A 144,179-nucleotide genomic window follows, 5' to 3' on the forward strand; every position below is an offset into this window, starting at 1 on the left:
TTATTGAATCATCCAGATGTATGGGTTCTCTTCCAAAAATGTTTACACTTGGCAAGACTGGAACTTGCTAGCTACTGAGGCTCAGTAGCTAGGTTGTAGGTTGTAAGTAGTTCGAGGATGTTTCCCTCTAACAGATTTATTGGATACTTCACTTATGGATCAGTAACGAGAGGAAAAATAAACATCCTCTATTTCCAGTTAGGTAACCAGATTTTTTTCAGAGTTGCATAGGAAATATCTATCATCTGACAGATGTTTTAGCAGTTTGTAAGTTATGTTTTGGGAGCAGGGGATTTGGAAAAGGACAAGAGTAAAAGTTCATTGACTTTTTGCTATGTGAGAAATATTGTGATGATTGCTTTCTGTTTTTTCTGTTCAAGTTGACAAGAGGTAACTATGGAGCTATTAAAAGGTGCATCTTAAAGTCTTTATCACACATTTATAAGTGTCAAAAATAATCTGTTTCACTGTGGATTTTAAATGCAAGAATAATCTGGGTTTGAATTATTTGATTCTCAATAGCATTCTAAGGGAGTTAAATAAAGATGAAATCAATAGGATTATATATACATAATAAATCTAGTTCTATGGAAACGCTATAATTTGTACACAGTTAAATAACAATTTTTATCATCTTAGTTACGAGCTGCCTTGAAGAACTGAGAAGAGAATTATGGTCTGGATTGAGTAAAACTCCAGGCATGTGTCAAGCTTATGGTTCCTATTGGCAGTAAAGTCTAGCACACTAATTAATGTTTTTCTGGCTGAAGTCTCTAATCTCTCTGAATCTCACTTTTCACTGTGAAAATAATAGTTCTCAAACCAGAATACTGTGTAAGATATATCACTTATGGTATACCACAATTATGAAAAAAATGTACAGATACAACAGTTTTGGAAGGGAAGATATACATGCAAGTAGTTCTCTCTGCCACTAGTGATCACTGTTCCTTTACATTTCTCCCTGTACTTAAATATTTCTGCTTTTCCTTCTATATTTTACCATCTGTCTGCTGTAGTTCATAGCTGCTATTTCCTGAATAACCATGAGATACAAGTATGAAACTTGGATCCCACTATATGTAGCTTTCACTATTTTCAAAGGGCAGTGATCAGTACTGCTCACAGCTGAGGGAAAGAAAGTCTCTCCTCATTCTCTAGAGTAATAATCACATATATCTTGTCACAATAATTGGCAAAACGGAGTCTGCTATTACTTTTCTTTTAACATAAAACAGTGACAAGTTAGGACCTGATTTTCTTTCCCAAACATCCTTCAGTCCTCATGCTGATTTAATAGTTTTTCTAAACAGTAGGAAATACACAGTCTAAACCAATTAGATGATTTAAGGGAACCAATGTCCCATCCAAAAGTGCTTGAGGGCATATGTGCCTACAATTTTGAAATAATTGGTAATGTGAGATTGGAGATTTTGAAAACTCCACTGTGAGCTGAGGATCATCTAACTTCCTTTAAGGTGTGCAAAGGTACAAGCCTGGTTTCAGATTTTCATCTGGATGACATCAGTGTTAATGAGGAGAATTTCATAAACACCATCAGAGAGTGACATAATCCTCTTACTCCAGTCTCCTCTTCTACGATGGATGAACTGTTTGTTGGAGGCATTTGTTGCTCTTCCTATGTTCCTCTGACTGCAGAGGAAACACAGTCAGCTAGTTAAGGCTAGATTAAACTACAAAATTAAACTGTCCTTTCAAGAACTAAAATTAGGAGGTGAATGACATTTCTACACTCTAAAACACAAACCCAGCTCTGAATGTCTTGGTGTTCTGAAAACAGAATTTCAATACTTTTGAAATTGTTATTCTCTTTATGCTTTTGCAGTGTGAATGATGGAAAATTATTAGAAATTGGTTATATCTTAATAAAAGTACTTAACAGGCAAGAAGTATTTATATAGTATCCTATTAATCTAAATTAAACTCAGTTAAGTCCTTCTGGGATTCTTACATGGTATACTCCATCCTAATGCGTTCACATTTCTTCCTTTACTGTTAGACTGAAATATGTGTATGTATCAAGGGAAAATTACTTCCATGGGGTTTCATTTTAAAACTGGACATGCAAATTCTATTATTAGGTCAAATTTTGAAGTCGTTAATAAGTATTTTTTAATTCATCACCCATCAAGATTTCTGCAGACCCCTTTTTACTTTTAATGGTTTGATCTGTGGTTACTGCAAGCTTCACATCTAATTTTTCTGGTATGCAAATGTATCTCTTAATATAAAGTTTTATTTGCAATGCTATTTGGGCTGCTTAGGAGTATTTTATTTTTATTTTGTTTTGCTTGCTCTCTATGGTTCTGTAGATATAAATATACTTCTTTACTGTGCAATTTTCTCCTCTGGCTTTGTGATAACTATAATCCAGTGACTTCTTTTTTTTTTTTCCCTCTGGAAAATATCCTTCATCTGTAAAGATGTAAAGATGGGCTCAAGTAATTTGTGAATTGTAGGTAATTTTTTGTCTTGGGAATTAAACAAGGAGATCTTAAATTACAAATATCTTTACATCCACTGATATGTTCCTTGTACCCATATCAGGTTGGTCACATTGCCCAACCTGAGAAGGTATGGGTGAGTTTAATGCAGTTACTGTTCTTTACCATGATCCCCTTCTGGTTATCTTCTACTTTAGCATGGTCCACAATACTGAACAGAAGAGAGAACTCTATTCCCTAATTTCTTATTCCCAGCTACAGTCTCCAGCTCACTGGAGCTTTGTCCTGGTTACTGTTTGTTGGAGGGAACAGTAAGGGATGCAGAGTTTGAAAGGTGCCTTCTCAGACCTTTTTCAGGTTTTATATGTGCTTTCCCTACTTGTCTTACAGCATTGGCTTTTGTTCTTTCATATCATAATGAAGTTGACATAGTAAATCTGCAATTAATGTGAGCCTTTCTCTCTCTCCTCCACCATTTCTCTAGTGACCCTAATCGCTGAGAAGTGGAAAGAGGTTTTGTGTGAAAAATGAGGAGTTCAGATCAATCTCTGCTATGTTTACATTTCTGGCAGTATATTCAAGAACAGTTTATCAGAGTGTGCTCTCCTGACTGTTTTTTCTAAAGGTGCCAGACAAGTCTATTCTTTCTTTCACTTCCAAATGCTGTGTTTTGTCATGTGCCACCTTCCTGCTCGCTGTCTGGGCTCCTGACATGGCTGCAATGCAAATGTGAAATGAGGAAATTCAAGCTAATGACTTGAACAGGCCAAGTCCCTAACAACCTAACCTTATCCCAGATCTCCATTTGTACTTTCCATACATCTTTTCTTCCCTATCATTCACTTAATATTTTCACCTTAATGCTTCCTTCGTCTCCTTTACGTCTCTGATTGCTTCTGTCATGTTTTATTCATTTGCTCTTTTGGTGTTTCTTTCTGCCTTCTTTTAAAATACACTTCCCCTTCCTGTCTTTTCCCACATAGTTACTAATTCCCATAACAGTGGTCTAGTATCCCTGACACAGCAGGATTTGATGTGGTGAAAACCCAACATAGGAGCTGCTAGCCTTCTCTATCCTTCACTTAGTGAGCCCATGACATCTCCTTCAATGTCAAAGTATGAGGGAGAATGACTTACTACTTTGCTTTAGATTAGCCCATTGGCAGTCCTCACTCATGCTATGGACAATTGCAGATAAGGAAAGACTAAAGTTGACACAGATTATAACAGCCTGGCATTTAGGTGCTCAGCAGCCATCCTCTACAGTCTCATTGGAGAACACACAAGACCCAAACAGAAGAAAGAATTCAGAAAACTCTTGATACAAGACATAAAATCTAGTCTGTGCATTTGCCACCATGTGGAAGAGGCATTTGGGACAAGATATGTTTTATTCAATGTTTTAAAACATTGCATATCTTTGTGCTTCCATCTGTGAATCATCTTTCATACTGGATATTCTTTCATTTTATTAGAGCTATTATTTTGGGCGAAATTCCAGAGTCCTGAGTTGAAGTCAATGAGAGGTTAATTTGACTAGAGACCAAATGAAAATTGAGAAGGTGTTTATCTTTTGGCACAGAGATAGTACCTTGCATAGAATTCTGACCTTGCAATGTCCAAGATATGCAGCCCTGAAATAGCATCCAGGAGGAGATTTGGTCAGGCTGCAACTGAAAGCAGATGGCATATATAACAGAAGTCACTGAAAACTAAAAGCCCTGCTGAGAGCGATATATGACATTCTGAAGGAAATCTGTCTTTGACACCTTGTATTATCATTTAAAAAAATTAAGATCTCTTTTATGAATTGGGAAAAAGCACACTCCAGATCCTGCTGGTCCCTGCTCTGCCTTTGGACTGCAGAGCAAAGCAGGAGCTGCCAGCTCTGTATATAACACACCTCCTTGTGTGTCCACCTTATTCCATTATTGCTACATGAAGGGGAAGAGCTGTTCCCAAGTCCAGTTCCCAAGCTGAAAGATGTCTGCTTGGAAGGAAGGGTACCCCAAGAAAAGAGACATGGTGTCCAAGAGATGGGTTAGTAAATCTTCCTTTTCTTGTAAGGGTTAAGCCAAGTGCTGAGCCAGATATCCACTCTAGCCTACAGGACACTGTCTGCCTTTTTTCCTTCCACAGGTAGAAGATTTTACTTTTCCCAGTGGTGTAAGCAGTAAATATCACTCATTTTTGACAAGTCCTAGAAACTACATACAGGAATGAGAAATCCAGCCTTGTGTTCAACAATCCTAAGCAGTGTGATTTGGTTAATTTTTTTGTCTGTTCATATAATAAGGAAAAATGGTGCTTTAATCTTGATTTGATAACTATACCTGCAACCAATTTAAATGAACATATTTAAGTGATGTACAGTATGTGATGATGTGTCTTTTTCAAGACAAATAATATTTATGAATGTAGTTCTGTAAGCAGAAAAGATTCAGAGAGACCTTGTAAAATTTTAGCTACTCAAATGTAAATATTAAGCTATGATAACTGCATGAAGCTAATCAACCCAAGCATTCTGTCAACGCTCACATGATGGGCTCGCTCATCCTTGACAGCCTAATTGACACTATTATTCTCAGGGGAAGAGTAACTTTCACAATAATGTACAGTACATACAAATGCAAAGAATTTATGTACACCAGTTACCTTCCACTGAGATGTTTTAGTAATAATATTTGGCTGGTGTAACAATGTTTTTCATCATTTTATATTTTATGGGCAGCCAGAAGGGATGCATACTGTGCTTCCATCCAGTAAAGCAGTAGTATTGTGGAAAAGTAGAGATTGGAAACTAATTAAAACTTGTATCATGATACATTTGTCCAAGGGGGTGGAGTTGAAGTTGCAGCCTTAACTGTGACATTTCCTAACATTGGAACACCTGAATTTGCAAACTTAGTAATATTCTTTTCCCATTGCTTTAGTGAACGTTCATATTTGGAGGGATTAATTAATCAGTTGTAAAGCAAATATGTAAAAAATGCACTCTATTTTGAAGTTCACTTTAAAATACTAAAATATTAAAGTGCCATTTTAAAGTCTGTTTATGAGCTAACCCTGCCATGCCCATGTTGAGCTGTATTTGTCCTTCCAGGATGGAGACAGAGCATCAGACCCATAAAAGAGCAGAGCAGACTCAAGTACAGCTATGCCTTTTCCTGAAGATGTCTGCTCAATGGTAAGAAGCCTTCTGTTTTTATATAACTGATCATGTCATTGTAAGAACAGATGATTCTAGGGCATTGCGCATTAGTTTGTAGGGAAATTAAATTCTTTCAATTTCAAACAAAATCTTCCAAATGTGATCACGACTAATGAGAATTTTGGAAAATTTTGCAGAAGAAAGAAGAGTTTGTTTATGTTGATAGATTTCACAACATATTTTTCTGTTCATGTGGAGTCCTCTAGGACTATTAGAAAAAGAATGCATATTATAATCTCTATTATTACTATGGGCAATGTATAAAATATCTAAATCTTAGATAATACTGAAGTATAGCATCTCCTTGAAAAATATCATGAATAGAAGCTGTTATGGTTTTTGTACAAGAAAGCACAAATATGGCCACATAAAATACAGAATTTTACTCTAATACAAGCAAAAACAATAGTGTCAACAGTGCAATTTAACCCCAGTTTCCTTATATGCATACAACGTGTTCTCTCCATCTAACCAGGACATCTGAAATAAAAGAAACGAAAGCAAAAAACCACCCAAAATGTACAGAAAGCTGGGATCTATCTAGAGTGTTTTGTGTTATGTGTGGTATTTTTTTGTGTTATGTTGCTTGACAGAGAGATAGATCAAAATGTTTTTCTCAAGAAACTACTCAGGAAAGCTAAAATATTGGCTTGGGTAAAGAGGATCCCAGCAATCACTGAGAGCCCCAGCTGGTGCATAGCTGTGGCAGCAATGCCTGGCGTCACAGACCTGTGAGCAGCAGCGATGGAAAGTTTGCCTCCAGCCTCACGGTCCCACCTGTCCTGCAACCAGCACTCACCTGATGCCACAGGGAGGTGGGTCAGAGAGTCACTGAAAATCAGAAACACATGCTACTGCTAAAAATCAGAAAATAAGACTGAATCAGACAATGAGTTACTGCTAGTTCAGCTCTGCGAACCATCTCGGTAAAGGATCAGGCAGGCACCAGGACTGCTGCAAAGGACCAGGAAACTGAGCTGGGAATGAGGGGCGACTGAAAAAGCATCAACCTACTTTTGCTAATGTTGGTGTGGTATTGCACTTTGACTTCCTAAGAAAAAAAACAGAGATCAGCTTTTTATTTTCAGCAGCAAAGGGTTTCCTGGGACTCCAGGGGAAGCACTGAATCCTTTTTCACCATGGCCAAGAACACAATGCCACCTTTGGGTGTGACTGGGGGCTGGGAGGAGAGGTTATCTGTAGTTCTAATACCTTTTTCTAGCTGCAGTACAAGTGCTGAAAAACAAATTATGTTCGGTTTTGAGGAGGATCACTGGGACTTTGTGTGTGCAGAAACCCTGCCCTGGTGCTGTCAGCTAGCAGGGGAAATCAGCACAGAGCTGACATGGGTCTCTCCTTGCCTGTCTCCCTGGCCAGAAAAAGAAGTGGCCACATAGCCCTGTAAATTGCAAGGGGCCTGGTGAAAGACTAAAGAAGGACTCAAAAAATTATAAACTTGGTCTTCCTAAATAGCAGATTTAACAGCACTTCTAGAAGTACAAGCAAACATGGCTGGCAACAGGACCTCAATTCTGACAGTGTCTGTTAGAGGGAGGGTACATTTTACCCACTCTTACATTAAAAACATTTCCATTTCTATTTTGATTTCTTGTCTCCTTTTCCCATTTCTCCTGCCATCTTTCAATAATATAGAATAAACATAAGCCTGATGGTGATTTAGAAGAGTCAAATAGACTGTACAAAGTTAGGCAAACATAACCTTCTGTCACAATAGTTTTAATTATTAGCCACTGAAATATTTGTTTTCAGCAAAAAACTTTAACTTACAAAAAATAAATGAAGTTTTTTTAATCACAAACAGAAATATATCAATATTGGATTGCTTTTAATGCTAGCTATCACTATTTTTTAAATTTAATATTACATTTTCATTGGTTAGCAGTATTTCCTGTAATTCTGAGATGCTTATAAGTTTAGTTATATAGAAATGATATTTATATAGAAGTCATAGACAGAAGAAAGATATATGTCTGTTGATTTCAAGTGGGTCCTTTATTCCTTTTGCATGCTTACACAAGGTGCATAGTAATGGGATGGGTTTTTTCATTACCAAACAGCTGCATTTGCGTTCATTTGGTTGCAAAGCTGTTTACTTTTCAAATTACTTTATTAATTGAAAAACTAGTAAATATTGGTAATGTCTCTTCCTACTGTAATTGCCATTTTTATCCACATTCCCCTTACATTTGTTGCATATCAAGCCTGTTCCACTACTTCAGTAGAGAGGGAACAAGATATGATAGAGAGGGAATAAGATGATAAAACAGTATTGGTTAACCTCAACTAATCCTTGGATCTCAAATTCTGACAGAAATATTAATGACCTGAGACCTTGACAATGCTGTCAGATAGGACTGCCTTGCTCCCATGGGGACAATCAGATCAAGAGAAGTTACACTACGACTCTGATTTAAACAGGCTTCATCTGACAAATCTAATCTGGATCCTATCAGTGTGACAGAACTAAAATAATACACAAGGCACTTGTTTCCTAACCATGTTCTTTAATTCATTAATCTGTAGATTGCATTTTCCACTAACCCCAAATTCAAAACATGTTCCTTTTTTTTTGAAAATAATAGATAGCCCTGATGCACAAGGAACACTTTTTATTTTTTATTTAATGGAAAAACTGCATCTGAAATGCTGAATAAAGTACAGACCCCATTCTGCAAGCCCTCAATTCTTACCAGGAGTTCTGCTTGGAGGGCTTGCAGGATCAGTTTAGAGAATATATGAGGAAGATAAGAAGGAAAAAAAGAAGAGAGAAAGAGAGAGAGATTGAAAGGGATTTTGTGGAGACAGAGATATATTAAACCAGACTGTGCTTTCTATTTTCAGTAGTCTAACAAAAGTTCATCTCTGACTTCAGAAAAAGGATTCAAAAGAAAACATGCAGCCTGGATTAGTGTTTTCTAGCTTGCCTCACTATTAAATTTGGTTAATGCGCTGTTTCGAAAATCAGCTCAGAGAAAACTTTCTGGAATAAAAGAACATGCCTTGTTTCTTCCTCTCTCCCTCTCCCTTGTCTTCTCCACGATATACACCTGCATGTTCACACAACCAAACAGATTCCACAGTGGCTCAGTGGGAACAATGCTAACCCCAAAACATTTTGGTCATTTTGCTTTTTCTTAAATACTACTAAGCTGACTAGTAACCTGTTAAAGCTCAAAACTTCTCTGTAAAAGGAAAAAGAGAAACAAAACAAACAGTCTTTATAAATAAATTAAAATTCTAACTAAAAAGCTAATTATAAGGGTATTTGTTTTGTTTGAGGTAAGGCACATCTATTATCATAAAGATAATTAACTCAGTCTGACAGATCTAATAAAAGGACAAGTTTAGCATTGGCTTAGCCAGAAGCCCAAGGCAAGCAATTTTTATAATTACTAGTTATTGTAACTGGGCTCAGAGAAAATGGTCTGTGATATTTAAACAGTAATGTTAATTTGCATTTAGACCCATTTTTTTTTCCTCTTTCCCAGGCAAGATCTATTTAGCTGAAATGAGTAAAATAAACTTGAATAACTTAAAAAAAAAAAAAAGGAAAAAAAGAAAAAAGAATGGCTTTCTCCTTACAGAAAAACTTGGTCTTTTTATGCTCAGATAATTAATATCCTCACAAGGTAAGTGTTCTGGTAATCACAAAACAATTAAATGGCTTAATATAGTTTTAACACACAGAAAATGTTGAGTTTTCAGACTGAAATGATGCCTGCTGACTGCATTTATTCACAGCAACTGTATCTTAATGTACAGATCTGCTACAAGTGCCTCCACTGCCCATACCCTCAATGTGCCCCTGCTGTCGAGCTGGTGAAGAAAGGGCAGGAGAGGGGGGAGGAAAGCCCCTGGCTGCTCTAGGGAAGTAGGTCCCATTCACAACAAGAAAGAGAACAAAATAATATTCAGGAATATATGCATAAGAGGCAAATTGCTCCTGCTGGCATGGTGTAGTAGCCCTCTAACTAATGCTTACCTTGACATTTTCCAACACATTCTCTGCAAGAAAAACAAATCAACATTTTAAAAGGAGAAAGTTATTTTTTAACCGCTTCTGTAATGAAGGTTTTAGAAATAAGTAATAACTCGAGTGAGAAAATCATTGGTGATATACTACAGAAAAAGCACTTTAAGTACTTGCCATTCAAGTATGAATTTCATTATGTACTACAGGCAGTTGATGTCAACCTCAGTGCATTTTGCCAGTGTAGGACCATATCTAGGGGGAACATTAAAGTCATATAAGCCTAAGCTCCCCAATTTTCAAAGTGCTGTGGGCCTGACATACAGATGCTGTAAACTGCCCTAAATCCTTTGAAGACAGAGTCCTACAGCACCACATGAGCTACACATGAAAAAGAGAGCAAAGGGAACATGGAGCCTTTGTTCCCAAGAGGGTGGAAAAGACAAATCTGAGGCGCTCATGGATCAAAGGGACCAGCCTGAGGCACGCTGGAGCACAGGAACCAGCAGCCCTTGTTTGCTGCCCTCCTTCAGCCCCAGTCTGACAGCAGGAGCTGCAGCCCAGCTGCACACACAGGCTGCAGAGCTGGGCTGCACTTCCCCGCACATCAGTTCACATCTTTTTCCATTCCATTTCCAGAATATTTTGGCCCGATTTTGGACCCCAAGAATTTGTCTCATTATTCATCCATTCCATGCCATACCAAGGATTTTGTTTTGCCATCAGCCCTGCTGGCTCTATTTGCCAGCGATCCCATCAGGTGGGATGGGTGTTTCCCAGCTCCTGCTGCAAGGCTGCCCATGCAATGCTGAGGGTGGGGGCACTGCTCACTTGCTCTTCTGCTGCCTGGTTTTCTGAGACTGAAGGCACTACAGTACTTTTTTTCTGCTTCACTCTTAGAGGGTTTGATGTGTTTTTAAACAGCTTGGGCAAGGTACTTTTTTTAATGGGAGGCTAAATTTAGGATCATAAATGCCTATTTGAACTCTGAAATTAGCATACACTCTATCTTATGTTTGGCTATTGGCTGTATATTAATAATTCAGTTTTTGTCTTCAGTAAAATGCACTTTTTCACTAGATACAAAAAATGAGATTCTTATCTATTCTGACTGAAGATTTTGATGATTTTTTAAAAATTGTTTTTTCAGCCTTCTTGTGCTTTGAGGATTTATGAATTTATTTATTCAGAAGGTCCCCTACCCACTAAAATCCCAGTGTGACTTTGCATATCTGAGTAGTTCTACCAATATCAGCAAGATTACTCACCATCTGAGAAGCTGCATGTGTACTTTGCTGAAGGAGAGCTCAGGGGTCTGATCTGTGACAATCCAGCAGTCTCTGGGCTACTGACTGAACATCACCTGCAAGGATTTCATCCTTTTCAGAGTCATGACCCAGGAAAGACCCGCAAATATTCATCTCCAGCTAATGTGGAAGAGGGAAGGCTCAAGGCTGAGGATTGAGTCTACTAACAGCAAACCTAAAATGTAATCTCTGAGCTTCTAAATGCCCACAGATATTGAATTTATTTCATCAGTTCCAGAAAAAACATTACCACCTCTGCTACACAGAAACAGGCAGACAAAACTTTGCTTTTTTTATTTGATTATGAACCTTGAAGCCAGAAGACAGGCAGAACTTTGTTGGGGATTTTGAAATTAAGACTGGGAAAAAAAATCCTTCTTCTGAATTGTTGTACATATAAAAAACCCAACACATAATACCTTGTGGTCCCTATCTACCCTGAGATTTGGAGATTTTTAATCGGCTTCCCCTAGAGCTCTAGGATTTCTGCCACTCTTTCTGAATGCTCTCAACAGTGATACTAAGCTTTCTTGATGAAGGAAATTGGTGGCAATTCTATAGCTTCCATTCACTCCTATAATTTTAAAAAAATGTTGAGGGCAAGTCTCATTGCATTTTAAGGATTTAAAATGGGTCAGCTTTTGGCCTATATGGATTGATGGAGCCCTTTAAATAGGCTCTAGCTATGGAATGTTATTAATCACTGTAGCAGACAAAAAATACATTGTTTCCTTGCTGAGAATAGCATGTTTTCCTTTGCTTATGAATTGATCTCTGAAAGGTTCCTCACGGGAATATGTTTGTTCTTTCTTTCTTTGCTTCTTTCTTTCCTTCTAAGGCAAAATGGCTTTAAACTACAGATGTGCTAATCTGTAGGAAACTCCAGAACTCATTGATCCATGGGCAGCATAGGTATTAATCTACCTGGGCTGGGAGACCAGAAGAATGAACGATTAATTAAATAGCCTTGAGGTTATTTTTCAAAACAGCATTGTAAGCAGTGATGGGCAAACCTCAAAAGGTTTTTATACTGGATTCAGTTCAGATCAACTTCCTAAATTTCATAGACTGATCTGCTCTTTGGAAGCATACCCAGGAGGAAAAAAATACCTGCAGGTAATATTTTAAGTTAGACCAATCAACTCAGTAATAAAAAAGAGAAAATTTTTAGAAAATGAATTTTAGCCTTGTCCCTGAGACCCAATACACATTCCAAATACATTTAAATGTATCTATAAGAGAAAAAAGGTGTGTTTGGACAGTTTTCCAAACATTCTTTAAGAAAAAAATGCAAAATTTATTATTAAACCTCATTGTTTCCAAAATTAGTACTTACTGGTTTTGCAAAATTGGCAGCAATGTCAATAAAATACTTTTTTTTATCCTCCTCACAGCTTTTACTTCTTGCTGCTTCCAGTAAATGAAAAGACGTTTGTAAACTGACACGCATGATGATACTGGCAAATCCCTCAGAATCATTTCTTTTGTGACAACAACAAAATAGAAGTGTGGAGAGATGTCTGAGTATAGATTTTGTACATCAGCTTCCATGATGCATAAATCGACCCATAAATTGTATATATTCATGTATCTCCACACCCCACCCTTTGTTCTTTGCTTATTGTATATTTTGCCAGTGCAGTAAAACTGGTGGATGACACAAACTTATTCTATCAGCCTTTAAAGCTGAGCAAGGGCACAGTAAAACCATCCCAAAATGCAGAGCTCCGTTTAATTTATGTTGCCTCCACCTGAGGCTTGTCACTGTGTTAACAGCACCTATGTCTATCTATTCCATTGCTTTTGATCATCTCAAAGGGCAGGAAGGAGCAAGAGAATGCACAAAAATTTGTCTTTTCCAGGATATCACGAAGACATAAAGCCAGATTTAAAGCTGTTAGAGGCTGCCTATTATTGTACCATCAAATAACGGAGCTCCTTCCTGTGAAGTGTTTCTGGACACGACAGCATGAGCACTAATGTGACCTTACTTGAGTAAATGGGTGGATAAAACAATTGCAATGATTTCTGTCAGGGTTTTAGGGGCAGCCTGCATGCACTTTGGGCATGCAGTTTCTGCTGCAGCTTGGCACTGTTCTAGCTCTAACATTAATAGATCCCTCTCAGATCTAACAGCCAGATGGTCAGCAGTTGTGAACTACTTACTGAACCGCTCTTGAAGTTCCGCCAGGATATTTGTACACACACACATTCTTTCTGCAAGCCAGTGCCATAAGGTCATAGGAAGAACAAGGTCAGAAGTGATGTGTCTCATGTTTTTGGGGGCATATGTTGCCCTAACTGGCCACACACAGCTGCTGAGCAGCAAACAGAAGAGGTGGAGATAATAGTCCATAACAAGTCAGCTATTAATTGAATTTTTGAGTCTTCTTATGTTTGCAAATTGTCCATGAACAGACCCTGATTTTCAAGAATGTGTTTGTTACTGAGAGCTATTTGCTGACACAGGAATCAGAAACCACAGAAATGCTGGCTGGGACTTACCCTTATTTCTTAAAGGCTAAGCAGAACAGCCATCAACTAGGTACTTACCATGAGGCCTGGGGAAAGAAAAATGGAGTATAAAGTCAAAATATAGGAAGCTGAAAGATAGAGATAAACATCATAAAAGAGTTTGCAGCCTCTTGACCTCAGCAATATTACCAGCTACATGCCATGACTTGATCTTTGGCATTAAACACTCTGCTGAGTAGGTGTTTGCTGTGTTACCATCTTCCTGGATGTTTTTTTGCAGCTGTCTTAACCCTTGGTCTGCTGTCATGCTCCTCCTACATCTCTTCCTCTTGACACATTATTCCCAGCTCTCAAGGTAAATTTTGGCTGCAAAACCTCCTGAAAGGAACTCGAAGCTCCTTGCCAGACATTTTATGAATAATTTGAAGATAAAGATACTCTTGTAAGTGTATTTGTTCCAAACATTTTGATCAACTATTTTCATCCACACTATAATTTTTGCCTGCCTCTGCTGCTTTTATCTGAGAACATGCATATGCACCGTTGTGTCCTGAAGCACTTACAGTCTGAAGGCAGAAGAGGATGGAAGACAATAGGGAAAATAACTTTTGTACTTCCTTTTTGGCATACCTGCGGTTCACCTTAGAACTTCAAGCCATTGTCTTGAACCTGTGACACCCTGGATGCCCTCAGACACCTTTTGGGGCCAGTTTGTTAAATTTCTGCAATGATGCCCCTGCTTCAGTGGAGCACAAAGGACAGTGCTACTTGCACACAGTCTCTGCCATTTAGAAACTCGCCATTGCCCTAGTTACAAATTTCAAAATCACTTTCAATTTTTATTTCTCATTCCTTTTCATGTCTGAGAACACAGACTAAATTTCCACCCACCCTTTCCTTTTTTTTTTTTTTTCAATGTTGAACTGGAAATTGTTTCGAGTAGCTCCACTTTCAGTGCATATTCCTGGCCTAGCATAAAACTAATGAATAGCTCATTTGTGAGAAGTGTAGGCAGAAGGAATGTGATTGCAGGCAAATTTCACTAGGAGCTGAAACAAATGCTCATAGAGAGCATTTTCCGGTGTTCAGTCACACTGGCTAACCATTAATTGATGGGAATAAGTGTCTCTAGTTAAATGCAGTATCTAAGTAACTGAGCTGTGCAATACACATTGCTGTGTTGCACTCAGCATATTCCTTCCACAGGTGGGCAGAGAGGCTGTGTGAAAAGCAGTTTCACTGGTGCAAGGCAGTGTGGTCTAACAGGTGCAAGGAGCCTTTGAAATCTCCTGTCCCTCTTCTCCCATCTTTGAAAAAGAAATCCTAAAACAGAAGGGATAATGGTGTGGGAGTTTCTTGCTTACTTGCCCTTTTAGAAAGGATTTAGGGGTTAAAATTGATGAAGAAAAGAATAATACAAGTCAGTGTAGTTACATTATTGGAGTATCATACCAAGCTATCATCACAGAACAAGTGAATTTTGCCCTCAGAAAATGTCACTTCAGTTGGGCTGCTCCTTAGGTTGGGTTTGCACAGCAAAAATATGATCCCACTTCCTTGCTCAGTCACAGTGAAGCTGCCTTGAAGCCAATTGCTGCCTCCTGGTCACTTGTCACTGCCTGTCAGGAATGAGCATAGAAAGCCAGGAAGATCAAATACACTTACACCTCCTCTAGAAAGCCTTCAGGGCTTTCCCAGTTCTCAGTGTGGCATCTGCGATTCCATCTCAGGTATGTTGTTATTTGATGATCAATACTAATTAGGACAAAGTTTTTTTCCTTCTCCTTGTCTGATAATGAATCCACCATGATGAGGAATCCTGAAAGCAGCCACTGGAGCAATGGAAATAAGTTTCTGTGCGTAGGGAAAGTGTGTGGTAGTAACTAGAGGCAGTATAGTGTAGCTGTCTGCTTTCTTTTATGATTTTCAGAGAGAGCTAGACTCATCCTTATGCCAGCTACTAATGTTCTCTGAAGACAGAGCCAGTGGAGTGAGACATGCTGCTCCCGTGCCTCGAGTTATCTTATCAGCTCCTCCTCTTGATCCCTGGGATGCAAGGGAATTTCTAGCATAAACCTTAAGCACTCCCACAAGCCACCAAGTCATCTTAAATGCAGAAATTATTAAGCTTCTTAATTTAGAGACTTTATTTCTTAAGCCTGAATCTCTCTCCAGAAAGTGTGTGAGAAAAGTCAAACATTTATTAGAGTAGTCACTTATCTGACAAAGTTCAGCTTCACTGTAAATAATTTTTTTCCTTTCTCATGAATGTTTGCCCACTCTTTGCTCTCTCCATTTTTGTAAAAACTTTCCTGGAACTTGAAATTTTAGGAAAAATATAATAGTGTGTGCAAATTAATAAAGTCTGGAGTTCTAGTAAAATACATACCCTTCATGGACACAGGCAGGGTGATCCCACAACTTTACCTTGCAAAACTTCTATGCCTGAACCTTGGCTCAGCAAATAGGACACTCTACATCACCTTAGCTTGCTGGGCAAAACACAATCCATGAATTACTTGGAATAGTGTCAGGAAATACAGCATTCCTGCTCTGAAACTAGTGTAGTGTAATAATACATCAAAGTATTATTACTGTGAACATGAAAAAAATAAATACAATAAATCTATCATATAAATGTCACCTCTACTATGTTATGGGACACCTTCCTTGAGTTCCATGCTCACACATGTAGTACTGCATATTAAACTTCCAGCAGCAATGTGCCTGTTTTGCTGCTTAGGCCTAGTGCAGTATTTCCTTTGCCTTCCTCTTTCACTGTAACTTTCCTTTCTTTCTTATTTATTGCACTTATTGTTCTTCATTTCATCCTTACCTGCTCAGATAGTCATCTGACCTAGTTTTATGATATGGATTAAAGTAAATCCTGTAATGTAAGTATTCTTGCTTTTCTGTATTCTGCTCTGTCATCTGTGTTTTGCTGGGATTTTGGATGCTGGGGCTGGCTTAGGTTGAGAGTGCTTCTGTGTCTCTGAGGCTTACCCCCTAAGTGACTGGGATCATGCTGTAAGCAACTTTGTTCTCTGCTTCTTGGGTACCATTATCTCACTCCTTCAAAAGCAGACTTAATTCTTCAACCTCTGAAGATAACTTTGTCTTTAATTATTCAGTCAGAAACTCCCACTGAGGTGAATGGAGGAGGGAGAGTGAAAGTCCCTGTATATTTTAAATCAGAAATGCCTGTTTGAAAGATTTCTGGTTTTGCAGTGTTAACTCTCTCTGGGTAAATAGGCACATAAATAGGAAAGAAGCAATCTCTTAACATTATTAGGTTAAAAAGCCAGTTGAGATTTGTTCTGATGCAAATCCCTCTGCCAGTTCAGCAATACTGGCAATGTCTAAGAACATTAAGAAATAAAAGGAAACATGAACATCAAGGAAGAGAATGATCCTTCCTTCTTTTCCACTCCGTGATGATGAATTAAAATTAGAGTTGAAGGAAATCAACAAAGGTTTTTGTTAATGTCCCAGCCCTAGAAAAGTTGTTGGATCACAGGGTTATGGCAATAAGGTTCAGCTTTTTATCTGTGTTTTCCTTTGTTTATGAAGCCCTCAAGTTACTATCATTTAACAGCTGGCAATCAATTATTGTGCATGATGCTGACTGCTCAGTGCTATGGCTGATTTTCCTGCCCTGTCTTGCCCCAATATGAGTTTACTGATCCATACATTTCATTGTAGGAATGCACCTGGATTTCTGTCATCGTTACATTGCAAGGGTTCCATATTGCCAGAGTTTTGTACCTCCTTGATGTTTCTGACAGGCAGCTCCTCCAGGCACTGCCTCTTCCTTGTCCTCACAGCAGCCACTGACTCCAGTTCCCCTCAGCCAACCAACCCACTCTTTTATAACACTCTACTTATTGGCTGCAGCTGTGGCCTGGTAAAGTCAGGCCTGTTCCCAATCTCTAATAATTGAATAAGCTGCAACTCTTTAGGGGGTAAGATCACTTTCTATACAACATCTATTTACTTGTGTTCTATCCCCCTACAGATTTCATCTCTCATTTTCATACTTGCATAGTTTTTTGGTTTTTTTTGCAGGGTAATGGCTGTCATAATTGCTATGTGACCTACAGTCCTAGAGGTCTATCCCAATGTGAAAGTTATATGCATCACATTTTCAGGTATGAATTTCTATAGTAGTGGGGTTTAACTACTGTTACAACAGGATATTAAAAAATAACAACTTGTGGAAGGCAATGAGTAGAGATTCTTCATTTAAAACCACAACTTCATGGAAAGAGCTAGCCCAAACTACAGGAACCTCTGGCCAGCAACTGTGACCACATAGTTAAGAGATTTTTTATTTTCAAGCCTCCAATTAATGATCAAAAAAAAAAAAAAGACAGAGGAAATGAGAGCAATAAAATAAGAAAGGAGAGTGTGTGCCTACATGAAGTGTGATACCCCTGAGCACTGAGCCATACCTTTGTGCTACTGCCCTTGCCACCCAGAGGGTGCCTCACAGCGATGCTGGTGCTTTAGTCAGTCTCCTGCTTGTGAAAGGAGTGCATACACAGATGCACTGTCCCAGGCAAGGCAGTTCTACCAGACAAAGCATGACATTGAAATACAGGATGGGTGGCAGGTACAAAAACCTATGAATACATTATTTCTTCTCTGCACACACCCACACATGGAAAAGAGAAGAAAAATTGGAAGTACTGTTCCCCCAGACACACCTAAAAAGATAAAAAACTGCTACTTCCTATCCAGGAATTTATTTTTTTTAAACTTGAATAGATGAGATTAAAACAAGGAACATCTTAAAATAAACAGCCCTAGTGTAAGCAGCTAACAAAAAGGCAGCACGTATGCATTCTCTGAAGAAAAACATACAGCTAGCATTCCAGGTCTCCTGAGTTTTTAATCTGAACCCTAGAGCTGAATTGCTGCAAGGCTCTGAGCACACCTTGTGGGATGGATTTAACCTGCTCTCTGGCTGGCAGTGCTGGGTAGTTATCATCTGAGTGAGAGCAGGTAGCTGAGGACAGAGTCAGGGAGGCATGTCCATCTTTTATCCCAAGGTGAGGGTAATCCTGCTTGCAGACCAGAGTCCCAAAGGTTTCCAGTCTTTATAGCACTAATAAAGGACTGGTGTATCAGCCTTATTGCTTGCATGCTTTTTTATTTCTATGTACATTTTTGGATAGTTTGGATTAAAATTAATCCCGCGAGTTATGTGCATATAGTACTTTAAAACAGCTACATTTCCTAGCCTGCATCCATGTTTTCCTACTGCCTATGGCTACCAAAATTATTTTATTATTGCTTTGTGGTTATTTGGCTTTGTGGTTAAAGAAGAAAGCCTAGCTTTCCATGTGAAAGCCTGGTTTCCTCACAGAGAGCTTGAGTTTTCAGTGTTTTCATGTTACAGTATCCTTGACTGAATGCTTACTCTTTCAAAAGCAAGTTTACTTGAATTAATATGCATACCAGTCCCAATATTACTGTAATCAGCTTTTTTCATTTCAGAAAAGATATTTTCATTTATATTTAGAGAAATTTATTGATACTTGAACAGTTCCACTGGTGCTAGGAGAGTCCCCAGCCTAAAATACATGTCTAAATACTCATACAATTTTTGCTTAAGCAAATATTTTTTCACAGTCAGGCAAGACTTACTAACCAACATTTACCCAGATCAATATATTTTAATTGAAACTAATGGCAGATAGCTTAAACCAACAGATTTTTCACTGAACTAAGTACATTAAATCAATACATTGCCAAAACCTGTGAGATCTTGTATGAAAGGTATTTTTATTCTTAGCTAAATTAATTTTATTGAAACTTATGCATATTTACAGTAAACAAAATACTGACATTCAGACATTGCTCATCAGAACAATCAGAAAACTTCAGAGAAGCTTACACAAAGCCCTATAAAACAAGGAGTTAATTTGCTGTAAGTGAAGAAAAAAAAGGCTCAGGGTTGATTCCTTCTCTTTGCTACACACTATTTGTCTGATCTTGGGCAAAGTCCCTAGAGGACTAATTTAGGCCTGGACTTTCCCAGCTGACACCAGCACATTAAGGCAGGCTCCTCTCTGCTCAGCTGTGCAATCACCTGGTGGAGGTGACTCAGTACATGGATTATTCTGGGAGTGTGCAACCAACACAGCCCTTTCAACCAAGTAGCTCAAGTTTGGTGAAATCTGTCATTGTTGGCTGATACTGCAAAATTTGTCAACACAAAAGAGATTTAGGCACCTCAATTCCCACGGAGATCAGCACACCTCTTACCTATCCATAGATGTACAGAACAAGGACAGCAGCCCTTCTCCAAAGTGGCTCTTCTTTTACTCTGAGCTTTTGGCCTGGGGACCATCTCTGACTTTCTGCTGAGACAACACATCCCAACAGAGTCTCAGACACAGTTATTATCAAAGCAAGCTGATTGCAAATATAGAATTGGAAGAATTGGTGACTTAAGTGAGAAACTGATAGCATTTACCCATCAGCTGGATTGCTATTTTCAGCAGGAGATATACACAAGAGCAGAGACTCGCTGTGCGTAGGAGCGAGGACACAAAGACAACTGGGTGGGATGGAGGCTGGCACATGGTCATCTGTTGTGGTATTCAGTTACAATTACAGCATAATTAGCCTACTAATTGCATGCCCAAGTTTAGTAGATGAATTTGTATTTGTAATTACAGCTTATTGAAATGCACTGTGTTTTCAATGCTTGCCTCTGTTTCCATGTGAGAGTGAAATTTTCTTCTTCCACTCCCCTTGTGTTGATTGCACATGCAGAAATGTAAAAGATGACCATAACCCACGCAGGCAAGTATGTCAGACCCTTGCAAAAATAGCAGCCAAACATCAGTTCTGCAATCACATCTGTGGGAGCTCCTGGCCTCAGGTGCAGCTTATTTGTCTTCAGAGCCAACACTGCAGTGTCAAGGGCCACCCCTGCTTACAGAATCATGCTGGGGGATGCAGAGCTCCTGCTACTCAAGCTATCACCTGTTGAAAATAGCCTTTCAAAAAGCAGCCTCCATCTTCTGCTAAGATATTTTCCAGTTCCAGATGCAAAAAATTTTGCAACTGCCCCAATAACAAACTCTTCACTGATCTTTTTCATGTGAAGTAAGTGCAAACTACTAAAGCAATGTCATTTCTTAAGCAGAAGTGCTGTCTTTCTTGCAATCTACAGGGAAAAGTTTTCTTTTTCTTCCATTTAGTTTCCCTGGATCCAGCTGAGAAGCATAAGCTAAGCACTAAGGAAAGGACTTATCTTTTAAGAAGAATCTTGGGTGATGCTTTCAGCAATGTAAATCTTTGTTTTTGTTTGATAAACCTTCATAAAACCCCCACATTCTTTGAAGTTCTGAAGTGGTTGCCAGGAATTTCTGTCCCACGAGAAGGCAAGGTGGCAGCCACATGACATATGTGCAGGATTTTATGCATTCTACAAGAGGTTAGAGAGTCTGTCTCACTTTCAGAAAGATGCCACTGTATTTATAAGATGGTCTGTACCAAGGGAGAATCAAACTGAAACTTGCAGCCTGTACATTCTGTAACAGTTTGCTTTAATTAAAATTAGACGTGTTCTTAAGCAGAACTCCGGATCAAAACATACTTGTCAAACTTTGGGGGAAACAGATAATGGAGTAGTACTTTTTTCTTTTTCTCGCTCTCTTTTTTTTTTTTTTTTTCCCTTTTGGTCTAGCTTCCTTTAAAAATAAAAGAATTGATTGCACAAAAACTTGGTGCTGACAACTGGGGAGCTACAGACTCAAAGTTCCTTGAAAACTAAGTAGATGGACCATACTATTTCATTTTTTATGTATCTATTCCCCATGATTTATGATTCCCACAGACCAAGATCTGAAAACTCAGGCCAAAGTGCTGAAATGAAGAGCAGAGGAAGTAAACAACACTGACATTTCAGAGTAAAACCCTTTCAAGCTCAGTTATCCCTATTGTTAAGGAAGCTACTGATGTAAGGGAAACTTTTGGAATGAAAGGACAAATAAAAAAGTACCTTGTAGGAGGAGCATGAAGCTGTTGATTTTTTCAAGAAATATATTTGATATCTTATCCCTGCTCTTGCTTGGTTCAGCAGAGATCTGGAAAGTTATTAACTGGAGAAAAGGAAAACACAAAAAACCCACCCCAAAGCCACACCCCAAAGCTAAACAAACAAATCTCAAACCAAAAGCGAATTTCCATAGATTTCATAGGACATCACAATTGACAGTTTTCATCTGAATGCGGTTTGTTCCGTCTCTGCATATTTTTGGTCAACAGTGTTTCAAATGGGAGAAAAAAAAATTGTCTCATTCAAGCAATATTCATTCAGAAAGTATCTGAACGAGGAGGCAGGGCTCGTTTTGTCATCTAGCCTTGCCTGTTATACTGTTTTGGTTCCTACACACTTTGGAGTCCTAATTATTTAGCCAGACCATAGACCATATCCTTTAAATAAGTAGCAATATCCATTTAACAAGTTCCTTCACAACTTAACAGTCAAGTGCCATTACCTATTTAACAAGTAAGTTAATTGAGATGTTGCATACAGCACAATCCCCTTGTAAATTCAATTAATCCCTCACAACCGGCTCAGACTTGCTGCACTTCAAATACTTGCACAGAGATTTAGAAAAGGTGGTATATTTAGTGAGGACATGAAAGGGAGAGAGAGATGACTATTCTCTTGCTTTGGCTAGTGTTTGTGAAATGGTCATTATATTTAGAAATTTCATGCATTGCATTGTGTAGAATGCACTGTCAGGCTGAGCATTTGAGTATCTCATTCAGGCACATGCAGCTTGCACCCATGTCAGTTGTAGTTAATTACAGTGGTATCATGTGGATGGATATATGTACAAAGCTTTGAGATGATAAAAAATATAAGTTCAGACTTTGTTAATTATTACTAATAGATTAGGATCAACCAAAGGGTTGATCTGATTTTGTGGGGTTTTGTGGTATCACTCATTTTACAGGCAGTCTGTAAGATATAAACTCTCTATCCCAGACATAACATATTCGTCTTGTTAGTTAGACCTAAACAAGGGTTGAAAAGAGAGAAGTCTTGCTAGTACAGAGAATCAGCACTTTTTAATCACCCTATTTTGTGGTACAAGGTGGGAGGGTGAGGTGACCTACAGCAGGAAGTCAGCACTTTTTGAGTGAGTACCAGCATATTTTTGCATTTGTTTGCTTCAGCCTTCTATTCTCTTTCAATGGATCAAGTTTCCCTTTCTTTGGATCTTTAGCTTTGTCCATTAGTACATCCCCAAAGAGTATTTTGTCAAGCAAAGCAAAACACCTTGAAGACAATCCTAAGTTTTTTCAGACTTATAGCCCATACTTTGTTTATGTTTAGTGATTATTTATTGAGTTAGCACTCCCAAAAGGCAGATCTGGATACCAGAAAAAATGCATTAGATAATTTATAGTCAGTTTGCTCTCCTGGTATTTTGTGGTATTTTATGCTGTCTTAATGGCATCACCTGAGATTCTCTGGGCACAAAAATATTTAAAATTATGGTCTGTGATAAATTTTCAGGAAGTGCTTTTCAATTTCCCATAGTAAGAAGCTCTGTTGAAACTTTTAATATGTCCAGATTGTTGTTCTGCATATCATACTAATAAATGGCTATACAAATCTTAGAGCTGTAAGAAAGATCAGGCAAAGAGATTATGACTATTTTAAACCTGACTCCTACAATGAACAAGTGCTTGCATTTAATCTTTCTTTACTGCATTTTGAAAATTAGAAAATAGTTTGCCATGTGATGCCTAGAAATATTTTCTTTCTAGGTTATGCTCTCAGTCAGAGGTTTGCTAAGACTCACTTCTCTTTTCAAATATCACTCTCTTTAGAAACCTAAGGACTCCTGGATTTAGAATATGTTGACAAGAATAAAACCACATTGAAAAGCTTAAAGGTCCAATAACACCTAACTCTCACTACGAACAGATAAATATCAACTATGAAAATGTCAATAGCTACAACTTCAAGAAATAAAATACTGTATAATTTTCATGTGTCCATGACAGAGCATGCTGTCAGCACCTGAGGGAATCAAGAAAGCCTCATGCATTTGAGATCTGATGGCCAAGGAAGGCTAGCTCATCTTCTGAGATGGTTTTAGTAAGAACAATGCTGGAATAGCACAATAGATTATTTAGAAACCAAACTGATGCTATCAATGATTTTTCATTACTCTGTGCTCTACACGCCTCTTTTGGAACCAATGCTGACCACACAGCTTAGTATAATTGAGAGGCTGAGCTCTGTTTCCATTTGATGTTTTCCTTACTGTTTCAATGATAATATTCACATACAATAGGAGGAGATAATAATACAAAATCTATATTACTCTCAAAACCATCTTTTGCTGTCTAAATCCATTGTACTCTTCAAGAGCTAGTTAGCTAATTATTAAAACAATATCTAAAAATAATCAACTTCCACAAAAATTGGCAGGCCAAATTCAGTTCCCATTCATCCCCAGACAGCACCAGTGCATTGTAGTGTATAAGGGAGGATTATAGAAAACAGTGTCAAATTATTACTTTTCAGTAGTGGATAATTGTGTGGGCTGTAGGAAACAGCCTAATGGCTTTACTTACAGACAGCCATCGCACTCTTAACCCACTCTTTATCTTGTTCTTCACTTGCCAGATTCAAGCACAGCGTGTGCTGTAGGAGGACCTGGGTATCCTTGCAAGACCTCTTTCATCTCTCATTGCAGATAGGATCTGGCAAAGAAGGAGTACCACATTATTTTAACACAAAGACAACTGTCACAATATTTCCCCAGTGGCCAATCACCCTACAGGGGACAACTTCATCTATATTGCACCTGCTTAACATACTTCATTAACTCTGTCAATTACCAGCTACCTCAGCACCTTTTCTGTTGGCATTACACAATTTATTCTTTCCATGTCCCAAACAGTACCACAGCTCCTACTGCTTCATAATCCAAGTAAGGAGATATTAATCTTAGAAATGTGTATTAGAACAATTAAAATAGATTTTCAAGATGGTTTATGGCCTGTTTTTTGATGGTGTTCAGCACCTACTACTATTTTTGAATTTTAAATATAAGAGAGAGTTCCCTCTAAAAAGCAGACATATCTTTTAGAGGGGACTATAATTTTCTTTGACAGAGACTTTTCATAGAAGATCTCACTGCCAAGTATAGCAGCAAACTTTTCTAGTTTAACATACTCTTTCAAGATAAACTTTAAAGGCAAATAAACTGAGACTTGACTTTAGTGACCTCATTCAGGCTTGCTAGGCTAGGAGCTGAGGAGCATATTTACCCTGGGCTCTTTCTGCAGGAGTTGGAGACAGGCTTGCCATTCTGAATAGAAATTCAGCCCACCTAAGTCAAAATATACTCACTGAATTGTGTGAAACTCTGCTCCTCACCACAAGCCTTAATTAAGTGGTTTTTCATTGAATGTGTCACTTAGAATATCCTTGTGAGAAGCAGGACTTTGGTTCAAGAGTCAGACAGAGACAGTTCAAGAGGCTGGAGTTTCAGGCGCCTGCAATGGCCAGCAGAAAGGTGGGGTTGGATGAGGAGCTAAAATCTGGGGATGGGAGCAAGGTGACATCAAGATTGAGTCTCTAAACACAGGAACAGGTATGGAACAGGAAGAAGGGGGCTTGAGATCTCCAGAGCAGCAAAGGTGCAGGAGGCTCCACAGACAGAAGGTGTCAAAACAGAAAGAGCATTTGTTTGAGCTAGCATTCAGTGTATGCAATTGTCTACTTGAATATTAAGCTCTGCTTATGCTGATCAGCTGCAGTGCATGAGCCCAGATCACCAGAGAAAGGAGCTGGGGGGGGACAGTGTTGGGTACAAAAGGGTGACACAATTCCACAATTCCCCACCACCACTGTGGGGCAAGAACAGAAATACAGAAATACAGGACTGCTCCCCACTTCTCTCCCTCGCCCTCTTCCCTTTCTCTCTCTTTTTTTTTTTTTCCGCTCTGTCTGGAGTATGACAGGTTTCTTCAAAGGACACTTTTGAAACTAAGAAAACCTGTATTTTCACAGGAAAAAATCAAACAGTAAATGACCTAATGCTTGCTACAAAGACATCTGATTAAAGCAAATTCAACATACAGTTTAGAACAGACTAGCATCAAACGTTCTGAAAGGGAACAGATGAACCAAGAAAATTGAAAGTCAATGGAAATCCTAAATACCTCCTGATTACATGGAGTTTTCCCTGTCATTTTTCAAAAGGAGCAAGGGACATCTGATCGCTCAGCTCCTGCTCTAATTAGGTTGAAAGGCAAATCCTTCAGAAAAGGGAAGCATGGCTTGAGGTTGCCCATTGCAATTGTAGAGTCTGTTGTGAAGTTGATGGTTTCTACATGATTCAGCTTTCCAAATGAGTGTTTTTTCCAACTGAATATTTTTTGCTGCTTCTCCTTTTCTCTTCATGTTTTCTTTTTTTTTCCTACCTGAATCAGTATGCTTTCTCCAGAGGTAGCTGCTGCATACTTCTGCAGGTATTGATCAGGGCAGTGGCTCTGATCGTCTGGAGAGAAAATGACGTTACTTGTCATCTTTTCCCATGCTATAGAATTGTAAAATACGAGGTTTCAGTACATCAATTAGCTTCAAAATATTATAATTGCATATTAAGAAATAGCAGATACCTATTTCCATATGCTACATTTACACCTTCATTACCCTTCAAGACACCTCTGGGGGCATTACAGCATTACTAGTGCAGTTGGAATGTGTGTATAGCCTAAATATATAAGAAAGAAGGGTCTCTCCATAGTGAGGATTGTACCTGCAACAAATGAACTCTTTTTTTTTAACACTTCCTTACTTAATACTGCTGTCTGGGCTAAGATTCCTTTTAATATTGATAGGAAAACCAGTCAAAGTGAATTCTCTAATTGCAGTTAAAATGAAACCTTGTGATTCTCTGATGTGCCCATAACTTGAATTTTTGAATTAATGCAGGAAGGGTTTAGGGAGTTGCAATACACCAAACTACTTCCACTTCTGTAAAAGCTGTTTGTTCACAGCCAGGTGTAGTACCTTTTTTTTTTTTCCTTTCTTTTTTTCCCTCCCCTTAAATAAAAATGAACGCTGTGCAAACACCAGCTGACTCCTTTTTAATCTGTCAGCACATTCTTTACATCTGTGCATAAACATTATTATCACAAACTCAGAGTGTTACTGCAAAAATTATCAGAGTCCTCAAAATGTACTCTCTGCAGTCTCCATTGGAATACAACTTTAATGCGTTAATGTGAGAACAAGCAAGCTCTAGGAGAAGAAAAAGAAAGGCTTTTCATTTTCACAGAAGGTTAGCAAGGGTTTCCTTCACTATCCTGTGTAGGCACAGGGTAAATATTTTGTACTTAGTATAATATTTTCTTCTGACATATAGCTGGCCTCAATAATGTTTCCTATTGTGTTCACTTAAAATATTAATGTTGATGAAAAGACATGGTCTGAGGGAGAATGATATAAGACACGATGTGTTTTCAGAGATTTTTAAAGATTACCTTTTAAAATGGAACCTCTAGCTAGGTAATAGTGTGTCTGTATGCAAGAAAAAAACATGGTCATATTTTTCATGTTTATAGGGATGACCTTTTATGTTATAGTACAATGCTTTGAAGCACAGTTATTTTAATTGCTTTATATGCCTATGGAGACCATTCTGCATGTCACTTTATTATATATGGCACCAAGTCACATATGTTTGGTCAATGAATCTTTTGCTGCCTTGATATTTATGTTAAACTCTGAACAGGAGTTGGGAAATGTATTCTGGGTTTTGCTGTTGGTGGTTTTTTGTTGTTTAGGTTTTTTCCTGTCACTCCAGCTATATACCTAATGACGTGACAGGAAGAATTAAAAATGACAGATTGTTTTGGCTGCAGTGGGACTGTCTGAGCTGTATTTTCCTGTAACACAGCTCAATAAACCCAGCTTGTGGAAAACCCTCTGCATGTGATTCATTGCTGCAGCAGGGGTCCGGGTGGAGGTTTTTGGAAGAGCAGTGGCTGGGCTGGGCCTCATGGATGGGCACTTGGCACCCCATGGCACTGACAGCTTTGGGGACACACAGGTCTGCTCCAGCCACCAAGTGCTGCTCCCAAAAACAGCTGATTAGAACTTGGGAGGGTTGGCTATGGCACACTTATTTCTCTCCAAACACTTAGCAACACTCTAGCTGTCAGTCCATGATGCTTCCCAAGTGTGGGGCACCTCCTGCAGACGGCCCCTCTGAGCTGGGAGCGTTGGGAAGGCGGCAGTGGAAAAGAGCCCTTGTGGGGATGCGGGGCAGCCTCCGCTCCTGTGCCACCAAACGCCTCAGCATCCACCTGCCATTTGCCTGCTGTGCTCCTGGTGGAAAAATAAAGGGTATCAGAAGAGATTCCTAGGACTGAATGGTTAACTACAGGTGTTTGACTGATAGCTGGTGTAATTAAGAAAAAAGATCTGTCATTTCCCAGCCTGTGCAGAATAAATTCCAGATATCCGCGCATAATCGTTCAAAGTGCCTCTATCTCCAGAGCCAGGAAGGGTGACCACAGAATACCCTGAACCCAATTATGTACTTTCTCATTATCATACTTTTATTTCTCAAGACACAGGGCTAATAAGAAAGATCAAAAAATGTTTGAACCAGAGTAATTTCAAATGTCAAGAACTAGTTATTCTTACAACAAGCTCCCAGGTCTTGGCATTGTAAGCTGTTCTCTGTTTGGTTTGATTCCTCTTGGGGAGTGGAAATGAGGGACCAGGAGATTTAAGGTGACTTTGTACTGTGGAATCAACACATGCTTTCAAGACCTGCATTTGACACTGGTTTTGAGGTGGTTTTTTTTCTTCTTATTCTATTTTATTTGGTTTTACTTTATTTAGTTTTATTTTATTTTATTTTTGGAGTTGGAGATGGTGACATGATGTTGATTTGATTATTTTCTTTCTTTCTTTTCTTTCTTTCTTTTCTTTCTTTCTTTCTTTCTTTCTTTCTTTCTTTCTTTCTTTCTTTCTTTCTTTCTTTCTTTCTTTCTTTCTTTCTTTCTTTCCTTCCTTCCTTCCTTCCTTCCTTCCTTCCCTTCCTTCCTTCCTTCCTTCCTTCCTTCCTTCCTTCCTTCCTTCCTTCCTTCCGCCACTTCCTTCCGCCACTTCCTTCCGCCACTTCCTTCCTTCCGCCACTTCCTTCCTTTCTTCTTTTTTTAGTATCGTTTCCCTGAGAGAAAACTGCAAGAATGAATCCAAAATAAAAAATCCACATTAGAAATTTACTTTAGAAGGAAAAGGAATGTTGCCAATAAAATGAGCAATAAAAGGGGGAGGACAAAGAGGTGGATTCCTCTGCAGCAGAAAATAAAACAAATTTCTGCTTTCCAAATGATTACTTGAGAAAGGGTTCAGGAGGTGCCTGACTTTATCCTTCTTACAGTTCCTCTAATTCAAGGAGCAGTGAACATGTGGATGTTAAGGAAAACCATGTGGTTCCCCACGGATGATGTCCTGCATGTATAATTTCGTACAGGGGATAAAACAGCTTCAGCCAGTAGGTCTCTGCTTTTTGGCAGCAAGACATAAAGGTAGCTGTAGTGGCCTGCTTTCTCGAGATGCTGAGCAGCCATAAATTCAGGTGAAGTCAGGGGAGCCGTACACACCAGCCCTATGTTTTCAGAGACAGAGCTGGCTTGGTTCTTCATTCTCCAACTGGCTCACCAAGAGAACTGCCACAGAGGTGCCAAGTGTTCCACCCTCCCAGCCAGGGCTAAAGTGCTGCCTGTATCAGACAGAGGACGAGCATAATTAACAGTAACAGCTCTATAATGAGAATGGCAGCTTTGCTCCAATCAGAGCACGGGTGAAAAAGAGTAAGTGAGAAAAATTTAATTTGAAGCTTATCCCTAGGCTGGCAATTGAATTCAATAGTTATTTGGGTCTCAGACAAACTAGCAAATTCTGGAAAGTAAAAACGAAGATGGAAAAATACTGCAAGTAATCATGCAAAGTGGAATTCTGAGGGTAGCTTCAAGAGAACAAAACAAAACTGTTTTCGCTGAGATCAATCATGTTAGTTTCTGTCCTTTGTTTTTGTCCTAATTATCAGTGCCAAGCAGGAATCACAGATTAGACACTATTGAAGCTATTTTTAAGTTTAGCTTATTGAAACCTGTTCTTTTCAATGAATCTGCTCAGAACAAACTCAGCTTTAAGACTCCCTGCTATACTGCTCCCAGTATCCTGAAAGAAAAGGAGCAGATGCGGATAATTCCTCCTGAGACCAAGATCATTGCAAGGAGTTCAGAGACTCACATGCACACACTAAATCAGGAATTTGACGGTGAGGTGGAGGGGATCTATTTCTTGATTATGCAAAAAATTTGCTGCTCGGGTTTTTTTTTTTTTTCCCAAAACTCTTCATTTTGGGAGTCCTTTTCTCATTGTGAGGCAATGACAGGCTAAAGACTCCTTTTGCTCTAATGTCATTTGAATCTGGGTATGGTTTTAGGAAATTACATGCCTGGGCATTTAGATTAAAGGCTCATCCAGAAAATGCTGTATCAGGGTGAGGAGGGATTTCGGAGCATGCCTCCTGGCAAGGTGGCAACCCAGGTAAAATTTCTCATGACAGCTGGCCATGGTCTGTCTGTCAGGCAGTTTGTGTGGGAGGGAGAAGCAGAAGGACCAGGAAAAGAGGAACACATTCTTTGAAGGTTATTTCTTTTAATATCAATTTAATCTACTCTAGCTTTAATAAGAAGAGCTTGGGAAAGAACAGGTATTAGAAAGGGAGAAGAGAAAGACAGGCAGAGAGAAAAACATGCTGAGACATATTGGAGAATAGTGGAAAATATGAAGATGACAATTAGACCTGGTCCAAAATATAAAGGAAGCATGTCAAGTTGCAAAGTGATACAAAATAGGATGCAAGAAAGGCAGATAGAAAATATCTGAATTATCAGACATGTTATATGCTTCTATGCCATTCCATGTATGTAAATGTATTTAATCTCTTCACATCCATAAAATGCCCATATTTTGCAAAAATACACTTTTAAGAAGCTACAGTATGCTAAATGCTAGCATTAATTTGTGGTTGTACTCTAAGAGAATAACTCTTTGTCTCCGTCAGTTGTTATGACAGACAAATAAAAGTGAATCTGTGGAGTGAACCAGTGTGCATTAAAGACCCATTGACAGCATTTTACACCTTTCAGTCAGATCTGCCTGCAAAAGTTGTAGTCCAGCCCTGTGGGCTGAATGGCCATTCCCAGTTGGAGTGCACAATGGGTTCTTCCAGGGGATTTCTCCCTCCCTCTTTAGCTTCTTATGAATAAAGCTGGCTTGAGTGATCCAGATCCACTGAATGTTGTAAACCAGTGAGGCACAGCAAGTGGGAATGGCAAGACTCACATGCCAATGTAGACTTTCTACAAGAGGTTAAATAAACATCTGTATTCTTTCCATGGAGCAGCTGGTATAGCTGTCAATAAACCCCACATTCTATGGTTTTGTACAAAGCTACTTCATGTCACATCTTGACACTTGTTCAAGATCTACATTATGTTTGTGTAGCATAGGTTCCAAAAGGTTACTGTATTATTAATGAGATAGTGGAAATGCTCTAGAATCAGCTTTCATCTAAATGAAGGTGATGATGTTTATCTGTACCCTTTGTATTCATTGTTGTCTTGAGTGCACAGTTCTTCCTGCTGGTATCTGTGTTATTCATTTGCTGACTAATCTCTTCACCTGATCAGTATTGATTGTAACTCTCAATCTATAACCTTTAGGCACAGTGACATTATGGTTAAATAAAACACAAATGCAGAAATAATTAACAACATCTGATACTGGTATTTCCTTTCTGCAAGTAGTTTCAGCAAAAATTATATTTGACAACTAGAAGCAGTATTTTTAGAGAAAAGCATAAATGCAAGATGAATATACAATTTTTAGATCCTTTATATAGATTACTTAAGAAGAAATAGTAAGTTACCTTGCGGAAATCAACAGCTTCTTCAATTGGATTGCTTCTGTCACTGCATGGACACAGTCTTGTTTGATGTCCTCCTACCATTTGTCTTGCATGGAGTCTTTTATCTAAATCCAAAGCAATGCAGTCGTCACTGCTGCAATTCAATAATGGCTCCACAGGAGCTGTCATCCCCAGTTTGCTATTCATCTTATAAAGCCTTTGAGTTTTCAAAGTGTCCACTAAAGTTGGTATTTCAATGCTGTGGACAGATCACTTAAGGTTCTTTTGTATTTTCAAAACAGGTTTAAAGTGAGGATGGACGGATATTGAAATGCCCAACTTATTGTACCTAGGTGCCAAAGGAGATGATGGAAATGTCAAAAGGTAATTGGATAATCACACCCACCTCCCAGCTGAAAATGTGTGACTTTGTGAGCTTGAATGACACTTTGACTCAATACTGGCATTGCCTGTGAGGAACAAGCCCCTTGGAACAAAGAGGAAAAAAGACAAAGATGGAAAAAAAATTTGAATTAGCCACTAGCAGCCCCAGGAAGTGAAAAATTATTATGTGATAACAACGTGAAGTATAAGGCAAGAGAGAACTTATTTAATTTCAACTCAAGTATAAGATGCCCTTTATTCCATTTGATATAGACTTAGAAATCAGGGGTCATTTTGGACTTGGAAGTTACTGTCTGAAGGAACTCACATTTATCATTATTCAAGACCCTGGATATAGGCAGCTGGACTAAGAGCACTCTTCTGAGGTTTAGGTGGGAGTCTGGGGGGTTGTTTTTGGGATGGGATTTTTTTGCAGATGCCATTTTACCTAGACCAGTCTGAACATGTATTTTAGCTGTTAGCCTTTTTGCTTGTTTGTTTGCTTGTTTTCAGGAAAAGCATACCATCTTTGGGCAGTAATCTGAAATAATTTAGTACAGAAAAAGAGACTGAGTGTATTTTTTGAGAGTGAGATTCAGCTTGGGTAAGAAAGCAGTATTCTCACCTGAGCTCAAGTTTAGCTAGAATGTTAAATTTATATATAGTCTTTTCTTACCAGAAATACCAGCTTACTCAGTTTACTGTACAGAGATTGGAGTTTTACCTGAAGAAAATAGTCTCTGTGGGAATAACTCACGTTGAAAATATTGAAGGAAAAAAAGCTTCCACTGTCAGAACCAATGCTACTTGCACAAGCACCAATTCCGTCGGTATTTAAAAACAAAGAAAAGTATTTCACTTAAGATTTCCTGAATCCAGCCCTATGAATTTATAAGACTGCCTTCATTTCAGGGAGGTTTGGCACAACTACAGTATGATGTCCCCTGTTGCCCTTCTGGGGACAAGTAACATAAATTGCTTACTATGTGGTTTCCCTGAGTACCGCTACGTTCAGTGGTCTGCAAGAGCATTGGAAAATGGCCACACAGAGGAGTTTGCCTAGTCCCTACCCTCTGGGACAGGAGAGGTGCAGATGAATGATTTGGAGGCAGTGTCTGAGCCACTGACCAGTTCTGACCTTGACAGTCCTCGTGCTGCCAAGGAAATCTGCAGGCTTGTGCCAGAGTCCTGTATTGATCTGCAGAGGTCCTGGGAGGCTCTGTAGAGGCAGCTCAGAGTGGGAAGGATTTCTTAACACAATGGAAATACAGCCTTGCTCTGCCTTGGTATTTTGCTGTCTCCCTTCCCTGAGCTGAATGGCACCAATTTCCCTGCCCGGAGCTCATCGCAGCGGCAGGGCCATGACTCACCTGGTAGTTTCTGAGACAGCCAGGCATTCCCCTCTAAATCTCTTCATCCCCTTCAGCCTATTTTTAAATGCTTGGCTGCTATTCTTAAGTGCTGGTATTGAACAAAATGTAAATATAGTGCAACCTCTGGTTTTAACCTTGGCCTCGATCCACTTTTATTCTAGTTAAATGTAATAAACAACAAAGGTAACATAAAGATGTATATTATTTTTTGTAAAAAATATGTTTATAATTCTTGAAAATACATGAGTCAGCTAAGCATTTAAAAGTAAAATATAGATATAAAATTATTCAGACAGGGTGATATAATATAGAATTTAAATTGAGCATATTTTAGCAGCACTGGGAAACCTTACCCCAGAGCTAATAATGTAATAGATCTATCTCACCAACATCTTGGAACTTGCAACACAGTTTTATCCACAAAGGAGAGTTCTCTGGCCTACTTTATTAAATACCTTAGAGGACTTCGCCTGTAAGATTACATATGAACAATGCACTTTATTAAAATCCCTGCTCTTATTTTTCCTATTGAAATTTTAGCCAGTTTCTTAAAAAAAAATACAAACCAAAACACAACACAAAACAAAACACAAAGTATAAACAAATCCAACAGGCTAAGTAAACATAATTCAACAAATATTTCATCAAACAGGTATACAGGGAAAACATCCTTACAGTTTATTTTTTGCCACCGCTTATAAACTCATATTGCAACTGTCTCTTGCTGTGTTGCATTGGGCAAGTTTTGTTCCTGATCAGTATTTTTTCAAATCTGAAGAGGAACTGTGGATATAATTGAGAAGCTACCCTAATAAATTAAAATGAATCAAATTGAAACACTTGCTATTTCTTATAAATGGGAAATAATCAACGTTTTTAGCAAATCTTTATGTGCCAGTGAAATTACAAGTCATTGCAAAAGGATATAGACTAAGGTTAAAGCTACATCATCTTATAATTTACTTGTGATGGACATGGGTACTTGGTGATTCTTATTTAGAAACGGTTTACATTAAAACACCACTGTTGGAGGTGTAAGTATTTAAATTTATTCACTAAATAAGATTTTACTTGAAGTCAAAGTAAGAAAACTCAATATAGTGATGCTAATTTATATGTATGTCTGAGGTTTCTGCTTAGATTCAGTTATACATTCTAGCATTTACCTTGGAGTTTTTATGTAATTCTGTTTGATCTGAGAATTTAAGATCATTCCACTTAGTGGAAGATGCTAGAAATTCAACAATGATAATTACTATTTTAAAATTAGGCCATTTATGTAAGCAGTAGGTCGCAGAGCTGGCAATAAATGCTAGGCAGCCATTTTTGCAAAGTGGTGTAAAGAATATCCCCAAATGACTTTATTTCCCTTCTCTGGTGCTGCCTACCTGCCGAGATCATAAAAAGCAAATTTACACACGTGAAGAACATAGAATTCTACCCTGGAGAACAAAAGAGGGAAATTCATAAAACTCACTAGTCAATGCCAAAATCCAAATACAGACAACTATACTGGCACAACAGAAATATCTAATTAACCTGTAACTCCTTCCCTCTATGTATATATGTGCTAATAAGATAAAGGACTCTGCCATGAAAAAGAAATGAAACAGATGAAATTTCCATGAGTCTATTGTCATAGGCAATCCAATTTAGAAAGAGGGAGGGAGGTATTTGACCTGACATTAATAACACTCATTTACCAGTAGCTGATGGGAAAAAAAAAACCAAAGTAAAACAATCTATGACCTCAAGACATGCAGAAATGACTGAAGGTAAGGGTTTGTATTTGTGTGCATGTGTGTGGGCAGTTTGTTCAGGGAGAGGGGGTTAATTTTAATTATGAAGGGAGACAGTCAAAAAGTGAGTGTGGCTTAGAAGGCCACATACATGCCTATACCAAAGAAAGCCACAAAAGAATACTTGCAAATAATGAAAAAATACTGGAATTCCTTGTACATATTAGAATCATACACTTATGGAATCATTTTGGTTGGGGATGAGATCTGAGATCATCAAGGCCTACCATGAAATCAGCACTGTCAAGTCCACCAGTAACCTGTGTTCCTGAGCTCCATATTTGCACATTTTTAAAATATCCCAGGGACAGTGACTCCCCAGCTTCCCTAGGCAGCCTTTTCCAATGCTTGGTACCCCTTTCAGTGATGAAAATTTTCATAATATCTGACTTGAACCTCCCCTGGTGCAACCTAGACCATTTCACCCTTTTGCTTGTTACCTGGGAGAAGAGAGCCTCACCTCACCACCTCTTTCCGGGCAGTTGTAGAGAGCGATAAGGTCCCCCACAAGCCTCTGTTGCTCCTCAAAAGACTTGTGTTCCAGATTCTTTACCAGGATCATTGCCCTTCTTTGAACACAGTCTATAATCTAGATGATAAATATAATTTTATAGAATGTAAGATTACAAAATATTGTAGACAAATAACATAAAATGAGAAACTATTGGGGAGGGAGGCAATTAAAGACAAAATATAAGGTCTTTTTTACTCGGAGTGGGAAACCCTTTCTAGTATGGCCAGGGCTATACAGACTAAAAGAAAAGGTCATCAGGGGCAGACTGGGGTGTATATAATTTTGTTAGAGGTGTTCAACTAAAACCTTGAGGAGGGATGTTGATATGACAGCTCCCATGACCAGGGGCTGCTGGGATGTGCTCACAGGAGGAACCTTCCCTCTGGTGTGGAAAGAACTGCCAAGGAAATATCATGGGCAGCTGCTTCAGCCTAGGACAGAATGAAGAAACACTCTGGGGGCTTTGGAAGGAAAACAGTAATTTATTTTTTTTTGGAGGTACCTCAGAAATATTTCATAACCTCAAAACAAAAGGAAGGCATTTCTAAAATATAAAATAATTTGGACACCTTAGATTAAGTTTGGAATAAATATTTGTTAACATAGTTTAACAAAGGAAAACCTTTAATGTTATTTGAAATACTTAGAAGTTTGAATGATTTCTCAGGAATTCTGCATTTTTTCCCATAATAGCTAGTGTGGAGCTATGTTTTGGATTTGTGCTGAAAACAGTGCTGATAACAAAGGGATGTTTTAGCAATTGCTGAGCAGGGCTGACACACAGCCAAGGCTGTTTCTGCTTCCCACTCCACCCCACCAGTGAGAAGGCTGGGGATGCACAAGAAATGTGAGGGGACAAATCTGGGACAGCTGACCCCAACTGGCCTAAGGGATATTCCACATCCTGTGGCATCATGCTCAGCACATACAGCTGGAGGAAGAAACCAGAAGGGCGGAACATTGGGAGCGGTGCCATTTGTCTGCCCAAGCCACCATCATGTGAGGTGAGCCCTGCTCTCCTGGAGATGGCTGAACATCTGCTTGTCTATAGGGTGTGGTAGGTGAATTCCTTGTTTAGCTTGGCTTGGTGTGTGGCTTTTGCTTTACCTGTTAAATTGTCTTTACCTCAGCCTGTGAGTTTTCTTGCTGGTGCTCCTTCAATTCTCTCTCCCTTCCCACTGAGGGGAGTGAGTGAGAGGCTGTGTGGGGCTTAGTTGCTGACTGGCATTAAACCACAACAACATTAGGATGAAAACTATTTCTTTAAATTATGTGCTTTACATTTTTTCTTATTGAGAAGACGGGTTTAGCATGGGGGGAAATGACAAAGATCTAAAACAGGCTGTATAAAAACCAACCCAAAGCAAATGGCAACAAAACCTTCTGCTCTGCAGCTAGGCTACTGAAATATAAAGCAAATATTCAAAACTATAACTTTGGTTTGGGGGGTTTTAGTGACCTTCATACATGCAAATGCTTGAAATGGGTCCAGTGTTTTATCATAAGTTACTTAGCGCCAGAGTAATCCATCCCTGGTCAGGTCCAGCACTGATATCCAGGGCTCTTCCCATCCATTTTATGATCTTGTTGGGAGTCTGTCAAAGAAACAAAACCCCCAGCTGAGAGGGTGAGGAGGCAATAAAGTGTGATAATAGCTGAGGCCAGACAGACAATCCCTTAGGTCTGTTTCTTTGGAGTAATGGAAAATGCACACCCCAATAGTAGGAAAAGGATGAGTATCAATAACCTCCCCACCAACACTGTATTTGCAGATCTTGGGTTAGATGACTAAGCATGTTTCCTCTTTTTATTAACAATTTTGAAAGTTAAAGACTTTCCTCGCCTTTATTTGATTGATAACAGTTATACAATTCAAAACTGGGGCAAGACAGTGTTTTAAAATAATATCCCAGGGTAATGAAATGGGACAGTTTCATAGCCTGCACTTTAACAGGAAAGCTTGCACACACACTCATACACATACAAAATCAATGCACATGCAGACACAATTAGTTTGTAACTATGATTTACTTTATCTTTCTTTTTTATGCACATTGCCCAAACTAAAGACATCCTTGCCTCTTTCAGAAATGAAACTCAGGTTTTATATTCTTACACATTCCAAAACTGGAACATGAATTTTGCTTCTGTGCACAGGGCCCACTGAAATAATCATGACTCCTGAGGTAAACAGCACCATCAGGCCCTGGGGTGTCCCCTTTGGTCTCTGTTTTCTCTGGATATTTTTCTCTATCATTGTATCTCTCCTTTTCCTGGAAATTTTTCTATATCACTGGCAGTAGAACAAAACTGTCCCTCTTGCTCTCGATGCCGTGTGCAAAAAGTCAGATACACTAAATATTTTGGGTCTTGGAGCAGGAGCACCCTACCTCTGGACTGGAGCCAGGAAGAGTATCTCTCAAGTGGGACGTAGGACAAAAGTAGCTCCTTCACAAAGTACATTCCTCTTCTATATTGTTTTTGCTACCTCACTTTTTGTTCCTGGACCATTTTGCTCTGCAACCTATAGTTGCTTGACAGAGGGTCTATACAGAATGCAGACTGCAGGGCTTTGCCATTGCTTTCTGAAACTACACAAAAGCAAAATATTAATGAATTGTATTGTTGGTATATATGGCATTCATCTCACTGTCTGAACCATTTCCACAGGTGTTGGAATACAGACATAAAATAAAATTAGCCTGGTTCTGATTATTAATCTGACATTACTGATATTGATAAACCATGAGAGTGCAAAAGGGCCTGGTTTGTGCAAAAGCACTCAGTACATAAAAATTAGGTATAATCTAGAGTTTTTGTGATGTGCAATGCTGCAGAAGCAGAAAACCCTCAAGAGTTACTGTTTTTCTGGCAAATGCCATAGTGACATGATTTCAGATCACTTCCTTGTGCCCTAAAATGCCCATGGCATCACTGGTGACACTCCCAGCTTCCCACTGCCCTTGTGCAAGGCTCCCATGGCGTGTACAGCTGCACACACCCAGGTTTATCACTGCCTGCAATGCACACGCATTCCCTCTCAGCCCCAGCTGTAATATTTACACAACAGATTGGATTAGAATATTTGCAGGGAGCCTGTTATGAATACCTCTTCAGATAATTTTTGTGGAGAAACTTTTGTTTGCTGATTAGCAAGATAATAGCCTTCAGTTCAGTATTTTGGGGTGAGGTTATCCAGAGACTGGAAAGGTGGTGGGGAATGCATACACCTCCATGAGATGCCTACGCAGTGGAATATTCCCTCTGCACTCTGAAGTGCCAAAGCAGAAGCCAGCTCCAGGGCAGGAGCTGTGTAACTGTGCTGGCACAGTGCTGAGCTCGAGACAAAAGGTCCTGCTAAAGATGTTGTAAGGTAATGAATGCAGACCTTCTCCTTTTAGATTTAAAACATAACTTTTTAAATAATACAAGCCAAAGAAGAAAGTGAAAATGATAGACTTGCCCTTCAGTCGTGTTGTAAATTTTATACATGACTGAACTTGGAGTGCTACTTGCAATTCCTTCTGTTTCTTGGCAGTTGTTTCTTGACTCTTAAAGGTCTGCTCCTAGTCTCAAATCTCAGATTTAATTGTTTGTAATTATAATTAGAATGTAAGATCCTCATCTTCCTGTGTGTTCATGAAGCCAGGAACACCTCTGATCACAGAAAACTCCTACAAAAAGATAATTATGTTTTTAAGGAAATGGATAAAGGAAAAAACCTACTCCCAGGATGAAACCTTGTGCAGTCTTGAGTAAATGATAAATTGGGAGTTAATACCAGGGGAAATAATGTCAGATTTTAACAAGACTGGTGAAGCACAAGGAATTTAATACAGGAAGGCTACATGTAAAAAGACCAAAAACACCAACAAAACCTAAAATCCTGTTTTTGAGACAAGTGTCCTGATTTGTTGCCTGAAATTCACCCATGTGCAGAGGCACCTGTCCAAAGCCTCTACATGATCTCTTATTTCCAAGGCTTATGCAACATCCAAGCAGTGCCCAGCCTTAATGAATGTCTCTGTGAGAAAACGATGGAGCTTTGCAATTGCCTTTAGGGGCAGCAGAACTGTGACATTTTAAGAACACATATTACTTTTTCCCCTGCAAAATCTCTCTATAAAACGTAGCAACTGATTCAAATGATCTTCTTTTTTCTGTCCTCTCACAGGTCGTGCAGGGGAACCATACTGAGAATCATGTTTTCAGCACAGAGAACACAGAAAAGGAAAATATACTTAGGATGCTTTCAGGGAATTTTTTTAGTCATCAGGCAGCTTTAGGTTATTTGATCAGCTACACCTGGATCTTGTCTTGATGCAAAAACTTAAACAAATATTTCTGTCAGCAGAGAAGATGCCTCCAGTAACAAAAGGCAATTTGATGCGTTCTTTTCCTCTATGTTCCCATTTTTTGTGTCAAATCCATGCAGTCAGAAGATCTGGATATTCTTTCTTCACATTTTCAGCTAACTGCAGTGTGTAAAATAATGCCATGCCAAGATTATGTGTACTGAAGATAAGGTATGATGAAAGCTGGGTCTGTAGAAAGATTTCTTAGGAAATGGCACTCTGCAAACTTTAACAGATCTCTAGAACATCCTGTGTCAAACACAGTGTGCTGAGATTGTCCCCCTTCCCAAAATATAGCTACTGTTAACTGTCTGAGTGGTAATTTCAGTGTCTTTTCTTCTCTTTCATCAGCTGAATGTCAAGATGATGTCTATATTTCATGTACATAAAGTGAATGGGGAAATTTTCTCTGTGGATACCTTTTCTGCTTTTTAATAAATTCTTCCTTTTGCCTGAAGAGAATTAGAAGCTGGCTTTTGACCTCCATTAATTTTTTTAATTTAATATTTCTCTGCATGCATTAAAAATATTATTAACCATACTTCTCAGTGCAACATTTCCATTTCCTCTTCCTCTGATGCTTTCTCATTTGCTGCAGCAGGTGCCCCGTTAAGAACAGATTAGGAGAAGCAAATGGAATAAATAGAGGAAGTTTGGGCCCATATCCCACATCTTCCCCAAATACAGAGTGTTAGCATGTCTTTGTCTACCAGGCTACTTTATAACTGACTGCTTCTCAAAGCAAAGCTATAATTATGAACTCAGGGTTGTTTGACAGCTTTCTAAAGCCAAATAGCACCATTTAAAATACTGTAAGTTAAAAGTGATCAGAAGTGTTTTCTGACTGTGGTATCCTGGTTAGCTATTGCATGTGCAGATGTTCAGGCTGGCTGCGCTCACTTCAATCACCTTGGTTTCTGCAGGGATGCTTCTAGTGCCACGTAAAGTCCCTTTAAGTGGCATCCTCAAAATCCTGCCTATAACACCACAATTCTTGCAGCAGATCTTCCAATTTATCCCCTAATGAGCAATTCAGCTCCAAAGGTGGAAGACACTGTAAGCTTTGAGCATATCCTGAAGTCAAGCTGGATGAATGGCAGCACAAGCCACCCAACCTGGAGCCTCCCTGCGGGTTTTGTCAAACAGGCAGCTCACGCAAGTCGGGCAGCCACCTGTCCATGGGGTACAGAGGCAGGGCTCTGTCCATGGGGTACAGAGGCAGGGTCTGTCCCTGGGGTGCAGAGGCAGGGGTCTGTCCATGGGTGCAGAGGCAGGGGTCTGTTCTTGGGTACAGAGGCAGGGCTCTGTCCATGGGGTACAGAGGCAGGGGTCTGTTCTTGGGTACAGAGGCAGGCTCTGTCCATGGGGTACAGAGGCAGGGATCTGTCCATGGGGTACAGAGGCAGGGTCTGTCCCTGGGGTGCAGAGGCAGGGGTCTGTCCATGGGTGCAGAGGCAGGGGTCTGTTCTTGGGTACAGAGGCAGGGCTCTGTCCATGGGTGCAGAGGCAGGGTCTGTCCATGGGTGCAGAGGCAGGGCTCTGTCCATGGGTACAAGCCGGTAATTTGTGTGTGCGGGTTGTTCGCTCGCTGCCCGCGGCCATCCGCGGCGCGGGGCCGTGCGCTGCCGGCACGAACCACGGGGCCCTCTAGCGGCGGCGGGCGCGCACTGCAGGCCGGCCGCGGGGCAGCGAGCGCTCCGAGCGCCCCAGGGCGAGTGAGCGCTCAAAGCGAGCGCCTTCGTTCTGATGATGGACGCAAAAGACACGAGAAAAAAACCCGTCAACCCTCCTACTTTTCATTCCCTTTGTGCTTCTCAGGCACAGTGTCTATTTTGCCCCTGCCTCCTTGTCAATGCCTGCTCTTTTCTCTAGAGGCTGTATGAGTATTGTACAATGCCAAGTACAGCTATTGCTATTTCACAAAGAACCTGGAATAATAAGTAAAAAGAATGTGCCCCTAGCCATGCAAAAAGACAATTGCTGCTTCTGGTACAATTAAAATAAATTATTTCAATCTCTCTCTCTTTTTTTTTTCTTTTCTTTTTAATATATATCTATATATAAAATATAATATCTATATTATATAGATGTATCTATAATATATATCTATATAATATATAGAGATATATATTATATCTATATATAATATAGATACACACACTATATTTTATATAATTTATATATTTTTATATAATATATATTACATATTTTATGTATACTATGCATAAAATATATTATTTATATATTATTTTAAATATTATTCATCTATTATATACACATATTGCTTAATATGTGTATATAATATATAAATAATATATATTATTTACATAATAAATTCTATATATTTATATTATAAATATAGATAATACATTATATATATATGTACCCCATATTTTTAATGTTATTCTGCATATTTTCAAGTGAAGGGTGCTGGATGACAAATTCGAACCTTTCGGCACCAAGCGTGTCTGTTCTCAGTTTTCTGGGTCTTAGAAGGAGCCTATGGGCTGAAAATCCCTATTTACATTTTACCACATAGATTGTTTGGATTCAGACAGTTAATGACTGGGAAATAATTGAAAAGTATTTAATGGAATTCAGCAACAATAAAGGATAATTTTGCATGAAAGTTTTTATAAAGGTTATTGTCTGAGGAAATGGGTTCAGGGTACTTTTCTATAGAAGAAATGGGAAATACAGAAATTAATAGAATAAAGTAAGGAAGAGAAAATCATGTGCAGAATGAATACACCCCTTGCCTTTTTTCAAAAAGCTCTTTCATTCTGTTCCTTCCTGGAACTCCTCCTCTTTTTATTTGTCACCACTGGCTTTGCTCACATCCTTCAGCACTTGAACACATGCTTTTCATTCTGTGTTCTTGCAACATTTTCCTTGGCATTAGGTAAAGCTAGAGACAGCAACATCACTAGCTAAAAAGCTAAAAAATAGGAGATAACTTTGCTCACACCAGAGAAACTTGCGATGAAACAGGTAGTACACTGATGATTCTCCAATAAAAAGCCTTGTTTTAGCTGTCCAGTAAAATCGTCCCTAGGTTTTCATGCCAGTTTTGTTGGCTGGTTCAAGAGCATATCTTGATCAGACACTTATGGGTTTTTGGTGCTATTGCAGCTCCTTAAGACTAACATTTTTCAAAGATTATGAGACATGATGGAAAAAGGCAGTGAATCTACTCTTATGACAAAACTTATGTGTAACAAATTATCCCCTAAGAGCTGGTACTAAAGCCAGATTAGTATTCCAGAAAACACAAAATAAAGGCATTCAGTGCTCATTAAAGTGTCTGCTTCAGCCTTGTTACATGCAGTTTATGAACAAAATTTTATTTCCTCTCCACTGAACTCAGAGAAGGACACAGGGAAATTGGAGGCATCTGAAGCCTGTAGAATGCCTAATTTTTTAGACTATTGTATACTCAAAATGATCTGTAAATGATGCATTTACTCTCAAATGCATCCAGGAGATACGTGCTTCTGGAGCACCACTTCAGGAGCATGTCATAGCTCATTCTATACACAGGAGCCTTCTGAATGGGGAAAAACTGGAAGCATGCAATACTAAAGCCAGTTATTTGTCAAATTAGCCATAGAAAACTTTGGGGTTGCAAGACAATGAATATGAAGTAAAAATAATGAGAATTCCCAAGTGATATGAATAAAGAAAAGGATGTGGTGTAACAAACAGATGAGTATCTTAACTGAGGAATGGCATAAATTTAGTGATCTAAAATGTCTGGTTCAACCCGACTTCAGTGATCCATTTTGCTGTGTCTATCCCAAATATTTGAGAGAACACATACACACACATGAAAGTGTCTTCTAAGAAGAGGGGTGCTACAAAAAATTTAAAATTGGAATGTAGGTATATGTATTAGTACACTTAACCATTAGTATTTCCCCATTTGATTTTGTCCTTAAGTTTTGTTTATTGCAGAGAATATACACATGAATGGTCTGTGATTTTCCCATTGACACCAAGGTCATGATGGTCTCCACTGAAACGACTGTGGCATACTATTTTTCTACAAATCTCATAATGATAAACTGTAATGATGCTTTTTAAGATGTCATGGTATGACATGTTAACAAGTACCTTGGCAAAGCTAAATGGCAGTGTCATTGGCAGGATACTTCATAAAAGCAATCCTGCACTGTCAGAGGATCCTTCCTTCCTTCCTTCCTTCCTTCCTTCCTTCCTTCCTTCCTTCCTTCCTTCCTTCCTTCCTTCCTTCCTTCCGCCACTTCCTTCCTTCCTTCCTTCCTTCCTTCCTTCCTTCCTTCCTTCCTTCCTTCCTTCCTTCCTTCCTTCCTTCCTTCCTTCCTTCCTTCCTTCCTTCCTTCTGCCACTTCCGCCACTTCCGCCACTTCCGCCACTTCCTTCACTTCCTTCCTTCCTTCCTTCCTTCCTTCCTTCCTTCCTTCCTTCCGTCACTTCCTTCCGCCACTTCCTTCCGCCACTTCCTTCCGCCACTTACTTACTTCCTTCCTTCCTTCCTTCCTTCCTTCCTTCCTTCCTTCCTTCCTTCCGCCACTTCCTTCCGCCACTTCCTTCCGCCACTTCCTTCCGCCACTTCCTTCCTTCCGCCACTTCCTTCCTTCCTTCCGCCACTTCCTTCCTTCCTTCCGCCACTTCCTTCCTTCCTTCCTTCCTTCCTTCCTTCCTTCCTTCCTTCCTTCCTTCCTTCCTTCCTTCCGCCACTTCCTTCTGCCACTTCCTTCCGCCACTTCCTTCCGCCACTTCCTTCCGCCACTTCCTTCCTTCCGCCACTTCCTTCCTTCCTTCCTGCCTTCTCTCATTTCTTCTTACTACAGGTACTTCCATATAACATTTGTTCTTGCAGTAGCACCTTCCAACCCAGAGCATTAATACTCACACAGAATTTTAGGGCAGTGACTTCCCAGTACAGGTGCAGCTCTCTGATAGGGAACCCTTTCAATGAAGATCTGTAAGTCTGAGACCAGCTGTATTATTTGGAAGGAAAATAGAAATAAATAGAAACAGAGCAGGTTTTAAAATATGTTTGTCAGACACTGGTTACATCGTGGATTCCAGCCAGATGATTCATTGTCTCCATTTTTCTTCTGTAATTCCCACAACTGCACCAAATATCAGAAAACCACTTCATTCTGGTTTTATACACATAAAAGAGATTGTCTCTCTAAGGAATCCTTTTTGTTTCAAGAAATCACACTAAAGCTTAATATTAATAGTTACTGAAACACTTCTGAGTCCAGTTAAATCACAGAGCAAAAGAATTCAATGCCTTATCTATAAGAGATAGCTCTGAACTGAAGCAACCTCAGATATACTCTACAGCTGTTGAGAAAAGATCCGACATCAGTCCAAGATCAAATTAGAGATAACATCATATCTGTATCAGGAAATAAAAGAAATACAAATCCTTGAAGGGCAGGTGTAAATTGGATAGGCCCAAATCCTGTAAGACTAAGAGAATGCAAAAGATTCAAAGTCAAGAGCCAAAATTTAGGGTTTGTATACCAGAAAAGTATCATATAATATATCATAACCACATGTGAGACAACATTAGTTGGGAAGATTTGACTTCAGTGTTTATTTAAAGAGCTGATATATTTAAAAAACAACAAAAAAAGAAGAAATTCAAGTGTAACACTAAATCAAGCTTACAATTGTAGGAATATAAAAGTTATGGGTAGGGCAAATACTATTGTGAATCTTGTATGTGAAAATGAAACTAGGAAATCCATCTTTTGTGGACAAATCAAAGCCAATGCTAGACATTCACACGCACCATCAGAGGTATACATGTAAATTTTAGTCCTATATGTCTACAATAGTGTTGTTTGTGTGTTTAGAAGCAGCAATTTAATCTATAAATTGCAACAGTTAACTAGAGAAGCCAGTAAGATAGAAGCCTGAAAGTCAGAATAAAAACAGATCAGTTTTCTTATCCGCTAAGAGACAGAAATCCTGGAAGGGTAGAAGAAAGGCAAGGGTCCTGCTGTGAGCATGAGGCAGGCTCCATAGATATCTGATGAAGGTAAATGTTAGTATACTAATGAACCATTTGTGCCTGGAGGACTGATTTTGGAAAAGTTGAAGCTGTTTATTATATTAAGCAGAACTCTATAAAGCCTGTAGGGATTCTGCTGACAGCAAGCAGAGGATCTCAGCATCTTTATTCCATTCATGTCTTCATAAATCCACTGTTGAGACTAAAACAAATTACATACCCAGAAAAGACTTTAGCAGCTTTTTTTGCAACTGGATGGGAGGATCAGTGGTACCTGTCTGTTGTTTTGTTTAATCTGCTCATGACAACTTACAGTGCTGGCAGCTGCAACACACGAACTTTATGAAACCTGGGTTCATAAAAGGTTTCACATTTATCTAGGGTATTTCATTTATTAAAACAATTTATTTTAGAAAATTTCTATACTATTCAACTCAGGTCTAATTGATCTTGGATTCTAAACAAAACATCAGTACGCTGGAAGTCCTTCCCCACTTGGTACCGTACCAATAGAATAATTTTTCTATACTTCCAGACACTAGTAATAGAAATGTTGAGTGATGTTGGATTGACAGCAAATCTTACAGGAAGTGTACCACTGATATGGCAATAAGCAATTGGCATTTCCTAAAAAATACCCATCTTATCTAGATCCTGTGAATACTCTTATCCCCAAAAATAAGTAGAAGGACCACCTAAGAAGATGAAAAACTGGTCAATCTCTTGGCACGTCCAGTAAGTAGCTTTTCCATTACCCCCAATAGGAGATTACTTATTTTACCTGATTTGCCTTCAAACACTCACATCTTTAATGAATTCTATCTCCTTACACTGTAGAATCATAGAATTGTTTAGGCTGGAAAAGACCTCTAAGGTCATCTAGTCGAACCATTAACCCAGCACTGCCAAGTCCACTGCCACATCACATCCCTAAGGGCTACACCTACACATCTTTTAAATACCTGTGGGGATAGTCACTCTAACACTTCCCTGTGCAGCCTGTTCCAGGGCTTGAGAGCACCTTTGGTGAAGAAGTTTTCCCTAATACCCAATCTAAACTTCCCATGGTGAAATTTGAGCCCATTTCCTCTTGTCCTATTGCTTGCTGCTTGTGAGTGTTCCTTATAATGTGTATTTCAGTTTGTTTCCACACTTTTCTCATTTTTGGCCCAAAATTTCTGCTGCACCTCTGTAGTTACACTTACTTTCTAAGAAAATTCTCCTACTGTATATTTGATTTGAAAGCTCACATTCAAATTTATATTCCAGTCAAATTTATGTTCCAGTGCCCTTGCTAGCTTCCCTCTGTGCTTGTGCTGTAATACTGTGTCTGAAGCATCTGCTGGTTCTCCTTGAGCTTCATTCTCTGCATCACTAGTACCACACTAGAGTCTTTTTTGAAATCTATTGGTTTTATTTGTCCTATCCTATCCCAAGCATTTCAAACTCTATCATTCCATGCTAATGCTTACCTCAGTTCTCTGTTGATTGAAGCATTTTCAGGAAGTCCATCCCTCCCCTTATTTTTATCATTTACCACGTAGAAAATTGTCTCAAAAATGCCCTCATGGACTTGCTGGACAGCTTGTGTTCCGACATACCAGTTTTGCAATAGGTTCTTTGGTAGTTGAATGGCCTTTTAGCTGCATGTTATGGTATAATAAAACTGAGCCTGCTTTTTGGGGGGCCTGTATGAGAAACAGCAATTCCAGTGCCTTGGTAGCATATTGTGGTGGATTGATGTTGGCTGGACACTGGGTGCCCACTAAGCCATTCCATCACTCCCCTCCTCAGCAGGGTGGGGCAGGAGCTCCATCCATCTCATGGGTGCAGATAAAGGCAGTTTAATACAACGAAATCTAAGTCTGTGTGCAGAAGCAAAAGAAAGCAAAGAATTTATTCTCTGCTTCTTATCAGCAAGTCTTGTCTGAATATTTCCTGGGTATTCAGTACATTTAATGGTGCTTCTGGAAAACAAATGTCATAATAACAAAAGCCCCTCTTCCTCCTCCCTTCTCTTAGATTTTCCGTCTGAGCAGACACCATATGTCAGGGAATATCCCTTTGGTCCCTGTGGGTCAGCTGTCCTGGCTATCTCCCTCCCAAGATCTTATCCCCCCTCAGCCTTCTGGTGAGCAGGGAATGTTGGAGAAACAGCCCTGATGCTGTGGGAGTACACTCAGGAGTATCCAAAACACTGGAGGGTTACCAACACCTTTCTAGATACCAATGCACAGCACAGAGACATGAGGGCTGCTGTGGAGAAAATTACCTCCATCTCAGACAGAACTAGTGCACATATACAGACATTCACATGGAAAAGAAAGGAAAATTATTTCTGATGGATGTCGTAGAGAAAATCAGACCATACTTGCCTTTTATAAAATCTACAGTCTAATAGTATCCACATCCAATTTGGCTTGAATCTGAATTTTGTGACAGTGTCTTGAAAATGATCAGTGCGTATTCTATGTTCTTGGATAGTGATTAAGCTTTCAAGCAAAACATTCTAAATTCTATTTTTGACATTTATTAAGAGCCAAGGATATTACTGAAGTCCTGACATACATGATCCTTCAGTCCTTAAATTGCTAAAAATCACTCTAATAAGATTCATGACTTACACCAGCATTGTAATTACTGGTGCTAATTTTCCTCAGACCTGCTATTGACAAAGTATATGGACCAAATTAACCTCTGCAATCAGTTAGATTCCTTCATTCTGTTTCTGTGAAAGTGGATATGAACCATGCTGTAATGTATCTCATAAATGGGAATTTGTCAGAAAGACTTTGCAATTTGAGCACTGGATGACAGTTTTAGACTTAGAAAAATTGGAGTAGATCCATGGATTCAGTTTAAGTTTTTAAAGTAACAGTAATTGAGGCTCATAATTGTAGTATTGAGTATACAGAGAAAAATAGAAGCATATGTGCACACAAACAGAACAGTTGTTCTTGAATCTTAGATCTGCTAAAACAGTTACCTTGAACAAAAGTTAACAGCTCTAGCTAGCAAGGCATTTTACAACCTCTTTGTCCTTCACTTAGTCCTGACTAGAGACTGGGAGAAGATACCAGCTGATGTTATAGCTCGGTGGAAGAAAAGATTAGGTAGAATAAATAGCAGAAAACCTTCTCTGATTTTTGTCTCAGTACAGAGTATATCCATACTAACAAAACATGGATTTTTTTTTGTTTGTTCGTTGATTTTTTGGTTGGTTGATTGGTTTTGAGTTTTTTTCCCAAAGCAAAAATAATACAAGGAAGTATTGTAAGACATTTCCTAAAAGGAAAATATATTTTTTTAAATCCTACAGACTTCTTCCTAAATTATCTTTAAAAAAGTCTGTCATCTAAAAGGAGGAAGTGGCTGTATATAGGCACTTAAATTATTTTTAATTCTTTCCTAAACAGATATATGCTTAGGTGACACATTCACAAGTAGCAGAAATTATGGCAGTCCTCCAGTATGTCTGTTGACCTGGCTAACCCATCATTATACACTGTTCAGTTATTTCATAATAAATTTTTTCCCCCTCAGAGGTTCTAGTCTACCAATAATAAAAAGTTTACAGGGTTTGATTCCTTTAGATAAGGATTATATGGTATTCTGTGGTTAGATTTCACCTAGATTCATTAAGAAATTATTTTAAAATGAAAACAGAACAAACACAAGGCACAGTCATTGTGTGGAGCTAGCAGCAATGAGCTACTTAACCCTCACTTTGATAACTGCTTCTCCTGCAGCTGTCTTTCAGTCTGCCTTTAAACTGTTAATGCAAGAATACATGCATTCACTTTTGGTGACAGTATGAGAAATGGAATATATAAGCCTGCTTTCAGCAGAGAATTTGCCATAAGGTTCCTAAAACTTCATTGGCTATTTTGTAAGTTCAAGTAGTTTGTGAACAGAAAAATCCTTTCAAAGCCATTTTCCTGACTCCAACCCGATTGTTTAATGCCACACATAGTTCTAATCAACTTCATTTTTTACCCTCTTTTTCATACCTGAAATCTAAAGAAAATGAAGACAAGAGTAGAAAGAATTCATTATATACATATTAGTGCTCTGAAGTCAGGAAACAGGATTAATCATACCCAAAATAACCAGAAGAAAGTGTGTTTATAATCCCTGTACATTCTCATTAGCCACTTGAAACCAGTCTCTGGAAATCTCTAATTGGGGAAGAAATTCTATACAAAATCTTTGCCCCTGAATTGACTGAATCAGGGCTCTAGGGGAAAGGCAACATGATTAGCTTTGGCAGTTGGACTCAGCTGAAGGCCTGACTAAGAAAACAGATTCCCTGAAAGAATGTTGCTGCTCTTGGCCTAACTCAGAGCACACCTCTAACTGTGCTATGGACGTCCCTACAGAAATTATGAATCTTATCCAGCGTGATTTTGAGTCCAAGGACAAGGGCTCAGAGGCAGATTTTTGCCTTTCTGTTCCTATGAGGGTTACAATAACCACAGTTACTTATTAGCAAATTTCTCCTTATTTTAGCATAGACTTCAGATATCTAAATCCTGAGGGGGGTTTTCCTAGTTTTTAAGAAGAAACCTTTCCCTGTTTTTTCCCCTCTAATATGTTCATCCTCACGGTTTGTTGTCTTGTAGTAACCTCTAAATCTGACCAGACTGTAACTTGGAAATTTAAGATTTGAAAACTGCGCAGAATGAATTTGACTACACAGATAGACTCGGAAACTCTATTTCCATTCTCCAGCAACTCTCTAGTAAGTTCTGTAGGTTCTGTGCTCAGTCGAGGAAACCTGGGATGGCAGCTGAATGTCACTGGGCACACCTTTTGTGACGGCTGTGTTGGCCTGACAGAAAACGGAAAAGCTACCGAAATTATCGAAATGGAGCCAAGGTCCAGGGAGTGCAGCACCAATCTTGTCCTCCTGTTCTATTCTGCTGTTACAGTGATGGTAAAACAGATAAGAAACTGTGGAGGCAGAACTGGAGAGGAGATCTAGGACTGTGGAGGACAAAGCTGAGTGAGCCCACCACAAGTTATCAGTGCAAATTCTCCATGTGGATTAATAATGGTGAAGTGGGATGTTTTCAAAGAATCCTGCTGGGATGAAAAAGCTGTGTAGAGAGGGAAAAGTCAGGGTAAGGACAAAAATTGAAAAAACGTCATCTCTGAAGATGGTTGAGTAAAAGCAGAGCTGGGACACAGGGCCAACTTAGAAAGTTTGTGCGTAAAAGTGATGCCTGAAAAAGAAAAAAAAAGCAAGCTAAAGGGACACCAAAGGAACAGAGAATACTTCCATTAGCTCTCTTATAATGTGAAAATCGGAATAGCTATATATTCTGGCCAGGCAAATGTATGCAAATGTATGTAAATGTCATGCAGATTGTATCTTCAGCTTTTTTGATGCCCAATGTAGTCAGGTTTATAATATAGTTATCCAGAGGAATCAGTGAATTCTTGCTGGCGAGGCAGAAGCGTTTGGGTATGGATGGAGATCAAGTAGTTTTTCTTCCAATTCTACTTTAATGACTGAAGCAGAGTGGATAACTCTCTGAATTAGGCCATGTGCTAACTGGAAATCATCTGTAAAAAGGATCAGAGAAGCCATGTATCTATGCATTGAAATAGAGAGATATATGTCTTCTACTAGGAATTCCAAATGATGAGACAGTTGCTGTAAATCTCACTTTAATTTTTGTGATTCATTTAAGGAGTCACCAGGGATTTGGGGGAAATCTATCCAGAGTTGAATATCTGTATCCTGTAAAAATAGCTAATATATATATATATTACATTAATTTAATTTTTTTTTTTTTACAACCTGATAGTATATACTGGGCAGCGCAAATCATCATTCTGTATTCTATACTGGATTTCTATTTAATTATTTTATTTTTCTGTTTAAGTATTATTATCTAAGTTTTCACATAGCATATGGCTTTTTGATGAGTCCTGAAAAGACAACTGAATGCCAGCATGTGCCCTTCAACAGACAAAGAGGCTCAAAGACAGGAGAGGGAAGAAGATAACAGTGGCTACTGTTTGTGGAACATTCCCAAGCATTTTTTGCAAATACTTGCTCAAATGAATGAGCTGTAATTAACTATTCACATCCTTTTTGTGTTTGCTTTCCACAAATGTTCCAGCATATTGGTTTATTGGCATGAATGATCAATGCAGTGATGACTTTGCATTTGTAATTATTATTATTTTTACTAGCAGGCAGATTCTGAGAGATATCCTCAACCATTTAGGAAAAAACCACATGACTGATACATCCAATAGCAAAAGTCCCTTCTGAATTTCTAATATCAGATACTTTGATTAAATTGCCATCCAATAACCTGCATATGAAAAATATTTATAGAAATTATTTAACAAAAAAAAATCAGATCATTGCATGGGAAAATTACAAATAGAAAATGAAGCAAAAGGCCCCTCATCACAAATTAATTATTATGTACCCAGTTCTGTTGCTGATATATGACTTTCTCTAGTATTTCAGCTACATAACCACATTTTATAGAAATCTGAACTGCCCAGCAACTGGGTGACTCAAGGTAATTCAGTGACTGTATTTCACCACTATATCCAGAAAGTAAAGTGCAACCAACAGTTAAGTTCAGCCCTGATGGTATCAGGGAAGTCTGAGTTAAGCTGTAACATACTATTTCACCTTGACTGAATCTTCATCATCTTATCTTTATCTAACAGGGCCCCACCAACTGACAGAAAAAGTTAAGATGCTGGACTGAGAGGCAGTGGTTTCATGTGTGAAACAAGCTTTGCATTGGTGAATTTATAATAACAGAAAACATTCAGTTTTCTGTTCTACTTACAGAGTAATGTTTCAGAGAGAAGGAAATGCAGTGCCCCATTTTGGAGGATATGTTTTCCTAGCTAACAGCAGCACATCCCAGGAGCAGCTCCCTGTACTAGTCCCCTTTCAGACCACTCAAAACCATGCATCAAGGCAGTTTCAGCTAAATTCTGTAAGTGCTGGGATTTTTTAAGTTTTATTTTACCCCTCTCATTATCAAATCTGTAGCTGTCTCAGGAAGTTTTGTCACGTCTACCTTCCCTTCATTATGGAACAGCAGTATTCTCCCAATTGTTAAGGTTGCACCTAGCTTTTAAAGTCCTATATTTGCCCTTCTTTAACTTTGGCTTAGAAATTGGTTTGGCCTTAAAATTTCCATACTTTGAAGGAAAAGAAGGATAATTAATTTTCTTCAAACACTGTATAATCAAACTATTTTTAATTTAGAGGTCAATTAAAAATTACCCCGATTGAAAATTTACTTATTTAATATTTTGCTACCTCTAACTCAAAGGCTGCTTATTATAACCTCTTAAAAGTTTTCCTGCACTTAGATTCTTTTGATAACTCTCATGCTTCTTAATTAAACATAACCCCCCCCAAACTGCAATTTTGAGAGTGTAGTATATTTTCCCTGCAGGTTACCTTTGGCCATATTCTGGTGGGGTTTTTTTCAGCAGATACTTTTGATTTCTGTTGGATTCAGGAGTATTGGTTCATTGGTTCATTCTGCAAGAGCAAATGTGTTTCTTGAGAAGAAATATTATGGTATCCCCCCCATATGTGCAACTAGAACAAAATGATAAATTGTACAATTTTTTAATGGTTATTTGAAAAAGGAAGTGTGGTGAGTTGACCTTCACTGAATGCCACATGCCCCCCAAGCCTTATCCCCTATGCCTTCCCTATAGTAAAGCAGTGACCCCCAATGTGCGGGAGAAATGATGCATCTGACTCCACTGAGATCAGAAGGTTAATTAATTCATTTATCATACTATATTATTCTATACTATATTACACTACATTTAACTGAATCTGCACAGGCACTCAACTCAACTGAACTGAGTCTTGTGACTGTCTGCTGACCGACAGTCTGCACACGCGCTTGGCCCTGAGAGGCCAAGGAAACAAAACACCATCACACTGGGTAAACAATCTCCATAGTGCATTCTACTTTGGCACAACACAGGCGCAGCAAATGAGACAAGAACTGTTTTTTCTTTCTCTGAGGTTCCTCGCTGTGATTCCCAGAAAATATCCTTGGGAAGTTGTGCCTTGCTTTTCTCTGTGAAGAGAAATGTGGCCACACTTCCCAGCTGGGCAGGGAAGAGAAAATAAGGTGGAAAATGACTCATAGGTTGAGATAAGGCAATTTACTAAAGCAAAAGCAAAAGTTGAGAGGACATAAGCAGAGAGAAAAAAACCAACATTTTGTCTCCTTCCCATCAGCGAGCAATGTTGAGCCACTTCCTGGGAAGCAGGGCTTCAGCACGTGCAGTGGCTGCTCCAGAAGGCAAATATTGTAAATAATCAATGCCCCACTTTCCTGCTCCCTGCCTTAGCTTTCACGTATGAGCTGATGTCATATGCTGTGGATGTCCCTTTGGCTGATTGGGGTCAGCTGGCCTGGCGGTGTCCCCTCCCAGGATCTTGCCCAGCACTCACCTCCTGATGGGGGGAATGCTGACAGACAGCACTGATGCTGTGCCTGCTCAGCAGTACCCAAAACACCAGTTTGTTATCAACACCTTTCCAGCTAGCAGTGAAAAGCACAGCACTGTGAAGGCTGCTATGGGAAAATAAGCTCCATCTCAGCCAGACAGGTCTTCTAAAAATAAGTAAGGATTTTATTTATCATGAGGTTCTCTGCATTAGTATATCAACCCATGTCAGTAATGTGCTGCTGGAGTGAACCTTTTGATCATTCCCATTCACCAAACCTACCTGGGTCCTGTTCTGTCAAGAGTCCTGGCTGGAATTAGTGCTAAGGAAGGACACCTGAGAAATTCAATGCGAATGCCAGGTACTCAGTGCCTGCTGCTGCTTCTCATAGGTCTGCTCTAGTTGTATCCCTAATTTCCCTTGACCAAGCCAGAAGAATACAGAACTCTGTGGAAGGTGGAAGCAGCTGCCACAAGACCAGCAGCACATGCAGCTTTTGGAGAACACAGGGAAGCACTTCACCCAAGGGCCCAAGTTAGCAGTCAGAAAAAGCAGGCAATTAACAAGCAAAGTTAAAAGGCATATTAAAAGAATGTATTGCTGATGGGATGGAGAAGGAATATTTTAACTTAATCAGAAACAAATGAAATCCTTCAAATGGCACAGATCCAGAACTTGACCAGGACTGCAAAATTGTCAATCACTATGCAGGAAAAACAGTAGTATTCATCATTAGCATGATGTATTCATCTCTTAGAGTGATTAATTAAGTACTTTCTATTCTATTAGCAATTGGGAAGGATGTGAAACAAAAACCATTAAGCATTTTAGAAATCTACTGTGCCCAATAACTTGCACCCGGTAGTATTAAAGAATTGGTTTTGGAGCTCTCTGAATATTAATGTTGATTTTGAATAAATCTTTATTTCTGAGGAAAATGTTCCACTGGACTAGTAAAGAGTGCTGCTGTTTTTAAAGAGTGAAATGAGATGACGTGAGGAGCTAAAGACTACTTAGTAATATCAGCTTCTCTTAAAACCATGGAAGGTCTTGTATGGGACACAATCAGTAAAAAGTTCCAATTTTACCATAAATAATTCCAGTTTTATGGAAAATAGATCTTTTCAAGAAAATGTGCTAACATTGTTTCATAAGATCAGCTAAGTCTGGGTGATAAATTGTTGACATAATATACTTAGATTTCTGTGATTAATTTTACCACATTTGTTACATTACAAATTTTAAAAATAGCACTGTATAGACTCAGTACAGATCAGTGTAAGATACTAATGAAATAGGTTAAAAAATCTCATTATGCATAAAGCGCAGTTAGGAATTACAAGTGGGCTGCAATATAAAATGAAGGCGTTTGTAACTATTGCATAGAACTTTAGAAATCATCTGGAATTAATCTTTTGTGATTCTTTGTATTCTCCAGGACTCTAGGATGATTATGAGAGAGGTGCTTAGAGAAACTTAAGGGTAGGGATGTCTGAAAATCTGTGACAGACACATTAGCCCTCCTTAATAGAGTTTGACTGAAATAAAGACTGGTTCTTTATTGTTATTTATTGTTCTGGTTTTATCAGTTGTTACCCCTGAAAATTCTGGGTATCTCTATGCTTGTCTAGCACTGTCTTTATGAATCCACTTCAATTCTTGGCTGCAAAGATTTTCTCATTTTCAGATTCTTGCTGCAAAGTGTATGAAACAGTGTATCTTTTTTCCATTGTTCTCTTTCTAGTTGCTTTGCCTCTCCTTTTGCCTGTGTGTTCTATAAGACATACATTCCCTTTAGCCTTCACTGCAGTTTGTAAATTTGACATCCATTTTTTCATGGTCAACAGCCCCAGTGACTTCCATCTTTTTTCATAAGAGCACTTTTTAATGCTCTTGATCATTCCCATTGTCCTTCACTGAACCCTCTCTAAATCAGCATTATTGTTTATAAGATGGAGTCACTGGTACTGCACACAGTATTTCAGATCAGACTATAGCACTGGCAGTTTAATCCTTTCTCTATTAGTTCTCATTCTTTATGCATCTTAATATGTTTGCTTATCTTGTACAGCTGCACATTAAGCAGAAGTCTTTACTGAAGTAATTTACAAGGATAACTAGGTCCCTTTCTAAAGTTGGTACGCTAATTTAGAGCTCTGTGAGGTGTTGAGTAATTCATATTTTTTCCACCTGGTATACCTTACTTTGCTTTTGTTGATAATTCATTTGTCAGAGTGAGTAGGTCACACAGTTCTGTTTGTTTCAGAACTTGCACACAAACATCTCTGAACTTAGGCTGAACTATTTTTTATCCCTTGCAAATTTTGCTGCCTCACAGCAATTCCCACTTCCTAGATGATTAATAAATAAGTGGATGAGCAGGAACCTTGGGGCCCACTGCTGTTATCCTTTGACATGATGAAATTGACCATTTAATCCTGCCCTTCACCTCCTTTTCCTCCACCACTTCTTGATCCATCACTACTTAGCTGCCTTCATAACTTCTTGCAAAGAATTTTGTCAGTGGCCCAGAGAGGTTAGAATAAATTATGCTAGCTGGTCTTCTTTATTAACATTCAAGAAGTTCCAGGAGATTAGCACGACAATATTTCCCTCTGCAGGAACTGTGCTGATTGGCCCCTATTTGGTCATGGTCCGCAAGTGTTTTGCTACTTTGTTTTAAATTATTATTTCAGCTAATTCATAGTGTTCACCCATAAGGTTTCCTGGTCTATCATTCCTCAAAACACCCCAAACCTCTTTGAATATCTAATTTAAAGACCATTTCCATATTCATTCTGGTGTTCTTCCATGTATTTATCCAGTACCTGCAGGTAGAACTGCATCTTTAATGTTGGAATTTCCAAGTAATGGTTTGATGTAAAACTGATGAGGCAAGCTGTAAGCACCTAAGAATGTGGCTTTTGGGTAGACAAGCAAAATACAAGCAGCTTGTAATAGGAAGTGCTATTGCCAATGAATATATAATTCCTTACTCCTCTTGTTACTGTGAGTACTTTGGTACCTGGGCCCAAACTTCAGAGAGAACAAAGAGGCTGAGACACAGACTCATACATTAGGGTTTCAAACAAAAAGCACTCAAAGAGCTTAAATACAAAATACTTAGCAGGGAATTAAGGAAGCTTAGCCCCTCTTCTATATTCAGATGAATGGGTGACTTACCTGTGTTCAACAAATACGTAAAAGGAGAAATGTTATTTCTGATCTTTAGAAATGGAGCACAAAATATCATGCAAAGGTGCCCATTCTGACTGGCAGCATAGGGGACATAAAGAAGTGTTAGTGCATGCTTTTTTAACCACAAGACTTATTGGGCTGTGAAATGCTTTTCCAATTGGTGGCATTTCACTCACTTGAAGTATTAAAGCCAAGAGCAAATTTCCTGGTAAAAGATATGTTGAGAAAGAATTTAAAGATTACATAGAATTTACCAAGGAAAATTGTTTGCATGTAAATCTATTTGTTTTCACAAATATTATTAGTTACTACTAATACAGTAGTTACTAACTAATACACTAGTTACCAACTAATACAGCACAGCTGATTGGTTCTGTCACTGGGCTACATTCTCACTGGCTTGCTTTTTCTTAGCAGCCCAGCAACTCATTTTGGTTCCTTTAAATAGCTCAGCAAATCAGCAAATGGTGCTTATCTATGAAGCTTGACTTGATCTATGTCAAGGCATCAGGACTTGGAGGAAGCTCCTGGATATGGAGCTGGAAAGAGGAGAGGCCATCAAGAGCTGAGAGAAGATAGTGGGACCAAGCATGCTGCTCTGAAGGTGTGGTGCTCACCAACCCTAAGTGGAGAGATCATGAGTAGCTTTGGATGTGGCTGCGTATCCACTGCCTTTGTCTATTCTACCTGTCCTGTGGATACCCCCATACCATCCCCTCGTTACCTCTGAAGGAGGAATATATCACACAGAGGAGGAAAGAGCTGTTGAGCTCAGCACAGCATGTTCTCCCCTATCCACATGTCATATCAGTATTAAGTTGTGCCTCCTCATTCAAGAATACCTGAATCAGATGCTCACAGTGGTCTCCAAGGTCTTTCAGGTTGACTCAGCTGAGACTGTACAGTACACTTAAATCCCCACACCTTCAAGTGTCATGTGCATCTAAAATCTGAGTACTTGCCAGAAATTAAAATAGAAAAACTGGGTTCTGAATTATGAGGCAGCGTTTGGAAAAGTGTTGGTCAGCTTCAAACAGCAGGTATCAGGAAAGACATATCAAATTCTAAAAATCTGCTGATCTTAAAAGGAAAGTTGTTTCAACTCAGCCCCTGGCTTGTCATCTTCACAAATATTCTAATAAAGAGGTTGATTAGCATGAAACAGACAAATTGTGTGTTCCTGCCTTTGCTGTTGTACCAAGAAACTGAAACATGAATTGTGGTTACCATTTATGCAAGACTACTCAGGTAATTGACAAAAACTTTTAACCTGAGAGAAAGAGAGTAAAAAGAATTCTCAGTTTGTAAATGGATTTTGAGTTTATATTTACAGAGTAAAATCTGAATTATTTATCCAGATCTCAGCTGCATGATTAAAAATACTCTGCAGAATTAATGATGACTAAATTTATTCTTTGTTTGCACCTGCCATTTGTTTCTAAAACCATAAGGAAAAGAAAAATGTTTCAATAAATAATGATATCCTGAGGTCAGCCCACTTGTGTTTGGCTTTTCACTTGTGAATTTACTTTTTCAGCCACTTTTTATTGATTTTATAAGAATATGCTTAAAATACAGATTTGTTAGCTTCTTCCCTGCCCATAAGTGGATAAAATGCTGCAACACTTTGTGGCTATAATTCGAGCACATGTGTTGATGGCATATTCTTAGAGTGACTAACTGGCAAAGTAGGACTAGACTTTGTTCTCTCCTCCACTGCCCTAAACATTTGCTTAACTTCACAGTCTCCCTGTTTCAACTGAAGGAAATTACTTTTTATGTGAATACTTCTTTCAGAAAGGGTCTCAGAGCTCAGTCTCAGTGAAGGTCTAAGGTTGGCAGTCCAAGATGATGGTAGTCATAGTATGTCAGTCTAGGAAGATGCTAGGCAGTGCTCCAGTGTTGTGCTGCTTTCTTTGTCCTGCTCTGCCTCCATTTTAAATGGACATCATGAGAAGAGAAAAAGAGGAAACAAGTGCTTGTTGTCCATCAGAAATACAAGTGAGACCCATATCTTCAGTCTTCCATGTGGGTGCAGTGTGCTCAGATGATATTTTGGCACAGCTCTCAAGTTCTTGTCAGCTTGCAATCCATCATGCATAACACCAGAACTCTGAACCTGATCTTCAACCTAGTATTTCCAATAAAATACAGTACTAGCATAAACCTCAGATCTTCAGCTAGGTAGTGACTCTAAGTCACATTTTGCACATGAAGAGTAGATTAACTTGCCCACTGCTTTAGAAAAGTTAGACCAATATCTTTGTGTGCAGTAAGGTTCCCATTGAGAATCATAGAAATAAAGTGTCTTGCATTCGTGCCTTGCATATGTAGCTGCATACCTGCATTGCAGTTACACTTCCAAATGACTTGGCTTTCTGGTTCACTCGCAGGTCCTGGGCCACCAATCGTCAACAAACACTGCTTGTTGATGTGTGTAATTTTGTGTAAAATGTGTAATTTTGCCTTGCATTATTCCTTGGGACTGATTCAATATTTTTTCTTTAAGATCTAATTTGGGTGAAATGCAAGAGAGCTTCCCTCGAGTGGCAGTTCAGTGCAGGCCATGTAGACAAGTACTGGGTTTGCCTTGTACCTTTTCACAAAATATTGCAAATTTATCCATGCACAATATCCAAGGCATTAAATCTAATGCCTGGGAACAGAAACCCTGGGGGCATGTCAGAAACATCACTCTAGTGAGCTGTGACAGTTCTCAGGTTTAGGCAATTTTAAGTGAAAAAGAGACAAAAAAGAGATATATGCATTAAGGCTACCACGTGCAACTAAAAGGGTGCAAGGGATCATTGATTAATCCCCTGCTCTAGATGGAGCTAAATCAGGGCAATGTGAAATGTACAGTCTGTCACTCAGCCTGTGGGCAAGGAACCACTGGCCAAGAGAGATGACTTTACCAAGGTAGGAGCAGTTTTTGAGGTGGTGCAACTTTGCTTTGGGTCATTATCTTTCAAATGGGACCATCACACTTTCCAAACTCACAGGAATGTGAGAACGGGAACACTGTGAAGTACTCTCGCAAAAGTAAGTCCACTAGTCAAAGGTGGAGTGAAATATGAAAGATTTGTCCCTTTGGAGACAATCATCTCCCACTTACCCACTGAACTTTTGGAGCCTGGATATATTGTTAGAGTGCAGAAGGCCCTTGGTCAGGTTGTGTTTCCTAGCACGGTGTGATCTTTGTGCTGCACAGGTGCTTCTGTGGCACTGCTGCAGCCTGGGAAGCTGCTCAGGAGACCTGCCCAAAGAGGAATGGCACACGTTTAGGGACAAGGTGTGGCAGCAAGGCAGGAGGCTGCCACAGGAGAAATGCTCTTCCAGCCCTGGGGGCTGTGATTGCCTGAGCTGGGCATGGAGTGAGAGCCAGGAGCAGCCAGGCTGGGCTGCCAGAGGAGTTCTGCAAATGCAAGTGGTAAGAGTGTCACTCCTTTCCATGAAAATGCTTGCTGCCTACATCTCAGCCCATGAAATAAAAACTGGTGTTAGAGATGAGTTGCTCAGTGGAAAGTAAATTAAACTACTCTGGAGATCGTAGGAGTGAAGGATTTCATTTCCCAGAAAAAAAAATATTTTAAAATGCTTATCCTACCTCTCTGTCCATCTATCATAGATAATTCCAGGTGCCTATCACTGTCACTACCAGTTCTGTATTGGAAATCTCTTTATAAAATCAACTCATCTCACATGATATTATCAAAGGGTTCAACAAAAGCAGATCCTAGAAGCAAAAAAAACCTCTTTCAGCTCTGCAATTACCTCTGATTTTAGCCAGATTAAAATTATAGAGAAGAGTTGAATTTTAATTATCTTGAAATTCTGGCATAAAGGCTTAATTATGATGTTTTTGTTTTGAATGCATTTCATAAGCAGGTGATATAAATAAATTCCTGAACAGAGGGCTCTGTAGAGGAGTAGACAATGGGACTTTTGGCACTCCAAGCACACTGATCCAGTGAGGCTTCGCAGATGGATGATTTGTATTTTACTGTGGTCTCATTGGACACTTTCTGAATACTTATAATATTAAAAATATTCCCTTAAGCAATAAGACAAAAACAATTCACAAGTGAGATACAAAGAAAAACTTACTTTTTGATCAAGATTTAGTAATTAAAAAAATTTCTAGTAAAATTTACTATTAGGCGTTTTGCTAGCTGCTGCTGTCTTAATGTAGAAGCCAGATGAATACACACTTTGGTGAGAAAGAAATTTTTCTTTTGTTTTTCCTTATATATTTACATTTAGACAGTACTTTTGTAATATGAGAAATTTTGCAGAAAACTAGAATTTCATACATTGAGAGGAAAAGGAAGATAGAAAGGTTAAGTGTCAAAGACAAGCAAAGAAGAAAGAGAGAATAGAGAATGATGGACTTATGAAGAAATTAGGAAGCAGAGGGGACACTAATAAAAGGGCACAGATATGGCAAAGGGAAAGTTTGAAGAAAATGAGACAAAAAGTCATATCTTCAATGTCACATATTTTCAATGTCATATATTTTAATACATTGAAATTACATTGAAATGCTTTGATTTTTTTTTATACTTAAAAATATTGGAAAGGGGAGAGATGTGGAGAGAACGAAAGAGCTTATATTTCCTTTTATTCACTCTTTAAAGAAAATAAAATCTCAAACATTGGCATACTGTAGCCAGACTCCTGGCATTGCAATACCTTGTTCATGATGCAAGAACATTGTGACTCATCCAGAGAATCATCTGAGTCTCCACCTGCCTGGGATTGGACCCAGCCAAAAGCCTGCAATATGTTTGCTCACCTTTTGGCACTGGGAAACACAGAGGACTGAAATACGACTTCTCTGAGCAAGTGTTTCCACTTCACATCACCCTCTGCAAATGCATATTTTGCACGACGTTGGCAAATGTGCCAGCACCCCAGTTGCCTTCCAGCTCTTTCTAGAAAGAGTCTTCTCTAAAGTGCAGCAGTAAATGCCATAAAGATCAGTTTGGGTTTTGTCTGCACCAAAGAGCTGCCCCACTGCACTGGGGGCAGGGAAGCAGTTTAGAAATAAATGGGTCAAGCTTTAGTCAGCTGTTCACTGAAAAAAAAAACAAACCAAAAAAACTCAGCAGGGCATTTAAAAAGTCACCTCCTGTTCTTCTTTATCTAGAGGAGAATACAAGCTTCCTAGCAGCAACAGCAGGCATTTCTTGCATGCCTCAGTGCAAAGTCAACTGGTTGGGCTTAAATTGTCCTTTTTTTTTGCAAAGTGCATCGGTAACATGCACTGCAGGCAGCAAGCTAAAGCCTCCCAGCCTGGCCCCACAGCAGGCACCCCCAGCCCTCACAGCCTGTTCTTGCCAGCTGAGTTAAAGCATCCCACAGGACCTTCCCTGAATTAGCTGGCATCAAAATGAGGGCTGATGTTAATTTCTTTTACTCCCCTCCCTGTACCTATTCTAGATCTTTTATCTCAGCCCTCTGCATGGTGACCTCTGAGAACTGGATGGCTGCAGCTGCTCAGCCCCAGCTATGCCAGTGCAACCACGGTGTCCACAGCAGCTCACTAGTGACCTAGAGATTATCGTTCCTATTTCTACTCCCATTCCTATTCCTATTCCTACTCCTATTCCTATTCCTCTTCCTGTTCCTATTCCTATTCCTATTCCTGTTCCTGTTCCTATTCCTCCCTCCCCCTCAACTCAGTCCCCCATCACCTGACTCTGTTGCTCATTCAATCACTCCCCAGCGTGTTTGGGTGAAGACGAGGCAGACTGGTTCACAGTATTTAAACAGCAAGGCTCACTTATCTGGCTTGCTGGAACCAAAATGGGTGAGGGAGAATGCCATAAGGAATTGATCAATCAGAAGTTGATCTCTTCTGGTAAAAGAGTTATAATGGGCAAGGTGGGATCATTAAAAGCCTTCCCCCAACTGATATTTAACAAAGTACACTCCTGCTGACACCTTAAATACACCTTATAGACTGAAAAGCAAGAAAGAGCGGAAATGGGAAGAAATGAGCTGTTCTGCATTACTTGAGCCTGAATTAGAGAGGCCGAAGTATGTAGCCTGCTGATGGACAAGCTATGCCAAAGAGCACTCAGATCCCTTTAAACTGCCTGAAACACTTATATGAAATTGAACTATTGTACAGTAATTTGAGAGCTAGAGTACAGGAATAAGGAGATTTTACATTTCTTTTTTAAATTTAAACATTCAGACTAAAAATATTTTTTGGACAGTGTAAGACATTTTGAGAGGTGCTACCCTCCAGTATTAGAAACTTGAGATTTTCTATTTATTTAAAACCACGATTTTATTTAAAATCTTTTAATTTAAAAGATTAGAGGTTTTGGGTAGGAAAAGGAACTAGAGAAGCCCCAAGGAATAGTAATCTTTTCCTTTTTTTCCTCTGCTTCTGAAACAGCTAACTGATTATAATATTTTCACTTTTTCTAAAAGCAGAGAGCAAGATGCAGCAAAGGGAGTGGAAAAAAAAGTAGCACAAAAGCCCAAGGTTAGCCTAAGGTAATCCTGGAACTCTGGCTTGCCACGGTGCTGCGTGTTTGGATGAGGAAAATGCACACTGGTCAGAAGTGGCAGACTGGAGACTGAGTGTGTATGTACTGGAGCCTGCTTGACCTAAAACTTAAATTGGCATCAAACATCAAACAGTTAGAAATTCTATACCACCCTCATACCTTATTACTATTAATTTGTCCCCTATCTATGGCACTTCAATGCAGACTATCATAATTTACTATTGCCATACACCCATGTATCATAGGGATACTCCCATTCCAATTTTTGTATTGGGTATGTAGGCAAATATGTCTTAATATAGAAGACATGGAGGTACACAACTGTAACACTCTTAGCTCTATCCCAACCCCTCATGAATGAGGACATCTTACTTTCTTTACAACCACCACCTACAAGAAAAATAGCAAAAATAGTCTGAAAATCTTCTGTCTTCATAAATTTTGCACACCGTATTCCAATTCATTGATGCATGGCCATAGTTTGACCATGATCTCTCACTAAAACAGAAACAGCATTTAAAAATTGCTCAAAGCAATCAAAAAGCATCAAAATGGAACTATTCAAGAGAGACAAAGTACATCAAAAGTACCTTCTGCCTCCACAGAATCCATTTTTCACCCTGGTTTACAACCACTTAGCTAGTCACCTGCCAATAGCCTTAGGAGAATTTAAGATGAATGTTCTTTTTTTTTTCCCAGAAAATCCATAGACTCAACAGATTTTGATGTAGTAGTTTTGTCACAAAACCTTTCCATTTGCTGTAATCAATACAAGATCTAGTTTTCCCATATGATGTCCATGGATGTCATTTGTGTAGGCAAGAGAGTCCAGCAACCAGATTACTATTTTGTTTTGGCAAATATGTGCTGGTTTCTGCTTTAGTTTGGGAAGGACAATGAAATACAGCTGGCACTGTTTTGGCTTCTCTTTAACCAAGGAGCATCTCTTTTCATGACTTGCTGGGACTTGAAAAGAGGAGGCTCAACCCAACAGTAGCATCCCTGCCAGTCAAGGATCAAAAAAACTGTATGGTGAAACAGTTTCAGACTTGCAAACATAATTCTGTTAAATGAAAGGAGATTGAGATACAGCTAAAATAAGAACCACAAGCAACCACAGTAATCAAGCCCACTTGAGGCATTATCTCAAATAACACTGCAGGACTGGTAATACTGTGTGAGAGTTAGCACTGACCATTTCCCAGTATTCTGGAATGAGTCATATATAAAATCACACTTGAAAAAAGCATTAACTTTTGAGCCCACATATATTCTTCTGACATTTTTTTTATAACAGCAGAGTAAAAACTAGGAATGTTTACTATCATAATTTGGGATTTTTCAGTTTCTTTGGGTGCAGTTTGAAAGGCAGTGGACACATAGATTATGATGAAACAGTTGTTTGACCAGTTCCAGATCATGTAGAGCCAGACTGTAACACCTACATGCCCTTGATGACCCACCTCACACTCCCCTCAAAGGGAATGCTCACACAATGGCCTTTCACCAATATTTGTGAGAGTCAAATTACTGCTCTATTTACTTCACTGATGTAAAAGACATTAGACTTTTCCCACCTTTTCCCCTTTATTTTTAAAGCAAATGCATCAGGTGAAAATATTCAGGATAACAGAACGCAGATCAGTTTGGTTTTACAGGTTCCCTTTGGCTCTGCTAATTCCCTCCAGAGCTGATCTGTGGCTGTCAAGGTTGGAGTGCCACACTGACAACTTTTTAATGATATGAGGCATATTGCCAAATAGTTCCTTTTTGATTTCCATCCAACACGAAAAATAGTATTAAATTTACCAACTCTTGTATCATGCTGCTGACATATCTAGAGGGTGATTAATTGTGCCACCAGAGTCTATGTAGAATTCTATTCTTGACAAAATGAGCTTTTAAAATCTATTTAATAACTATAATTATGAGTGAGGACAGAGACCCATAACTGTAAATGGGTTCTCTGTGTTTCTTATTTAAGTACCTGCCAACAACAGAAAGATGGAAAGCCAAAGAGCATATTGTACCAGCAAGCAGAAATGCAGCAACTTTTCAGGATAAATTCTATCTTCTGTGAGCAGTTTTGTCTAGTAAGAACCAATGAATCTATTAATCTGTTCTGCAAGACAATGGATAGCAATGACCTGTCAGCTTTATGAGATCCATCAACATCATTCTGTATCTTTCTGAAGAAGGTCTATATGCCCTCTGCAGACTCTACATGACAGAGTAGCACCATTAACACTATCATTGCTGCTGCTACAGAGCTTTCTTTCTCTGGGTTTCTAACACAGTCCTTTCATTAAGTCACATCACACTGGGTTAAAATTTAGCAGACAGATTCTTTTTCTCTCAGTGAGGGATTTTGAGTTTGGTTGGTTTTGGGTTTTTTTTAAGCTACATTTGAAATGAAACCAGAAAAATAATTCTGAATTTTAATTTATATAGTTATAAAAAAAGAACAATTAGAGATATTTGTATTCCTAGCTTTAAAGGGAAAAGCATATAAACCAACCGACAACAGTGGCAGAGCTATTGCTATCTTGACACTGATACATTCCTTGTGTTGCATCTATATTGATTTAAAGAATGAGAAAAGAGAGGCATAAATTTATGGGGACATTCTGGATGAAATTTTGCATTCATTTATTAAGTGAAATTTTACAGAGTACAAAACCATTGACTCTATCACTTGGTCTTAGAGATTTATGGCTGAAATATCAAGACTACTGAAGTCAATAAGGGCCTTATCAACAAGACTTCCAATCAGGACCATGCTGCCTGACTCTTCACTCACATTGAGCAATTTTATAGAGATATTACATCAGTGTAGCTGTGAAGAAAGCAAAGCTATGAAGAAAGCAAATGTATTCCAAGTTTTCAGGGAAAAAAAAAGCACATTTAGGAATTTAAAGTGTACATAGTTGTGTGTATTTATGTTCCAGACTTCACTTTGGTTCTAGCAGGAAGAGTTCAGAAAGCAGATGATGAAGGGAGGGTTAAAGCTGTCATAGGAGGAGTAATAAAGAAGTTGGATAATTACCCACAAGATTTAACATGGAGGAAAATACAAGCTAATATACCTCAGAGGAAAAAAATGATATGCAGTACAAACATTTAGCTAGAAGGGAAAACTTGGATGGTGTTAAGGTTGAAAAAGGTCTGAGTGACTAGAAGAACCAAAGAAGCTCATCTTAAACAGCAAGTTCTCCCACAATAACTACAGGATATATATTTAAAATTGTTCAATCATCTTTGAGTACTCATGATCACACAGATATAGAGGCACTATATAATGTATAAATATCCCACACATATTAGAGTTAAGCAATCTCTATGGAAAGTGCATCTGTACTTTTTTTCTTCATATTATTAGTGAATATATTAGTATATCACTATTTTTAAATCACAAGATCATCCAAACAGTAGCAATATAACTTTCAAGGACAGACTTTACCTGTAGAAACAAGTCAAGTAGACAAATCTACAGTATATGTCAGTAAGAAGGCAAATGCAACTATATCTTTTGTGAATTTTTTAAACTCTCAAAATATGTTTATTTATAAGCACTGCATTATAAAAATTTGTCTCTAGATTGCAGATGTTTGAGAGACAAGTAACAAGATACCAGTGATGTAGATTGACTGACTTGTGAAGGAAGAACTACATAGGTATGGTCATGGTAATTTACTCCCTAGCTAATAGGGTTTGCAAGTTTGTGTTCTGGTGTGGTTTAAAGACTCAGGCTGAGTGAGAATAAACCCAGAAATTTCTTGTTGTCACTTCTCCAGGAAGAAGGTAAAAAGGCATGCAGTATTATAACCACAAAATATACTTTCGTATACTGAGATACACAAGTAAAGTGTAGAAAAGATGTGTTGATATTCTGCCAATGTTTGAAGAACATTGGTAGGAGAAAACCACAGAATACTTGTTTTAGGTGGTAGACTCCACAATTGTGCATGTTCACAAGATAATTCAGGCAAATATTTCACCTCAGTATTAGCCAATTATCCTGACAACGACCCTCCACAAAAAATGATTTAAAAAAATCCATTTGCCTTTAAAATGAAGCCTAAAGTGAGACTTGAACACAATTGCTTGTTGTAAGGATAAGCAAAACATGACAAACACCACGTTTCCCATTGCACATCTCAGTCAAGAGTATGGGAGCACCGAGTAACTGGTATTTCCTACCTTCATGTCAGATTTGTTCAATCCATGCTGACAAAGAGCCTTTACAAATGGCAATTGCTAATAGCCACAGGAAAGGAATTTTGGTATGGGTTTGATGCACATATTTGCCTATACTATGACACCAGTATTAAATAGTATTGTCAAGTCTGAGTAAATTTCCAGGATTCCTGGGTTTTCTGAGGGATTGAAGTAAGTCAAGTCATGTTGCCAATAGCTCCATTCCAGCTGATTTCTCTGCAGGCACTTGGGGTAACTGGGTTCAACTGAACGTCCCAGAGAGGAGTGGAAAATTAATGAGCTCAGGAAAAGAGTATCTACTGCCCTGGTGTGGCATGTCCTTCACTCTCCTCATCCTGCCCTTTGTTGCTATACTTTATCGCATATTTTCTTAAATTAAATGTGCAACTGAAATCATAACTTTGTGTCCTGTTGACCTCTGGCAAAGACTTATTTGCACAGCACTGAGTATAATAGGAGTTCACCTGACTGGGTCCCACAGGCTTTACTTTCATACAAATAATTATTGATGCCATTAGGATAAATGAACTTTTAGGCATCTGAGAAAATTATTTACAAAGAAAGAAAGAAAAATGGAAAGCAACCACCATGATATTAAGCTTATTTGACAAGGATATGCAAGGTAAAGAAAATTAAAAATGTCATTGAGGGTGGGAAAAAGAAAAAACAAAGAGTAAAATACAAAAAAATCACTTTCAAAGAAGGAGAGCTATGAGAGAAGTTTAAAATTTAGTGGTCACAGAAGAAGGAACACCACAACGTGTCACATTAATAAGCATTGTAAGTAGGAATGTTGATTAACTCAGGAATGACTTATTATAATATAAATGACAGGCCCTAATGGAACTGAAGTGACAAGGTATGAAATGTGTATTAGAGAAAGCAAAATGAAAGCTAAATTCCTGTGGGACAAGTAAGCCTTTAGAAAAATTTGTACAGGTTTGTTAAAAACTGGTAACTTAGAGGGGACAAGGAAATGAAACAGAATCTGGGCAGAAAGAAAGGTGGTTGGTACATTGTAACTGAGTCTCAAAGAAAAAAACTACAAAAAAGGTGCTATTAAAACAAAGGGGAAAATAACATGGGAGAATTCATACATGCAATGAGAATAAAAATTATTTTTTCCATTATTTTTTCCTGTACATAACCCCACACCTGGGTCAAATGGCAGTGTACTGGTAATAATTGCCCGTCCATAAGCCTCAATCACACCAGCATGCTTTCAAAGGACTCACCCTCAAAACTAAGGAAATGCAGACCTCTTCCTACCACAAGCAAAAAGAAAATAGGCAATTTTATCCAAATGTGCTTAAGTAGATATAATTCAATAGATGTTTATAAAAAGGTTACTACAAATACTCTCTGTGACAATGGGGATCTTCATATACCAAAGCAATCATGACTGAAAAATGTGTTTTAGTAAGAAACTGCTGCCTGTGTTAAGGAAATAAAATGAGTTTATGTGGAAACATATTGTTTGCCTGTTTCTGTAAAATTACTGGTTTCAATTAAATTACAAAATATCCAGAAGTTTTGTATTCCTTAACATTTAAATTTCTGCAAATATAAAATGACCAGATCACAACTGCAATGATAGCTTCAGAAAAGATATCAAGAAACCTCACCAACACCAGTGCATTTGCATGCTTACCACAAAACAAGTCAAGGCAGAGAATATATACTGCATTACAAGATACGCTATGCCTCATGAAATGAGCACAAATGAAGTGGGACAGGAAGAAGAAAATGATGAAATGGTGGAACTGAAGAGATGTATTCAGACAGAAGAGTGACTGCAAATGAAGCTGCAAACCTAGGGCTCAGCAGTGTGAAATGAATGTTTAGGCTAAATTATTTTGCTGGCAGTACCCTGAAAACTAAGAGCAGACATTTTGAACCTGGCATATTCAAGACTTTTGTTATAAAAGCTGGATATCATTGAGGTGGACTATAAAGAAATGCATAGAGGGAAATAAAGAAGAAAGTATACTGTTAATATCAGGTAGGAAGGATTAATAACCTAACGGAACCAAGGCGAAAGTAATTTTATATTATATATAGTATTATTATTATTATTTTTTAGCCTTATGCTTTTGGACTATGTATGCCAGGTATTTGAAATGCTTGTTTTACATACCATGTTATGTGAGCAGAGTACAGAATGCCTAGATAGACATTTGTGACATATGGCTCACCACTGCTAGTCAGTGAAAATCTGAAGACTTTTGTACTGATTAGATTTTGTAAGTATTTTTAGTAAAATTAGAGACTCTGTTAGAACACTCTGATACATTCTGATATTAATAAAATGCTGCCATTACTAACCTGGCAGTCAAGTGAAATTTTTGAGAGCAAGCACACCATTTATACAGTCAATGTAAACCACAAAAACACGACATCCAAAAGGTGATCAATACAGTGTATTATAAAACTGTGTTACCTCTACAGCAGTTCTTGTCCCAGCTAAGTAATTGGTTTTTTTAAGAAGCATGATTAGGAAAAAAGTGAAAAAATAATTAAGAACAATGGAGATGATTCAGAAATCAGAGATAGAGCATATCAGAAAGGAGATAGCAGTGCAAAAGAGAGACCACGAAAATCCTGATCTATGACTAATGAGGGCAAACACAAAGGCAGCAAAAATAAATTTAAAACCAATTTTTGAAATTGGCAGTACCTGGCAATTCAGAGAAGTCTTTCAGCTGACAATAGAGTCCTCCATAAAATCCTGTAAGAAGTTCATTCAATGCCAAGGGTGTTGAAGGTAAAAAGGACTGAAAAAATCTAAAATTAGAGATAGAAAAAGTAGTATTAAAGAGATTTATATGAGGGAAATCGTACAAGCTAGATGAAAAAGTATAGGAAAAAATTATCCAAAGTCAGAAGAATTTTTAAATATTCCACACTGCAAGTGCACAGAAATTATAGGCATTTAGCCTGTGCTTGAGGGAACTACAATTTGCACCAATAACCTCAACAAACTATTCAAGTATTATGTTTGGAGGAAGAATTAATTTCAAAAATACATAACAGTTCTCAAAGCATTTCAGTTGTTGTCATAAGCAAATGTGTGGGATCTAAACAGAAGGAAAAAATAAAATGGGTTCTTGTTTTTCATTAGTGTCCCAAGGCAGGAGGAATTATTAATTAGTCCAGAAAGTGGATGTGATACTGGAAATCAGAAGATGAATGGTAAAAGGTTAATGAAGGTTTAATAAAGGCAAGTAGACCACTTATGAATGGTATCTCAGGGTGGAACTATTCTGTAGCTAAAATTCAATGATTAATATATCCTATAAACAAAGTGGGGCATTTTGCTAAACAAGTATGCCTCTGGGTATACAACAAAAGAGAAGTTTTAAGGTTTAATTAATTAGAAAGAGTATTTGCCAGACAACCAGAGGTACCTTTCACAGTGAGCTTAATGGTAAGTCAGGACTGAAAACTGAGAATAAAAGTTGTAGTCCAAGAATTCAGATAGCAAACTTCAATTAACACTAACAAGAGATATTTCATTACACCAAAATGAAGTTTTAAGAGGTGAAATTTGAATCCTGACATAGACTTCTGCAATAGGATAAGCTAAAATTGTAAGGAATAACCTGTTTTAGTGAGTAATTAAGGTGTTAAACTTGGAAGGGATGACCTCTCATGAGGATTCAGCTCTCCTTTTTTGTATGGCCACACAGAAAACTGGTGAATTTCACACATACACACACAAACACAAACCCCGCTCTCCCTAAGCAAATTACCTTCATAAACTTAGAATATGTCCACATAGAATATAATTGTTGGAAAAATATCTATCCTCTTCATGTTCCCTAGGTTGACATTTTACTCAGAATCCACATCCGTACAGCTGAACTGATTTCCTCACTAAGGCCAGTGGGTAATTTTCTATTTATTTGAACAGAAGAGAGACATTTATGTAGTCTGTGATATCTGAAGAGAGACAAGATATATTTTCCTTATCAACTTCTTTCTTCACTCACACCTTACCTGCTTGCCTTGAAGAATTCCACCCTCAGAAGTCCCTCATGCATCCCTTTCTCTTTTTTGTACACTCAACATTCTTTCCTTCCTTAGAATTTTCTCTATCTGCTTGTGTCCCCTCTGACCTCCAAACCTTTTAACTCATCCTTCCTCCTGAAAGGGAGACAGCCTTTTCTTCCTCTTCAAATATTTTTCCTTGGTCCTAAAAAGTCATCACGAATCCCAGTTCCCAATTCACTCATATTATACTCCCTTCCTGCTATTCAGCATTTCTGGCTTTCATTTTAACCCTTCTGATGCCTCTGTGTGCCATGTCCCTGAAGTCCTGTGAAATAAATTCTCATCTCTTACTGTGCCCTCCCACTCGATCACCACCCACCCACTACTGTAACTTTGCCAGCACTCTGAAGTTTTTCCTCTCTCCTCTTTGGAAACTCTTTCTCTCTCCATGCCTCCTGGTCCCACTGCTCCTCTCTCAGTGACCTCCTGCTTGCAGGCGCTCCCCACATCAGATCTGCGTCACTGACACCTGACCAGGTGCCTCAGCTGCCCCTCTGCTGTCCTCAGTTTCCCCACTGCCAGCAGGAGCTTCACCTGTGCAGTTTTTGCTGCCTCTCCTTCTCCCTGGGACTCCCAGGAGCTGAGGCATCACAGAGAACTAAGAGCTTTTTCTGCATGATGGCATTTTACTGCTCCTCAACAACTCCACACCCTACCAGGCTGCTCCCTTTCTACACTGTGGTGGGAAAACTATTTGTCATGGGGTGAGAATTAAGGATTTCACAGTAAAATATCAAACTTTAGAGGGTAAAAGAGTGACTCAGATATGCAGATAGTAAAAAATGCATGTTTTACTAAACTATTCTTTCTCTGATACTATATGTTTGGAAAGAACAGAAAAGTTGTTGGTAACAAAGCTTCATTGTCTTTAGAATATTTGAAGGTCTACATATCTTTGATTATAAGACAGAACATTTTTTTCTAATTTGTAGTTGCATAGAGCAAAAGATTTGTTTCTGCTCTGTGTGTACACTCTTAAAAGTGATCCCAATTCACTGATTAATCAGTTAAATTAAAAGGTTTTTAACTTAACCAAGTAACTTCACTATAATGTAAAATGTCAGAACTCAGCCACAGTGGGGACCTCCAGCCCTGTTACAGCAATGATTTCTGCGTGTGTCCCTTCCCAACTGGAGCACCAATGGAACGAAACTTCAGTCAAAACACTTCAGATGGTTCCCCTCTTTTAGCAAGCTGCTCCCTGCTTTACCAGCTGCCCAGGCATGATGGCATGCTTGGTGTGGCAGACACTTGACACTTGCCAGGCACATTTCTGTCCTCTGCTTGTACAGATTGCAAATCTTTGTTAAGGACTTGTTTTGTTAAATTAACTGTTCATACCTATATTCTCTCATAGTTTCTCCTGCTTTTATCCTGCTTAATACAGGGGACTGTCCTCTAAAGACATGTAATACTTCAGCAGCCATGTGGTAAGACTTACATCTTGTTCTGGGTTTTCTTCTGGTTCCTTCTTCCACTGAAACTTTGGGGAATTTTACTGGGAGTCTTATCACAACTAGCTTTCAGCATTTCCTTGGCAACTCTGTCTTTGTCTGCTGCTTTCCCAGGTTTAACTAGATGACAAAATGGCTAGTTCTGAGCATCAAATTTATCTGGCAATATCAATAGCTTCTTAAGTGAGGTTCCATTTAACATTTCTAAAAGTACTTTGTCCATCTATGCCTTGACTCTTTTCCCATTTAAAAAAATTGAATATTATTGCTCAAACAAATAAAAAAGAATAGCAATATATATGTTCCCAAGTTGGAATGAATGTTTCTTGATTAAATATTCAAAATCTAAACAGGAAGTTACCCTTTTTCTTATCTGTCATGTTCTGAAGTTAACCTACATTTTCTTTCATCACACTTAAATCCTCCACAAGTTGTTGAAACATTTGTGGAAACTACATCTTATTCATAAGAATGATGAAATTTTTGTTCCTGAAACAGTCCAGAAACCTATTCCCTATTACTATATAATAGTAATCACTGTAATTTACTGTTGGATACCTAGATATATATGTATAAATGTGGTTCAGATCATGGTTGCTATCTGCATGACACTAAAATTGGACTGAATTTTGAGAAAATTAACTTTGCTGGCCTGTGTACATGAAGAAAGGAAAATTTTCAGTGCAGTCAGCACTATCAGTATAAAACTTATTATGGGTAATAACAATATTGTAAAATAGATCTTTAAAAAATAAAGATGATGTAATACTTGTGTACACCACAGAATAAAACATGCTTTAAATGAAATAGGCTAATTTTATGGATGGTGTCAAAGAAATGTAAATCTTTCTTGATGAAAAATCTAAATAGAGCCCAGGCAATGGTCAGCAGTACATCCTGAAATTTATTACATAATACAAAATCTGTGCTACTTTTTATAGGAATTTGAATGCACCAAACTAGACCCTTGACAGAGTATATGTATAAATCATACCTATTAAGTTGCTTTTAATAAAACGTAGCCAGTGATCTATGTCAGCATTGTAAAATCTAGAAATACAGATATAGACCTAACTCTGTTTCTAAGTCATGTTATCAATTCTTTTTTTCATCTGCATATGTCTACAAAGGACTGCTCCAAGCTTGATTTAGAATTTTTTTTCCTGTTTTTTGGCCTAGAACAGATCCTTAATGTTACTTAAACTCCTTTTTGTATTTACCAAATCTAATTAACCTGGTAAACCTGCTCTGAAGGACTGTAACCACACACATTAATGATGATAATACTTGGAATGTAAAAGCTCCTGACAGCTGAATAATGCTAGCTTGGGTTAGACTGGACATTCAGCAGAAAGTGCAAAAATCTGCTCTATGCTAATTTCCTTTCCTCTGCAATGACAACACACTCTGTTGATCACATACCAGGCTAAAATACAATTTGTTCTTTACAGCAGACAAAACTCATGGAAGAAAATTATCTTAGGTACAAACAGGTTGTTCAAAAAGAAAACCCAGACATCTCACTGGTATAGTACAATTAAAGCATATTTGCCTTTACAAAAACAATATCTACTGTGTTCTAGTAGAAAAATGAATGTCAGCTAACAATCTAAAAGCAATAAACAATAAACTTAAATTATCGTAAAAGTCAATTAGTACACCAATTAGTCTACATTGCAAGGAACTTAGTGAAAAACCTTATTTTTCACTGTCATACAAGGTGTTGAGGAATGAACTCTGTCATTTAGAATTCACTAATAATTATAAAGGGGAGTTTGATGGATTATGATGTGACTCCATAAAGTAGTAATGCAAAATAGCTACTCACCAAATGGTAAAAGCTTTTATACTTCAGCAGCTTTTAAAAGGGTACACATGGTAATAGAAACTTACTTTGCAAAAAGACAAATAAATCTGGGGATGCATATGCTTTGTGTCAGTTTCATGTGGTTCCTAAACAAGATTTTTACTGAAAATGTTCTCAGTGCAAAAGACAATAACATGGAGAAAGACAAATTCATCAAGTGCAACACACAAAAACCAAGACCAATACTTTATTCTTTTGGGAATGGCACAAAATATTAATAATCTGTTCAAAGCCACGGAGTTCACTATCCAAGAGTGTAAAAGGTATTGTAAAGGCAAAGACTACATTAAGCAAATATCACAGGCATGAAGTTACCTTACAATTCACTTCAGAGCAGAAGATAACCAGTTTTTTAGTTTGAGTTTAATTTCAAAACAGAAACATCTGACTTCTAAAAGAGCTGGACATCCAATGTTCAGCTTACACGTTTGTTTCCATTTGTTTCTTCCAGCCCTTGGCTGGGATTCTGTAAAGCTTAAACATGGGTAAATTGCAATCTACTGCTTATTTTTGGCTGAATTCTTAATTTGGCTTTTGTTCTATAAAAAACATAAGCAGTCTTTGTGGAAGGATCATGAAAACATCTAATTATTTATCTCCATGTAATGATAGCATGAATTAATATTACTTACAAACTGTTTTCACTTACACAAGTAAGTGAAGGTCCCTAGTAATCAGTTTTACTAAATGAATCTCAAGAAACCTGATTCTGGCTGAAGACATTTGGGCTGGGACTTTTCTGTGCCTAGAAATTGGTTTTACTCAAAGTAAACATCAGATCTGACTCTCTATCTTCCTTGAGTCCAAAATGTCATCTGAATTTTCTTCCTACTTTGAGTTTTGGAACAACTACCTATCCTTATTAATCCTTCCATTAATTTAGATTAATTTATATCTTTTTTCCTCTAATAATTTTAATGATATTTAAAATGTTTTTTGGGGTTTTTTTTTGTAAATGATTCTTTGCTTTTCATCAGGGAAACTGATAAAGGAAAATATCAATGGAATAGGGAAAATGAAAGCAGAAGGACAAAACTGAGGACACTATCAGTGATGTAAAATTCTAGACAACTAAAGAATGGCAGAAAATAAGTTGTGAGTTCTAGAAAATGTAGAACTTTGGAAAAAATGCTTAATGTCTGATGCTTTTGGAAAAATACAACTTTATTCCATAGTTTATTTTAAAAACATCCTTGGAAATAATTGCCACACCATAATGCATTCTTGACACTGGAGGATGCAGTGATTATAAACATTTTTAATGTTTTGTTTGAAGTACATGAGTTTTTGAAACACATTTTTGAGGACTGGCTTTCAGAACATGCAAAGTGGCTGCAAAATCTCAAATTCAACCCATGCCCCCAGGATTTGCTTCTGCCACAACCGTGTCAGAGAGAACACAAAACCAGTGTGGTGCTTGTTATAACGTCCCCTGGGTTCTGGGATGTTCAATATTTTATAAGGATGAATAGTGGGTTTTAAGTAGACAAACAAGTTACCATGTAAGCTAATGGTCCCCTGTGTTTCTGTTCTGTGTAGTTATGTGGAGAAAAAAAAAAAGCCCACGCTTCTCACAGTTAATTCACTGCTTTGGATGTTTTTAACTGTAAAGAAGGCATCTTTAATAGACATTATGTGAATGCTGATTGCAGTTTTCCCTTCCAAACCTTCTAGAAGTGTTTGGGAAGATTGCAACTAAAAACCAAAAGTAAAAACTACAAACACCACTTAATAATTCTTTATTCCATGAGAGCATGCTAGTAGGGTAGCCCTTATATTGTGCCTTCAGTACATGCCCGCTGCAAGCACAGGGGTGTTTTCTTCAAATATTCCAATATAAATCTCAATATGCCTTCAAGATCACCTGACTCATGTGCTGTAGAGCACTTCAAAAACTGCCTCATAGTCACAAGGACTATACACAAGGTCCTATATACAAGGACTCAGGGAAAAATCTGGGAAGGGTATCTTCATGAAAAGGTGCCTCAGAATAATAGTACTGACTTTGGGAGTCAAATATAACCTAGTGGTACTGCCAGTACAGATGAATTATACTCATAATTTGAGATGGCATACATGTTTCAAGACCTGCACAGAAGAAGGCTCTGATAAGGAATGTGTAATGATATTGCCAGCATTTAGTTGCATGGAGGTAGTAATTGCTGCCAAATGTTCTTGAATTCTTTTCCTGATGTACATTTTCCAATGCATTTCTAATGCGATCCCTTATTATTTAGCTCTCTCTCTATTTGATGAAAGTATAAATTAAGATGAAGTGCATCAAGGTTACTGATGCTTTCTGATAATAAACCAAAACTGTTGATTAAGCAGATGATGAGTTTAAGTCAACAGTCTTTGTATTAAAATGCTTGATGTAGATTTATGAACTAACCTCACAAAAGTTTAACAAGTATAAATAAATTTAAATTATGATAAAAATATTTTACTTTAGCATAATTTAATATCTACAGTTTTAATATAGAAAGTCATTTAAGTAAGAAAGGATATAATTAAGCCCTATCAATATACTGAACTGTTTATTTTTCAGATTAAAACATCAGAAGTATTCTTGGTCTTTCATCTTGGTTAGGCAGTGCATTTGTTTTGGATTTCCATGGGTATTTAATATACGTTATCTGTTTGACTGAATCTCCTTTTTTTTTTTTTTTCATTTTTAAAGAACAATTTAAGAAATAAGTTTTGCCATTTCTATGAAATTTACAGGTACAAAATATTCTCCTGCTCTTCATTTCCTGGAACATGAACTAAGAGATGTTTTGGGGTTTTTTTTAAATAATTTTAAATAAGAAGCATTTATTTTATGCTTCTTTTGCTGCCTCCTACCTTCCTTCACCAAAGTGTTTCCACCTTTTATCCAGGCTGCTCTTCAGGCCAGGTGAGACAGTTGTCTGTGCTGCTCAATTAAAGAGATGACTTTGGGGACAGCTTTGGAAGGATTCCTGTGATTTTTCGGGGAATCTTTGAAGTGAATCCTCTTCTTTATGGATCATCTCCATTTCAGAGCAGATAATGTTTGTGGACAGCCTTGGGTACTGGCTGCCGTTGTGCTTCAGCTTGCCACTGCCTCTTCTGGTGACAGGGCCTTTCTAGGTTATCCATCATGTGGCTTGGTACAAAATGCCCATTCCTCTCTTCTGAACTCAGATTGGAGTCTGGTGATTTTGTGGCACCATGTGGATGAGAAATGTTGCCCTTGGGTTTCACTACACAGCTTTTTCAGGATGGGCTTATCAAATAGCTCTTCACAAGGCAGTATCCCTGCTGGTCCAAGTTCTTTTGAACTTCACTTTCTTTCTGAGAAACATATTCAGTTTAACACTATTTAAAAAGTACTTTCAAGTCACGGATTTCATGCAACTCCAAATTAGCAAACATCAACAATGAATATTTTTTGTTTTCTTTCTGCAAACCTTCCTCCTCATACTTTGCATTCAGCCCATAGTGTACCGAGATTAGCTCATTGCAGCTAAGGGAAAGAGAAAAGGAAAAAGAAAATGTTTGAATATGTCCAAGAACTGTTCAATATTCTCAGCAGTCACATAAAAAACATTAAAAAGAATAGCATGCTTTCCATCATAACAAAATCTAAGGTTATCCAGTGTTGTTTGAAATAAAAATAATACAGAATTATTTTACTATTAAACTGAAAAGCTTGCAGCTGACAGCAGTTCATTATTTTTGGAGTTATTGTGTTAAGATCCTGAAAATCTGCTTGTAATGCTAAATAAGAATGATCCATGGATTAAAAATAAGTGAGGAGCTTTTACAGAACACAGAAAATAAAACACAATAGAAACCTTACACTTCAGATACAGGATGAGTATAATCTCCACAACAGACAAGATGGGCAAGATCTACAGAGGCTAAGAGAAATTAATCAAAATGTACTGCAAGGCTTGGCCTGAAAGCTGGAAATGCTTTGAAAAGTCAATAAAGGAAGCCTTATCCCCAGCAGGAGTAAATCCATCAGATATGTCCACTTACATCAGCTGAAGATCTGCCCCAATGTTTGTAAAATTAATGGACTACACTATATTGCTTTAATTTTTATGCTGGTAAGCTGGAAAGGTAATTAGTACACAGCTGCATCCCCAAAAGTATTGTCTAATAGAACTGGCTTTTTTCAGTAACCATGTCAAAACATACAGAAAGAAGCTAAGAGCCAGAGGGATGGATTATCCACCAAGGCCAAATAAGTCTAAACTACTGCTTTCCCAGTTTGGGGGAAAACCATTATATTGGTGAGTGAAACAACCCAGGAAACTAAAATGAAAACAAACATGGGAGGGGGAGGAGGAAAGGCCTAGTTGTGCTTTATAAAAGAACTGATATTTCTTTAAATTTTTAACTAATACAACAATTTCTACTTTATAAATCAGAAAAGTACAGGATTTGAATAGAAAAAATACAGCAAAGGCTGCTGGGATAGAAATAATTATGGACTTGCTACATAACACTGAGGATTTTTGGTTTTGGTTTAGTACAGTATAGCTCCTTTTACCTAATTTAATTTTATTTTTTCTCAATGCACTGAAATGCACTAAACCAAGGAATTAATAAAGACAGACTATTAATGTGAAAATAGAGAAAAACATCGTTAACTCTAACTTAGTTCAGAGGTGAGCAATTCCTATCAAAGCAGGAAATAGTAAGTCCTTATCTCATAATTAAAGTGATTGAGTAGGAAACATCAGGGGAATAGTCTAAACACAGCTAGTTAACAAAAGCAAAGCAAAAAACAGTGTGGCTATTCACTGGATAAATCAGTACAGAAAGTAACCCCACCCTTCAAGTCAAGTTTTGACTCACTGACCAGCTGGATTTTATATGTTTACAATGCTGAAAATCATACTTTTTGAAATTAAAAGGGTGGAAAATAGACTGGTGTCTTCTTAGTGAAATTGATATTACATGGAATCATTGTTCTAGCTTAAAATGAAAATACAAATGAGATTTTCAAAGGCACCTAAGGGAATTAAGGTCTCCAACTCCTGTTAAATTTTATTAGGATTTAGGACTCTAATTCCCTCATGCTTTGACAATCTCAAACTAAATATTTATCTCCTCTCTGCATCTTGTGCCCTTTCTACATTATTTACCACATTCAGAGATACCACTGCTCTCGGGAGCATACCATGATTGTGTAGTATGTTCTTAATCATTTTATCTGCTTATGCCAAAAAGAGTTAGGCAAATGTGAAGGTGTATGAACTGTTGTATAAGAAATGAAACTGAGTTGAAGAATCAGGACTTTAAAATATTGATCCTGTTATTTACAACCAGTGTATGTTCCATCTGATGTAGGACGTTTGCCTCTTTCCAAATGATGTTGACCGCTCTTTGAATTTATCCTGCATAACTAGCATCCTCTACAGTGTAAAGCTGGAAAGAATCTGTAAAGGTTGGTAGAATTAACCCAACAAACAGCACAATAAGGCAATATTCACCTATGATCTGTTCTCCCTACAAAGTTTTTCCTTGAGTACTATAGTATTTCTTTCCAGAGAACCGAGTTGCACTTAGACCAAATCATTTATTATTCCCCCAAATGTACCTTCCTATTAACTGATCAAACATTTTCTATCTTGTCCAGCTTCTTAGGTTTTTACTCCACTTCTCAGGACTTTTTTGGCTCCAGTAATTTCTTGGGAATCACACTTAGCAAAATCATGGATAATGAAATGCTATGTGCTCATATGCTCTGCACACTATAGATGCAAGTGGAAGGCTTCATCTAAGTGATCTAGGCAAAAGGAATTAATGCAAAAGAAACAAAATGCACAAGAAAAGCAAAATAGACTGAACATATTTGGCCCTTGGTATTGGAACACATGGTGTCAGTAATAATATCAGAATTTCTGTAAGATTCTAGGTGCCTATTTTAAAAATAGTTTAGGAGATGTGTTCTTAAAATACAATTGGAACATGGTTACTTACCTTCTGTACACTTCTTTTGCAAATGAAAATTCCTTTCCTATGTGTTGCTATCCAAATATGCAGCTGTCATCCTTACAAAAAGCAGTAATGCATGCTATTAGTAAAACCTTGAATTAGTGGAATTACTCTTTTCCCTTGTAGCAAGTGATCATTTTAGAGGGAATAGCCTAAAGTTTCAGCAGGGGAGGTTTAGACTGGATATTAGGAAAAATTTCTTTAAAGAGTTGTCAAGCATTGGAACAAGCTGCCCAGGGAAGTGGCAGAGTGACCATCCTTGGAGGTATTTAAAAGATGTGTAGATGGTGTGCAGACAGACACAGCTCTGGCAGATTTGGCAATAATAGGTTTATGGTTAGACTTGATGATCCTGAAGCTTTTTCCCAACCCAAGCAATTCTATTATTGTATGACAGCCTACAGCATCCCCACATAATTTCTAATGTCTGTGACCTCAATTTATAAGAAAACAAGCACAGTGAGTACATGGGCATTTTAAATTCTGAATTATAGCCCCTCTTTGCCTGTTGGGTCTCCTATTAGCTATCAGCAGCTATCAGAATAAAACTACAAATATCAAGTTGAGTTAAATCAGCTTTTTAGAACATCCCATTAAAACACCAAATAGACCTTTTCTTTCTTTCCTTAATAATCCTTTTTACCATATGGCATAGAATTGATATCAACAGCTGATATCTACAACCTTAGTAGGCTTCTATCTTGTTCATTCTCTTTAGGCAGAGGTCATCTTTTCTATGGCAATGTCTTCTTCCATTGAACATCTGGGAATGAACATCAAATGATTTATCTTGTTCTTGTTGTCATTCTTCTGGTAAAGACCCGAAACTCTGCCCGTTTTACAACCCACCAAAATCTGCAGTTGTTTCAGTGGGCCCTAGTTGAAACCTGATTTGAATCTCTTTCCTTAAAGAGACATCATACACTTAGCTAACTGCTATAGTTCACAAAATTTAATGTTGCGTGTTTTGTATCTGATACACTAGAGGCAACTTTTCAAGTTCCTGCAGCTGCACAGCCTAAATCTTGGCACAATCTACTAATATATCTGAGACAGAAATATGACCCCATAAAAGTAGAGTATTATGAGCACTAAAGCTCTGCTATGTCTCAGTCAAAATATCAAGGTTTTTTACTGTAGTATTCCACTCAGTATTCATGGAATAGAGTGTGATTAAAGAACCACTCTTGCTCTTGGTGTGCAGATCCAATAATTATTGTCTTTGTTTCTTTAATATATGCGCAAAGTCTCATCCCACACAAAACATGATATCATAAAGCCAAGATAATAGTAGAGTGAGACATCTTTCACAATGGCAGTAACAAACTCTGGGTGGTTTTTCAATGTTTATGAACATTAGCACTGTATTCATAAACTTATTTCAACCTTGCAGAAATTTACACTTCTGCACTAAAAAAGAAAAAAAAAATCCCTTGGAATGACTAAGGTAGAGCAGGATAAAGAAAGGTAAATGTGATCTTTAATTACTTTTATGCATGAAGACCTCAAGGGATAGAAGAACAAAATATCTTCTGTAATTTTGGAAGACAAAGGGGTGGTCTAAATAGCTTTAGCACTGTCTGGGCTCCTTCCAGAGCATCCACAGCTGTTTCGTTGCTCAGGCTCTTCTACTATTTCATCTCCTAACTTGTTTTTGTCATCCACAGTTTGTATACGTTCCTTGTCCTGGGAGTTTCTAGTACTTGCATTGGACAGCTCACACAGGGCAGACATCAAGGCTCTCCCCAGTCAGTGGGATTGTTCTCCCTCTGTGTCACAAATCCCAGCTGCAGATGTTTCATCAGAGGGACACTCCTACCTCCATCCTGCCTTGGGCTGTGTTACAGCCATGGCAGCATCCTGAAATAATGCTCTACTGTAGTGAAGAAGATTGATGTTAAAAAGACTTTTAAAGTGATTAAAATGTTTTGCTATTTTATTTAATTTTTAAAAGGCTATTTTAAGAACATAAAACTCCAGGGCATTTTATGAGAAGAAATACTTTGTCTAACACTACTTCATATAAAGGACATTTAAAATCTAATGTTATGACTATCTTCTTGGTTGAATGCCAGCAGATTTTTGGCTAAAATGATTGATCACAGTGCATAAGAACAAGTACCCTTTCATTCCTGTGCACTGAGGTTCTTACCCAGGAGATCAAACAGAGTATAAATGGATGGTCCCTCCAGCTGCCTACCTTTTCTTTCTTCTTACTCAGTGTGTAGTTTATGAGTCTGGGAGATCCCTGCAATGATCTGACTCTACTGGGATCTTTTATTAATTGCTGTTCTCAGTGCAGACTCTCTTCTGCTCCAGATGTTCATGCAGTCTAATGCACACTAGGAATATCTTGTTAAAATTACACTACTCACTACACACATCAGTTATTGGTATGGAAGTTTCACTTCATCTAAGCATAGAAAAGGTAAGGAAAGCCTTTTATTTTATTTTTTCTGTAAATCCTGTCAGGCTAAGTTTTCATGAGACACTATGAAAAATTTCCCTAACATATATTTGTCACACATTCTGCATTCTCTTTCATTACTAATTTTATTTTATTAAAAATGCAATTGACTCTGTCTGGTAAGACTATTTGTATTGATTTACAACTTATAATCAAATACAAATTACAGCAGTTTCTGAGTTAATTGCACCTTTGGCCTTGTTTTTGACTGCAGTAAGGTTTTTCCAATCAGTCTCAGACACCTGGCCATCAACCTTCTGGGACCAGCATTCTTGCCCTAGACATCACTGTCTCCTCCCTGCAGACAAGTGACAAAAATGCTAAGTACTTGGGATCTTTCTACTCAGTTTGACAACTCAGCAAGTCCAGGGTCAGGTAAGCACCCAGCCTCTCTCTTCCAGGAAATGACAGCATAAAGTAAACATCTCCAAAATTGTCTGATTTAGAACAGAAACCTTACATAGAAAACAGATATTAAGAGAATAAACACATCTGAACATGTCTGGGAGCTGACAAATCTAAGATGCAGAACTTGACAAGGTTAAGGTCAAATCCATAAAAGGATTTATGTGCCTGGATCCTCTTCAGTAGACTCCAGTACACGGGGGAGAGAATCAGCTCATGACACAAAACCCTTGCTTACAGCCACAGAGAACCATATCCCCCCACTGGGAGTCAAAGCCTGCTGCTCTTTCTTGAACAAAAACACAGGGAAGAATTGCTGTTGACAGAGAAAGATTCTCCCATTATCTCTCCACTTATAAAACACCTCTCCATATTTATAAAATATCAAGTAGATTAAAATAAAGGGGAGTGAGGAGTGGGGATGGTGGTAGAAAAAAGGAAATAGGATCTACAGGCTTAAATCTCTCTTGTAGTCACCATCTAGTAATTTTTTTTCTCTATTTCTGTTCCACTAAAGTTGCAAAATCGTTACTAAAAATGCCCTAAGAAGTCCTTAGTCCCTCTAATGTGTACAGTATGATACAATGCCATTAAAGACCATTGTATTTGCATCTGTTTTGTCCCTAGCCAATACATCCATCAGTACTTGTAAGGTTCTGTGTCTTCCAAAACTAGGAAAATGAGGAGTGCGTGTCTGCCATTTGCTGCAATGCTGTTTGAAGGCCCAACCTCATCCTGAGCCCCACTCCAGATTTTACACACATGGCTATGCTGCCTCACCCTGCAGCTTTGCTGATCTCTGAGCATACCTGTATCCAAAAGAAAAGATATCTTTACCCAAGAAGAAGGATATCTTTATTCAAGAAACATTTTGCAGTCACCATACAGAGGTGGTACAAAATGACTACTATGTCTATAAATCCTAAACAGAAAGAGGGTAGGATGTGCAGGATGGTAGCACAGCTCAAAACACTTCAGTTCTTTGCTGATACCTCTCTTTCCTCTTTTCTGTTTCTCTCTGCATGCTCACTTGGAGAGTGCAGGAGGATCCTTGCAGGAGCATGGACAGTTAATATTTCCCTCAGGAAAAATACCCAAAACATAAGCCTGGCCTGTTCAGCTACTTGAAAAAAGTATGGCAGAAAACACCTTTCTATGGATATATCAATAACAGGAGCATTCTTATGAGGACTTGAGAGGCTGCATGATATCAGTCAGAAAGAGGTTTCCTCCCACTTGGAGGGTTTGCAGTGCCGGAGGTTATAATAGAAATGGACATCAGCTAATAACCCTTCTGGGAACTCTTGGATGGAAACTATGACACCTTTCATCTCCTGGCCTAGGAAGCAAACAATCAAGGGTTTTGCTTGGAAGATTTTCTTTTGTGCCAAAAAAGGTCAAAAATTGAGGAGTGAGAGGCTGTCAGTAATGCCTGGAGTCAGGATATGGTGTGTGGAAAGTACAGTTGAGAGGGTGACAGCAAGGAGTCTGACAGAGCTCGTAGTTTCTTGTGTCTTCCTCTTATTGCACTGCTCTGATGAAAGCTGCTGACTGACAAACCATGTATCAGAATCTAACTACTTACTAGCAACCAAAGCTGGTTACTTCTAGGATAATCACTGACATTTGATTAAAAAAAAATAAAAGCAGTTAACCACTGATATTACCTTACTGTTACCATTATTTATCATTGAAATGTTTCATGGAAGCACACTGGGAGACAAGGCTTACTAGAGTTTCTTATCTGTGTTTGTACTTAAAAGTTTGTTTATGGTTCTATTACTACTAAGAAGAATAAAGTAGCCTAGTGCTGGTAACAAATATTAGGAATATTCCAAATAAGTACTCTTTCAAGTTTACCTTTTTTTCTATCATATTTGCTTTAGACACTAATTTTTTTTCTCAAGCAGTCCCAACTCAGATATGGTTAAATTTAGAATTTCTAATTTTTATTGCTTACAAAAACCACACATTAAATATACATCAGCTATATCATAATTTGTCATCTACACTGATGGTAGCAAAATTAAATCCTAACCTTGTAGAAGACTTGTTAAACACAACACATTCTTATGCAACCTTTTTCATAATTCTATTTTCCTTTCTGTCCAGTGGATAATGCCATTAGCTTTTTTTAAATATCAGGGTCATTCCTGTACCTGTCCATAATTCAGTCTTGTTCTAATGAAACTTACACCTATAGTTTCCATTTTTAGCTTTTTAAAAATTAGACTAAGGTCAGAAAGCAAGGCAATTTCTTGAGCTCTATAAACACTAAAACAGGATTGCTTGATGGTATTAATTTCTTACTCTGAAGAGAATAAGCCATTTGAAGAATTTGGCACTGGAGGGAGAAGAAAATTCCAGATGGACTTTCCAGCTAAGAATATGAGCCTTTTGTGTTCCAACAGCTCTTAGAAAGACCTTGAGGTTTCAAAGACACAATCTATTTCCACGTATCTTGTGGTACTGACAGATAGCAAGGGAAGAGATGGACGACCATTGCACCATGACTGACAGATTTTTCCTTTAGAAGTATGCCTTCCCTTGCCATATCCTTCCCACCTCTGGCTGAAGTGCACTGCATGCACAGTGAGCATGCAAATCCCAAACCCCATTCCAATGCTTCACTGTCACATGTAAGGGAGAGAATTTATGACGCTGTGCTGATTCAAAAGATGTGGCATGAGAAGTAAATATAGAAGTGGACTGAAAAATTAGTGTAAAAGGCATAACTGCAGGCTCTATTGTCTCTGTCCTGTTTGATTTACTTTGAAACTTCTAGTATTAGTGGTATGCAGCAAGCTCCCAAATTGCTTTGAATTAAGCCATTCCTACAAAAACATCAGTGTCATTTCCTCTCTCTGTTGTTTACAAGCAAGCCCAAGGATGAAGAATCTCTCTCCTGATAAAGGATTCAAGGACTTAATAAGCATTAAAGGGACACTAGAGATAAATTCAAAATTATACTGGGGGCAGGGATCTCTCCTGTCCCAACAGAATATTGTCATCACTGACCCACAGAAACAGGTTGTCTCTTATGCTTAATCTTAGCTCCTGAATCATTGACTAAACTGGCTTGAACAAGAGGCACAGAAAATGGCAGTCCTGACAGTAGCCTGAAGATTGTTCCTTTCTCCTGAGAAATCATAGAAATTATCTCAAAACTCCTCCAGCTGAGAAGGATACCAGATGCTGGACTATGAAACTAAGTATTCTGTGAATAACATCTATACTAGAAGGGAGGAGACTAGAAATTTACAAAATAAGTTTTGACTATTTCTATAGGAAAATAAGATTAGGACACAGAGAGTCTTCCACAGAGGAGCAGCAGTAGGAAAGAATGGCGTTAGGGTTATTTTCCCTTACACTTTTTATGAGGGCTTAGTGCTGCAATACAGGTAGGATACATGTACAACCAAATAGGCCATAAAAGCTTTAAAAAACAGGATAAAAAAGTGAGCAGGCAAGAAACTCCACAGACTGCAAGGATGCTAAAACTGGAACTGGTTGAAGGATCCGTGGTGTATAACAAAGGAAAGACTCTGGCTGGATCATTCAGCCTAATTTTCAAAAAGTTTTTCAAAAAAGTGAATAGAATGGCTTCTCTAGATCTCAGAAATGCTGTTCAGCGTCATTAAATATTCTCAGCAATCAGTTGGTACATATGATTGCATCTTGCCCTCAGTTATGTGACAACAACTTCCCCTTTAATTAAATAGGATTGCACCTGTGTAGGTAATGATACAATTGGGCCTATAATATATAATAAATACTCAATATCTTTGCCAAAAAATCATTTAGTTGCATAATTTAGTGAATGTTAAATAATTATTAGGAACATATTTACTGAAATTCAGTTGTTCAACATCTATCTTCATGCAAATTATTGTTACACTTTGATAAATATTCATAGTAATCAGTGTGTATTTAATTAACATACAATAACTTTCTCATTAAGTCTGAGTTAAATCCTTTTTAGGGGGGAGCATTTCATTTAAAGTGTTACTGGAAATCTCTCTTTGGAAGCTTACATAATTAATCTTATTTTTGGTTTCTGACCAAAAGAAAGGGCAATTGACGGCTGTGAGGGATTCTCTATTCATAGTATATGATCCTGAGCTTTGATAAAATTAAGCTAAAGCATCTGAGCAGAAAACAAGAATGAACTAACAAATGTTTTATTTAACTTGCCTGTGATTTAATTTATTTCAAAATAATTTATTTGGAATTCATAAAAGCTTTGAAATCAAATGACAGAACAGTAAGATTTGCAGTAAGAGACTAAGTGACAAAAAAATTCAAATTACATCAGACAGTAAATCAGACCGAAGATAAAATTTGATGGCATCTTTAGAAAACATGTAATTCAGTCACTCTCCAGTTTTCATTTAATTTTCACCTTGTTTTACTGTTTTATGATTTGCTTGATTAGACCTAATAGTGAAATGTGTTTTTTTCTTTTGGTTTATGTACAATATTGACCTTCAATTACTAGAAATTGTTTAATTTTCAACTTTTAATCAAATTTTGTAGGATTTCCACTTTCTGTTTTCCTTGTTTCTATTTTTTATGCAGAACTCTAAATTCTTTTGTGGAGTAAACCAAAGAGTTTGATACATGTATGAAAAATAGCAATTTTCATTTATACCAATAATTTGAGATGTACCAGACATACTTCCACCCCCCCTCCAAAAAAAGGAAAAAAAAAAAAAACAAAGCAGAGGGAATTAAGACAATAGTCAAATTCTGCATTCAGATAGAACAAAGACATTTCAAATACCTTTCAAAATGTCAAAGATCAAGATGCCCTGAAATAAGCTATTGAATCATACATACAGCTCCTCAGTTTGAGGTGATTCTCCAGTACTCCTGATGTCATTTACCACAACCGAGTGCTGTACACTCTAGTCTAGAGTTAGTTCTTCCTTCACAGTGAAAACTCAATCAATCATATCAAGTAGAGCAGCATCAGCTGGGAAAAGCTAAAAATGCCAATATCAGAAGAATTACTCACTTTGTGGTTAAGGTATTTTCCTGGATATAGTAATGCAGAGGTTCCAATTCATCCTGCAATTAATAAAGATGAAGAGTTGATGATGTCTCTAGTAAGTAATGGCCTGTTCTAGGACACGTTGCTTCACACCAGCAATAGTGTCTGAGGAAATCCTTCACAAAGAACACTGCACTGAAACCAATATATTCATGTGCAAGTTGAATTAGACTTTTCTGACACAAAATATTAATCAGAAGATTGACAAAAAGGTGATAAAGGCACTTTTCAAAATTGCTTCTTCTGTTCTTCTTTCTCCACCTTGGGACATAGCCACCATGTGAGCTAAAGCTGAGGCTGAGCTGTGTCTGGGGAAGCAGATCTGCTGAGATGAGCTGAAGATCTATGGATGAGGATCTGCTCCTGGGACCATTTCTGTATTTTGTGGTGACACAGGTTTCGAACTGGCAGGAAAGGCTCCACATGCCCCTGCACCCCTGCAACCTCAACCATGGGGCCCTCAACCATCCTCTCCCTGCTCTCTCTCAGCATAAAGCGAAATCTCAAAGTTTCTGTGTGTGGCAGAGGAGGAAGCCTTGTGAGTTCTCCTGTCCTAAATATCTTATTGTCTGCATTGTCCTTTGGGAAGAATGAGATGAATTCAATACCTATCATGTGGCAGTGGCCATTGAGCTTTCAGATTTCCTTGGTAAATGTTGAAATCAATAACTCTACACAAGAGAGAACCAAAATCTTGTTCAATTAATAAAAACAAAAAAACAAACCCCACACTGAATCTAGATGAATTTGAACACCCATGATAAAAAATAATTTGTGCAAAACATAGGCATGCAATGACATTTCAGGTGGTTTCTAACTGTCAGCGTAGAAAAGTCTGCTGTGAGTCCAGGGTCACGTCTGCCACCTCCACAAAGATACTGTCAGTAACTCAGGACAATACCAGATACCTCTGTTAAGGCAGCTGAATCACTTCCAAATGCTGTATGCTTGGAACACAGCGTCAAAGAACAAACAGGTACTCTGCATTTGTGTGTAGGAGAATTGTGACAGATCTCATAGCAAATGAACATATGCTCTGTAAGGTACCAAAAGTTTGAAGCACTCTGAAAGGAACAGGAGAGACAATTTTTTTCCCCCTTTACTTACTAAAAAGGTAGGACAAGCTACCAGCCTTGGCACTGATGAAAGCAGTCACACATCTGAGGAGCAATGAGTGCTTCCACACACAGAGCTTGCTGCCCATTCACATTCTACTTTAATGCAGATTGATTTTTTGACTTATATAACTCTTCTGCTTCATATATGATCATTTAAGTACTGCTACCCAATGCATAAACCTTATTCAGGGCTCTTGCTTGGCTTTTTATTTGTTTCATACTCACTACTCTTTCTTTCAAAGAGACTGGCTTTGGGGACTTAGAACTCAATAATGCCTCCTTGTTTTAGTTCCCAGGTTACCTATACTCCAAAACTACATGGTATCCCACCACTTTAACAGGAGGGCTTTAAATGGCAATAACTACTCATGCATGTGAGGCTATAGACTTATTTACACTAAAATAAGGCATCTCAAAGCAGTTTAAATTTTCCACATGAAGAATTTTTGTGGCTCTCAGAGGAGTAGGGTAACACATCACATCTCATGTTTAAGTTTGGCAAAACTAAGAGTCCTCTTCAAGCGGTTGTCTGTAGATATTTTGATTTTCTTTTCTTTATTACTGACTGCCTTGATTCTGTTGCATGGGATTCTTGCACTGGTTTTGAAATCAAGGTGAACAGGACAAAGCTTTTAAAATGAAGTCTACCATCGTCTTTAATTTCTTAATAAATTTCTCTCCCAGACCTCCTCCCATGGATTATACAGAGCAAATAGGCTGTGTGTTTTACACTATATTTTACAGATGAAAAAAATTGAACAAAACTCAATAAGAACATAAAGTAACACTAATTAAAATTATATATCAAGTATAAATTTAATCTTTAAAATGACTTTGATACTTAGGGAATGAGTTTCATAACTCATTAGAGACTCTTCTGCTTTTGAGTTAGTTTCATTCCTTATTCTTTAGCAACTGATTATAGTTTCTTCTCTCTATTCACTCCACTTGCTTTGTGTGGGAGAATGTGTATATACGTAAAAGGCACAACTTGTATGTGTGTTTCTGCATTTTCTTAGGAAAATAGCAAGCACATACTGCCATTTCTTCCTCCTTCCTGAATCAGTGTCTTATTGCTTCACCACACTAGCAAATTAAAAATAATTTCCAATTTCTTTCACAAATACCTAGTGGCTAAAGTTTATTAATGCATTTGTCGGATTGGCATAAATTCAAAAATTGCTCAGTTAGGGAAGAATATAAAGCATTGATTGTTTACAATCAGATTTTGTAGTCTATATTTTCCTCATGGAGGTGAAACTTTATCTCACTGTTAAACAGTGGTTATAATTTCACCACAACTATTCATCAAAACTGGTATTTTGGAGCTGCTAAACATCGCTTTCTGAGGCAACAAAGTAAGCAAGCTGTTGCCCCTTCCTTTAACACCCTCCTTTAAAAATAACAGCCTCCAGCTAGTTATAGTTTTATCTCACATATGTGAGAGCACTCCAATAAATCACTTCTGCTTGCAGCAATCATAGATTATGAGGCTTTTATGATCATGAAATAAGCCCAATAGTCCACTGCTGTTCTCAGAAGACTGAGAATGACTCTGTATTATTCTCTTTTCGTGGATGTATGAGCCTCTTGTTTCTCAGGGGCTAGTGTTACATTTAGCCATGCTGCTGGTATGTGCCCTGTGCACTGGAAATGTTTCCTACAAGTTGGGAAACATTAGGGTGTTTTGACAATTTCTGACATATTTTCCTATGAAAGAATCAAATGCACTTCAGGTGTTTTAACTCCCTAAAATAATTCTTTTTGTTCTCCTTTCTTTTTCCCCAGGTACAAGATAATCTTCTACAAAGAGTTTTGAAATGCTTTGGCACTGCAAGTAGTACATAAAAGCCATTGGAATGAAGTCTACGAAGTAGGTTTATCATAATTCTTTCTTGGAACAATTATGGCAATTAGATACACTGATACTTTTGTATCTTTAGAACCACAATACTTGGAGAGAAATGATTAGAAGGAGTTTCTTACTGGAAATAGATCTAAAACTGTGGTTTTGATGACATTCTTAGCAAAACATTTGTGCAATAAGCAAGATAATGATGACAGATATCAAGGTCAGGGTAATTACTTTCTATATTTGGATTAGTATTACCCTGGGTGTTATATACAAACTATCTACAAACATCAATCTATTGCTGTCCTTCCTCAGGAACAGACTTTTCACTTTTACGTTATCAGCTTTAATGCATGCGCCAAAATAAGAACCAAAAAAGAGTATTTTTTTAAACCCAGAAGGTTCAGTATAAAAAAATAAAGAAAAAGAAAAAAGCAGAGCAAAGTTGGCTTTAAAGTTGCAATTATGCAAACTTGGAAATGCAGATTGCAAAAGAGTATTTTATCCAAGAGTGTTGGGTGGTGGAAACTAGCTAGCATTCAAAAAGAAATTGGTGTGTCAGGTTCTTATTTACATTTCTGATACTCCTGAAATTAATAGATAGCTATTTGCTTTAATCTTTTCATATCAGCCTCAAACTGCTTGTATATGTTTTATCATAATAATTTTGAAAGGAATTGAATTTTATTCCAGTGGCATTCAGTTTCTAATTTTCAATCCCAAGTTGTTGGATGGTAGCTGTGCTGTAGGGTGATATAAGAGCCTTACATAAACAGTGCTTCAGAACTAAACATACATCTTGACTGGACTAAATCAACAGAGATAGTAGTGTGCTGATTCAAAGGCACACATAAATGAAAAATGTTTCAAAGCCAAACTAATGTGATCTTCCGAGCTGTGAGTTAAATTTAATGTTATAACAAAAGACAAGGTCAGTAAAGTAAGCTTTATTCCTTCAGATTCTGTGCTTTAATGCTATTAAACGTCTGGACACAGTAAACTCAGTAAATGCCCCCACCCCAACAGATCTCCTTCTGAATTATTTGTCTTTGAAATTACTCATTTTTTCCTCCAGCTGTGTTGCAATGTTCAGCTGAGGCTATAAATAAACAGCTCTTTCAAATGTCATTGGCTAATATCATCCTATGCATCGATCATGGAATAACGATTCCAAGCTTCACAGTTTCCATTGTGAACTGGATGTTCCTGGCCTAAAATGTCTGTAGCTTGTGGTAATTAGGTATGAACACTCTTGATTTCATCAAGTTTTACAGCTTTGGTATCATCAGTCACAAATTTAAATTTTCTGCCATTTTCATACAGTAAAGTCAGGATGAAATGTTCCTTAAGCTACAAAATGAAGGAAAAAAATACTCTTTATCTCAGTGGTGACAACTTGTCTCTCTCTATTTTTCATCCAAATAAGTAGAATGCTGTAAATCCTGTCCAGAAGACATAGACTGGAAGAATTAATCAAAGGTTTGTTTATGAGCTATTTGGAGCAGATAAAATGTTGTGTTGACAGCACAATTTTCAAATTATCTCTCAACATCAGCTGAAGGGGAGCACCTGATCCTCATGTCAAGGAGAGCAGATCTGAGTCCCAAGTGAAGAGCTTTAGCCAGTGGGATAACGTCCTACATAGATCCTCTGAGGATGGTCTTAGAAAACTAATACTGGCAGCCAAGCATGTGCACTGTGACCCAAACATTTCACCAAGGATGAGGAATGTTCACTGTGCAGCTACTGAGCATCAATGTTCGAGTGGTCAGTTTGCTCAATAAGACAGGTTATCACTATCTGAAGAAAAACATACAACCTGGGACCTTCCAGTTTCTTTTGTGTAGAAGCTGGCACTAGTGAATGGTTTTTATAGATAAACTTTTTAGTATGTCGTTTAGGTTCCAGATTTTGCAAAAGTTCTCATGGATATATCAAAGAAAAAAAAATAAATCAAAAACCAATAAAACCACCCAACAAAAAATCATTCCATAAACTCGAGCCAGCAATATGTCCTTGTGACAAAGGGGGTCAATAGCCACCAAACAAATTTAAAAAAATAATTTACTGTGATAGTTATCAGACATTGGAACAGGTTGTCCAGACTCTTCATCCTTGGGGTCATTTAAAATCTCAACTTTCTTTGTAAGAAATGAAACTATAGTCTTTGAAAAGTTTTAAATGCACATCTATCTTACCATATTTGCTTATGTATTGTATACATACACATACACATAAAAATCTACATTTCTGTAGAAATCCCTAAGATATTTACATATTTTGAGGTACACAGAATTCTTTTTCTGGTAATATACATGACTTATGTATAAGATTTTACTCCAACAGATAAGATTAGGACGGGACTTAATTTTTTGCAAAACCAAGGCCTGTGCTTGAAGTGGCTGGTGATGACTTGCTAGCTGATGAATACAAACTGAGCCTAGCTTTGCACTGAGCAACAGTGAGATCCAGTGGAGAGAAGCAATAACATTTTTAAGGGTCTTGGTTTATAAGAGAAGCAGCAAAACTATGACTATGAGATTCTGAGCCAGACATCGTTAACTGCTGAATAATGGGATCCAGAAACTGCCTTTTTGGAATAAACCCAAGGAAACTCAGCTTGTGTGAAATATGGAGTCAGACTCTTTAATAAGGACCTGTAGTGACAGGACAAGGGATAACGGTTTTAAACTAAAAGAGGGTAGATTCAGATTAGATACGAGGAAGAAATGTTTTAAAATGGGGCTGGAAGTTTGATTTGTGAGAACTATGGACTGTTTATGCAAAGAAGACAGAACTACAAACAGCAAGTCAGCATTAGACTCAAGATATTTCTGTGAGTGTCTGGGTTTACCAAACCCAGCACTCAGATATCTTTAAAGATGGCAGACTGAATTTTCGTCATCTGCGAGTTTAGTTGCCAACAAGTGTTGGGTATCTATTAAAAGATGAGAAAAAAGGTAAACAGTGCTCTGAGGATTGGTTTGCTTCATCTTGTAGAAATTCCAATACAAGCAGTGTGAGACATTAAAAATACAAGCGCTTGAGAATTTTGCAGTACTCTGCAAATTGATTAATTCAAGAATCAATGAATTTCTTATTGTTTGGACCAATTCATTTGCAGAAGGCGCAGTATTTCTTATTGTTTAAAGCAATTCATTTGCATGGGCTGAATACTCCCATGCTACAAGATGCTTAAATTGTGAAAAATAAGCCTTTTTTTCATGTTACTGGCAATGTACTGCAAGCAACAGCATACAAAAATAAACCATGATGCAAAAGATTTCATTAGATTATTAGATTCTTAGAGATTAATATTAAAAAATGACAACATCCTTTGTAAAAATAGGAGCTTTCCTCTGCAACAGCTAGTTTTAAAATGGAGTGTTGTTGTCCTTCTTATCATTTAGTACCAGATGAGAGTTATAAGAAAAGCACATCCTCTATCCAACAGCTGGGAACCCCAGCTTCATAGATAAGAAAGGTTGTGTGAGTTCTGACAAAAACTGAAATGTCCTGAAAAATTTTCTAGGTATAATGGGATCTATATAGAAATGCAAAGGACAATTTAAGAGATTTGTACAGTCATTAATCTTATGTTTTAGGCTCATCATCGAAAATGTGCACCTATATTCAGGCTTGCTGTAACTTACGCTTTCTTTTATATTTCTGAATAATCATAGATAGATACTATTTGGCTTTAGGAAAAAAATTAAATTCAGTGATCAAAAACCAAAAATAATTGTTTTGAGCTGAAGCTTTCAGGATGGTATGTTGGCATTTTGGATGTTAAATTGAATGTGTGAAACCTAAATGCAAACCTTTTTAGTAGAACTGTGTGGAAAAGGGCATCTAGTGTACATTTTAAGATGTCTTTTCAGCTTATTTTTGGAAGAGAACAACTTACACTTCCTTTACTGTAATTCGTAAAGTTTTAGAGAGTTTTTGCTAAGCACTGCAACCTAAAGTCCTTGAAAATATAACTACCTAGACTGGGAATGAATATATCCTTAGCTGCCACCACCATGTTCCTGTCCTGGCTGAAGGACTCTGAACAAGGCCATAAAACGTTTTGCCCCCAGGCCTCTTTGGTCCAGCTTCAGCAATGTGTTTTGGCTCTCTCAAAAGGTCGTGAAGAGACACTGATTATAGCTTGGAAACAAGAAGCCTCTGTAAGTTTAGATACTAAATCCTTCACAGGCTGTTTTTGAAATTGATCTTATACGGCCCAAGAAAATAAAACATTCCACTTACATACATTTACTTAATCCTTCTCAGTAATATTACCACAAAAATAAATGCATTTATGAATTTATGATACAACAGTCGCTCTGCATACTATCTACTGCAAGGTGTCCCTGAATTACCCTTAGAGCAATAGTGGAGCAGCCCTTGGATCAAAAGTCAGTGTGAATTCACCTTTTTTTTTCCAGCCATTTACATGGAAATCTTTAATAACTTCCATCTGAGGTCCTGTAGTAATCAAAACTTTCCAGGGGAACAAAGGCCAAGGCACTTTTCAAAATAAATATTTATCATCTTATTTTAACCTGAAACAGAAATGGAAGCTGAAACACGGCTGTGGTCTTCTCCCAACAGCAGTGTGGTGTGGGGACTGCTTGGGGCAGATATGAGTAAAGGAGAGGCTGATGTGAACTAAAAAGTAGGAAACTAAAATTTGCATCAGCAAAGTAGAACATCCTCACTCATACAAGGTCCCTTTAAGGGGTTCTGTAGAGAGAGGTTATGTAGCTTTACATTCTGGAAAAAAATGAGGCTCAGAGAAAAGCAGCTCGAGAAAGCCCTGAATTATGCAGCTGCAAAAGAACCCAAATGGATTTCTATTATGGTATAAATCAGTAAGTTTCTAGAATTCATGTGTTAGTAGATGGATGCCGTGAATATATTGTAAAACACAAAAATGAAGGTTAAGTATTTTCAGTTAGCTAAGAAACAGGTGAATTGCCCGGATTTGAAAAAAATCCTTATGAGACTGCTTATTAAGGTTACCACAAAACCTCTAGATTGAGAAAATTGTTCCTTGGGTTTTAAGGTCCAGTACATTTGAAAGGCACTAGTAACTCATATTTATATTTCTCAACATTTTTATTATAAAATATTTTTTCCAACAAAAAGAAGCATTCCTAAAAAAGTCATCATCGGTGCTGTTTGTAGCAAGTCTTTGGAATACATCAATAAAAAAGTTGTCAAGCTGTGGAATCACCTTTTCCTTGTCTCTTAAAATTCCTTTTGTTTAACTCAAGTATCAACACGCATTTTTTGATCACTACATCTTTAAGGCAAAATTCAGCATTTTGCAAAGGTGTTTTCTGACTCAATATTTTAAAGGCTTAAACCCAGCCTATTACCAACATAACAAATGTAAAATAATGGGTGTGCTACTTAAAATGCTTCAGAAAGAGAAGAATGCACAGGAAATTTTGCTAAGTGACACCATGAGCTACAAGTCACTTTCCATAGCAGCTGATTGACTCAAAAGCAATATAATGTCCCCCATGCTTTACATCTCTTTTGCAGTGGTGAAGGAGCTGTTGGAAGAACATTGCAATTGTACCTAATGAGAATTTTAAAAAGTTAAAGTTAAAAAGCTGTCATTTGTTCATAGAAGCCAAGTCCTAGAAGGGTTTAAGAATGCCAAATTCATGGTTACAAGGTGTCCTTGAGGCAGACCTTACCCGTATGCTACGACATGCAAAGCTATATGCACAGAACGGCCTCTCTCAGCCCTGCGAGTGCACAGAGGTGGAACAGACTCAAGACTGCGTGATTGATTACATGTCTGTCTGCTTCATTTTGCACCACAGATAACTTATTTTTAAATACAGGCTTTCTCTGGTAATTATAATAATTGGAATTAGGTAGTTGCATTTTTATGCATTTATCAAATATTTGAAGATTATTTATCATCTGTCTCACATTTCATAATTTAGAAATGAACTGCAGAGGACAACTGAATTACAAAATCTTTCCTCTTTATGCTCCCTGTTTCCTCAGCCTTTTTCATTAAAAAAGAAAAAGAAATTAGAAAAAAAATAAATAAAGGTTCTGCAGAGATGGTTCCTTACTCCTGGGATATGTTCAAAAGAGCTCCAGTCAGGGACAAAGGTCCCCTATGAAGAGCAGCTTGCAGGATAGATGCTTTTGATTGTGCATTTCATAGGGAGGTTATTTCTTCCACAGCACTTCTATAATGGCCTGGCACACTTCAAATGCAATGGCAATATAAATGAGGAAAATAAATCAAAGACATTTGGGAAAAGAAATTCTTTGGATATAAATTTTGCCTTTGGATATTACGAACACATGAATCAAAAATGGATGCTAAAAGAAGTGTGGAGTGAGTATCCACAGGAAGTGTTCAGTCTTTAAATTACTCATTGCACACAGCAATTAGTTAGGCAACAAACATTTTTAGCCATTACTCACAGTGTAAAATAACCTTTAATAAACTCAAAGGAAGTACAGACTATCCAGTGTGATACATAACTTTTTAGGCATGTTCTCCAGATATAGTCACTGAGTGCACCACAACTCATTACAGCTCACTCAAGAGAAAAGCAAGTGCTTTGTACACTTTGGAGTTCTTTCAGTCTATATGTAACATAACTTTGCAGATGTATTTTCAGGAAAATAAAGATGATTAATTAATTATTTCAAAATTCAATTCCAATTAAAAAATCTTCTCTCTATTTTGGTAATACTCATCACTAAGGTTTTTCTCTTCTGCCACTGAACCTATTGAGCCTCATGCACACCAGTTAGGAAAGAGAAAACTTCTGGTCTTTATGTCAGGATGCACATTATGCATTTGGAGACAGGGTATTTTTGTTTCCTGCAGCACATTTAATATTCCTCAGAATAAGGCTGTGTTAGTGTACTACGTGTACCCTACTGAACCCCTGACTACTTGGGGAAGGTTCAGCTGGAAAGAATGACATCCTTATGGGGCACTAGTGGCTCAAAGCAGAGCGGGTGCTCAAAGACATGGAGATCAACTGCCTGTCTGAAGGGCTGCCCCAAGGCTCACTCCCTGCTGCCCTCTCACACAGCCTAAAGCAGTCAGCCATCCAGGGAAATGCTTCAGCTTCAGAAGCTCTGCATCACTTTTACATCATTTGTCAAGTGACTGTTTAAGATTAGACCACCATTTCTAATAAAAAGTAATTTTACTCAAGCCACTAACATGAAGCAGCATATAAGTTACACATTTATATGAAGTGAAGCAAATCACCTACAGCACCTGCAAAAAATTATTTCCTAATTATTTTTACACGAGAGAAGAATGGGAATCGTTAGGAAGAGAGGCTGTTTTGCAAAGGAATCCAAAGTAAATTCATTGTGTAATTCAGAATTGTATTAATATTTCTTCCATCTATCTTCTTTGACATCTTGATGTCTTTGATAAAAGATGCAAGTGTTGCAAATATGCCAATACAAATCAAACTTGCTGTCTAGCTCCCTAAAGAACTAACCAGAAGAGTATTAAAAGAGCCCATTGTACTTTCTTTTTTAAGCCCTGGCTCCTTCTATTCCTGCTTGCTTTTTTTGTTTCTTCCTCTTCTGCTTAAAGCCTTAGCTCTGTGTAACCATGACTAAAGATACAGACCAGGTCCTGAAGGGCTTATGCTCTAATTTAAGACAAATTTCAACAAGATTATAACAGAGCATGAGGGGAGCAAAGGCTAAGGAAAGACCCTGTCTAAACACACGTGTATTACTATCTCTGTGCGCAGTTTGTTTCCTCTCCCCTTTTAAAGAATAAAGGTACACAACACCAAAATTGGGATATCTTTATTCAGTTTGGGGAATGCAGAACTAAATCAGCCAGTAGCACAAGAAAAAGAATAGACCCCTTTACTCTTCACTGTCTCTTTTCTCATTCATGTGTTTGAAAATAAAGTTGCAGACATATTTTATTTTTTATGCTGTTCAAATCCAGGGTGAATCAGGGTTGAAGAATCCACAAGTCATACACACCAGAGTAAATGTCTCTACAGGCTGTGAGCTCTTGCTAACAGAGAGAATACAGCTCTTTCTGCTGCATTTGCTCTATTAATTACAGAAATGTTTTCTCTGGGAAGCCCAGGACATATCCTCAGCACCATTTCCTACAGACAGTTTGTGAATTACAAACCTATAATCCATGGTGTTCAACTCTCCTACTTAAAAAGGCTCATATTTCCCATGTTTTTTCTGTAAGATAAACTTGTAAAGGTACCTCATTTTTCAGTTATTGAACTGTTAAAGTCTGTCTCTTTTTACCATGCATTGTATTATCTCTGGTCCTTGAACAACATGCTGGTATTTACAAGCACATAGTATGGTTTTGCTTATGAAGGTCGATCATTCTCAGATATTAAATGACTTCACTGACTATGTAGGGAATCTTATTGATTGTACCTTGGGATAATATTTGCATCTTTTGCTTTTTATCTATTTATTCACTGGATTACAGATACTTTAAAGCCAATTAGAATTAATACCAAAAATGTGAGTTATCTCACTGCTTACTTTCTGTGTATAGGTTTTCTTTCACTTTTACCAATAATGATTTATGCAAAATCACCAGGACAGCTATTGCTTCCATTGTGGAGTTTATTATCTCCAAAATGAGCAGACAAGTCATTAAGCTCCCACAGAAGAATTAGCATAGAAAAAGATCACTGCATTGTGATTTTCTGGTTACATGGTTCAATACAATGATGGCTTAAGGAAGGAAAAGCCAATTCTAGCATTGTCACTATAGAACACTATGTTGTCAATAGGTAGTTATAAATGCTATCTCCTGTAAGAGCTACTTGTCCACAAAGAGGTCTTTCTATCATGCACCAATGTGATCAGTTCTACATGAAAATGACTTGTGGAGAAAGGATTTATATTACATATTCCTTGGGTGCTGCTGGATGAGAGGCTGGATGTCAGCCAATAATGTGCACTTCACAGCCCAGAAAGCCAAGCGTGTTGGGGCTGCACCAAAAGCAGAGGGAGCAGCAGGGCAAGGGAAGGGAGCAGCCCCTCTGCTCTGCTCAGACCGTCCTGCAGTGCTGCCCTCAGTTCTGGGATCCTCCTCATTAAAAAGGGTGTGGGTTGTGAGACACCCCAACAGACTGCCCAGAGAAGCTGTGGATGCTCCACTGCTAAAGGCCAGGTTGGATGGGGTCCTCAGCAAAGTGATCTAGCAATAGGTGCTCCTGCTCACGGCATGGGATTTGGAAGTACATGATCCTCAAGGTACCTTCCAGCCCAAACCATTCTGCAATTCTCTGAGTATCTAAAAATACATTCTCAATTGTAACTTTTACTCTAAAAGTCCTGTAATGATGCAAACCTTCTCTTGAATGTTCTCTTCACACCTGTGTACATTTTGTCATAACAAACTGATTTCAAGTAACCAGCCAAATTAATCTCTTCTTAGAGATAAAATTCTGGGTACTTTTCTCCAGCATTAATTCAAAATACATCCTACACCTTGCACTGAATATGCCCTATCTGGCATCTCTTGTGACAAATTTTTGTATCTACTGCAAACCAGAAACATGATGTTTAGAATCTTCCCACTTGATAATGAGGGTAAATAGGAGGAAATGAAATATCTTCAATAGGGTTTTGTGCCTCATGTGGTATAAAAGAATCAAAAACTGCTTTTGTCCTGCAAGACACTTAGGGTTGGGATGGCATTTGATTATTGGTCTTTGTAATCAGGAAAATATTTATTATTCAGTAAAGATAGATTTTTTTACCCAAGTTTTCACTAAGTCCAAACTGCTTTTAATTATAGGTCATATTTAAAACTTCATATTTAAAGCTTCTGTTATAGGCCACAACATAGCTCATGTGATGTTGTCCTAACAGACTAACATGTTATATGATACTTTGATGACTCAAAGATAGGATTCACACAGATTCAAGAGAATGTAAAAAATAAATACAGTGCACTTATGCCTGAAATGAAAATAAAATGGGAAGACAGTGTCAGGGACTGGAAAAAGGAGTCTGTTCCGAGACACCTTGGGGCCTTGGAATGTGTGGTAGGGCGTGGGTCAGGCCTTGCTCTGTTGAGGTTCTCTGCCCCCCATGCCCAGGTTGGAAGGGACCTTCAAGATCATCTAGTTCCAAATTAAATGGTGACAGAAATACATCCTTACACATCATTTAGGTTCTCGGGTAAGAGCATCTGTTCCAGACCTGTATGACAAAGTTAGACATGCTGCTGGTTTGTGGAAGAAGTCTTTGGTGAGACGTTTTTGATCCATGGTAAATTTACTGACTTCCAGAAGAGCGTACCACAGCTCATTTAGGCTGCAGGAAGTAATTTGGCAGTCACTAGCTCACCAGTATCCACTGGCCTAGAAGGATGAAGTATTAAATGAAATGAAATCTAATGAAATCTTAAAAACTAACAAAGAAAAGTTTTATTTGATAAAATTTTTCTCTGCAGTAGGTCAAGATGTATGAATTAATAGTTTCTAAACCCAGAAGGGGCTGTTATGATACCTTTGTAGTTAACATGGGGTAGAGGATCAAAATTCTTCCCTGTGCTCAGCATCTGTTTTGACTACAGGAGTCTTTAAAAAAGATAATTTATGCTGATTGAAAGGCCTACACACTGAAGAATCTGCTTTATCTTTTACTAACTTTCTGCAGCAGCTGAATGTTTTCACTCCTAAAAAAGTGTGCCATACTTATTTTTGTCAGAATTCAGCTTGTAACTGTTGGACTGTTTTAGGGCCTTTATCTCTTAGATTAGTGTCTGCTGTCAAAAGAGCTGCCTCCTGTAAGTACTGCTTTAAGTTATGTCTTAAACAACTGAAAAGATGAGTTTGAAACTGCCATTTTGAAGGGTGTGAGTGATAAACTGAAAGTTGTATGCAAATTTTTGCCTCTTGATATTTTTATTCTGTTCAAACTCAAAAAGTTAAGCATGTCATCAAATACAGCTCTACTTGGAATCACCAACACTAATTCAAAAGAAAACTGAACTTTGTTAAAACTTTATTTAATGTTCTTTTCTTTCCTTCCGTGTCAATTGTTTTGAAAAAACATCAAACTTTATATAGCAATGAATAAGTACTTAATATCTTAAGTTAATTTTTGTATGCTCATTTAAAACTTTTCACTTTTTGTATTTTCAATCAAATGATGTTTTTATGAGTCATAACTTTAGGACCATATTATTACAAAGAATAAATTTTATAGGAATATAGGCTGCATTAGAGCTTTCAAGTGCTCAACATTGTGTTTTCCATGAAAAGATACTGATTTTAGAAATGGGGTTCATTATGATGTTGGAAATATTTGGAAGGCTTGAGAAAAGGGTATTTTTGTAAAATCTTGTCAGTGGAAAGATGACTAGTATGTGCTAAAAATTAACAGGGGTTATTTAAGGCCTAATTAATTCCTTTGGGCTTTTAAGATATACTGAGCTTTCTAAGTGTTCACCACTAAATATTCTGCAGCAGTGCTCATAGTGTATAATGAATAACACTCAGCAGTGATAGCGCAGCATCATCCTTATTCCTTCACAGCAAGTTTTTCTCAATTCATTCATCATGTCTTTCAGCTTCTTACAGTTACTCCATAAAATCAGCCCCACTCTATATTCAACAAAAAGGTTATCAAAAATAGAAATGCCTTGAATGTTAAATTTGTTTAGTAAGTATTACAGGTCTATGAATATGGAATACATGAGTTTATCATATGTAGCAGGGAAATATCCAAAAGGGACCAAGATCTGTCAAGTAAATGGAAACCCAAAATATCTGCTCCCAAGCTAACAAATTCTTTCAGAAATATAGGTTCTTGTTTGGGTTTTTCACTTCTGGCATTGAAATAGCCTATGTTCTGTATAATTACTGCTTTAGTTTCAGGAAGGTATTAGGTTTTTAATACAGCTCTTTAACATGAATTCTGAAGTTAATTATCAGCAACATCATGATCCTGTTTTAGTATTTTAATATAAATAGCTTGGCTGTCTGGATGTTGTCTAAATAAGAACTGGACAGCATGGAGAATCATGCATTATAACCCTTAGATGTTTATACTTGCAAATGGTTTTTAAACTTCTCTCAAATCAAGGGGATTTTTAAGGTAAATGAGGCAAATTTCCTTTCTTAGGCATAGATGATATACAATAAAAATACTGGAGAAAATTTCTTACTGAAAGCACATATTGTAGTGGTGTTAGGAAGCAATGAAAATGATGAAATTAGTTATACACTAGAAGAGTGGACAGTAAATGAAGATAAAGTGAAAGCATTTAACTGTTCAAAGACCAAGAAACACAAAAATCAAAGTTAATACAGTTTTCCTCGCAGCTGTAGAGTAGCCCAGTAGCCCCTGAAAAAGCTCATTAATTTCCATGCAATTAACTATAATTAATATGACACCCCAGGAGTGTGTGCCCCTGAGAGATAATGTCAGCCCTGGGGTGTGACCTACTGTGTGATGTTATCTCAGCAGGACTCAAATTCCATACTCCTCCTGAGCTAATAAAATTAAGGTTTCTTCAAAAGGCCACTTTGGTAACTTTTGGTAATTGAATTTAATTTCCATGGTCCAAAACATTAGGAACACAATGAGTACAAATATGAAAAAAGAATATATATAATAAACTAACTGATCACAAATTGATTTAACAGCAGAGGGAGAGGACAGAGTAGTCAAACCATGAACGGCATGTCATGCACTAGTGGAGCCCTAAAGAAACATTTGGAAACAAAACAAAAACAAGAGGCTTTGAAGCCAGTTAGCAAAACAATGTGATCTTTCACACTTAATCACACTGAAGCTATCACCTGAAACCACTGTTGTCTTGATTATATCTAATTTGCAGTAAGAAAATGCAAATTCTTGCTGAGAACTTAACAGTTGGAGATAGCATGCTGCTGAAAATGTCCTTCAGTGCCTTCTGTGGACAGGGTTAATTTATGTTGTATCTTACAGATCCAAAGGAAATACAGAAATGGCTGAAGATTGCAAGGGCTGAGCTGGATGTTGGTTTGAGTACTACAAATAGGGTGAAGGAAAGGGGAGATTGATGCTAGGAACTGCTAAGATGACAAAGGGAGATCCTCTGGGCGTATTTGCTGCAATACAACAGGGAATGTGGAAGTTGGCAAAGGAGGCAAGGTACCATGGAAACTATTGCTGTTTCACTGGCAAGCTGCAAATTGGTGTTGGTGTCCCTGGAGCAACAAAGCTGTCAAGAAACAGTGATGGGGGGGCCATTCAAGAAGCTCAGAATATTTACAGTTGACTGAATCTGACATGACCACACTAAGACAGAACCTTGGAAGGAATGAAGTTTGGGCCCCAGACCAAACAATGTGGAGCTCATTAACCATTTGTGATATGCAGTGATGAAGCTGTGGAACAATGTTTTTGAACCATCCCCCGTCAGTAAAGTTCTTGGTGATGCAAGGATCAGAGATTACATTATTTCTGATGTCAGAGTGAAAATGCTTTAAAACTACCTAAACGTGGAATCTTTCCCACCAGTAATAAAACTTGCTCAAAACAACATGGTTATAATGACATATTGTTTTCTCAAAATACTCATTTCAAAATGTTCCAGTTTTAAGAATGTAAAAGAATCCCCTCTTTCTGCACATCATCATTTAGAAAGAGTCCAGATTTCAGCTTCATCTTTCAAGCTTTTGTAGTGCTTGTGAACTTTGTTCACTGATGTATTTGATTGTAATGACATTCTTCTTCAGAGTTTACATGGTCATGTTTCATGTTCTCATCATTAATGTATCTCTGCCTGATTATGTATGGCCCATGCAAAGGATTTGCTCTCTGCCTATAAAACATTCAGTTCCAGCAGACTATAAAATAATCCGCTTACAGAGGTGTTTTTAACAGGTTTGAAGAAGGTATACAGCTGGGAAGCAAATCATGTTAATGTTGAGGTGCTCTGTGTATCTGGGTTTATTATGATGTTAATTACACAAATGGGCTTTTCCTTTTTTTAAAAGGAATCTCCTTTTAGTGTATATTTAATAAGTAAAATAACCAATTCTTGTTCAAAAATTCAAAATTCCTACCTACAAAAAGAATTTAGATCAACTTTTAACTAACAGAGTAACTTGTTTTCCTCTCACTGTTAAGAAATCATCAAATCCCTGTATCTACAGATATCATTCTCTGAATATATTCTCTTTTGGTAACAAATGAGGTGACCAGATGTCCCACTTTTTCTAGCAAAAATGTAGTGTCCCTATTTTCTTTCTTCCTATATGGGTCACTCTATCCCAGGTTTCCAGTCCCTGTCACACATCAAAGAAATGGCAACTCTGCAAGGAAAATATGAAAGAAATTTTCCTGAAAGCAGCAGGTTTAGATTTCCAATGTTTTAAACAGCTTTTCAGCTTTGTATAAATTAAATCTTTTGGGATAAAAAAATAGCAACACAAAAATACAAAGGAAAGTTTAAAAAAGCAAAATAGATCTTTGCTACAGCCCCAATGCAGTTCCACTCACAGAGTCTGCCACGAGTATTTTAATTTAATAATCATTAATCCATAGACCTGTAGCTGGTATATGGAATTACATAATGCTTCTAATGACTCTGCTTGTTACTTACCTAATCCCTGAAGATTGTGATGGTAAAAGGTGTTCACTACTGACATGTGGATTTGAATAGGGAGACTGGTCCAGAGCTGCTTTAAAACTCTAGATAAGCAAAGGTGAAGAAAATTTCTGACAGCACCAAAATCAAGCAGGGGATCATATTAAAGGGGATAATGAGGAAAGACCAAATTGTCCAAGTCTTGTTTGCATTTCTAATATTTGAAAAATTTGCCTTCCTATTAAATGTTAAGCTTGTAGTTAAACAACTCTTGTCTCTTTCACCATGTGTGCAGGCTGAGGTAGAGTTAATTTTGTTCACAGCGGCTGGTGTGGACCTATGTTTTGGATCTATGGTGAACCAAGGGTTGATAGCATAGAGATGCTTTTGTTATTGCTGAGCAGGGTTTACAGAGCTAAGGACTTGCCTGCTTTTTATACTGCCCTGTTGGTAAAGGAAGCTGGGAGGAGACACAGCCAGGACAGGCACCCCAACTAACCAAAGGGCTACTCCAGACTGTAAAGCCCCAACATTTAAATATAAGTCATGCACTGAGGTCCTTTAACCATGGCCTTTTAACCTTTAACCTGTGGTTAAATTAATCAAAAAATACCAACCAGATATTCTCAAGATGTCAAAATTATTTTACTGGCAAAATACAGAAAATCAAGGAGCTTTGGCAAAATCCAATTAACAGAAAACACTTCCCACAGTATTAATTTGGCCCATTCAACTTAGCAAACTACAAAGCTGTTTGATGTTGTTACCCAAAATCTTCCAATAAAAGTGAATTAGAAGAAGAAAGAGAGAATGAGAGATGAGATAAGAAACATACATATAAAGCTACCAGCTCCTGGGCTCCAGCATGGATCAGACAGACACTCCAGCAGAGGGCTCATCTCATGCTCAGGTTTAAATACCCACGGGCCGCTGTGGCCCCACTCCCTAGGTGGGACTTCAGGTCCCTTGGCCTCTCAGGAAGGGTTTAGCACTGTCTGAGGTGTGCCAATGGTTGACAGCTCTGCCAGGCTGGGGTACAAGCTCCAGGGTGTTGGGGTGGGAGGGCAGTTCACCACCTTGGCAGGGCAAAGCCCAACCTGCTCCCCTGCCACACCCCACAGGCATCCCAAAACGTCCTGAGAAGTCAACATTTCCAGCCTGGCACAGACCATGTGGCTACAGTATGGAAAGTGAGAGGAGGAAGAGGGGACTTCTGCAGTGATGGCATTTGCCTTCCCAAGTCACCCTTATGCGTGGAGTAGCCCTGCTCTCCCAGGGATGGCTGAACACCTGCCTGTCCATGGAAGTGGTGAATTAATTCCTTGTTTTGCTGTGTTTGCATGTGTGGCTTTTGCTTTCCCTACTAAGCTGTCTTTATCTCAACTCATGAGTTTTTTAACTTTCACCCTTCCAGTTCTCTTGCTGATCATGCTGGCAGGGGAGTGTTATGACCTGTTCCTGGAGGTGGGTTAACTGAGGTTCTTGTCAATAGTAGATCCCTTGGGGCAGATTAGAGTGAAGCAACACTAAATGACCAGTGTTTGTAAATACCTATATGGCAGGTTTATTTCAGAACAATTTGGTTGCAATGGAAAGGAAGTATGTAGTCAGTTTGGGTATCTGTAGAAATATAGCAATATAAAAACATAAAAATAACACTTAAGAAAATGTACAAGGAAAATAAAGAGAAAGAAAGGATAAGAGAAGAAAGATATCATCACCCATGGATTGGTCCAGATGAGACTTAATTGTTGCAATTTCAGTGTCTGTTGATTGGAATGTTGCCCAGTTTTCATCAGTTGGGGGTGGGGAAACCTACAAAACACAAATTTCAGTGGGTTAATAAATGCTCAGGGTCAGGTGGGAAGGCCCAGGCATCTCCCCTGGTCAGGGAGTTTTACATTGTCTGATCTAACACTGTGGATCATGTGTAGTCCCCTGGTGGGAGGCTCTACAAGTCTGGGGATGCTTCAGGGGTGTTTGATAGTTGGTGACACCTAAGACAAGGCAGCTGTCTCCCATGTCAGCGTAGCTGAGCCAGTTATGCCCCATCAGAAAGGATGAATAACCTTAGGCCTATGGGTGAATGCCCCAATACCTTCCCCGAGGGGGATTTTATACCTGAAGCTGTTGCGTTAAGGAAGCCACAGGCATAATAAAAGCACTATCCCACCTTGCAAGATCTTCTTATTGGACTCTTCCCTTATCTGGATCAAAATTCAACTGCTGCTAACAAAGGTCAATTGTCGCAGACATCTTTTATGGAAAATCCTTTCCTTAGGACTTTTCCTCCTGAGAAGCTGAGAGGCCTCAGGAACAAAATGTAAACATTGATTATCTGCTGCTGTGGAATGCAACAGGTGGATCTTTGATTGGCCCATGTTGGATGTTTGTAATTAATGGCCAATCACAGCCCAGGTGGCTTGGACAGAGAGCCAAGCCACAAACTTTTGTTATCATTCTTTCCTATTCTATTCCTAGCTAGCCTTCTGAGGAAATCCTTTCCTCTATTCCTTTCTAGCCTTCTGAGGAAATCGTTTCCTGTATTCCTTTAGTATAGTTTCAATGTAATATATATCATAAAATAATAAATCAAGCCTTCTGAAACATGGAGTCAGATCCTTGTCTCTTCCCTCATCCACGAACCCCTGTGAGCACTGTCACAGTCAATATGTTGTGGTCAGCCTCCAGTGGTGGATGCTCCTCCAGTGGTGGATGCTCACCCCTCTGCACCTGGGCTGTTCTTATGCAGTTCAGAGGTTTCACCATGTCCAGAAACCTTCCTCCTCCCCTTCAGCTCAGGGAGGTGTGTGTGCAAACCTGGCCTCAGCAGAGCGCCTGCTGCTTTTGCAAATGGGCGATTGTTTGACTCATTAATCTTTAACATTTCAGTCTCTCACAGGGAGTGAGCCAGCGGCTGCGTGGGGCTTCTGGCTGGGGTTAAGCCACAGCACCAATAAAAAGCAACTGCAGCTGACATGTTTATAGGAAAAGTGGTTGATTGGACACCAGTAAATGTCATTGCAAGGTGAGTGGGAAGTGGCCTATGTGGTAAAAGTTTGTTGGAAATCCACGTCCAAAACACACCAGGGTTGGAAGACTAATTTATATCCATGAGGTGGTTATTCATTCATTGTTTCTTTCCTGAGTATAACCTATATCATAATTTTTCAAATTTATTTGGGGTAAAGGCAGATTATAACCTTTTGGAGGTCAAATGGGTGGGGAGAAAACCTTGCCTCGCTGTGGCAAGGAGTATTACTTACATAGATACACACACTTTTATTTCAATGTTATGGGGATTAAAAGAAGAGCTCAAGACAATGTTTGGAAAACATTTATCTATAGCCTTTTAAACACTGTTCTTTTATGTATTAAATTTATATATTCCTGCCCGTATCCTCAGACCAGTGTATTGCTCAAGGAGCAGTTCTTGGAGCAGAAGCTGAATGTCCTATTTCAATTATTAACACAGTTTTAGGAATTTTAGGACCTCCTTTTGATATTTCTAGTGCTAAATAAAATTTGAATGTAGAGACATTAATTTGACATTAGCATATTTTTACATCGTTACCATAAGGACCATTTTTTCTGAGGCAATGGGTGAAAGCAAAAATCAGTATTTGATTTGTTTGCTTGTTTATTCAACAGAGTTCATTCATCTTCTGTAAAATAAAATAACTATTTCATGAAGAGGCAGAATGCTGATAACAAAGAAATCTTTGAAAGGTAAGATTGATGTATGTTGTATCTGAGAGATAAACACTCAAAGAGGTTTCAAACACAAGGCTGTCTGACTGCATCTTGACTGCCCACCAGCTGTCATGGATGAAGAATATCAGCTTCTAGTACTGAAGAGGAGGTGGCACTTTGCATCCTCTCTGCACTTCCCGAGTAACCAGGTATCACCTTATGGCTGAATAGTTCTGTAATGCTCTGTGGTGAGTGAACTGTGAAGGAAGGGTAAAATTTACCCCTTTGATTTTTGTCATTGTTTTCCGTCAGGGATATGTACAAAAATAGTGAGGGAGATCCTTTGCTCCTTCCTACAGGAATTCCTCTACTCCAAAGTAATTGCTAGTGGCTGGTGCCTTTGCCTCTCTCTGTCAGGCAGTTTTTTATTTCTGAGATTTTCAGAATTATAGATTTTAGCCCAATCCAAGGAACCATTTTTCCCTTAAAACAAAAAGTGTTTCAGAAAGCAATAGTTTTGACTGAATTTTTCTCACACATCAATAACACATTAGAGTGACTCCTACAGCATAAATGGGTCACTTTAAGCTTTGTCTAGGACCCAGCAGCCATTTTTGCTTACACTTAGTTATGATACTAAATGGATTCCTTCTCTTCTAGGACAACACAATATTTCCAGGAAGAAAAGGGTGCCAGGTTCTTGTTCTACCTCCTGAAAACTAATCAAAGTCTTTTTCTCTGTTGCCACAGCCCCTGGCACTCACAATATGCTTCCACAGTTGGGCAGTTGTCGAGACAAAACCACTGTCTGGTGGGCGAACCGTGGCTGCCTCACAATTTACCTGCCCTTCTCCATCTGTCTCCCCTCACCAGCTGTGCTTGAGCCCTTCAGGCAGGGACAGAAGAATTGGATGCACGTAAAGTATCTCTTCAGTGCAGCCAGTGTAAATAATTGTGTTGGGGTTCTCTAGAAGACAGAGAAGGAAGACAGATGCACTATTAAACTAACCCCCACCAAAGGGAAAGAGCAGAAATGATCCTTGTATCCAGAAGAAGTTAGACTGTCAAAACTCTGTGGCCCTCCGTGGCTCCCACAAAACTGTATCAGGAGCCAAAGGGGACTGACAGCTACAATTCTCTCTTACAGGTTTTTGTCAAGCTCTGTAGAACTGTATTTCAGAGTCTTTGACACTGACAGACTGACAAACACTATGACTGTTATTTACTATATCAGCTACCAAATGGGTTTGAATGTACATTTCCTTCAGCTTGTCTTCCTCCTAACCTTGAATATGGAGCTGCTGCAAAGTTTAGTACATCTAAGATGACTACAGACAGTGAGGAAAGGTAGAATTTGTCACAGATGATCACATTTGTTTTGCAAAAATAAGTTTATGGTACTTGGCATAGCAATAAGAAAGCCAGGCTAGCTGACCAGTCAGCCCTAAGAAACAGTGAACAGCATCTGTTTAAGTCTCTGAAGTAACACAATTCATGCATGGCATTAGGTTATGTTGCATCATTTAACACAACATAAACCTCACTTACCTTTTCCTCCCTTTGCCGCTTTCTTCCAGTTTATTCTCACTCCAACTGGCTGCAAAAATGCATTACTGTCTTTGCTGCTTTCAAATTCCTGGGTTTTCCCCTCTAACTTTTTCAGCTAATGTAATTTTTTTGCATACTGCCTTTGTGGGAACCACTGAACCCACATTGAAGTAGTGTTATCTCTCCCTTGTGCATCTCATCATAAGACTTCTTTGTGAGTTTTTTTTTGACTGAAGTCCTATACAAGATTAAATTGTATTGTTATGTCTGAGACATTGTCATACAGGATGAGGCACAAATCATATTTAACCAAATTTAATGAAAGATTGCCATCAGGTGTCTAAATGTCTCACTTCCTTGTATAGTTGAGTTATGGCAAACAATAGTACTCAGAAACTTAACATATGTAACAATTCAACAGTTTTTTTATTATCCAGACCTGTTTTGTGCAAGCTCTATTGAACTGATTTATAATAATGGGATTGAAAACACCCTAATTAGAATATAAAATAGATAGAAATATTTCTTATTTTTCTTGCTTTAGAATGATTGCTTCATTTAGAAATATTAATAATCTGATAACTGAGTCTCTTCATTATAACATAATGCTCAGTTGCATAGGGAGATATTCTTTATTCAGTGGGTTACACTGCAGGGTATCATGGGGAGAGAAGATGTATTAGCCTGTATTCAGAGTTTATATAAAAAAATGAAACTGCAGAATAATAGAATTGCATCTTTTATATAGTGCTGCTATTTGAAAACAGAGAGACAAGTTTTAAATGGGAAATTCTAATCAGCATGTGCTAGAAAAGTCACATGTGCATTTACCCAAGTGCCTGCCTGCCTTGCCACACAGTTGGGGTATGTCAGCTAAGCAGTTCCAATAGCAATCATTCAAAACAGAGGGGCCACTAGAAATTGTTCTTGTCTGTACAATTTTATGGCTTCTGTCACATCTTTCTTATACCCCAAATATTTTTCATTTATTTCAGAGGGAGAACCTGTGCTGCTAAACAGGCTTGAGTATTGTAGTATATATGATGAACAAAGGCAGAGATAAAATGATGAAAGGGATGAACCAAAAAAAGCAACTACAAATTTACTGGAGTTAAGCACATCCATACAGTACATTTTCAGAGCAGAGGCATGGTCTGCACTGAGGAATGCTGCATCCAGGGGTCTACACAGTAGACTCAGAGCTACACAGGTACTGCAGATGTGAGCAGCAGAAATAGTAGCTGCATATGAGAAGCAGCCGCTCACTGCTCTTCCAGAGTTAATTAGCTCTTCTCTTCAAATGAGCTAATTAGCCTGGGCACAGCCCTGCGCCGACATAACCATACCAGTCCTGGAGCTGACTCATTATCTGGCTTGATATCCTCTTCATTCATTTATGTGAATACTTGCACAGCTCTGAAGAAAAGCATGCCTTGGTAGTTAGGTACCAGCTTCTGCACTAATTAGTGTCTGAACATTTTATGGAATGTGAAACAATTTCAAGAGGGGAAAAAAATTCAATGTCTTAATGCTTAGTGGTTAGAACACTCACTTATAAGGAGGGAGGAAAGCAGATCAAATTCTTGTTTTCAGAAGCAAGTGTAGGTAACACCCTTCTAGGTTAATTTTTTCATGGTTAACAAAAATGCTCTCAAAAGATTCAAAATCATAGAACCTAAAAACATAAAAGGAAGTTATGGGGGGGTTGGGTTGTTTTTTTTTTTTGTTGTTGTTCTTTGAAATGGTTGGTTCTTCCACTAAACCAAAATTCAATTACTAGCAGAGCCCTAATAGCAAATACAGATTGTTGACTGCACTTGAGGCCAACCACAATGAACTACTGCCTGAGGGTTAAAGCCATTCCTAGGATTAGGTAATATTGCCTGAAGCCAATTGTAAAGAGGGCTTTAATACTTTTGAGCAATAGTTTGCTGCAATTTCCCTCAGACCCAGTCAGTGATTAATTAACCTTTTAGAATCTTCTGGGTTAGTGGAAAGTTTGCTCTGGAAAGCTCCACAAATTGAAGCATGAACCAAGATCATCTGCAATACCAGAATATACATGATCTTGGAAGGGGAACCACAGTTTTCAATGCTTGTCAGGCTCTTGCTTCAGCATGAGGGCAGTAATATCCCCTATTTGTAGTCAAATGAGCTTATGGGACATTATCTCAAGTACTAAGAAGGGTTTTTGCAGGTATAAAATAACCATTGTTTATCTTATAACAGATAATTATCTAAAGCATGTCAGCTCAAATTCTACACGTTTTTAATCAACACAAGTATAGAGGGTCAGAAAATCTCTCTCTTCATGAGAGATACAGAGAGTGGATACAAGAAGCCCAAATGAAGGAATTGTCATCCATATTTCTACTCACCTCAAATACTGTGGATGTTTGGGTATGTTCAAGACAAGGAAAGATGTTTGTGAGTTTTGTTTGATCAATTGCATCCCTAGGTTTGCCTCGGTAAATAAGGTTTTGAGTTAAAACCAAACCCAAGCATGTGTTGGGAAAATAATTGTACTCCTTAATAACAGCATCTTTAAAAGATCATCAGCTCAACAAGTGTCAAGAGTAAGTAAAACAATGCAATCCTACCAGATGCCTGCTGACTGTCAGTAGCATGCTTATTGAGGATTTCAGCATTCCTAAGTTCTGAAATGGCTGCAAGTTGAGACTGTATTAAATGCAGATCATTTCTGAATCCCTAACTCCAGCACCGCAGCAAGACATTTCAATGATGACACAATGAGTTACAGTCTGCCAGCTTGGCACAGATTCAAAGTGGCAGCAGCTGAGGTGTGCTTTAAAAATAGGGATTTTTTAAATTGAATTCAAAATCAATTAAAATCCCATTACAAACATAATTGTAGTGATAGAAATCATGAAATAATATCTTTTACAATAAACTACAAAATTGAGGAAGCTTACATAATTAATACTATCTATTGCACAGATAGACCCATACCTTTCAATCATGTACAACCTACATGTCAAGAGAATGCCTTTGGAAAGTACAGAATGCATTTTCAACAGGAGGTCACCATGTATTTCATAGGATTCTGAGTAGGTCTCTCTAGGTAGATTTGATTTCCCTCCCCACCTCAAAGTTCCATATTAACCATTGCTTTTGGAAATTAAATGCCAGCATATCTAGACTGTGAAACAATGAGACATGCAACATGATGGTCAGCAACTCAGTAAAGCCATACAACACATTTTTGATCCCCGAATGAGAAAATAATCAGCCAATTTTCTGCTGGTGCAAAGTCAGTGCATGTCTTAGACAATGAGATCCCATCCTTTTTTATTGTGAAAGAATGTGCTTTAACTGCTTTCTGAGGGGAAAATAAGGAAGCAGGTAAAGAAAAAGCAAACATCTCTTACACCAAGTAGCAAGATTAAATTTTTAGTTTATTCCATCATTAATTCCAGTTTTTCTGAGCTGTCTGACTTACTTGGCCTCTTCTAGTAAAACCACCGCCATAGTTTTAAGTGCTGGCATTCAGATCTGACACAGCATGCTCTAGTCAAAGTGGGATAATTATCTGTTTATTTTTGTGGTCTTGTAGTTCTTTATGCTGATGTTTGTACTATGGTGAGGAAATTAATGACTCAACCATTTTCCAAAGACGTTAATGATACAGACACCTTTAAATACAACTCTTCAAATTTATAGTAAATTTAGCTTTTCAGTTTCTTCCTCACTAATCTTGTTTTATACAGCATTTTTAAAAACAATATTGCATTAGTAAAAGCTGCCAGTCACAATAAATTATCAATTTTTCTTTTTTTAATATTTTGTGATGATGCTTTAAATATATATTCCTGTAAAGATTAGGCGTATAATTTAATTGTCCTTGTATCAGATGAAAAAAACCATGATTCCCCACAGCAGCCTATTGACTCCTTCAACCTTGCCTCTTGAAACCTTACTGAACACAGAAGCTGATACTGCAGGTTTTATATTTATAATGATTAATTAATTCTGCACTAAGCAATGTTCCTGACTGCAAGAACAAAATCCACTTTAGAAAACATAAATGACAGCTTGCCTAAAATAATTAACACCAGTGCTGATAGAATTGGGATGTTCTCCCTCTGCTTTACACTAGCGTATTTGAGAGAATTTAATTACTAATATTTCTGACTAGCAGAAGAATTGCATTAAAAAAGCACTTGATGTGGCAGGATTGAAAGCTCATTCAAAATATGTTACAGAAATATAATGGGGATGGGATAAACCCTGGTTGAAAATGGAGATATAATTAACCCACAGTTAAACACACTAGACTATTTCTATTTTTTCGAGGAAAGCAGATCGCATTAAAAATAACCTGCTTGCAAGTATCATCTCATTTCTCTGCCAGCCAAGCAGCCAGGTAGGGTTTGGCTGTGCAGCACAGCAACCTTGAACCCTGCTGCCTCTGTGCAGAATAAGTCAGATAAGGTCGGTCCTGGTATCGGAATGGTTCCACCAGGGAGCAAAGCACGCGTGCCTTCACAGCCTGGGAAGGACCATCCTTCCTCCACAGCTGCAGCAGGAGCTCAGCTCTCACTTTTCATCAGGGAGGGAGTTTTGCCTTTAGCATGCTGAGTAATGTTAACCTACACGTTATTTTACATGGGGTCTGGAAACAGGACAGTTCTTCCCTGGAAAGGGACAGTGGGTGCTTTTTGTGGGTGAAGTGGCCTTATCCACAATCCCACATTGTGAAACTGCTTACAGCATTTATTAAGTTGTAAGCTCAAGTGACTGGTTCCTGTGATATAAACAAATATGGCTGCAACACAGCAGATTGCTGTATTTCCCTTCAAATTTCTGGAAAGGTTACATAAAATTGTGGTGAAAATGCCGACTCTCATTTCTCTAGAGAAACTAACATGGAGTTATTGTCACACAGGCTCACTCCAAGTTAGGACCACTGTGGGTAAAAGGACGTGATTGTACCATCATAGATTCCTCCTTGTTAATCTTTACCACACTAAAACCTCCCTATTTCACATGTTTGTGGTTTAAAAACAGGAGGATGGGCAATGAAATTCCTGTTAGTCCATCATAATCCTATATGGGTGATTGTTGATCAGGACTGACATACATTTCCGCATGAGCACATTTGTACCAAGGGGTACTTGTTGTTCCCTGGATGGAGCTCAGGAACTGCAACATCAGATGTACACGGTTATGAACATGTATATACCTAAAGCACACCCAGTTTTTTTTCCTTAGATATTTTTCTTCTAGATATTTCTTCTGGGAGAAATATCTTCCTTAGATATTTCTTCTTCTAGATGAAGGTACTGAGAGCTCAGGAAATCAGGTATTGTAGTGTGTCCTTCCTGCCACTGGTAGATTTTTACCACAAATGTCATCTTTTCCTCTCTTATTGGTTAGGGCTATCACAGAAAATCTCAGTGTTACCAAGGGCCCAATTTTGGAAGGGATAAATTCCATGAAGAGTGAATGGGCAGCCAGCTGGCCTATTTCCCAACATGTTCCATCTCCTCTAGTGGCTTGTAGGAACATGTTTTGCCTGCACTCAGCCTTGCTTAAAGGTGCAATTTTGCATTGACTGTAAACTCATCCCTCTCACTTGTGAGTAGAAAAAGGGAGAACCAGAAGGCTTGATTTACTGAAACAAATGCAGGCAGATGTAAATTGTCTTCCTAAGGCAGGACATTCTCTGCACCCTGGGTGGGATTCCTCCTAATGAGCAGTAGGAATTGGAAAGGGCAAAAGAAGCAATCTGTAACCTCTCTTTAGCTATTCCTGCTTAATACTAATTATTACTTAATAATGCAAAGCACTTGTATTTCCTTTTAAATGTTAAAAGTGCTGTAAAAGAATTAACTGTTTAATTCTCAGGACACCCTTAAAAGGTGGGCATACGAGTACCATCTCCATTCCATACTTCTTTCCATAATAAGGGAACAATTAAAATTAAATTGATCAGCTAACTTTATAGAGACCCTAATTCCTACAAATAGGAAATAATAGGCCTAAATGAGTATACTTCTGCATGTTTAAAAGCAGTATTCATCAGATGGATTACAGCTGATTTTTCAATGTAATTAACTTTGTATCCAAAAATCAACTTTATTGGTTCACTTCTAGTATATTAAGCACAATAGGAGGGATGCCCCATTTTCTCTGGCAATAATCAGGTTCCCTTCAGCCTTGTAATTGATTCAAGCAGGAACCATATTATTGTCTAGTAAAACAGAGCATCCCTCCTATTATCCCTTAAGTAGCAGTCAGTTTGGGAAGAAAACAGTTACAATGATATATGAAGTTAAGACAGATGCCAACTAAATAGATATCTGAGTAAGCTAAAAAGAAAGAATTAAATAGTTTGAAAAATCAATAAAAGGTACTACTTCAGCTAACCACTGTGCATCTCATCAACTAAACTCTCATTATTGTTCATATCCTGACTGCCCCAATAACATTATACCTTGCACAAACATAGCAAGCCAAATGGCCTCACAATCTAATTTTTCAGCTTCCACTTCTTTCCCACAATTTTTTGTACTCTCTCTCCTGTATTCTTGCTCCACTTCCCTCTATTTTGAAGTCTCCACATAATTTTCCTAGTGCTCCCTACTGCCTTAGTAGCAGAGGAGAACAGAACTGATTCCACTGCACCCTCTGTTACAGAAACTCAGGTGCAGAGTTATGGCAAAACCAGCTTGGTCAGTATAATTTACATCTTTTTGGGTTTAATTAAATTATAAGTGCATGGTGATGCTGATAAAAATACTGGGAAATAAGCATAAGGGAAACAGTGCATTTCTGCCAGGCAAATGGATCTCTGAAGGATGATGGGTGTTATGTGTAGCTAACAGAGCTTGGACACAGCAAGAAGAAGGAGGGAAATATGTCTCCTCTGGACATGAATCTGGTAAGTGACTCATTTTCAATATCTAGGGTGGAGTCTCTGAAAATTGAATCCATAGCAGTGAGTGACTCTTTCAAGAATGTCCAGGACTACCCTGGGCTAGCATTGACAAAAGAAAGCAGGAATATGACAAATACTCTTTTAGCCAAAACATAAGGTTGCCTGTTTCTTAATAATGGAATGAACTTTTCTGAAATAAGAAGAGGCGCTACATGTTTCCAATTTTGGGTTTGTTCCTGATCAGGTTTGGACAACAGCCTCAGAAGAGAGAAGAGATGAGTGACCTGCTGGAGTTGCTCTGGTCAACAGAGAAGTCTGTGCTACATATTCTGATACTGAGCTTGTGCTTGAAATTGTCACATCTTCACACAAGGGAAGTCATAAGCCCAAGTTATGTTTCAACATATGAATTGTCCAATTAGACCCCTGTGGCTTGCAGTTTAAAAAATTGCATCTTTCTGGAGAACTTGGGAGCTCAGGTTGTTATTGGCGAGCAACTCTCTATGGGATATAGCTAAAGCACACCACATCCCAAGTGAGATAGCGCTGTCTGCACATGCAGTTCTCTTATGGTGTGTTCTGGTAAGAAATAAAGCACATGAACCCTCCCCTCCCAAGCCCTCAGCCAGGTCACACCACTTACCATGAAGAGAGGGCACCCCCTGAGACACTCTCTGCTGGCATCACTGGACAGGAGCAGGGGACAGTGACCTTGTTACTGCCAGACATGAAACACATTCTACACTTCCTGTGGGAAGACAAGCAGATTAGGATAAGTCATCTGCAATGTCAGTTGTCCCATTTGATTGTTTTGGAAAAGCAGGGGAAAACCCAGGGATGGACACTGCACTCAGATGGGAAACACCAGCTTTCTGCCCTGTCTGGGCTGTGGATGTGAATGTCTCTGTCCTAATTTGGATACAGCAGAAGCTCTCAGTGCCAAAGCCTATGGTTCAGACCTTGTCCTGCACAAGGTGTACATGTACTTAATGCAACTTCTAGTGGAGAGGAGGGAGAAAAATACTCCCTTTTCAGCAGATTTGGCAACATTGCAGTTATACTTATTTTGATCTGTCCCTGAGTAGCTTTTATGTCTTTCTTTCTTCTTTGCCTCTTACAATTCCCTCAATGAAAGAAAAATCTATCATCTGTTCATTCTCAAAACAGACTTAAGAGCCATTATTTGTAGGAACCAGATGTTAATGATTCCAGGGCAATTATTTTACTTTGCTAAATCTTAAGTAAGAGCATGACGTGGAAGTGGGGAGGAGGGAGGTCTGTTATTTTCTTGCAGCTAAATGTGATGCACTTGACTTCTGTAACTGCCATCATTATTTGGCAGAGTTGCACATTTAGGAGGACATCTGAAATATTTACAAACTTCCCTTTCACTCTCTCCAAGCCATCAGTTTAGCAGTAAATAATCAAAGGGATGAGTTAAAAGACAATAGAATAATGCCAGTCCACTTCAGTACTGATCTGCAGCTTGCATGATTCAAATATAGCTACTAAATTTGCTTAACTCAATCCCTACTGTCTTCTCCTTTAGACATGGTATGATAGCTGCAGTCATGCAGCCTTCTAATTTCCCTCATTTATCCATGAGAGCAAGAATATCAAGTCCATTCCATTTGTCAAAAAGCTTTATTTAGGATAATTTGTCCCAAAAAGTTCAGGTCAAGCACATGCAGACAGCAGGGGGATTGCAAACCTGAAGCCAAAAGACTATTCTTGAAGGAACATAGGCATTATAGTGGTTAATACAGCTAAAATTTCCTTTTTGCATTACAATATTAAACATAATAAATGCTCCCCAGGTGGGTTATTGACCAGGGCAGAATATCAAGAACATTATCTTAGTCTTGTACCACAATTTAAGAATAAAGAATGATATTTCATTTTATCTTTCATCTTTTCTGTGAAACAGAAGGCCAATTCTTTCCCATTTAATTTCAGAAGAAGGAAGTCCTTTCCACCCTTTATCTGTGATCCTTCTTAAAACCTTGATTATTATTCTAAGCAACTCCATTTTAGCTAGTTTTAAGGCATTATATTACTGATTCTACCAAATCCTTTCATGGATTCTGCTCTTGAAATGTTTGAGGTGATGTTGTTACTCCTAATAAAGCTGGATGTAAATATAAAGAAAAAAAAAAAAAACCAACTCCGCAATGTTTTGATTTTTTAATTTAAAAGTTACATTTTATACATTTCTTTCTTTGGTCCTGTACTGCTCAAATTTTTCTAGATTAGAATGTTAATTCAAGCATGGAAAAATTATTAATCCCATATAGAAGTGAATAGGTACTTGGATAACAAAGTGACAGCCAAACCCTTTTCATTAGAGTGCATCATTTTCCCAGACAGGTCTGTGAAGAGTCTAACTGTGTGAAGTGTTACAAGGAGCATAATGACTGTGTTGTTTCTTCATTTCATCTGTACTAAAGGTTCAGCCAAGAAATCAGTCCAGAAAAGCAGTCAATATCAACAAGACATCTTCTTTTCAAAAAACTGATCATTTTCTTTGTCAATGAGATTTAGGCAGGTATTTATTGAATATCATTGTCTGCATCTTCCAAAGCATTTTGGTGTAGAAATACAGAAAGCTTTCCTGTACTTAGTTTCCCACATTTTCTGAATCCTGCTTTAATTTTCAATGTCTAAATTATTTGGGAGCTATTTCTTTGGTGTTATAAGCGAATGTTGGCTATTACCATGTTTATAGCTTGCCACAGCAGCATTTATAGACAAGCTAATCATTTCAGGTATTCAGATAGTGTTTATGTCTGAAGGATGTGGGGACGCCTGATCAGGTGGGATCATCTACTGAATATGACTGAAGGTTTGCATGTGATTTCTTTTTTTAAATTTTCCTTCCAGAATTAGGGTTTTCTTCTGAAAGCAAGTTACTGGGATTGTTTTTAAATTTTGTTTTAAGGTAAATTTTTGAGCTTCAGTGAATACCAAAAAGGATGCTATTTTGTCACTAACTATAAATCAAAACACCTTTTCCCCAGATAGTTAATCTTTGCTATTTTTAATTGTGGCTTTATCAATGACTGTCCTCTTACCCACAGTGGAAGCAATTAACCTGCTTTATGAACAGTCATTGGACTAGCAACTGAGAGACGTGGGCATCCAAGTAGTTCAAACAAAGCCACAAGGTTCTCTCCTGGCAGCAAAGGAAGTGACCTGGAATCTAAACTTAGCCTGCTGCAAGTAAAATCCTAAGGAAAAAGGTTGTGAGCTGGAAGAAAAGAGACTGAGCTTATTTGGTACAAAGGGATGTGAAGCTTCAAGGGTCGAGGAAACTGCTTGTGGTTTCTTTCCATTCTTGAAGAACAGATGAGATGTGCATGGGGCTAAATAAAACAGATTATACAAAAAATAAATTCAAGTTTTAGCACTGATTTCTTAGCTCAGCAAAACTAAACCAGAACACCACAAATCCAGAAGACCTTGGAAATGGGTTAAAGGGAGCAAAATTATTGTAACCTATCATACTGTCTGCCCTCTTTTCACTGATGCAGCCAGAACTTAGCAAGCTTCAGACTCCATTTTACTAAAAGCCTAGAGATTTAGAATCACAAAAAATATATGGAATGCAGACTAAAACACAGTAAAGCAAGGCCATCGTAGTATACTTGCCTTTGGTACATAGTAACCTTAATATAAAGCACTGAAGTTTTATGAGATTTGACAGAATAAATAGATTTGTATCACAGCATACCTCTCCTCTCCTTTCCTCTGAACCTCAATTAATGGCACAGGCAGTTAAATGCAGAGGAGCTCATTAATCTGTCTGTATCTGGAGTGTCTCACACAGATACCATGCTAATCAATGCCTGCGAGGTAGTTAGCATTGTGCTTATGTAAGCAGCACTGCACAGCACAAAGTCTACTGTTCTTTACTTGCACAATGTTTGAACTAATATTTATTTAATTTTGTTTAATAGTGTCAGTAGGCAGTCAGAAACTGTTAGCCTTTTTTTGTAGGAGGTGAGTAAATTGAAATCATAAAACAACACAATTAACTGAAGATCGTTTTACTCTGAAAATTTCTCTCTCTGAATAGACTTTAAATGCTGAAGAACAATAATGCAGGAAAAAAAATATTGTACTTTACCCTCATTTCTGGTGCTATGAGAAACCTATGTGAAAGAGACAAACTCTAACTGTTGGCTTTAATATGGTTAAATGTTTTCTACCCTTCCAGTTAATAAGGCAGGAAATTGTTAGTGTATTTTTCATGGCATAAAATAAATGCTGTACATCTTCAATTAGCAATGTCTATCAGTGTGGGGGTAATGCAGACATAAATAAAAGCTGCAAATGCTGCTATGCATTCAGTATAAAGCAGAGCATAGATGTAAAGATTAATAAATGAAAGGAAATCAAAAAGTTTCTGCTGAGTGCCGCAAACAGCTGCACTGAGAGCAGCTACTCTTTCACTGAAGCATTAAGCTCAAAGCATTACAAATATGACAATAATGAAAGATTTTTATACAGAACTAAGTATTGTTCAGTGATAAAAATAGCTTTCTTCATTCTTGCTTAAACAGAAGGGAAGCACCTAACAGTAGTATAGGTCCTTATCAGCAGAGAACAATAAAAAACTGATGGAGGGAAGTGATCTTTCTCATCTCAGAGGACTACTACAGTTGTTATATTATGCTTGTTGCAGATTATCTATATGCAAGACTCTACAGTATCTTTCAGATTAATTTAGCAGTTTAGGAATTCATTATACCTTTTGGGAAAGTGACTCAATTTGAAGATTCCTAGTGAGTGGAAATGAAGGCAGCAGCTTTCATCTCAGTACAGCCTGCATGCTGTAAACATTTGAATGATGTGATGCAGCTGTGAGTTTTTTACAAATATTCGACAGCAGCAGTTATATAAATCTCCAATATGATTTTGATACAAAAAAATCAATAACATAAAAGGGTTGAATTTCATATTTGGGGAAGTGAAGGATTGAGAATCTCTCTCTCTGCTGCAGGCTGCCTACCGGGCTCCTATTGCCACAGACCCAGGCACAGGGACCCCACTTTGTGCCTCAGATGGGCTTCTGTCCCCCTGCCTTTGAAGTCCAGTGGCACCAGCTGTTCTGATTGTATCCCATCAGGGTGAGGCAGCAGCTCTTGAGAGACTGGAAAGCAAGGCTCTCCTGCTCCAAACAGGATTGGGTCCCTCTGTGTCAGAGCCGTGGGCAAATGTCTGAACACATTTGTGTGAGTTCATCCTACACAGGGCTGCCATTGCTTTCACTATCCAACCCAGAGTAAGTGCTTTTAAGACTGCATGTGCTGCTTTGAGTTGCTTGCCAAACTTCGCGGTTCAGCTGAGGCACAGACATCCAGCTGTTTATCCCTGTCTCTAGAAATCTTTTATATTAACTTAACCATATTTGCTCTTCACCCTCTTCACCCTGATGTCCCTAAAAGTTTAAATAAAGTCCATTGATCAGGTGGGAGATCAGAAACATTGAGAATAATGGATTTATTGTGCTGCATGCAGAGTTTTGGACACAGCTTCACCACATATATTCCAAAAGAAAAGGCAGGTGACATTTATAAATGTAATCTCTCCCAACAGACAGATCTAGACTAAATGTGCTGTGATGATTATTAAGATAAATAATCAGAATGATTATAAAATGGAGAGTTGGTTTGTGTATGTGGAGGATGAATTTTATGTCAAATTAATGTGGAAGTAACTGTCTAAGGAGGCAAAGTAAATACTTTAATTGCATAGTGCATGATGTTTTGTCTGTTGTTTAACTCTACAGTCATATATCAGACTGATTAGTGAATTTTAAACACACAACCAGATACTGCTATAGCTTCTGAGAAATAATCCCCAACCAAAGGAAGAGAGGCATTCAGACAACCAAAGCTATCAGTCATAAACTGGCAGCCAAACTGTGGCACTTCCCCAGTACTAATAAAAATGCTTCTGTTTCAACTACATGGAGTTCTCTTTGCTCTGGACCCATTCATACTTCTCAGGAGAAGATAAATTCATGTGTAATGTATCACTGGTTTTCAATTTCATCATGATGAACCCACAGGGTGAATTACATAGTCCACCCTGTGTTTTACAGAAAAGCTAAATTACAATGTGCCCTCTATGTGGTCCAGGGGATATTGATTAAACCGCTTCAGAGTTTGAAGAAGAAGAAAAAAATAATGTACTGATTTTCCTCATCTACATATTTTCTTCTTATCTTCCCATTTTGTGGCAATAATTAATTTGCAGTAGTCAACAAGACTAATTTTCTTGCTTGAAATACCACACTTGTGATTTTATAAGAGACTTCTGGAGATCTGGAGTTTATTCTTCATTTAACAGAATGTCTTTAGGAACTCTTGTTCCTCATTCTTTTCTTAGCTTGAATAGCAGACATCGTCTTAATGCCTGTTTGCTTGTAACTTGTAAGCACACATATGTGAAAAAAGAAAGCCCACAGAGACACTCCAATATTGGAGGGTAAGCTGAAGTGAGAAATACTTGATGCCATTCCAGAGATTCACTGGCAAAAAGCTGCAAATGAAAATTATAAAAATGAGTATAAAATTATTATAAAACTGTCACATTTCTAATATTTCATATCACTTCTGACCATAAGCTCCATAGCTATAAAAGCAATATCTTTTGCTCTTCCATGTGCACAGATGATGGTTTGCATTCTTCAGGGCTTATCACGTTAAAATGCCTTTAATTATGTCCCAGGCAGCTGTTCAGAATGTACTCTTAAACATCCTCAAGGTCAAAACCTTGCTTTTTCTGATCCTCTGATCATCATTCTATGATTTCTGTTTCATTCACATAATATCTCTACTGTTCTTGGGAATCGCTGCACAGCCCATAGCCCACACTGCCATATGAATTCACCAACTGCCCCTACAGGTTCAGGTGCTGATGTGCTGAGGATCCTTTGCTAATCCTTAAAGGTCAGATAGATTGAAAACTTATGTATGTTTTTATTTCATATTTGAAAAAGGTAGTAATATTGTTAAGGTACCCTTTGTCTTCCCCCCCTGTCTTCTCCTGCACCTGGGGACGTGAATATCAAATATATGGTAAACAGAGGGAGCATCTTACAAACTTGTGTTTCAATGACATAAGGCACTGAAAATGTGGAGCAAAGCATGGGTTCCAGCCACACCCACACCCATAACCAGACACCTTGTGAACCCCAGCCTGGGCATGGCTTGTGTTGAGTTCAAAGAATTGCTAGCTATGTGGCACACACTAATAGACTCTACTCCCAAACCACTAATTTAAGCTCAGACACAAAATCTCAAGAATCTTCTTCATGGATCACTGCACTTGTTAACAAGTATCAAATAGGATAAATTGTGTGTTTTAGCACTGTCTACTAGCTCTGCTAGATTTAAGGCTTTCAGTGTTTCTATTATTATAACACCTCTTTCTAAGGGAATTATAGCATCCACCAGTTAAAAAAAAGTGGTATAAATGTATATTTTCCCTTTAAGTACATTTGTTCCTTATGAAATATTCTGACCAGTGTATATGCTAGGAACTTCAAGGAAGGAAACTTCTACAATCTGAAGCAATTCCAAACTTCCCCAGTCTTTATAGCCTCTCTTGCAGTGTTCTCAGATAGACACAGAGGCCCATTGTGAATAAATTACTGCAAATATGCTTCAGTTCATTAATTGAATCCATAATAAAATGAACTCCTTAAAAAGTGCAAGCTACAATACACAGTAAGATAAACAAATGCATTGACTCTGTTAAATATAAAATTAAGGGCTATCATTAAAACCAAAGTGAATGTTAGTCTATATTTCATTCATATAACTATGAGTCAGAAAAGGAACCATGCCTTTGAAATGAATAAAAATTAGCATAACAATGAAATAAAATGCAGTCATTGGAAAAAAATGACCTTAACTTTCATTTAATACAATAGCTAAGTATAACAATCTTCCCAGTCCCAACAAACTTTCCAGTATGTATATCACATTCAAACAAATAACACGTCATGTCTTATCAAATCCATCTTATACAGGCTTTATACCATTATTCAAAGAGAAAATTACTATTTTATTCTTCTGGTCACTTAAAGAACAGTTTGCCTCACCAGAAATTTAAACAGGGCTGTAATTTTTAGTTAGATACTGGGAGGAAATAATAACATGTATTCTTGTAGTCTTTAGAAAATGGAAATTTATAACTTCCTTTCTTGGTAACAGTTACATAGTTTTCTTTCCATTCCACTAAAAATTGAATGCAATTTCATTTTAAGTGTTATCTTCAGAAGATAGATCTAAACCAAAAAGAAAAGTACAAACAGTATGCATGCTGCAATGTCAATAAGAAAACATAATGGGTCACAATAGAGCAATAGGATAATGAATCATTGTTTAACTTGTTTATCAATGGCTTGGATGAAGGTCCAGATGCCTCCTCAGCAAGTTCACTGATGACATAAAGTGGGTAGAAGCTTTGGACTGATCCCCCTGAGTGCTGTGCAGCCCTTCAGGAGGATCTGAGCAGGTTGGAGAGATGGGCAGAAAAGGACAATTTGAAATTCAACAAAGGCAAATGCAGGATCCTGCACCTGGGGAAGAATAACCCCAGGGACCAGCACATGCTTGGGGCCAAACTGCTGGAAAGCAGCTCTGCAAAGAAGGACCTGGTGGACACCAAGTGTCCATGAGCCAGCAGTGCCCTTGTGGCCAGGAGGGCCAGTGGTACCTGGGGTGCATCAGGGAGAGCATTGCCAGCAGGCTGAGGGAGGTGATCCTGCCCCTCTACTCAGCCCTGGTGAAGCTCATCTGGAGTTCTGTGTCCAGTTCTGGGCTCCTCAGGACCAGAGAGACACGGAGCTGCTGGAACAGGCCCAGAGGAGGGTGACAAAGATGCTGAAGGGACTGGAACAGCTCTGTTGTGAGGACAGGCTGAGGGAGCTCGGCCTGTTCAGCCTTGAGAAGACACAGCTGGGAGGGGAGCTCATCAATGTCTGTCAGTACCTGAGGGAGGGTGGCAGGAGCATGGAGCCAGGCTCTGCTCAGGGGGGCCAAGCAACAGGACAAGAGGGAACAGGCAGAAACTGATGCACAGGAAGTTCCACCTGAGCACAGTGAAGATTTCTGTGCATGTGACTGCACATGGAACAGGTTGCCCAGAGAGGTTGTGGAGTCTCCGTCATGGGAATATCCAAAAACCACCTGGACACAATCCTATGCCATGCACTCTAGGATGACCCTGCTTGAGCAGGGAGGTTGGACCAACACACTGTAGTCCCTTCCAATCTGACCCATTCTGTGATTACTGAATTGGTGCATATATGGACACACACCCAGCTAGATATACTTGTGACCTATTCCTGAATTGACTATGACTTACTTTTGTATTTTTGTATATATTTTCTTTTGAAACCTTCATGGACAGGCATGACTGGTTCCCATCTATTAAACAATCCTAGACATAAATCTAAAAAATTAGTAAGATCTTTTAAAACTGTGGTTATATCGGGTTTGTTAAATTACATTTTTGTGGTGTCAAGTTGAAAGGAATGGATTTTTCATAGGAAGGATGTAGCTGATTGATACTGCAAAAGTCAGTAGTCTATTTTTACAATAATTCCCCCTTCTCTTCTTAACCTGCAGTAATATTAAATAATTAGATTTTAAATGTCCTTTGTGGTATATTTTTCTAGATTATACTGTGCCCTTTAAAACCAAACATTATTTATAGCACAAAAAGCCCAAAGATTCCTGACCCGGAACTATATCATTAGAGGAGACTGAAAGAAGCTAGTCCATCAAAGTGTAGGATATTAAGCAGCTTTGTTTGTCTAGAAAATGCATAATCAGCCCTTCAAACTTTTGTTGTGTTACCTGTAATTAATACTAATTAAGGCTGAGGCTCTCAAATATGAAATGGTTGAGAAAATCTGCAGGGTTTGGTTTCCTATTTGTCAGCTTTTATTTGAAAACAGCAGGTTAAATTCCGATCTGAGGAATGTTTAGCCTCAAACTATCATGCAGATTGTTTTGTATCTATGTAATTGCCAGCCTGCTTTGGTCAAAACTCCTTAACACTTTTTATTGCTAATTTTGGCAATAAACCTGTTAATTAGTTAATTTCAAAACATTAGTGAATCAAGTAAAAATGATCCATCTGTTTATAAAATAAGATTTCTCCTGGGCATAACATTTACAAACCACAGTGGTAGACACCATACATCTATTTTTTGATAAAGTCTCTCACTTCTTTTAGAGCTAAAATGTGACTTCAAAGGAGATTTGTAATATATCACAGGCAGTTAATACCATCACAATCTTAATATCATCAGGAGGACTTGAGAGAGCAGAGAAGAGCTATAGTTCCTCTCTTTTTTGTGCCACTGACGTGAACCTGGCGTGGACTGATAGCAGCCACAGAGGTGGCTCTATGAAAGGCTCGGTTCTCAGAGCAAACTCCCAGTATCTCCAGCTGGGGAAGAGTTTTAAGACTACAGCACATCTACCATTGTCATAAGGATTATTTTCATGGGCAGACTTAGAAGGCAAATGAAGTACCAGGTTTGAGGGAGTTTGACTATTGACTTGAGTGGGAGCAGGATCACAGATTTTTTTAGGTGAATGTGTAAGCAGTCTAGGAATCTTACACTGCTGCTACTTATCTCTTCCATGGCCAATTAAGTAGGCTTCTTTTCTCAGAAATGTCAATGTGGCAGCTTTCATGAGCACTAAATTAATCCTTTAAAGGGAAAATATGTTAAAAAAAATGTAATATCTGTTCTGATTTAAAGATACTATGAAAACGGACCTATTTTCAATACAGAAAACAAATCTCTTGTATATTCATGTGGATTACAGAGTATTTTTGTTACCAAAATATTACATTTCTTTTATCAGAGCAAAGTAAAGATGATACAATATTCTCAACTGAGATTAAAATATGTAAGAATGGAATATTGATAGCAGCATAAAATATAAAGGAGGATTGGATGAGGTACTATGGGAGCTGATAAGAATTATATGGCTTCTAACAGAGAAGTAAAATGACATAAAAACATACAGACTGATGGCAATAGGAAATGCATCTATAAGGGGATCACAGGAGTAAATAGAATAGTTTGTGTAACAGCAGACAGGCATTTAAGGGATAACGCTAATTGAATTATGCTTTGTAGCCAGGTAGCGTAGACTGATGCTTCTAAATGCTAAAAAGAGAGCTGAGGCATCTCAGTCTGGAGTGGTAGCCACCATTGCCCCAGGTTTTTCCACAAGAGTTATGCAATCCATATAAAACACACACAATAAAAAACATGTTCTATTGGTGGCCATTGGGGCCACCCAATTCCACTTGGGATGCAAGGAAGGTACAAATGGGTCCTTAGGAAGATGGGTAAATAGACCAAGTATAAGTGGAAACTCATATGAGACCCATTCCAGAAGCTGTGGAGAAAACTACTACACATTTCTCATGGGGAGAGAAAATGTTGCCTTAGCATGTGACTCATCTAAATCTCAACATCTAAAATCAGACACCTAATGAAAGCTATTCAGCTGGACACCCTGTAAGGTTAAAGGAGAGATCAGAGGACACTTTTAAAGCATGGTTTAGACTGTCCATCTTTCATTTCTGTCTTGGGGTGGGTACGGTCTTCAGGCTGCTGTTCATGTTGAGGTAGAAACCAAGAGCACATCAGTGGAGGAACCCAGGATCGTGTTTAAGAAATGACTGACATAATTTGAAATTAAGAGGCAGATGCACTCACCAGCATCTCACCAGCAGCTCATCCATGCTGGCTCTGCCCCATGCAGAGAGAGCCGCTGGAGTGGGTTAGATGATACAGTCTGGGAGGCACCTCTGTCTGCCTTGCCTCCAGTATGAAGCTGGTCTTACCACTGACTGAAGAGATTAATAATAATTTAAGTACATACAACTGGGAGGCCTGCCCGCTTTCCAGATACCTAACCAGCAGCATTTGGAGCAAGAAGTCTGGGTTACCCTGCACATCACCCACCAAAAAAGGGAGTTCTGCAAGAGGGCATGTCCTTTGGGCACAGACACCACTGATAGCCCCAGGCAGGAACCAGAGAGCTCAAAGCATGCCTCCACCTGTGGTTCCTCAGATCCTTTTGTAGGAATTAGGACCCTGCAGGTGTACAAGGGACATACTTTCTGTCGTGGTTTGGGAATGGTGTTTTCCAATTTAGCACTCCTGCTAAAACCATGCTGCTTCCCCTCCAAGTGAAAGCACAAAAGGCAAAGTTCACATGTTGAGATAAAATTGATTTACTGGAAACCCCAATGGGAGAGGGAAATGAACAGTGACAGCAATAATATTAATAACAAGAGGTATAAGACAAAGAAACAATTACAAGGAAAGCCTGTGATGATACCAATTCAGCTCTTTCCCGCCACATTCTCTCCCAACCAGAAAGAATGCCCTTCTCTTCAGGAGAGAGTTCCTTCTGGCCACCCATCCCTGTAATGATGTGAGTGGGTATAGAATAACACCTGGGTCCTGGCCACACCCCCTCAGCAATTCCCTCTCCTACCTCATGCAAAAATTTAACCCTATCTAGGTTTAAAGCCCTTCTCTCTTCCCTGGTGAGATGCAGGATTGGTGGCACATTACTGCACGAAGGAGGTGGAGGTGATGGAAACACCCGTCAGCACACCGAGCTGGGCACGGTTCTGGAGCAGGAGCTGCAGCAAGGAGACCTTGAGACAACTACTAAAATACAGCAATACCAGGCTGGCATTAAACAAATGCACAGAATATGGGATGAACACCTTCCTGGCAGAAATTTCTTTAAAGCACTCAATCATTGAGACTGCTCATCAGGTGTGACAGTGGTCACAGGGGTTTTCAGGTGAAGGTAGAGATGAGAATGTTGACTCTCTGTTCAGAAGGCTTGATTTATTATTTTATGATATATATATATATATATAACATTATAACTATACTAAAAAGAAAAGAAAGGAAAAGGTTTCTTCAGAAGCTAGCTAAGCTAAGAATAGAAAAGAATGAATAACAAAAGCTGTCTCAGACAGAGACCGAGAACCAGCTCTGCTGAGACTGCTCACTACATCTAAACATCTACAGGACACCAGTCACAGATGAGCCTGTTGCATTCCACAGCAGCACATAACTATTGTTTACAGTTTTTGCTGAAATTTCTCAGCTTCAGCAGGAAAAATCCTAAAGAAAAGATTTTTTACAAAAGGTGTCTGCAACAATCGGGTATGACCAGTCTTTGAATGAGGACATGAGACCCATTGCCATGAGGTATCTGGTGGGGAGCAAAATGAATTATTTGTGAGAAGGGATAAGGAACAACTCACAGCACTAATCTTAAGTTGGAAAAATAACGTTTTCACAATGTCAGAATTTTAAATGGGGAAATATTAATTTGATCTTAAACCACTGGTGTGCTTTTGAAACAGTCTGCAGGAGGCTGCAGTCATCCAGTGAGGCTGCAACTGCTACAGATGGCTTGGGGAGTGGGGGCACAGACAGATCTACAGAAGGTATGGGTGGCAGGATGGGACTGAGAGGCTCATTTTTAAATTTCAGCTCTGGGAATGCATGGTCAGAATATGTTTCACTGACATTTGAAGTTAACTTTGGCTTCTCATGTTTTCTTGAGCAATATTTCCCAGCCCAGGCTTTGTAAGAAGGGGGCACAGTATGCTGCTTTATTGCAGCTGCCTGGAATGGAAACTATTGTGTAAAAACAAAAGAAACACCTCATCCAAAACACACACAAAAAGTCACACTACATGATAGACTTGTTTCAGAGTGGAAAACCAAACCATTCTGTATTCATCAGTCAAGGAATTTTAGAAGTCACCTTGGGAACCTTAATTTGGAAGAACAGCAAGTAATACTTCTCCAAATACCATTGTTGTTTGTCAGGTTGAAATGTAAATGTTTTACTAGCTACTTTTCCTGCAAATCATGTTACACTATTTCCTTACTATATAGCTTCTTATAAAATTTGGTGACTGAGAATCTTAATTTTCAATATAAGCATCATTTAGTGTATTAATTTTAAAATATATTGGCTATTCTTTTTTAAACAAGTTAGTGATATTTTAGGACAGGTTGGGAAGCTACCATCCTTGACAAGACTAATTTAATAACTATCATAAAATAGGTGACACAGTAAAAAAGAATGGAATTACAGGAGGAAATCCACCAGTGAGAGCTATAGACTATTCAGAACTGTACTAATAGACTGAAGAAACCAGGTCTATAAATTTCTGTCAATGTAGATTACCCATACAAGGTCTCATGCATCAGCCAAACTTAAACAGGGTCCTTGTACAGACCCTGTGAACAGGTGTGAATTTCATCCTCAACATTTGAAAAACTACCTTTCATTCTGATTGCATCAGAAAATTAATTTGCTCCATTCTCCAGCAAAATGGAAACTGGCTCTGTCATCTATACAGTTGTTTGAATAACACAGTTTATACTACATTCACAAATAATCTGCTTGCAGGCTAAATAGAGGATATTTACCATTTCCTTTGTAAAACCTAGTTAATAAAAGTATTGTCATGCACAGTGCATTAACTGATGTAAGTGGGAGCTATATAATGAAATTAGACTGTGACAATAACTTTTTTTAGACACATGAAAACATGCTAGTACAGAAGAAAATGAAGAAGAATTTAATGAAAATTACTGAAACCAAGAAACCAGAGCTTTAGTAAAAGGAACAGTAAAGGGAGAATGAATGGACATAGAAAATGCAGCATTCTGGGGTTTTTTTGGGTAGCAATTGTAACAAAATGGCTAATACGAAGATATTTAGGCTACAGAGAAATGGTGCCAGATCACCAAAGGAAAAAAAAAAACACGAGACAGTAGAGCATTGATTTGGAAAAGAACTATTGAACAGTATTGAGTACTATATCCTTAGAAAGCCTTCCAGTGATGGAGCTTGGAGTCCCATTCCTTGGCTAAAATAAGTTCTCACATGGGGCCCATATTCTTCAGCCTTTGCAGGAGTGTTGATTTCACTCAATATGCATCTCGCATCCTTCTAATTATCCATCTCTTTGTATTTATGATGAAATAATACAATCTTCTATTTTCTCTAATTAAGTTTATTATGGAGACATTTTTATGGGCCTATTTTTGAAAAATGAAATTTCATTAAAAGTCAGTGTATCAGATCTTATTAATTCTATTACATTACAACATGAAACATTTCACCAGGAAAAAAAAAAAAAGACTGAATCAAAACCAACCCCAGACTTTGATAATACAGATAAAAAAATCCAATGCATTCACTCTTCAATCCCATTTTAAATACTGCAAAACTTTCCTCATACGAAGTTTTAAAATCAATACAGAATGACTTATCACATTCTCCTACAGAAATATATGTTGTCTACTTTACTGAGGATTTTCTCCCCTGAAAACACTGTGAAATGCCAATGCATCTCACTAGGCCACTTTTTATTTCTTCTTGTAATTAGGAAAAACTAGATAAATAAATTGATATCAATTACCTTTGGGAAAACCAGGTTGGACTAAGAGACCTTCTAATAATTGGAATGGCAGTGCACTTTGCATGCTGTCAGTACTCAGTGACAATTGCTGCGAGACAATTGATACACTGTGACGCTTTCTTTGTCATTGCTGGACAGTAGGGACTTTAGAGCCAATGATTTTCTGCCATCATCTGAAAGTGATAGGGGCCTATGAATGACTGCAGCAAGATAAAGGATCCCTTGATATCCTGTAGAGGAATTGCAATGTTTTGCTGCTTTCCTGACATGTTCCATGGCGGTGGCTCCAGGGCACACACGGCTGAATGGTTTTGCTGAGGTTTGGAGTCTTCCTGCTCCCTTGAAGGGATGCTCAGCATCCCTGGTGCACTGCTGGCACTAAGGACAGACCACAGGGGGTGGCAGCAGCAGAAACACAGGGCTGCTGGCACACAGTGAGGGACTCCTATTTCACTGCCCTAGAAAAGAGAGTCCTAACCCATTTGAACCATTGCAGCAGAATATATTGACTGTGTCAGGAGACTGAAAATTTCACTTTTGAAGCACTCAGTAGAAGCACTTGTAGCACTGACTGACTACTTGCTTATTTTGGTTTTCTGTAATCCACAAATATATGTCATATAATTTAATCCTTGTACAGCAGTGTGTCACTTAGAAGGAGTCACAGACACTGAAATTATATATATGAATAATATCTTTCAGCCTTATTTCTTGTGTTGGAGTGACTGAGATGCTGTTCTAAAGGTTTAGGGAGAATAAAGGGCTGTTTCTGGTGAAACTTGATCCTGCCTATCCATTAAGTTGGTATTGTCAATTACTGCAGCTAGGTTTCATAGACCCCATTTTTTCTCCCATGGCGATGTAATTTGTCCAAAGTCCATCCCCAATGCTCCTCTCTCTTGTAGGTAGCTCAGTGTTGAGGGCAGACAGATTGTCTGGCCTTGATAGGAATTTGTTAAGGAGCATTTCACCCACCATTGCTCCTGAATTTGAAGAGGTGAGAATGGGACATTGCTCTTTCTCAGTATCGTAGCAAAATGAGCATGCTGGAGACAGTCCGGTGAAGATAATGAAAGTACTGGAGCATCTCTCCTATAAGGAGTGGCTGACAGAGCTGGAGTATTCTCCTTGGGGAAGGCTTGAGGTGTGGGATCTTATCCATGTGTGTAAATACCTGAAGAAAGAGTGCAAAGGCAACAGAGCCAAGCTGTTTTCAGTGGTTCAAGGAAAGAGACAATGGAGAAAACCTCAAACACGAGAAATTCTATTCAAACATAAGAAACAACTTTTTCTCTGTGCGGGTGACTAAGCACTGGCACAGTTTGCCCATGGAGCTTGTGCACTCTCCATGTTTGGCAATATTCAAAAGACATCTGGGCATCTGGGTACTGACCCTAGGCATCCCTTCTTGAGGGAGGGTTGGACAAGGTGACCTCCAGAGATCCCTTCCAACCATTTTCCCTGAGTTGCCCTTTGGAGGAAATCAATCCATTTTGGCACCTCCACTCCCACCTTTCCAAAGGGCATGACAATGAAGAACAATATGAGTAAAAGTCTAGGAGCATGCCTAAAATAAATGCAAATCTGGATGATAAGTGATTTTCAGAAGAGTTGTCCAAATAAAAGAAAATTAAAAGGTAGCAATGCTCATGAGAGAGAAACCCCAACAGACAAGCATGAAATATTTCCCTTGCCTCACCAGCTCCAGGAAGATGCTGTGTCAATGGTGGCAATCACATGCACAAAACCTGACCCAACAACATGTTATTGTGAACAGTTCTTGGAAAATATGCAAATGGATATTTCTGTCGGCTTCCTGTGAAAAAAACAGCTCAGCATATAATTCAACAAGTTAAAATAAACAAATATATGGCCCAAACAATGCAGATCCAGGCTAGACCAGGAGAATAATTAAGCCTATTACATACCTGAGTGTGCCGGTTCTTCTGAGCTTTCATTATTCTTGCAAAACCTATCCTCATAGGCTATCTGCAGGCTATCTGTAAATATTTGTTTCTGTTGAAGGCAACATCAAAACACTTTTAAAGCTCTTTGCCACTAGGCCCTTCTATGTAACCAACAGACAAACAGTATCATCACAGAGAGGAAGAAATACAAGTGGAGTGCCAAGCTTGGTGCAACATGCCGTGAGCCTGCAGTTACGCAGCCTAAACTGAAGGCACACCTTAAGGCTGCTCTACCACTTTCTTGAAGTTTTCTTCAATCCCTTGTTTTGCTCTAGTTTTGATCCAGAGGGGAAATGGTGGCTGTGGAACTGCTCTTAAAATACAGCCTAGAGGTGGGCAAGGACGTGCCTCTTCTGTGCTCCTGAGAACCCAGGGGGTGCAGACCCTTCCTCTCTGTCTCCTCTTCCAAGCTTTACTTTTTCTTAAGAAACTGAATGCTGAAGCAAGAACTGGATTTTGTATGGCCTAAACAGAAGGATTCAAGGACCTGTCTCACCTGGGACATTCAGACATTCGTTCAGTAACAGGGCACGGTATAAGACAAGTGCCAAGTCCCTGACCCTCTGGCTCAAGGTCTGACTTACATGCATCTTCTTGCTTTCTTCACTAATTCTTTCCCCATCCTGTTTAAAAACACAATAAATCCCAAAAACCCTTCCAAGAAATTCACAAGCCTTAACACAGTGAATTTCACCAGGAAAAATGGTGAATTTCACCACTGCAACGATCTAGAGTGTTCTAGACATCTCTATGGAGCTGCTGAAAATTAAAGAGGATCTTTGACAGCCTTATGACTTTATAGAGTGACATTTGGGGGCTTCATAGGTACCCTGTGGCATTTAAAATGCCATTAAGCATCTATATTCATACATCTGAACAGCTCCTTCTCCTGCACCTTCTAGTGAGAGGGATAGAAAATAAAGATACAGAAAAAAAATACATTTATATTTCTTGATATATCACTATTCACACCATCCAAATAATCCTATGAAAAGAGATTTCACTCATTTAATTGTTCCAGGTTTAGGGACTTTTCAAATGCTTTAAGAATTCTACTTAAATTGTTAGTCTGACTCTTTGGACTCAAGTTACAATGAGTGTCTCATGTATGATCCAAGTTCAAGTTTATTTTTTTGCTAGGAAAAAATGCTATTAAAAAGGCTTTCATCATTTACAACTAAAAAATCTGTGATAAAAGGCCTCCTGTCTTAAAGGCTGATAAAAGTACAGAGATTTCAAACTGCAGTTTCAATACAGTTGTCTCTGTCTGCCTGAGAAGCAGCTTTTTACACTACATGGAAGCTAAACATTTCACCTATTTCATAATATCAGTAACAGAAGAATTGCTCTTCCATTATAACCTCATTTTATGTCTAAAGCACAGAGCAGAACCTCTGTTTCATTATTGCTTAATGCCAGAACAAATGTTATCCTTTTCCTTTCGGAGAATTATAAACTGTGTCTTTATTTACTTTCATGGCACAATTTTCACACATTTGACAGATCATTGCTCATGCTCCTCATTGTCATGGTACTAGTGAAATGTAGCATAAGCTCTGAATTTGCAGCTGCTGTCCAATCAATAAAAAGATCACACCATCTGAATAATGCTATGATATGTGACATTATCCATTCAACTGTTCTATTTCTCGGGACATGTGAATACTGTCACATTGAAAATGAACACCATTTATGCTGACAGATTTTTCACCATTTAACACTTTTAATGAATGCATTTCAAAATGAGGTACCAGATTAAATAAATTTCATGTCATATCAAAACAGAGATATTATTATTATTTGTAGCAGCAAAGTTCCAAGTAAATTACAGTAAACTTACATATGCAATGCATTCAGCAATAATAGGGTTTTCAAGCAGCATATATCTTGTTGGACGTCAACTTGCCACAGCAGTGATATGTAGACCTTATTCTCGCTATTTTCATGACAAGTACAAAAGTGTGCTTTTGTATAGTTTTCTAATGCATCAAATTAGTATCCAACCCAGAATTTACTCCTAACACAAAAATATACCAGGGAAGCTCTGTAAACTTCAGTAAAAGACTCCTACATCCTTCATTGCCTAAAGAGGGTTATTATCATACATTCTTGACATAAAATTCTTCTATCTTGAAATTTTTCCTCTGCCCATGTCATTTTAATGTGTGCATTGGATCTAACAGTCTTTCCCCCTCAGTGAAGTATCCTTCTAACAGAACCACACCATTTCTGGAAGAATGGCTCAGGGATAGGTTCTCATTGGAATTACCAAGTTCTTGTCCTACATGGTACATAACATTCTTACAGTGCAACAGGAATTACTTACACAGAACAAACCACTGCTGCTAACCAGGGCCTGCACAGCGTGAAACTATAAATTTTTGTGGGGAAAAACTTAAAAAATTGATCCATGCTTTTCTGAGTGTGATATCTTGGTGCATGAAGGCTTTCAGTGTCTTCAGACAAGAGCTCCTTTGTCCCTTAGTAAAGACAGTCCTGAGGGGGTTAAATGAAATTTATGAACAATAAGGTAAAGACTGACAGTAGGAAAGACTATATGAGAATGGTTTATCAGAATTTGCATGATTTAGAAGTTTTTCAGTAACCTATTGTATTGTAAAAAATGAAATTGCAATAAACCTCATCCTCAGACTTGATTATCTCCCTACTTCCATAGTGCAAGCAAATCAATTCACATTCCATTAAAATAATAAGAACTGAATGTCATAAAAATACACTTACAAGGAAACTGGGAATCTAATACAGAGTTCCCACTACAGATCTGTTTGTTTCTGATGTAATAGGAAAACCCTCCATGTTTTCAGTTCTGTTTGACACTAGCTAACAAAGTTATGTAAATCCTGCTGCATGAAAGGACCTGAGATAGGATTCCTAGAGTGATCTCCAAGCTCCCATTATCCTAGAGGTAATATTCAGCAGAGATCTTCCTTGTGTCTGATTCTCTATGCTCTATATGTACAGTAGAACTTGTGAGATGTTCATTTTTTAGAACAGCATTCTTCCAGTTGTCAAGGCAAAATCTGGAAGGAAACAGCTTCTCAGCAGAGGAAGCCATGCAGTTCTAACACCGTTGCACAGAAAACATCAGCAAAATTATCCTGCAGGACAGGTCTGACTATTTTTTCATTTGTAAAAGAGGTAAGAATGTTCTCTTTCTCTGCCACCTTCCTTCCTTCCTTTTGCACACAGTCAGTTCAGCTTCCTCCCTTTCTTTGGATAGGTGTCCTTCTTTCTGAAGCTAAAAAACCCCACTTAGCCATGGGGTGATCACTGCACGTAGTGGAACAGCTAACACACCGATCACCTCTTACTCACTAGCCAAAAAGAAGTAAATATCTGCAAAGATTAGAGCTGTATCCATATCAAAATTTCAGTGATCAGCAGCCAATCACACCCCAACTGCTGGACCATCTCTCCTAACAGAGCAATGAGTTTAGAAAGCTCTTCAGAAATTAATCTTTAAGTCTAGCCTGAGGAAGTGTTTTTATATCCTTAGTTTTAATGAAGAGCAAGCAGAAAAAAACATTTTGCGTTGTAACTAATGTCCTCTCTCTCTGATTTTTTACACTTGTAAAACAGTCAGTTGGTACTTAGATATTAAGTGAAGGCCATAGAGAAATTGATTTTGATTACACATATAAGTAGGTAGACATTTCTCCACTGTACAAATAGATAAAATAAGACACAGATGTTAACTGAATCTCCTCACTGACATAATAAATTAGGAATTAACTTATCAATCTCTCAAGAGGCACCATTTGAGAAAAAATATTTAAAAACAATAATGTGCATTTTGTAAAGTCCTCAGGAGTCCAATGCCTCTATGTTTTAAAACTTCAAGCATGATGTACCAATTATCCAGCATTTGGCAATATCCATTTGTAAATTTGTAGCATTCCTTAACATCAGATTTTCTAAGCTGATTTATATGACAGGTGAAAAAGAAACAGATTGTGTATACCTAGAGCAGTTTTAAATGAGTGGAAAGATTTTTCTATTTCTTCCTTTTCAGCCAAAAATCATGTTACTACACAAATAATTCAAGTTAAAGATGCCATCGTGTGAAGAATTTTTTTAAAAATAAACTAATTTTTCAGGCAGATTTACTATCACATTCTCATAAAGTCACAACCCTGAAGGGAAAAAGAAATTATAAGGTTTTAAGGCTACTTTTGCTTTTCATAGCTCAGCCGAATCTGTTTACATCAGTCATGCATTTAACTGTCTGAATATTCTTAAAAACACCATGCAAAGTGGTTACCTTGAACTTGAATTTTTTATTTAAATATTTAAAAAAATTACTGTTTTTACTCTCTACCTTTTTAATGGTTTTCTCTAAGGTTTATTGTACTTCAGACTCTGTATTATAAGCCATGAAGAGCAATTATATCCTAAAGTATGGTGATCACTGCTGAATATGATACTCCAGGTGAAGTATATAACTAGTAATCAGGAATTATTAATTCCATTTAGTTTGATTTATCATCTCTTTCTCCAGGAATTAAACATAGTGTACTGCAGTTAGAAATTCAACAGCATGTCAGAAGAGATTGGTGTGAAAGTGCCTTGTTGGTCACTACATTGCAGCTTTCTTTAAAGCGTTAACTGTGAATAAACTATTTGCCTACTTATATATATGTAAATATTAATAACTGAAACTTTTGACCTTGACAAACTGTGATCACTAGTACTTGAGCTATCTTGAATCACTTCATTTGCGATATTCTCATTAGATAGTCAAATTAGCTCTAAAATATACCTTCTAATTGCCTCTAAAAAAAAAAATCCTGGTCCTGTGATGAGCTGACATACTGTTTTGACACATGTAGCTGATTTTCTTTTTTGTATGAAAGCTTTTTCAGCTATAAAATCCTTTTCTATAATGAAAATTTTCAATTAAAATATGGTCTCATTTTGCTTTCCCAACAGTGAAAAATATAAAATTCCATTTTTATTTATCTAATCTAATTTTTAAATTTCTTTATCTTTTTCTCCCTTTGTTTTTCATCCTTCACTTTGTACTATTATCTAGTCAAAAGATGTAAAGTAGTAAGAAGCTAGGCAGCAGTTCCCTCATATTACACTTATTCTAGAATAGCTGGTATATAATTACTTACAACCTGCAATAATTTTTTCCTGTGAGTGTATGAATTGAATAATGGGGTTGGTAAGGAGATGTGAATTAAATGGCAAGAGAAAGGGGAAGCACATGGAAGTCAGGACAATGTTGTCAGTTAGAGCTGTGCTCTTTGTGACCATACTCATTGTTACTGTAGTGGTAGGAACCAGGTCCTCCTTGTGTTATGTTCAAGATATATAAAAATGGGGACTTAGAAAGATCTGAATTTCCAGCCAGACTTCAAGTGTGCCACTTGGCTGATGCCTAAGCTGCAGAGATGAATTTCCTAAGTAACACAAATTTTGATAGCCATTGAAGTTCTTCATGCATTGATAGCTGTACATTTTGCAGAACCCAGTGCGCACCAGCTCTCTCTGGTACCTGTCCTGTGCTTAAGGCTAACAAGAATCTTAATAAGCTTAGATGATCTCTCAGCAAACTTATTTCAGAGCCTCAATGCAGCAAAGCGATGAACATAGCAAAACAGCAAATTCCACAGGCTTTCAAAGCAGGAGCTGACATGGTATACCTGCCATATTCATCAGTTGATGATTACAATCCTCCAACCATGATAATCAGGCCAAAAAATAATTAGCCTGGTGAGAAAAGGAGAGTTCTCAGCCACATCAGTGGTTAAGACAATGTTATTCAACAAAGCCTGTGGCTGATAAGCCAAGTGAGCTGGGGGAGCAAGGCACTGAGGAGGGAGCACCTTCTTAGACCAGCCCAACTGCTGACAAAACCAACGTGGCCCTACCTGCTCCTCTCCATTTGTGGTCTGGTTCCAGTTCAGCAAAACTCCTAAATTCACATCCAAGAGGCGCTAAGGAAGCAGAGTCTGCACTTCACGAGGAGCTGACACTGTGTACATCAGCTCAGATTCTGCCCCATTAACTATGCTACACCTGAGAAAGTGGTTAAGGCCTACAGCCAGAATTACATGGTTGGAAAATATACTTCTCTTTTTCCCAAACACAGTCAAGACTCTGGAACTACAGAACTAAATTTTGGAAGATGTCAGCTGTGTTGCTGGCTTCTCTGGGTGCCACTCTGAGGTCTCTAAATCTGCCCTAGGCAGAACCTGGAGGTTGGGAATGAAGTAGCATTCCAAACCTGGAAGTTGGGAATGAGTCCTGTCTCAGAGCTAGCCTTTGAGACTCAGCAAACAGCTGCTGTTTCCTGAATCGGGGTCTACAGAGGAAAACTCACAACAGCTTTAGGAGAAATTCCAGGTCTTGCCACTTTAATGACAAATTGAGAATTAACTAATCACTTTAAAGTTAAACAACTTCTAAAATTACTTTCTATAAACAGATGCACTATTAAAGCTGTTTTGTTTTTAGAGTGATTTTGGATATGCTAATTTGCATGATCAATTAGCAGAGATCATGAGAAATACATGTGGCTATATACTAACATTTTAAATTTTTATTTAAACAGAACTGAAAAATACCCTCTTTGATACTCAGATGACCTTCCAGATTTCCATCTACATTATCTATGGATTTTTAAGCATAATTAACAACTTCCATTTCAGTATTTAAGAGCTGCAAGTTCTGTTTCTTTGACAGTCAAAAGCTAATCAATCTTGTTCTCAAATGCTAATACAAGCAATTAAAAATAACATTAATTGAAATACTGCAGGGGCTGTTAGTTTTTTTCTTAACCTCATGGCAATACTAATTTACAGTACTAATTAGTGAATTGCCCTTTGTATTATAAATCTTTAGAAGGAAGAACTGGCCTTTAAAGCCCAACAGAGAGATGCAGATGGTCACTGCACTTTCAGTAAACTTTCATACTATCAGGAAATTTATTTCACCACATAAGCTCAACATGATGGATTACATTGTTTACGATGAAGAGTATTAATTTCTGCAAAGAAAAATGTGTTGCCCATTTGTCCTGTTGTAAAACATGCAAATATTCTTTATAGAATGGAGTATATTCTTTCCAGTTGTCCTAATTGATAGACTATAACTGCCTCATATGAAACACAGGAGAGAAAGGTAAATGGGCAATATGTTATAAAATGGAACAATACAGCCTATGAAATATGGATAAAAATATATAACATATTGATTGTAAGCAAACAATTTAAAATGTCTTGCTGAGCAATTAAAAATTCAAAAGTAAAAAAGAATTGAAACTTATAAAGTAACAGTTACAAAATTATTCCTCTTTACCCTAATGAACCTTTTCCAGAAGATCTAGTTTAATTTGTTGTCATGGCCAATTTTATTCTCTAAACCAAGGCAGTTAGAATAGTTTCTTTTCCAGAAAATTATC

This window comes from Melozone crissalis, unplaced genomic scaffold, assembly GCF_028551555.1.
Source record: "Melozone crissalis strain CALT ecotype California unplaced genomic scaffold, PUWL_Pcris_2 ptg000006l_1, whole genome shotgun sequence".
Lineage (NCBI taxonomy): Eukaryota > Metazoa > Chordata > Aves > Passeriformes > Passerellidae > Melozone > Melozone crissalis.